Source organism: Cyclopterus lumpus, chromosome 9 (assembly GCF_009769545.1).
Source record: "Cyclopterus lumpus isolate fCycLum1 chromosome 9, fCycLum1.pri, whole genome shotgun sequence".
Lineage (NCBI taxonomy): Eukaryota > Metazoa > Chordata > Actinopteri > Perciformes > Cyclopteridae > Cyclopterus > Cyclopterus lumpus.
In genome coordinates, this window is record NC_046974.1 from 27,722,335 (window position 1) to 27,847,949 (window position 125,615).

At 45.7% G+C, this 125,615-nt stretch overlaps 3 protein-coding genes across 3 annotated transcripts; all 3 read right to left on the minus strand.

Annotated features, from left to right (window-relative positions):
* Nucleotides 1-8,361: 8,361 nt before the first annotated feature.
* On the minus strand, nucleotides 8,362-11,361 carry sub1b (SUB1 regulator of transcription b). The gene is made up of 5 exons (XM_034541534.1): nucleotides 11,233-11,361; nucleotides 10,440-10,509; nucleotides 9,585-9,704; nucleotides 9,075-9,183; nucleotides 8,362-8,623 (listed from the first exon to the last, which is right to left on the minus strand). The coding sequence occupies exons 2-5, from the start codon at nucleotides 10,506-10,508 to the stop codon at nucleotides 8,544-8,546; spliced, it is 378 nt and encodes a 125-aa protein (XP_034397425.1). The 5' UTR covers nucleotide 10,509; nucleotides 11,233-11,361; the 3' UTR covers nucleotides 8,362-8,543.
* A 2,273-nt stretch (nucleotides 11,362-13,634) lies between these two features.
* Nucleotides 13,635-30,091, minus strand: fam189a2 (family with sequence similarity 189 member A2). The gene is made up of 11 exons (XM_034542108.1): nucleotides 29,816-30,091; nucleotides 25,666-25,722; nucleotides 23,893-24,003; nucleotides 21,265-21,384; nucleotides 18,707-18,814; nucleotides 17,645-17,772; nucleotides 17,370-17,505; nucleotides 16,867-16,933; nucleotides 14,976-15,137; nucleotides 14,250-14,572; nucleotides 13,635-13,946 (listed from the first exon to the last, which is right to left on the minus strand). Exons 1-11 carry the CDS (start codon nucleotides 30,089-30,091, stop codon nucleotides 13,635-13,637), a joined length of 1,800 nt encoding a protein of 599 aa, XP_034397999.1.
* A 5,060-nt stretch (nucleotides 30,092-35,151) lies between these two features.
* On the minus strand, nucleotides 35,152-89,131 carry LOC117737011 (tight junction protein ZO-2-like). Its single transcript, XM_034542717.1, has 23 exons — nucleotides 88,657-89,131; nucleotides 66,659-66,712; nucleotides 65,909-66,033; nucleotides 64,970-65,072; nucleotides 59,843-60,362; nucleotides 58,739-58,842; nucleotides 58,105-58,276; nucleotides 53,403-53,508; nucleotides 52,636-52,751; nucleotides 52,406-52,466; nucleotides 52,144-52,294; nucleotides 51,895-52,003; nucleotides 49,062-49,281; nucleotides 46,707-46,891; nucleotides 45,535-45,630; nucleotides 45,368-45,447; nucleotides 44,905-45,115; nucleotides 44,713-44,813; nucleotides 43,644-43,853; nucleotides 40,839-40,946; nucleotides 39,405-39,908; nucleotides 38,632-38,717; nucleotides 35,152-37,122 (listed from the first exon to the last, which is right to left on the minus strand). The coding sequence occupies exons 1-23, from the start codon at nucleotides 88,714-88,716 to the stop codon at nucleotides 36,948-36,950; spliced, it is 3,657 nt and encodes a 1,218-aa protein (XP_034398608.1). The 5' UTR covers nucleotides 88,717-89,131; the 3' UTR covers nucleotides 35,152-36,947.
* Between the last annotated feature and the right edge of the window lie 36,484 nt (nucleotides 89,132-125,615).

Here is a 125,615-nt window from a genome sequence, read left to right on the forward strand (position 1 = left end):
CTAGCACTTTGTAGACCTAGCCAATGTCAATGTGCTGCCTGGCGATAAGCACCGACCGCGGGGTGGAGGAGGGCGTCTGATGTTTGAAGGAATGCGTTCTTCATGCCACAGTATACAGATTAGTTTTTCTTCAGTCGACATGTCCATTGATTTGTTGCCTGGAGGACTCCAAGTTCTTTTAGACAATTTCATATATTTTTGGGCCAAAGCAGTTTTCACACTGTAAGATTGACAGTGAATCCACAATAATTCTTTATTATTCATTATTCTATCATTTGTAAGAGAATTCTGTCGCCTATTGTGTACAAAGAACAAGGACTATTATGTATTATCATTAGCTCACAACCTGTATGTACTGGCATCTGATCAGATCAGTATTGTGGTTGGAGAAGCTTGTCTTTTCCCTGTTTTGCCCCCCAAACAATGTTGACAGGCTGTTCTGAAATATGAAGAATCTCCTCACCAAAGGCCCATTCACAGGCATTTCTTTGTTATGAATGTGTTCGTTATGAATTAAAAAGCGGAACATATATGTATTCTCTTGGTCGTCTGTACCTTTTTGTGGCAGCATTTAGGCCTTTACGCCAACACCTCTACACAACAAGGTGCATGACCTGACGAGTCATCATTTCCATAGGGAGAAGGTAACTCTGGGGCTGAAGACTGGTTCTCTCACTTTCATTACTTACATGTATTCCACATTGTGAATTCTTTTTCCCTGCAGTGTAGACACATGAGATTCATATTGGTTTTCCTCATCTGGCTTAGTAGTAAAAGAGCAGCCAAGTCACCACAGGGATGTGGAGGAGTATTCCCATGCGTGGGGATGAGGAATGTGGGACGTTGTGCTTCCATCCCCCATGGCCAACAGACACAGTGACAGCTATCAGGAGGATCTCGGCCTGCTTCCATCCCCCATGGCCAACAGACACAGTGACAGCTATCAGGAGGATCTCGGCCTGCTTCCATCCCCCATGGCCAACAGACACAGTGACAGCTATCAGGAGGATCTCGGCCTGCTTCCATCCCCCATGGCCAACAGACACAGTGACAGCTATCAGGAGGATCTCGGCCTGCTTCCATCCCCCATGGCCAACAGACACAGTGACAGCTATCAGGAGGATCTCGGCCTGCTTCCATCCCCCATGGCCAACAGACACAGTGACAGCTATCAGGAGGATCTCGGCCTGCTTCCATCCCCCATGGCCAACAGACACAGCGACAGCTATCAGGAGGATCTCGGCCTGCTTCCATCCCCCATGGCCAACAGACACAGTGACAGCTATCAGGAGGATCTCGGCCTGCTTCCATCCCCCATGGCCAACAGACACAGTGACAGCTATCAGGAGGATCTCGGCCTGCTTGGCTTTTGTAAAGGGTCTGCTGTTGAGGAAAACCTCACATGTACACCCAACACGTTATGTTCAGCAAATAGTTAGTACAGCATAAGTACTGATGACCATTACATGTACTACTTAGCAATAACCAGTTATATCATTATCACTTGAATGGGCAACCTTTCCTGGAACCCTAAAACATCAGCATTATATAACAGAGGTTGGCAACACAAGGATAATTATAGGTAAACGACTACGGCAAAGTGTTCATTTAATACTTATTGCAATATATTGCTAGCACAATCTAGATTATTTTAGTCAGGGAACATGCAAACATGTGTATATATATATAAACACATGTATATATATACTCATATGTATGTATATACTATATATATATATATTTATTAGGGGGTTGAAGTGTCCTTGAGCAAGACACTGAACCCCCAGTTGCTCCGCGGCTGCATCTCTGCTCCTTAATAACTAAGGATGGGTCACTGCACATGTTATTTGTACTTTGGTATTGTATTTATGCATTTTTAAATGATGTAGTGTGTTGATACTGTGTCCCTGCTGTTTGTCCTCATCCTTGTTTTGTATTGTTTTTAAAGCCCAAAAACAATTAGCACAACGTGGACAATAAAGTTACTGACTAACATGTGAAATACAGTAAGGCAATAATTTCACAGATTTACAGGTGACATTATTTATATGTCTGTTTTCTTCTATTGCAATAGTGACAGCGCACACCATTAATAATACTTGTACAGTGTATTTTCCTTGTGGGGCTCTTGACTATAATACACAAAAGGTGTCATTCTGTCAGTATGAATGATGAGCGGAGCCAATCAAACCAGAGTAGACCTATCCGTGAAAGGTAAGCATACATGGTTGCATTTCATGGGTTAAGCATTACATAAGTGAATGATAAGTGTCAGAAGAATGAATAAAGAGCTGTTTGTAAAGAAGTCTCAGGCCATTTCCTGTATTTATACAAGAAAGGGAAACAAATGGGACCACGGAGGAACGTCTGCTGCAGCTAGAGGACGTATCTGTAGAGAAAACATAGAATTCCCCCGGCATTTAGGACTACATCAACAAGTGCAAACAAAGAAGATGAGTGGACATATTAAATCATATCAACTTTACTCTTATCATTTGTACCCATGAGTAATGCAAAAGACAGTTTGGAGTGTTTTGGAGCTCATAAGAAAGCAGCTGCTAAAACTATTACTACATATTATATAGTATTTATATTGCTTCAACTTATGTGTTGACCGATGTTATGAATGGGTAGGCTTTCCAAAAAAGAATTTTAAACGGATGTATTGAAGCAAAACTTTTGGAGCAGCATATCACGCTAGAAAGGTAATTTGCATGACTTTTGCTGTTGAGATAGATGCCATGTGCAGACAGCTGGCCTGAAGAGTTGCTATGGTCACAGAGCTGTCAGCCGTGTCTGTGCAGCGTGAGGGAGCTGTGTTGATCGAGCAGTCTCACAGAGCAAGCCGAGCCTGGCCAGTTCTTTTTACCACAATTGATGATTAACAGGTGGTGGTTGTGACTGCCTCCCTTGGTGCCTCATGTTCAAACAAACAGCCCCTCTTGGATGTCTCTATGTTAGATAAAACATGATAAAGTGCCCTTGAGTGTTTCTTTCTAGTGGAGAAAACATTAAGTTCCTTTTAGAGTTTCCTTTGAGGGGAGAACATATATAATTAAGTGCCCTCTATGTTACCAATGCAGAGAAGACAACATGATAAAATGCCCTCTAAGTTATTATTTTAATGAAGAACACGTGATGAAGTGCCCTCTAGGTTATTCAATTCAATTCAATTCAGTTTATTTTGTATAGTCCAATATCACAAACTCCCCTCAGAGGGCTTTACAATCTGTACACATACGACATCCCTGACCTTTGACCTCACATCGGATCAGGAAAAACTCCCCAAAAATAACCTTTGACAGGGAAAAAAGGGAAGAAACCTTCAGGAGAACAACAGAGGAGGATCCCTCTCCCCGGATGGACAGATGAATAGATGTCATGTGTACAGAATGAACAGCGTTACAGAGTTACATAAACACATTACATGAATATGACAATGTATGAATGGAACTCCAATCCATGAAACAGAAGGAGGTAGAGAGGAGGGGGGGCGGGGCATCAGCAGGGCCAATGGGAGGCCAGCTCACCAGCATCAGACACCTCCAGGTCCAATGGACCCTATGAGACGTGAAGTCACAACGACTCCGGGGAGGAAGCAGAGTTAATAAGGTGCAATGGAGAGATGTAAATTCATCCATAAGGAGAGAGAGAAGAGGAGATGGGTGCTCAGTGTATCCTAAAACATCCCCCAGCAGCCTATAAGCCTATAGCAGCATATCAAGGGGCTGGACCAGGGCAAACCTGATTCAGCCCTAACTATAAGCACTATCAAACAGGAAAGTCTTAAGTCTATTCTTGAATGAGGTGACTGTGTCTGCCTCCAGGACTGAAAGTGGAAGCTGGTTCCATAAAAGAGGAGCTTGATAACTGAAGGCTCTGGCTCCCATCCTACTTTTTAGGACTCTAGGAACCACAAGTAGCCCCACATTTAGTGAGCGCAGCTCTCTAGTGGGGCAACATGGTACTACAAGCTCCTTAAGATATGATGGTGCATCACCAATCAAGGCTTTGTAGGTGAGGAGAAGAATTTTAAATATGATTCTTGATTTTACAGGGAGCCAGTGCAGAGCAGCTAATACAGGAGTCATGTGATCTCTTTTCTTAGTTTTTGTGAGTACACGAGCTGCAGCATTCTGGATCAACTGGAGGGACTTAAGAGACTTATTAGAGCAGCCTGATAATGAGGAGTTGCAGTAATCTAGTCTGGAAGGAACAAACGCGTGAACCAGCTTTTCTGCATCTTTTTGAGACAAGATGTGCCTGATTTTTGAAATGTTACGTAGATGAAAAAATGCAATCCTTGAGATTTGCTTAACGTGGGAGTTAAAGGACAAGTCTCGGTCAAAGATAACTAGAGATTCTTTACAGTGGTGTTGGATGCCAGGGCAATGCCATCTACAGAAACCACATCACCAGATAATTGATCTCTGAGGTGTTCAGGGCCCAGTAAAATAACTTCAGTTTTGTCTGAGTTTAACATCAGGAAGTTGCAGGTCATCCATGTTTTTATGTCTTTAAGACATTCTTGAATTTTAGCGAGCTGGTTGGTCTCCTCTGGTTTGATCGATAGATATAATTGAGTATCGTCTGCATAGCAATGAAAGTTTATGCAGTGTTTCCTGATAATATTGCCCAAAGGAAGCATATATAAGGTAAATAAAATTGGTCCAAGCACAGAACCTTGTGGAACTCCGTGATTAACGTTGGTGGTCATTGAGGCTTCATCGTTTACAAATACAAATTGAGATCGATCTGATAAATATGATTTAAACCAACTTAGTACCTGAAATGCCAATCGACTGATCCAGTCTCTGTAATAGGATGTCATGATCAATGGTGTCGAACGCAGCACTAAGGTCTAACAAGACCAGTACAGAGATGAGTCCTTTATCAGGACTAAGGTCTAACAATACCAGTACGGAGATGAGTCCTTTATCAGCACTAAGGTCTAACAAGACCAGTACACAGATGAGTCCTTTATCAGCACTAAGGTCTAACAAGACCAGTACAGAGATGAGTCCTTTATCAGCACTAAGGTCTAACAAGACCAGTACAGAGATGAGTCCTTTATCAGCACTAAGGTCTAACAAGACCAGTACAGAGATGAGTCCTTTATCAGCACTAAGGTCTAACAAGACCAGTACAGAGATGAGTCCTTTATCAGCACTAAGGTCTAACAAGACCAGTACAGAGATGAGTCCTCTATCAGCACTAAGGTCTAACAAGACCAGTAAAGAGATGAGTCCTTTATCAGCACTGAGGTCTAACAAGACCAGTACAGAGATGAGTCCTACTTTCTCAAGGATCTTAGAGAGGAAGGGAAGGTTAGAGATCGGTCTGTAGTTAGCCAACACCTCTGGATTAAGAGTGGGCTTTTTCAGGAGAGGTTTAATTACAGCTACTTTGAAGGAATGTGGTACATGGCCTGTTAGCAAAGACACATTAACAATATCCAGCAGAGAGGTGCCAATTAAAGGGAACACGTCTTTAAGCAGCCTCGTTGGGATGGGGTCTAAGAGACAGGTAGACGGTTTAGAAGTAGAAACCGTTGAGGACAATTGGTCTAGGTTAATGGGAGAAAAGATATCCAAATATACACCAGGGCATACGGCCGTTTCCAAGGCCACTCCTCTTGATGACAGATCAGCAGTAGTTGAGGGCAAGAGATCATCAATCTTGCCTCTAATAGTTAAAATCTTTTCATTGAAGAAGTTCATGAAGTCATTACTACTGAGGTCTATAGGAATACACGGCTCCACAGAGCTGTGACTCTCTGTCAGCCTGGCTACAGTGCTAAAGAGGTTACCATTCCAGTAGAGAAAACGTGATGAAGTGCCCTATGGGTTACCATTCCAGTAGAGAAAACGTGATGAAGTGCCCTATGGGTTACCATTTCAGTAGAGAAAACGTGATGAAGTGCCCTATGGGTTACCATTTCAGTAGAGAAAACGTGATGAAGTGCCCTCTAGGTTACCATTCCAGTGGAGAAAACGTGATGAAGTGCCCTATGGGTTACCATTCCAGTAGAGAAAACGTGATGAAGTGCCCTCTAGGTTACCATTCCAGTGGAGAAAACGTGATGAAGTGCCCTATGGGTTACCATTCCAGTAGAGAAAACGTGATGAAGTGCCCTATGGGTTACCATTCCAGTAGAGAAAACGTGATGAAGTGCCCTCTAGGTTACCATTCCAGTGGAGAAAACGTGATGAAGTGCCCTCTAGGTTACCATTCCAGTAGAGAACACGTGATGAAGTGCCCTATGGGTTACCATTCCAGTGGAGAAAACGTGATGAAGTGCCCTCTAGGTTACCATTCCAGTGGAGAAAACGTGATGAAGTGCCCTGAGCCTGCATGGGGCCCTTCCAATGTTATACAAAATATTATACAGTGCCTTTTAAAGTGGCCTTAAAACTGTGAAAAGATGAACACGCTAGAACCTTTCAGTGTGCCGGTGCCCCACCTCATGCAGCCGGTGCCCCACCTCATGCAGCCGGTGCCCCACCTCATGCAGCCGGTGCCCCACCTCATGCAGCCGGTGCCCTTCAGGCTGCCACTGGTGAACACGATGTCTAGCTGTGTGCTGCCATTAGCTGGTTTATGCTGCCCTCTGTTGTCTAAACATCCCAGCACGATGATTATGGAAGAAAAAAAAATGATTGTAATCACAATTTAGTGCAGAGTACAGGCATCCTTGAACAAATAATAACCTAGATATTAACAACAAATAGTGAATATTTACAACACAAATTGGTCCAGCAGTAACACGACCACACTGCTTCCCGTTAGCTGGATAAACCTTGTGTTTCAGCAATAACCAACATGTTTGAGACACAACACTACCATTTTATCACATTAAAAAAGATTGATATGTGCCATTGCTAAGGCCAGCGCGGAATGGTCCATGTCGAGGAAACAGCTCTCTTTCAAACTCTTGACTAAAGATGCTCTCAAATTTAAGCAGTAAGAGAACAGTAAGGCCTCTGTGTTTTCACTTTGTCAGTCCCAAAGCACATGACTCATCTGTGCCAATCATAAAAACAAAAACATACACCCAAGCGACATGTATGAAGAATAAACATTCATCATTCCGGGACATTCCACAATCTCAGAAGTCGTCCGTAGAGCCGAAAGAGGTCAAAGAGTGAGACGTGCAGGCATGCAAGAGTCAACAAGGGGATGAAGTGTTTTCCGAGCACGGCCTTTGTTAGGTGTCCCTCCTTGTTCGAAGCACGACCACACAGTAGAAAGTGCCTGGGAAATGTCAACAAGTGGTCCACTCCCATCCTTACAGTGGACAGCATACCAGTAAACAGTCATTTCTGTTCAAACAGTGATGCTCACCCCTTTTTCTTCTCAGCAGGCCTCAAGATGATGTGAACTTTACCCAAAGAGGCTGGCTGGCAATCCCACAACGGTTTGGTCTGTGAGAAAAGGCCGATCTGGAGTCTAGCTCTCGAGCACCATGACCACAATGCAATGCTGCAACGTCCCTCTAGAGCCATAAGTGTCCGTCATAAGGTTATGATGACAGCGCTCGTTCTACCTCCCTTCATCTCATCAACATAGTAAAGTAAGTGAGTTACATTCAGTGTGGTCGTCCCTCAATAGCCCTGCATGATGGTGGTTATTTTAACTAAAATGTGTAGTTTACTTCCAAAGTCAGTTTAATTCATGTATACCAAGTCCCTAAATGTGCAACGATCCACTATGACAATAGTGAAAGTACCTTCAAAAATACAACTTGAACAACCGCGTAATAACTTTCCAGGAAAAAATGACCGTTTCATAACACACTAAAATGACATCCATCCATTATGTGCTTGATTGTAAACTCACCAATTAGGCATAAGCACTAAAAAAAAGGCAGCAGGTGCTTTTGAAGTGGAATGGAAAATTAAACATTAAAAAACACCCCCACAAAGACGTTTCTAGGAAATACACATCTTAAGAAAATAAATGCCCAGCTCCAACTGGAAGACATCTTCAGATCACTCTCTGTTGCCACCTGCTGGCGCTGCATCAAAGACGCCTCACACCTGACTGATGGAGCTGGTTCACAGGTCTTACACGTTCAATACAGCACTTGCAAAAATGACAATTGGCGAATTATTTAATAGTAATATTTATTTTCAAAACCTAATCCTGTGGTTCACCATGAATCTAATTGCTTGCAGCTACAACATGACAGAGCGGACTGGGCTTTCAGAAACGAAGAGCACTGGTGGTGCTACTCATGATAAAAGGTCAGATCAAACCAAAACGTTCACGATAGTCGTGAACAGATTTACACACATTGACAACATTATTAAGCTAGTGCCTCGTCAGGGTTTTATCGTTCAATACCAAAACACCACTGTATTCCACCCACACCTTTAATCAACCAGCTTCACACAGAACACCAGAGTATGCAGACAACACTAGATCTATACAACCACAAAACTAAACGAGTTCATAAGAAAACCATCAAGGTGTTTTACAAAACCGACAAGCTAATTTTACATAATTAGTTCAACAGGTACACTGAATAAAGGGAATGCTTATTATATTCTCTTCATGGCGTCATCAATGTCTGAGATCTGGTCCTTCAGTTGGTTCCATTGTTCAGGATTCAGGGAGATGCCTACAAAACAAGACAGACGGGTTCAAACTGTGTCCTACAACACAGCTGCAGATAGGGCTGACTTTAGGTCTCCGTCCGGCGACTAGCAGCTAGCCGTGCTAACAACGTTGCTGACAGAGCGTACGGTTTCAGCCTGGTTTGGGTAAGCGTAGGGCGGGGCGCCACTGTTCCGCGGCCACGCCACCGTGTGTCAGGAGACGGCGCGGTCAGAGGTAACCGCCGTATGAGCGCCGCGCGCTGTGGAGGCAATGAGCTAGCCAGTCCATTCACATGATGGGTATCGAATGAAGTACCCTTTTTGGTACTGGCATTGCACTTCTCTTCTCAATGACACCCACAAATAAAATCCTCAAACATCCATCTTTCCAGTTCCTGGCGTAGTTCTTCAGAGAAATATGTAGAATACTGAAAACATATTGATAGCAGAGGCAGGCTTTAGAGATGCATTTACCTTTTTTCCCCGGCTTCATCTCCCCATCTTGATTCATCCAGTACTCTCTGATGTCAATCAGGACTTTCCCTTTGAAGTCCCTCACGCTGACATACCTCATCTTTCCAATCTGGAAGAAGCAAAGCAGCGGTCAACTGGACTGGGAGAGACGTACGTGTTAATGCTTTTACAGCACCATTAAAAAAAAGTACACAATACCTTCGTCCACATGTAGGGTAGAATATTGAAGGAGTAATATTTGCAGCAGTAAAACACATCAATAAACATTGCGCTATTTTTTGTATATATATATATATAAGCTTGTGTAGTAGTAAATTACAACCGAATTAAAACATAATGTGATCTTTTTGTCTATTTCTACAATTAACCTGAATAAATATAATTTTGAAATACTTCACCTACATTTAAAGTGTGTCTGTTGAATTCAAAATAAAAGTACACGATGGATGCAATTTAACTTCCTGGAGTTTACAGTAATTCTCCATGTGAACAGCTTTAACGACAGTGTACCTGGAACATGTTGTCGTCTCCTTTGCTGTTGCCCTTGGATGAGCCACCGGGCTTGGAACTCTCTCCGCTCTTTGGTTTCTTGACTGGTTTCTCTGGTACACTTGACTTCTTTCGCTTTGCCTGAAAAAAAATGTAAAAGAAACTTGTGAAATTCTTGCCCCACGTTGTGTCCTTACAGCGTTGTAGGACTTGAAGGTCTCAGTATCGACCGCATCTTGTCGTCTAGATCTAGTCTCAGTCAGAGACCTTGACTAACCAAACCACCCAGGCACCGTCTGATTTCTTTGTTAATCGTTACTGTGATTGGATGTAGAACTTGTGACCAATAAAATGACTAATTTCTGAAATGTCTTTTACGGTTGACGACCGTCCACGCCTCCCTCCTTATTACTCTTCTAGAGCGGCGCTTGCACCAGACACCGCTCTAGAAGAGGCAACATGCTCTCCAGGAAAAACATCTGGAGGAGATGATGACAAACAAAACATTTCCTGACCTCAACTACAAAGAGTTCATCTGCAAAACAGCATGTACATTCTGCAACACTTGTGGATCATTTAATCAATACATTTATCACGGTACACTTATACATACACACATTTACCGTGTGCGTGGTATAAATGAGGCTAAGAAGAGGAATCTCCATGTGTTTCCTGTGGATCTTTCAGATCAATGGGAGGAGTGCCTATGCAGTGTGGGACTTTCACCCATCTGGTCTGGGTCCTGACTTCCTTGACTACAACTAGGCCATCTAGTCTTGAGGTGCACAAACTGTCAGTTGCCTCAGAGCTTCATTATTATTTTGTGCCACGTTCAAAGGAGAAAGTCGACAGATCAGAAGTTATGAAAGCACAAACCTTGGTCTCTACTTCACTGTCAGAGTCACTTCCAGATGTGGAAGACAGCACTTCCTTTGATTTTGGCATTCTGCTGGGACAGGGATCAGATATCAGATCAGTTACATGACATTTAAACAGATTATTGACATATGCATGATCCTTAATGATTTTCTTTAGTCTATGTAACTAGCCAGGTATTACAACATGTGTGTGTGTAATGTATCAATGTAATGTCAGAGGAGCTGGATCTGTCATAGACAAGGATATCACAGTCAACATCAACCGGTTTAACAAAACATTACTTAATTTAAATGTTGACTTATTTCAATAATAAATACATTATTTACTGATTCAAATCAGGCACAAAAATGCAACTGCAAAATGGCATTACGAAAAACTGAGCTCGCGACGTCCCGGCATTGTTATCGGAGCTGCGCGCGCATTCACCCCAGGCTGCGCAGGCTGCGCGTCGTGATGCGTTTTATCTTCGAGCTTCGCCCTCCAACACAAGCCCAGCGGCCCCAGCTCACGCTCGCTGCTCCCGACGACGCACGCTCGTGAAACGGCTGTAAAGAGACTGTGCGCGCGCTGGGCATCAGCTAGCCCAGCGCGATGCTATCCGGGTAGCTTAGCCATGGGAGCTAACACTAGCGGAGCCCCGTTGCCCGCATCCGCGCTCTCGTTGCGTCGCACGGTTGCGGGCTTTGGCCGGCGCCCGCGCGCATGCAGTGACACGCGCAGCTGCTTATTAACGCGAACATATCCGCAACGACACGTGTTAGCATGGTCTGTTTAAACGGCAAACGCTTACATGATGTGATGTAGCTGAGCGGACCTCTAGACAGGAAGCGGACCTCTAGACAGGAAACGGACCGCCGACTGACTTCCGGTCGCGAGCTCTGCGTGCATGCGTGAAATACCGCCGTCTCCTTCGCGAGCCGCTGCATGCCAAGGGCGTGTGTTTATGGGGGGCATTTCCTTTTTAGGCTTTCTGATGATTTTTTTATGCACCGATTTTGTTGTCAATTTCTTTCTTTATGCCATTGAGAACACCAAATGTATGCACCAGGTGACGATTCGTAATATGAACATGTGGAATAAAATCAGGAATTCCGTTTTGCTCTCAAATATGTGTGTGAGCCACAAACAAATACAAAATATAATTGTCCAAATAATATTAAATAATCAATTTATAAATTATACAAATTGTCAATATTTGTGTTTTGGAGATATGGAATATACCCAGTAATATTTGTAAAATAGGATATCTGTGCACAATATATGCTTTTCCTGCACGTCCTCTCCACCTGGCTCAGGTAGCGCCTTGGACCACTCGGCCATCCCGACTTAGAAAAGGCTGAACTCTGGAAATCATCGTAGATATTAAATCTCAGTGAAAGCTCCTTTTCATGGTTATTACAAGACATAATTTAAAGTGTGCATCCATCATTTAAACAAAAAGCATTTTACTCCCCGTCAATACTAATTCATTCTGGTCAAGAGTCTGGTTTCATTGTATCCGAAGCCAGAAGCATCCACCATGCACTGCTTTCAGTCCGAGGACTCTTCTCCCTGTAATCCTCCTTTTGGATGACAGAATTACCATTCATGCAAGTCCACATGGTAGATTACTTTGTAACATTAGGACTATATTTCTACTATTTGCCTTGTGACTGTAGTATTTGTATTTGCCAAAACTTAAAACATTTGCTGCATTAAAAGTTTCCAGAGTTGAACAATTCGATCTATAAGTACCCTGAAATGTGGCATCTGATAAGCCTTTAAATACAGTTTGTCAAATCATTGGTGACTTTGACCAATGACAAAGAAGCGATCTTGCTAACTTCAGAATGTTGTAAGCTCAGCAGAGGTTACAACCTCTTGAAATGTATCTTTTGCAAAGCTTTGCTTTGATATATTACCGTATTTGAGAGTAAACGCAGTAGCAAACAGACAGCTGTCAAGCCGCTTGGATCGGGGTGGTTCAGTACATGTAAACACATTATAAGCCAGCCCCAGGAGAGCCAGCCCCAGGAGAGCCAGACCCAGGAGAGCCAGCCCCAGGAGAGCCAGACCCAGGAGAGCCAGCCCCAGGAGAGCCAGACCCAGGAGAGCCAGACCCAGGAGAGCCAGACTCAGGAGAGCCAGCCCCAGGAGAGCCAGCCCCAGGAGAGCCAGACCCAGGAGAGCCAGCCCCAGGAGAGCCAGACCCAGGAGAGCCAGCCCCAGGAGAGCCAGACCCAGGAGAGCCAGACCCAGGAGAGCCAGACTCAGGAGAGCCAGCCCCAGGAGAGCCAGACCCAGGAGAGCCAGATCCAGGAGAGCCAGACCCAGGAGAGCCAGACCCAGGAGAGCCAGACCCAGGAGAGCCAGACCCAGGAGAGCCAGCCCCAGGAGAGCCAGACCCAGGAGAGCCAGCCCCAGGAGAGCGGGCAGACTGTGTGTTAAATGAGAGGTTTTCCAAAGGGAAAAACACTACTGCTTTCTCCCTCTGGGGGCCGCTAAAAGCTACAATAAAAAGAAAGTTCCTCTTAGAAAATAAAAAACACAAAGCTCACAGCTCCACAGGTGATGACAGATAAGGGTTCAGTTTATTATCAGTCATAAAAAAAATACTTTTTTATCAATATGTAAGCCAATGCAATCAGACCATTAAATAACACCATGAATCATGTTCAATAATTGTTGTCACGTATATCTGTATTGAGTTAACTGGAACAAATGCTAAATTATTACAATGATAGAATCTCATCGCTAACAACACAATGAAGGCTGGGTTTTATGTTTTAATACAAGGTATTGTTGCCCATATTGTTTGTACTTCACCAATGAATTGTCAAAAGACAACAGTATGAGCGAAGCAACAAAAGAAGAAAAAAAGTGCACTCATACAAAGATATCATACAAAGACATCATACACTCATACAAAGACATCATACAAAGACATCATACAAAGACATCATACAAAGACATCATACACTCACAGATCCTCTTCACACAGCTTTCTCTCAAAGTTTATCAACAGATAAGGCAGCATCATATGTATATGTATATATATATATATATATATATATATATATATATATATATATATATATATATATATATATATATATATATATATATATATAGGCACGTACATATATATATATATATATGTATATATGTGTGTGTGAGAGTTTTTTTACAATACGTGTCCCTCCCTGTTGTCCCTCAAAGCACTGTCTCTCTAAAGACTCCGATCAGACTGTGAGGGCGTTCAGGGTGAACCAGGCGGGACCCTGTCCTTGACCCCGCCCCTGAAGCCCCTCTCCAGCCCGCCCTCCAGCCTGCTCTACCCCGGTTTCCTCGTTGCTCCACAGACTCGCAGGTGAAGGAGCTGAGGTCCCCGCAGCTCTGCAGATGCAGCAGACCGGGCCTCCTCCTCCTCGTCCTCGGGGGGCGAGGGCAGGTCTGGGAGTTACTGGCTGCTGGCTGCTGGGGAGGTTTAGGTGGATTGGGACCCATCTGTGAATCAGTGAACACCTGAAAGCCAACAAGAATCTACTGTTCATGACGCCTCATAATACACATAGAAGAAAACATATCATTTGTGTTTGAGTAACATTTGATTAAAACTATAGTGACCAGATGTTTTTGGGAAATGAAGCTAAATATCGGGAGGCGTTTTTAAAGATTGACATCTTAACCAATGGAAACATGTTGTTTCATGAATGCCAACCTCATCCGTTTAGCTTACTATCATTTTGTCCTCCACCCATGAAATGGTTAAACTCCCCAACAGACGTTTGTATCTGTCGACTGACATGTTTGTGTATGAACTCCTACCTGTTCTATGTAGCTGGCACAGCGCACAGCCTCCTCCATGTGCTCCTGGTCCGACTGCAGGACGTTCCGTATGCTGTCCACCAGCTCCTGGACCTCGGGGGCCAGGCCCTGAGCGGCCGGTTGCTGCAGGATCCTTCTGACCAGCTGCTGCGTGTGCCGGTAGCTCTGATAGTCCACCATGGAGGAGGGCCGGGGTCTGCTGTTGCCCCGTCGCAGCGTGACCTGGCCCTGGGCGCAGGCGGCCAGCGTGGGCTGGGAGGTCTGGGTGGAGGAATCTGTGGTCTGAGGGGGCGGAGCGGGGGGGGCGTCGCTGCTGTTCAGCACTGCGGCGGACAGCAGAGGGGAAGAAGATGGTTCAGGTTCCCCAATAACACATGTTATCGGCACAGCCAACTCCATTCAGTGGTTCAGAGTATCTCTGTGTGTATTTCATAATGCATAGTTCATTACTTCACTGGTAACAGTGGGTAGATGAATCTGCAGTGCTATTACACACACTAGTCACTGTTGTATCAGTTCAATACAAGACGGATTTTGGAATGAAGTTCCAAGATAATTCAATATAAATTGCTAAATAAGTGGCAATTTTGTAATTGTGCAATTTCTAAACCTCAAAGGGTGACCATGGAGTGTTGATGGGTGACTAAGTCCTCCAATAGTAACACATCATCTCACAAAGTGAGTGTTCGGACTCCCAGAGAGGTCCACATGAGGGGGGACGCCAACCTTTAGTGGCGATGTCCATCAACACTGGGTCACTGTTGGAGCGCTGGATCCTCGCCCTTCTCCAGGGGGGCAGTGCTGGAGACGGCTGCTGAGGAGGAGGAGGAGGAGGAAGGATCCGAGGATTGCTGCCCGGTGATGCCGATACCATTTGCGGACTCCAGTCTAAGACCGAATACAGACAGGGGGCGCTATTAGAACAAAAGGCAGTGCCCGACATTCATTTGAAATCCGATGGGTTGATGCTCGGACGAAACAAACAGATCCATTGATCGGGGTTTCCAAACCCGTTTTCCCACGGTGGCCCTCAGAGGGCCGCTGGTACCTGTAACCTGCTCACATACCTGTATGTGGTCTGGGGCCCACCTGCTCACATACCTGTATGTGGTCTAGGACTCACCTGCTCACATACCTGTATGTGGTCTAGGACTCACCTGTTCACATACCTGTATGTGGTCTAGGACTCACCTGCTCACATACCTGTATGTGGTCTAGGACTCACCTGTTCACATACCTGTATGTGGTCTAGGACTCACCTGTTCACATACCTGTATGTGGTCTAGGACTCACCTGTTCACATACCTGTATGTGGTCTGGGACTCACCTGCTCACATACCTGTATGTGGTCTAGGACTCACCTGCTCACATACCTGTATGTGGTCTAGGACTCACCTGTTCACATACCTGTATGTGGTCTGGGACTCACCTGCTCACATACCTGTATGTGGTCTAGGACTCACCTGCTCACATACCTGTATGTGGTCTAGGACTCACCTGCTCACATACCTGTATGTGGTCTAGGACTCACCTGTTCACATACCTGTATGTGGTCTGGGACTCACCTGTTCACATACCTGTATGTGGTCTAGGACCCACCCTCTCTGCATCAATCTCTCTCTCCTTGGACATTTTGGAATATTTGTCCATTTTTTTCAACTTAATCACTTGGAAACACTGCTTTTCGCGGTAGGATTTCGTTGAGTCGCAGGTCACAAAATCAACATGCATTGTGGGAGATGTAGTCTATGGTCACTGTATACTGTAAAGCAGCATATGCTTTAATTTTAAGACGATCATATGCCTTTCCAGCTGTCGCGGGCCACATAAAATGGCGTGCCTTGAGTTTGACACCTATGCCCTAGATGCTTAAAGAGTAACTGCACCGTGATGAAACACACCTTAATGCTGGTGTTTAAGGTTGAAAATGGCTCAAAACCTTTAAAATCAGCCCTCATGCTTCAAGGTCAGTCCTCTAGCTTATTCTTAGTCTCATTTGTGTTCTGATGAACTGTAAATTCATCAAATCCAATGCTCCATATCACGGTTGTCATATTTCGACGCTGCGTCAAGGCTGTCGTCGTACGGAAGTGGGCGTGGTTTTAGTTCCCAGCCCGATGCCAACTTTAAAACCATGCAGAGGGGGAACTTGGGCTGAGACCTTTTATCCCCTTTTGAATTGTGCCAGGAATTACACATAAGATGTTTGTTGATTTAAAAGGTCATTTTTCTGGTAGTGTGAGATTGTGACTATACATAACTAGAGAGTTATTCTTCCTCCTTGTAAAAGAGTGCGTCTGATACACTGACATAAGGGAGACTGCTTTACATAGAGTGTGACAAACATGAGGGTATCACATGACCTCGACCAGCAGCTGAAGGTATCGGATGAGTAAAGGCCAACTGAGAACATGAACCAGGACCACCAGGGGAGCAGACACAATGTCCTGACATGTAAAATAAAGGCCCAAAAGAATATACAGCAAACAATCAAAACGGTCACTGACAGAATCTGGAAATGAACAGACAGTGAAGCGCCGCCACAGACAAACCTTCAGCCTGGTGGTTATTACAAACGGCACCGGGGCAGCACTGCTGTGTGGAGATGGTGTCCTACCTGGAACAGGTGCTCCTGGTGGTGGAGTCGGGTTCACAGTCAACTCCGTCAGAGCAATCTCTGTCTCCTGGAATGAACACAGTTGAGTTGGTAGTCATAGTTCTTTGACAAATTAAAATATCTCTCCACGCCGTTTCTTGCGTTAACGGTTGGATGCTGTAAAACCAGAGACATGGCCGTGGCTCAGTTGTGCACGTCGGAGCTGGAGAGTATTTCTTTATTGTAGAAGAGCAACGAACCACACTGGAAGCGATGCGTTAGCTGGAGGCTTAGAAGAGACGTGGAGAGGCAGAAAGAAGGGTAGCGTGGGCATGAAGAGGTCAGTTTCATGTGAGTAATAAACTACTTCTTACATGAAACTGATCACAAGGCCCATGGATCATCTCTTTGAGCACCACATGATCCCATTATATTCAAGCAAAGACAGACGATATCTCCCAAATGTATTCAAAATATGGATTTATTTATTTTGGAGTGAACTGACCCTTTGATGGTGAGCGTACCTGTGTGACTGCGTCGGCGGAGCCGCCAGCGATGACCTCGTATGGAGGCGGGGGGTCTAGTGGACAGAAGACCTCCACCCCTTTGATCCGAGCCCCGTAGATATGAGGGACAGGGATCACGCTGTCCCCGAGGATCCTGAACCACACAAACACAAGTCGGCAAAACTAGAGAGGAGTCGGCCTGTTTGTGACACATGGACACCAACAGCAGGACCAAAGTAAATATGAAAGTAGGTGTGTGTGTGTGTGTGTGTGTGTAGCGGGGTGGGGGTTACCGGCGAGCCAGGCGTGGCGTGTACGAGTAGAAAGTGGAGAAGTAGGACGGGGGAGGGGCTGGGGCCACAAACTCGTCCGGGTCTGGCACCTGGGCGGGGTCCTCCCGTTCCTCGACTCTGTGCTCGTCCTATCACAGAGCAGGGGACACGTGACATCACACGTCATGTTAAACGCTACTACAGTCAAACGTACATTAGCAGAAGTACGAAGGAAAATGTGTATGAATGCTTTTATTGACATGTTTAAATATTACAAATCACAAAAGCTTTTTTATAACAGTGAACCATGTAGAGCTTTATGTTGAGGCTTGGAGTCCCACTTTTTGCGCCCCGATGTCTTAAACACTTCAAGTGCGATCCGGAAGCTTTATTTCCTAACATCCCTAATTCTAACGTATTCTCCATCCCAGCTACGCGAGACTCGAGGTGGTTGAAGGCACAGATTCCTCTTCCAACACCGGTCGGAGAAGCCCTGATTATTTGTCATGGTGCTAAAGCCTGCCAGACCTTTCTGTGGTGCGAGTACCTCACAAGAGTTAGGAGTTTTTAAATCCCCCAATCTGTCACACCACAAACATCGTCCCGATCCCCTGTTGTGGGGGGGACCCCGGAGACAGCTGAAGCAGTGGGGGGTCTCTCATAGGACGGGCTGTTGAAGGAACAGCTCACCATTTTGAAAAAAGGAAACAAAACGTGCTCATTTGCTTTTCTTTAGAGACGAGAGGATCAATAACTCTAACGTGCACCAGCTGGTAACATGAAACCATTTCTGTTTGTGTGCAGACCAAACAAACGGGATGCTATGAATATATGAATATATATATAGCACGTAGAGCGTCTTCTCTTTTCAACATTGGTAACACTTGTGGACAAAATGTTGGCTATATAGATTCAAATGTTTGGCAATTTTTTTAAAGATATTCAACTCGTGTCGTTTTCTTTTTTTATGATTTACCGTGTTATACTGCACAAAACACGTTTCTGAGCCCTCTCTACTTGGATGTGGATGCTCCCGAGCAGGGACCCCGACAACCCGACCCACTGGGTGGGCTGTGATCGTACCAGGCACGGCGTTCTGGACGTGAAGATCTGCAGGTACCTCAGGGCCGCCGCCATGAGGCACACGGCGGTGGTCAGAGCGTTCAGAGCGCACAGCGCAAACAACACCTTCTGGAAGACAAAAGAGACACAAGTCAGGTCGGTGCGCCTCGAGCAGAGAGAACGACTTGAGGCCGAGGGCTCGCCGTGCACAAGGGTGCAGAGGGCGCGGTGACGGAGCCGGGGCAGGAATGGACCGGGATCCAACCAACGGGGTGTGGATGTTTATCATCCCCGGCCTGACATTAATTATGTTTGAACACATTATGTATTGTGTCTTCTGTGGACACTAGGCAAAACCCATTTCATTTCTAAAGCGTGTGCAATGCCATGTCAAACACATTAATCCATTAATAAATACGTCTATGAAATAATAAATAAATGTATGAGGCAATAAATATGTAGATATGTATACGAGTCAATATACTTTGATTAATACATTTAAAAAAAAGATATCTTCTTTTATTTAAAAACATTTTGCAAAAGACTGCTTTTACATATTTAAGTACTTAAACTTCATAACGCCAGATTTATTTATCAGCGCTTTTTTCCTCCATCCATTATATTCAAATGAATAGAGCGTGATTTATATATTTACAGTATATCTATATATGTATTGCTTTATTTCAGGATTTTGTTTATAGCTACATCTATGTATTTCATAGGTATTTATTCATGTGTTTAGTATCTATCGTAACCAGGGCCAGAGTGGGGACACTTTTCAGGCTCAAGACCAGCCCACTTGGATAAATGTTTTTTTTTTTTTTTTATTAATACCATGTACCAACAAATAATGTAACGGTTAAATACAACAATAATAATCCACTTAAGATGAGAAGTTAACACAAAATATTCCACTATTCAACCTACTATACTATAGGTTGATCAATTAACAAAAGCAGAAATAAATAAATGAAACATTTGAAACATCCCACTCTTCAACAAAGAGGCATATTGAACTAATGTTTACAGTTCAACTCACAGTACAGTATACTTCTTATAGTCTTATCTGCTGCTCCGAAGCTACAAAGAATATTACTGCATACTTCAATATTATATATCAATATTTGCAAAGTCTATGGATCGCCATATTTTGGGTGATATAAAAAGGCTAATATTTTAATTCAATTTAATATTTTGCTTGGGAATAGGTTGACAACGCTATTAATCAAGGCTACAACGTTAGCCGAATACGTTGCTAATCATTAGGCCTGTGTCTCTCTTGTGTTTGTCCTCTTGAACATGAATCAGTAAGCTTGGCACATTGGGCAGCATCCTCCTCCAACGCCTGTCTTTGTCAGCCCCTCCTGCCCTCTTCCTCCCGTCCATCCTCCTCCAACGCCTGTCTTTGTCAGCCCCTCCTGCCCTCTTCCTCCCGTCCATCCTCCTCCAACGCCTGTCTTTGTCAGCCCCTCCTGCCCTCTTCCTCCCGTCCATCCTCCTCCAACGCCTGTCTTTGTCAGCCCCTCCTGCCCTCTTCCTCCCGTCCATCCTCCTCCAACGCCTGTCTTTTTCAGCCCCTCCTGCCCTCTTCCTCCCGTCCATCCTCCTCCAACGCCTGTCTTTGTCAGCCCCTCCTGCCCTCTTCCTCCCGTCCATCCTCCTCCAACGCCTGTCTTTGTCAGCCCCTCCTGCCCTCTTCCTCCCGTCCATCCTCCTCCAACGCCTGTCTTTGTCAGCCCCTCCTGCCCTCTTCCTCCCGTCCATCCTCCTCCAACGCCTGTCTTTGTCAGCCCCTCCTGCCCTCTTCCTCCCGTCCATCCTCCTCCAACGCCTGTCTTTGTCAGCCCCTCCTGCCCTCTTCCTCCCGTCCATCCTCCTCCAACGCCTGTCTTTGTCAGCCCCTCCTGCCCTCTTCCTCCCGTCCATCCTCCTCCAACGCCTGTCTTTTTCAGCCCCTCCTGCCCTCTTCCTCCCGTCCATCCTCCTCCAACGCCTGTCTTTGTCAGCCCCTCCTGCCCTCTTCCTCCCGTCCATCCTCCTCCAACGCCTGTCTTTCTCAGCCCCTCCTGCCCTCTTCCTCCCGTCCGTCCTCCCTGATGCGTATGGCTGCGGTCGGGCCGGCCCACCTATCGGTAGCCTAGAGACAACTTTTTGGAAAAGACGGGCTACGGACCGAACCAACTGTATTTGGGAGGGGAGAACTTCCTCGCATGGTACAACCCATGCAGAGGCTGCGGTGTCACAATGCGGAACGTGTGTCGCCCACTTTAAGAGAAGATGAACTAACGTGACAAATGTCAACAAATACAATTCTCGACCGGCCCAGAAGTGAAGCGGCCCACCGGGACCTCTCCCGGTTACCCACCCCGGGCCTGGACGTAACCTAGGAACTCATTCTTGCATCAGAACTGTAAGAGAGGAAGAAACATGGGGGGTCCTCCAGAGGGACTTGGACTGCTATGACAATAGACCTCGATCTCCTGCACACACTTCATCAACAAGAGCAATTATGGAATAACGCTTGAAATGTGATGAACAATTTCAAACCAACGAGCAGGTTCAAATGGGAGAGTGTGCACCTTAAGCAGGACCCTCATGGTGCTGCAGGAGTGGGCCGGGTGGAGCTCCAGCAGCTTCTCTTCAGGACAGTTGGAGCTGGGGGAGAGGGAGCAGCAGTAACACACATCTCCAGCCTCACTCTGAAACCACACACACACACACACACACACACACACTTATTATTATTATTAGTATGTATGACACATACTAATAATCTAGGTAGTGGCGGTGACAAGAATACATCATGACTAGCTGTGGCTGTTCATGGTCCTGAGAGGCTGAATCCTAAATATTCTGGTGGGCCCCCTGACCTTTAAAATCCCCCCCCAAGCTAGGCTAATGTTCTGCTTAAATTATGAAGGTGTTATCAGGTGTGATAAGCAGATGTGATACAGAAAGAAAGAAAAATAAAAAAGTGAAAGAACTCAAGACACGTCGTCTAAAATATGGAAATATGTATTTGTTATAAGACATGTTAAGACGTGCTCACTCTGCAAGCCGGTAGACGTGGTAGGAACAGTGGGAGGATGGAAAACGCAGACGAAAGGGTGATATTAGTGTATTTAATTATGATGAACTATATAGTTCACTGGCACATCAATGGCAGGAGCTCCCCCCCCTTAATCCCATTTGATGGCCTAGTTGGCAGGAGTTAGATAAATTAATGTAGTGACATTTATTTTTAACAAGTTTACATCAACATTCAATTCAATTCAGTTTATTTTGTATAGCCCAAAATCACAAACTCTCCTCTGCTTTACAATCTGTACACATACAACATCCCTGACCTTTGACCTCACATCGGATCAGGAAAAAACAGAAAAAACCCTTTCAGGGTAAAAAGGTAAGAACCCTTCTGTAGAGCAACAGAGGAGGATCCCTCTCCCCGGATGGACAGAAGAATAGATGTCAAGTGACCAGATGAACAGAGTTACATAAACATTCAATGAATATTAGACACCTCCCCCAACACACACACACACACACACACACACAGGAGTAAGGAAGAGTCAAAAGGTCACACGGAGGAGCTCTGGCCTCATCACATTTCCTGCAGCCCGACCTGCAGAAGATCTCGTTTTACCGTCTGCTGCAGGCCACATGTGTTCGTCGTCGCTGTGGCGTGAAAAGCTGACGGCCATAGAAAGGTTTGGTCTCACCAGGCATCTGCAGATTTATTCCATACCACGCCTTATGATTAATAAATAAATACCCACCATCTTGACTGGGAGGTGGGAGGGACAGTCGAGTGAGATTCAACTCTTTCAAGGGAAGAGAGATCCTCTAATGAGTGCACTTTTTCGAGTTCTTTCTAAAATAATTTGTAATTTTGTAATAAAATATAAATTACCTACAATCCTTTTTCTGAGAAAAGAGGGGCAGAAAATAACGTTTCATAATTTTGTGGATATTTTATCATTTTATTTATTTAACACACAACCAATGCAAACGTGTCTCCTGACCACCAGGGGGCTACTCTGGTTGTATAGAAGTCTATGCTTCATGTGTTAAAGCTGCATTCTCTCTCTTGACCACCAGGGGGCGACTCCTCTGGTTGTATAGAAGTCTATGCTTCATGTGTTAAAGCTGCATTCTCTCTCCTGACCACCAGGGGGCGACTCCTCTGGTTGTATAGAAGTCTATGTTTCATGTGTTAAAGCTGCATTCTCTCTCCTGACCACCAGGGGGCGACTCCTCTGGTTGTATAGAAGTCTATGTTTCATGTGTTAAAGCTGCATTCTCTCTCCTGACCACCAGGGGGCGACTCCTCTGGTTGTATAGAAGTCTATGCTTCATGTGTTAAAGCTGCATTCTCTCTCCTGACCACCAGGGGGCGACTCCTCTGGTTGTATAGAAGTCTATGCTTCATGTGTTAAAGCTGCATTCTCTCTCCTGACCACCAGGGGGCGACTCCTCTGGTTGTATAGAAGTCTATGCTTCATGTGTTAAAGCTGCATTCTCTCTCCTGACCACCAGGGGGCGACTCCTCTGGTTGTATAGAAGTCTATGCTTCATGTGTTAAAGCTGCATTCTCTCTCCTGACCACCAGGGGGAGACTCCTCTGGTTGTATAGAAGTCTATGCTTCATGTGTTAAAGCTGCATTCTCTCTCCTGACCACCAGGGGGAGACTCCTCTGGTTGTATAGAAGTCTATATAAATGACTCTACTTCTCTTGATGTATTCCCTCAGTAAACATTGTAAACATTAGTTTATGGTCTCAATCTCTAGTTCCAATACAGCGTGATGTTCATTTAGTAAATGATGCTCAAACTCAAGGCTTCAAAACAGCAGTCCACAAACCAATGGGTGGCAATACAATCCAACCTGTTTTTGCACAAGTGGGAGTCGCCCCCTGCTGGTCAGTAGAGAGAATGCAGCTTTAACACATGAAGCATAGACTTCTATACAACCAGAGTAGCCCCCTGCTGTTCAGTAGAGAGAATGCAGCTTTAAGACTTCCGCCTCGGCTTCACGCGGCAGAACCGGGCATTGCCTCCTTATTCTTCCCCAGTAAACTGGTTCAACATGGAATACGTCGAACCAGTAAATACGATCCCACTGACTCCACTGGAGGAAAGGAGTGAAGCAGAGAGGATGCAGGAAAACTACAACACCAGACAAGACTCAAAACGGGTAACAGCCTCACCAGTTGGCAGCTGGTCATACTGGAAACCAGTTGGGCTCCCTGGCAGCACAGGATGAATCCAGCCAGGTTAAGGAGCACACACACCAAAGACAGCAGGACAAACACATTGACCTGGAGATGGAGAGGCAGGGAGAGGGGGATACAAAAGGAAGGGAAGATGGATTATTGTGGTTTGGACCCTGTGGACATATTCTGTAGAAATGGATTTAATAAACACGATGACGGTGACGCGCCAGTTACTGGACATCGCAAAGAGGTGAGATGACATTAGATTTAGACAGTCCAACTGAAATCAGCCATTACTTTGCTGTAGAAGGAATGGTCACATGTTTGTTTAACAGGGCTCATAAACATTTTTAACAAAACATTTCCAGGACTTTTCACGAGCATACATTCTCTCAAAAACATCTGAAAGAGACTCTACAGTACATCTGACCGACAGGACATATGACCTTGTGTCTTCACATGACTTGTAAGCAGGGCTTGAAATTCAGAGCATTTTCACAATTATATTTTATTGGATTTAAGTTGACTGGTGTGCTACAATTTACTTGGAGAACTAGACCTACAAGACCTTTCTAACCAAGCGATCTGGCCTCGCTTCTTCCCAAGCAAAAACAAGATGGAGACAAACTCAAGGCTTGAAAACAATGGTCCACAAACCAATGTGCAAGGTGACAGTGACTGGTTCACTTACAGGGAAGGACAGGAGCACACAGTGGAGCCACCGGCTTATAAAAAGCCGTCTCCACCAATGATGTCAAGTCAAAGGCACGCTTTCTCATTCCTTCTCATTCCAGCTTTGTCTACACGACTGTGGGCCATCACACATGTGTCGGTATCAATGAGTTCTCAGCACTGTTGATTAGTGGTGGGAGACAAATGTATTCAGGCAAGAAACAAGATTCTTATTTTCGAAGATTCAGAATCAATTCACAACTTCGATCTCAATTTCAAAAGAGCCCTGGATATTGCAATAATCCTCGATTTCCGGTTTTGCTCGTTCAGTCCGGTGTTTGACATTCGTCATTATAATACGTTTTGGCAAATCAGAAAGCAGCCGACATCAGAAACCTGTGCCGACGTGCTCCCGATTCACCGAATGCATTTTGGACGGTGACGATCTCTACCCGGCTTGGCTGAGACCGTCTGCGTTTCAGCAGACAGCAACACACACGTCCTCGACACACACCGAGTAGCGCTCTCCTTCTGAGAATAATTCACACTATGCAAAGGTTAATGCACAGTGGGCCAGCCATAATGCATGAATCAGGCTCATGTGTTTGCTCTGCTTCGTCCATATCAGACGGACTAAGTTGCTGCAAATGCAAACCTAACATGTCCTATTGCTGCTGCTTCAAACTGAAGGAACTGAGGAGAACCACGAGGTGGCTTTTATTGTGAAGCAGTCGCAGGAAACAGTTGTGGGCATCCAGTTTGCTGAGAAGATGCAGTTTTTCACTATAGGGATGACATCCCACATACAACGTCCATTGTGGGATGAGGCGGATGGACTTCTCCATATCTCTCCAATCTACATCTGATTTGCCCAATCATGTGCATCAGAGAGCCAACATTGTTCCCATTTCCCCCGATCAACTCAACAGGAAATTTCACTGGTTTCTTCTCCACCTCTCCCAGAAGGAGCGATATCAGTGGATGGAGCCCAGAAACCTCCAGACTGTTGTGCTCTCCATCGTGGTGATTTGATTCAAATTGAACAGAAACACAATATCATGCAATCACAGCTACAGAAGGAAACCGAGAGCTCACCAGTAACAGCATGGGCCTTCTCCATGTTGTGAGGCCTACGATGCCAGACAGTATTACCTGGAAACACACAGAGAACATGTATTTGTGTGGTGCAACACAGAACTATACACACCAATGCACATATCTAACAAACTGTGATACATCTCTGTGTAGAGATGAACCACGGTGGAGCCACTACAATGAGCCATTTGGTGGTTCACTGGTTCAAAGGCAGCAGACTCGCTTTTGGTACCAGGTCCAATTCTCTATGCCTTGTTTCCTGAAGATAATACCCCCTCAACGTGAAGGATTCTCAGCTCATCGCTAAAATGATATTGACTTCCTTTGTAGCACAGTTGTTCCTTTTGTCATTTTGAGTTCAAAGGGCCACTTCCTGGAATGTGGGATAGTGGCTGTAAATAGGGGTTGGTTCCATTTGGCCAGTTGTCGTTTAGTTTCCTCTTCGGGCCTGAATGAACACTCGTGTCTTCTGCACGAAATATATCTGACAACATCTGAACGTCTAAAACGGACAAGAAAAAAAATAGATCGGTTTTTTTTGCGTCATGATTCTAAAATAAAAGAGGAGCCGCTATTTTGATCAATTGAAACATTCCATACCATAATAATGACACAATAATAGACCCAGAAGGTCATTTTGTTATCATTAATGGACAAGTTATTAATTTAAAGTTACGTTTTGATATTTCTTTTGTCTAAGTAATCATATATAAATTAATAACCGTGAAATTTATACAATAATGATCTCCAACTTTAAACTAGTACACTAAACGGCCCCACGTAGGTGGCGGTGTAACACCCACTGACCCCATAGAAATACCAATTAAAAACAGCTAAAACAGTTCTTAAGGGACAAGCCATTTCATATTCCAAACATAAGTAGAAAACTGAAACATCGATACTCCCAACATCCCCACTCCCCTAATGAGAACATCTGAATTAAAATACAGGAAATAAAGACAGATAGAAGATACAGACCCAATTACCCTTGCTAAGACTAAGATTAAACTACTTCGAACACAATGAAAAAATTAGACACAAAGAAAAATCAACATTCGATCCATCCTTGATAGCATTCTACCAAAATTGTCCAAATATACACAGGTCAGACCAACCCATTACCTCAGGGAAGCCTTCTTCCCTAACAATGCATCACCTGTTACTGATGGTTTTCTATGCTTCTATCCTCCACGACTTGCCGAAGGTTGGTAGAATATATAGAGACGGTCGCTATGGCAACAGTGCACATAGAAATAGCCTCCGCTCTGACCATCCTGTCACGTTGATTTGAATGGGAATGTTTGTTCTACCACAACACACACAAACACAGCCAGACCTGACAAACCCAATCTTGGCCTCCAGCTATCCACCTATAAGTATGAGTAACTGTGACCTAAGAATCATTAGTGAAGGACTGATCTTTATCAACCAATCCAGACCAACCAGAGGGCTTAAAGGACGGACACTCATCCACCAACATGTGGCCTCTATTGAACCTCAGGGGTTCATCCCAGAGAAAACACTTGATACCATAGTTACGTCGCTGGATGCAGACATGGCCTTTGATAAAGGCAACGGGACGTTTATTTGTATAAACCCTCAAAAGATCTGTTCTTGTTCTTATTTAATGGATGAAAACTGCACAATGCCGGGATGTCCACTTTCTTCATTGCCAAACCACTTTTATCAAAATTCTTGAAGTTGAAAGAACACTCGTATCAGATGTATACAAGCAAGACATTTTTTACCACAAAATCAGTTTATATGCGGATGACATCCTGCTATACCTAACAAATCCCTCCACAGGCCTACCAGAAGTATTCAATCCCCTATCCATATTCTCAAACATTTCTTATCACTTAATGAACTGGTCTAAATCCAAAATTCCACCACTCTGCGAAAAAAATGCAATGCTGTGTGTTATAAAAAAGAAAATCAGGTACTATCAAAAACCTTGCTATCAATATTTCTACCAAGTTGTCCTTCGAAGTTCCGTTCCATTATTGAATCCATAATTAAAAAGAGAAGAGAAGGAACTAACCTGCTTGAACAACTTGTCAGCAATAAAAATGACCATATGACCTGCAACATGTCACTTTGTTTTCTTCTAAATCACTGCTGTGCTGTAACACAACACGCACGGTTAGTCGGTACGGAGGGACATGCGGAGTGACACGGGGAGGGACATGCGGAGTGACACGGGGAGTGACATGCGGAGTGACACGGGGAGTGACATGCGGAGTGACACGGGGAGTGACATGCGGAGTGACACGAGACACGCGGAGTGACACGGGGAGTGACATGCGGAGTGACACGAGGAGTGACATGCGGAGTGACACGAGACACGCGGAGTGACACGGGGAGTGACATGCGGAGTGACACGAGGAGTGACACGCGGAGTGACACGAGACACGCGGAGTGACACGGGGAGTGACATGCGGAGTGACACGAGGAGTGACATGCGGAGTGACATGAGACACGCGGAGTGACACGGGGAGTGACATGCGGAGTGACATGCGGAGTGACACGAGACACGCGGAGTGACACGGGGAGTGACATGCGGAGTGACACGAGACACGCGGAGTGACACGCGGAGTGACATGCGGAGTGACACGAGACACGCGGAGTGACACGCGGAGTGACATGCGGAGTGACACGAGACACGCGGAGTGACACTTAACACACTTAACCCTGCATTGTTCCCTGTAGCTGTTCTACAGTGGATGAATGTAACATGATTGTAAGTCGCTTTGGATAAAAGCGTCAGCTAAATGACAAATGACATGCGGAGTGACACAAGACACGCGGAGTGACGCGCGGAGTGTGCAGCAGAGGCTGGAGAGGAAGGGCTTTGTCCTCATTAGCTTTGAATTGATGGAGATGTAGAACACGAGCAAAGAGGAGATTCGCTGCAGGAGGCGAGGGGGGTTCATGGGCTCCACCGTGGAGGTAGAGAATGAAGTGTGAGTGGAAGACGAGCCGGCGTAACATGGGGGAGGGAATTGTATCAGCAACACTCGAGAATTCCTCATTCGCCATGCACACGTGACTCGTATATGCCATACTATCCAACTAGTGATCATAAAAGGATGACAGTTACGCCCAGCGTTTTGAGCAGAAATGAGCGTTGTTTGCCATTTCACCTCGGGGTGTACAGGATGTGTTCAGCGAGGTTTAGCTCCATCAAAAGTGAAACAATGCACTCCTGTCCTACATTCCCATCTGGCTTGAAGGCAAGATTGGTAATCTTGAAAAGATAGCAAGATTACATCCGATTAATTAAATGATCCAACCTAAAAACGCAGCCCAGTGTTGCCAACTCTTCCCCAACAAAAGTAGCTTGTAGCGCCATCTCCAAAAATGATGAATCTAGCAAGAAAGTCGCCAAGTCAGCAACACTGACCGCCCGTTTCCCTTCAGGCCTCCCTCCAAAGCCACACCCCCAGAATTATCATAACGAACGTAAACAACCAACATGGTTATTGTTTGCACTCAATCATTGTTTTTGGGCTGAATTTAATGTAATTGATTGATTGCTGTCAGGATGTAATGACACAAATATCAAAATGTTTTTGAGTAAGATTACCAACCCAGCCTTTAACGAGTAAAAATAGAAATGTAAAGACAGCAATAATGGTTTTATGAGGAGTTCGCAATGTCAAAAGGAAAAGCATCGTTCTAGCAATAGACGATTATTCCAGCCAGCACATTGTTGACCTCTGCGGTCTCTCGGGGTCAGTCAGCACATGGTGACGGGCGGTCTATCTCCAGCGTCTCAAGTCCAAGTTAGGCACCAAGTCTTTGTAAGAAAGTGGAGCTGCACAGTGTGTCAAAGCAGGCCTGAAGCCTGAAGTCGGCTCCTCCAGACTACCTGCGTGCTGCAGGTGGGAGGCTGTGTTTCTGTCTGTGATGAGTCATATGGAATGTCATGTGACCACAGATCCATGTCAACGCCAGACTGAGATGATGAAAATATGATGCTTTTGCGATTCACAGCATTTGTGTTTGTTTGTTTGTTTGTTTGAAATGGTAAACAGAGCCCCGTTGCCTCTGTTTGGGGTGGGTTCACGTGACTACCGTTATGTAACGCATACACAGCCTCCGTCACAGCAGCCTTGAACACCGACACCGGTACCCGCGGCTCACTCACCGAGGAGCCCGCCCAGAAGGGACAGGAGTTCCGGATGGGGGGCGAGCTGCTGAGGGCCAGCGCTCCGAAGCACAGCACCACCATGGAGCCGCCGAGCAGCAGCTGCAGCAAGCCCAGCGAGAGCAGCGGCCGCCCGGGCAGCAGCAGCTGAGAGCCGCCGGTGATCCGGGAAGAGGCAGACGAGCCACGCGGTCGGTTTCGGTGAGGCGGCTCGGCGAGCTGCGGAGCCCCGACGACCGGACAGCAAGACCCCGGCAGCACCACCGGGAGCGACATCGGTAACCGGCTCGACGGGGAGGGACGAAATCCCCTCGCGAGGTCCTCTCGTGCAGGTCGTTGCTCACGGGCTACCCGGCGGGCCGTCGCTGCTCCGTGGCCCCGCCATGGCGTCCGGTTTTAAAATAACGCCGAGCCGAGCCGAGCCGAGCCGAGCCGCTCGGGTCGGCTTCCACATACTCTGGCATCGGGTTGAGAAAAGTCAGGGGGGGGGGGGGGTTAACGGGAGATGGATGATGAGGTCTAATATAATAATAAATATATTTATATACACATGTAAATATATATATATTTCTATGTACATTTCTATGTATATATACTGTATGTGTATATATATATATATATATATATATATATATATATATATATATATATATATATATATATATATATGACATCAAGATAGGCCTTGGGACTATAATATATTTGGTGGAGGCTAATTGAAAACAACAATTAAGACATTGCTGTATTAAATTGACATTGAACACTTGCTAAACAGGTCTGATGGCAAGTATGTGACAAAGATAAATGAGACAGAGGAACCTGATTGTTTAACACTTTTATATGAATGACTTGATAACTTCAGCAGATTAAAAAACACTGATGAAGACTATTGTCTAAAAGAGTTTATCCTTGTACATTGCATGGTCAGTCAAATCTATAACCGTGCACATAGATTTAGATGTATTGTCCCAGAGGGCACACCAGTACAACAGGCACCTATAGGTGAGCGTGTCAGAATCGGTCACCTGTGTGGTTACGGTTTGCTTACATCGTTGAGCTGAATAAAAAGGTTGAAATAAACTGACTTCAATCCACCAGGTATGAATAATGTGTAACCTTCACCCGTCGTAGTTCCTGGTCCGTACCGTGGTGACTCTTCAAGAATGCGTGTGATTACCTGCTATCACTAAATCTCTGCTGACGGCATGCCTTTATTCAATTCAATTCAGTTTATTTTGTATAGCCCAATATCACAAATCACAAACTCCCCTCAGAGGGCTTTACAATCTGTACACATACGACATCCCTGACCTTTGACCTCACATCGGATCAGGAAAAACTCCCCAAAAATAACCTTTGACAGGGAAAAAAGGGAAGAAACCTTCAGGAGAGCAACAGAGGAGGATCCCTCTCCCCGGATGGACAGATGAATAGATGTCATGTGACCAGATGAACAGAGTTACAGAGTTACATAAACACATTACATGAATATGACAATGTATGAATGGAACTCCAATCCATGAAACAGAAGGAGGTTACATTACTTTATCTACATAAACGCCTTCAGTGTCATTTTTGGACAGAATTTTATGTTTACATACAAAGTAAAAATTATTGTGTGACATATGTTTTCAAACAGCTCCAAGCAGCACTGACCCAAGTGGAGTATGATTAAAACAAATTTGAACGACTAAATCCGATTTCTATTACTAGTTCATCACTTAAAGTTATTGTTTCCACTTATTATTCAAAAGGATATCCTCACATACCTGTAGTGGTAACACGCCCAGATAATTGTGGTTCTGTTTGTCCAGGATTTCTTCCTCAGCCCAATATAATGGAGGTGAATTGAATTGAGTCCATTTATAAAATTCCACATCCACACCATTATTGGTTTCACAAGAGCCCCTTTACCAAGCATAATCAAAACAATACATTGTAAACACTATTTACTTTTTCTTGGGTCGAAAGTAGTTCCACTGAAAAACTGCTCAAAGGAAAAGATGACTTTCTGCAGATGTCTGTAAAACATAATATAAGCATGAAGAGAATAGACTGTATACAATATGGACGTAATCTCTGACGTCACCCATGGGTTTCCAGAAGAGTTGTTGGTCCGGTTCCGGGGGTTGGCCCTCTTACAGCCTAACTTTAGAAAATGGGCGAAGAGGTGGAATCGTCAGACGAGGCTGCTCGGGTGACGCAGCGCCTTATATTAAGCCTTAATATCATTTAAAAAGGATGAATCCTATGACAGTTGCCATGAACAGAGATATTAGCTAAGCCGACAAAAAAAACGATTTCTGGTACCAAGCTGTAAACGTGTTCATTTCTGCTGTAAAGTTGGGCAGCTCGGTTCTGCTGAATGTCTTAAAACGTACATTCTGTCTCCTGACCACCAGGGGGTGACTCCTCTGGTTGTATAGAAGTCTATGCTTCATGTGTTAAAGCTGCATTCTCTCTTTCGACCACCAGGGGGTGACTCCTCTGGTTGTATAGAAGTCTATGCTTCATGTGTTAAAGCTGCATTATCTCTCCTGACCACCAGGGGGCGACTCCTCTGGTTGTATAGAAGTCTATATAAATGACTCTACTTCTCTTGATGTATTCCCTCAGTAAACATTGTAAACATTAGTTTTTGGTCTCAATCTCTAGTTTCAAGTCTTCTTCAATACAGAATGATGTTCATTTAGTAAATTATGGTAATTCAGAGTCAATAAGACCATAAAGCAGGGGATGCTTTAGGGCGGGCTTACTGTGATTGACAGGTCGCTGCCGCTACCAGAGCCTTATACATCGTCGCCACGTCCGCACTCTTTATGGTAACTTCTGTTCATTGATTGCGATAAAAACAACAGGTCAACAGCCGTAATCACCGACCTCGAGGCTTCAACACATCAGTCCATGAACCACGTGACGTCTCGATGATTACGTCCACTTCTTGTATAGTCTCATCGATAAATGACAGATTTAACCCGTGTGTTTTACCTTGGTATGTGGAGATGGACTCGGAGCAAGCGTCAAGTGGCCATTGGCAGAACTGCAGTTTCTGGCACTTCCAAATTGGCACACATTTTTTAAGTTTCATTGTAATATGGGTCTAGTGACTATTTAACCCACACTTGACCCCCTGTATCACTCGGCCCAGAGGTATACTTCACCTATTCTAGCTTCAGGACCCATCACTGTACCTTATGCAGCACAGTAGGATGGTCATCCCTCACGTTACCTAGTTTACAACACTGGTACATTATAGTCTAAAGGATCATCTCAGGCAAACTTCCCACTTAATTAAGTCAGAAGTTTTTCATTTAGCAAAGCAGTCAATGTATATTGTGTTATCTATTGCCCCGTTGTGTTAATGCTATTTGACCTTGTCTTGGCTAGGTCTCGCTTGTCATAGGTTTTAATTTCATCTGTATTTGTATTTTATAATCTGTATTTATTGTTATACTCTCTGTTGCACTTCTGGTTAGATACCAAACTGCATTTCGTTGCTCTGGACTAGTACATGTGCAATGACAAAGTTCAATCTAATCTCCAATCTTAATCTCAATGTGATAAATACACTTGCTTGTACATGTACTACCTCCCTCCTCTACTGTTTCTATCATGGCTGTTTTCATCCTTTTTTCCTAACACAGACTGCATATCAGGTAGCTAGGAAATCAACGATGTTTGAAGGATCACAGTATATACATACACTCCACATGTAGTTAAGACTTTTTTGTTTTATTTGGTGTTTTAAGGTGAAAACATGTAAAATAAATTCAGCAGACACAGTCCAGTCATTCTTCTCATTCTCTCCGTCTCATTTGTAATGCCACCCTCTGCCACGTTACGGTATACTCCACGAGTCCATTGTGAGGGACGTCGCTCAGCAGCACCTGGATTATGACGGTAAGCACTTCGTAGCTCATGTGTGGAGGTAAAGAGAGAACTGAGATGTACAATCAAGCCTATTTGAAACATGTGGGACACCATTCATTCACACTGATGGCGGAGCCCAGACCATAGACACCGAGACCAGGGCAGAACACACACACCCCAACTCGTGGGTTAGGAAATACACTTTTCCAATAGAAGACTGACAAAGGAAAAAAATGACTGCGGTGTCCTTTAATTTTAATAACTGACGATACCCGTACTAGATACCACTCCCCTTAACGTGATAGCAATACCAGTCGAGGGCGTCATTTGATACCTTTTTGTTCTACTTGATTTGCTACCCATCATCATCATCATCGTGCACAATGTCACCAACTCGTATGTTGTATCCCTCTCAACGTTTTGGTGGCATCTCAGTACGCTCGACTTCACACCACAGACTGTATGCGTTGTAGCTGCTGCGGTAGTACGCCACTCACATGACGCATTCAACCGAAGAACGCTTGTGGTGATTGGCAGCGGGCAAAACCATCATTTTATTTGTAGACCTGGGTATCAAAAGGATCAAATGCAGGTATCCTATGAATGAAGAGTACTGGTACTAGTACTGGTTCATTACGGTCGAGTACCGATACCCAGCCCTATTCAGCCAGCTCATAAAAGATCTTGCTTCTGCTGTTTTCCCTGTTCCCCGGTTTGTGTAGGGAAATGTCTCAGGACATACTTCCTGTATACTTCAATGTCTGCGGTTTGTTTGGGATGATAGAAGATGCAAAGCCTTCCTCCTGGGAAGGACACAGTCCACAAATGAGTCCTTCGGTTCAAGGCTGGATTGACAATTTAGCTAAGGGGGCCACTTCCTGAAAGCTTACCATGTCAATTTGAGCTGAACTAATTGGAATTCTAGGAATATGTACCACGTAATCAAATGACACGATGAGGGTCTTCACGTGGGTCCTGCGCCGCACCTTTTTGTAGACGTAAGACTTTTCTTAAGCCTGTACGGAAGTTACAGAACGAACACATTTGAACACAAACCAAAGTTCTGTTATTGCCCAACCCAAACAAAGGGAACCGAAAAGTAATCCTATGTTAGTAGTTTGTATTGAAAAGACACTGTATGCATGTAACAAGCGTGGCTTGACACGCCGTCCCTGATGGGTCCAAAACTGGCACTATGGAGGTACGTGAAGCGTCAGTTTGAGGTGCGACGCTACTGGAACAAGTGTCAGTGTTTGACGAATTGGGAGTGAGAATGTGTCGCAGAGACGGTTCTTTGTCAAGATCTAGGCACAACGCCAATGGCCCCAAGCAAGTTCATCCTGCCCTACCTTCAGAGGACTAACTCGGCTCCCCTTATTCAGTCTTCATAGGAATCTGACCACAGCTTTGAAAAGATAAGGCTCTTGTATTCCATATTCCTCTTATTGTCACATAAAGATCTAAAACTTCACTGCGCGAGTAGATCTCTCAATACTTTTTGGCTCCTACTGAGGACAAACACTTTTTTTTTTTTAAAGATTCACATATACAGTATGTAGTTTTTTCTAAAAACTAGTTTTTAACAAATGTTCCTCAAAAAAGGAGGAAATTGTGCATTTGTTGGGGACTATTTCAACTGCAGATGAACCCACTGTTAGTGTTGGTGTCTAGTTTCTAATCATTTTGGACAACAAGCGATCTCTATGGCACAGAGGAATACGATATGTCAGGTGTTGGATACTCACACAACACATGTCGGTACATACATTCATTGCTGGTTGGGGTCTGCACATGGGAGTCGATGACAATAAGAAGAATACAGAATATAATCAGCCTCATTATGTAACAGGGTTATTACCATTGGTTGAACAGACAGAAGAGGGCCCCACCTGCAGAAACCTAACCAACAAAACATTGGGCCATCACAGTTAAGACTGGAACATAATGTATGGCTTGGAGGTGCAGTGCAAGAACAGCACAGCAATGACCGCTGAGCACCAAAGACGGCGACAATAAGAAAAATAAATCTTAAGACACGGTCACGCCAGAGAGTGACATTGCACGTCCTCGTAAAACATTTTGCAGAGGAGTTTAAACTTGCAACAAAGCAATTGAGCTTGGATAGCTTCATTTGTGTTGGACTCTGTTGGTTAATGATCCAGGTCAAAGTTCAACCAGCATAGAACTTAACCCCAAATATGTGGGCCGATTGACTTTGCCTCCAGCAAGCTAGTCCTCCAAGATCCCACTAAATATAATTGATTTTGAATTTGGCTGTTTTATTGCTGGGCGTGACCGGGCCTTTACCGATTACAACTTTCGCCTACTCTAATAATTACATTACTGCTATGACTGGTTTGAGAAAGATATTGTTTTGGATGGCCGTCTGTTCTTAGAGGACAGACAGTGTTGCTCTGTCTCACACAGGACTGCCTACAGGGAGTTCTTGGTGGGCCTGTGTTGGGGACAGCGTTGAGATGTTGGTGTCACTGGTTCACTGGTTTCCCTTTGAGCTCGACAGCAGCAGAGGTTTTAGTACGGCTGGGTGGCTGAGGGCCGGAGGAACGACAACCCAACCTCATGGGACTAAGAAAATAAAAAGGCACTTTAAAAAATTGTAACAAATTTCCAGTGTTACTAGATAGACTATATATATAGTTATATATACTGTATGTATACACAGGCATTTTCATAAATGAAGGAATGCAAAGACAGAGTATAAACACTTGACTTTAAATACATTTTTATATATATATATACGCTGTATGTAATAATATATACGTAACATTTGTTGATCGTAGCTGGCAATATAGGAGCTTAAAAAAGAAGGGGGTGGATGTGATAAAGCGCATTGTGGTTTTTAGGTTTGTTGAGGTTTTTGTGAGGGGAAAACTTGTGGCAATAAGTTTCAGTTGCAGTGCACAAACCGAAGAGTTGCATAGGCAAGAAAGCAAGTTCATAATCACTCAGTTTGGACCATCAAAAGTGGTACGTAAGAAAGAAACAATCAAACACACCAGAAGAAATGCAGTGGAGACAGCGTGTCTATCCAAATGGATAGTACAGATTGCTTTAACTTCCATAAAGCAAAAAAAACAAGTTTGTCCCCCCCCCATTCTCAATATCAAAGAAGCGAGAGTCAGTTCAAAGTCAGCAGCGTACTTGTGCAGGGCGTGATGGAATGGCATGTGTGTAAATAGACTGCATACGCAGTGCATGTGTACGTGTGTTTCCAGGGAGGCCGAGGGCCGGGCGCCAACCCCTACAGCTGGGTGTCCTGGTACTGGAAGGAGTTGGCGGTGTAGTATCCCGGCACTGCCGCCTCCTCCTCCTCATCCTCCTCCTCTTCCTGCTCCTCCTCCTGCCCCTCTTCACTGGGGTAGAAGGGATGTCCCTCCATGGACGGAGGAGTCTGGGGTTCAAGACGGGAGCTGGAGCTGGAAGGAAGTGGACCAAACAAGCCGTACTGAGTCATGCCACACTTGATGGACAATCTTTTTGGTCCATCATTTCTGTACCAACATAAATACCTCAACAACTATTGGATTGCCATGAAATGGTGTACAGGCATTCATGGTTCCCAGATGATGTATCCTACCGATAGATCTGGACAGCTGTCTTCATAGATAACTGTGACATCTGCTAACGGTGTTAATGAGCCCTTGATGATCATTTCTAATGAGCTTGGTGAGCCCGGACCTTTCCAAACTGGTGGCATGTCACTCTGTTATTTCTGCTTGTCTGGCTGTCACCTTGTTGTGTTTGAAGGTTCAGTTCTAATGCCTTTACACTTTCAATACAGGGTACACACTTTAGAAACAGTGTTTCCAAAAGGCCCTTCAACTTAAAAGATAACTCTTTGTTGATATTGCATACCAGTTGTGTTTAGGACCAGATCACTCTCTACTAGTCAAATACAGCTTCATGGTCAGCCATAAGCGTCTGTATGAGACGCACCAGGCTTTCAATATTATTATTATTATTATAATATCTTATCTCATGTATAAGAATGGACGTAGTCACCGTGAGGTCACCCATTGGTTTGTGCCATTTTGAAGCCTCGAGCTTGGTGAATTCGTTGTCACCATCTTGGATTAAGGCCGCCGCCATGTTGTTGTTGTTTTTTGAACTAAAGTGACCATATTTGGAATGTGGATGAGTGACGTAGAGACACAGTATCTGGCTCTGCATCCCCTGCTTTATGGTCTGTTTGACTCTAAATGAACATCATTTACTAAATGAACATCACGCTGTATTGAAGAAGACTTGAAACTAGAGATTGAGACCAAACACTAATGTTTGTTTACAGTTTTACTTTCTTTACTGTCTGACTTTGTGTTTCTGGCCCATTTCTGATTGGTTATTGGACTGATTCTAAGCAATGTTGCTATATTCAGAGATGGTGGAATTATATAAAAACATATAAAAACTACTGTCGAGCAGGATATGCTTTAGGGACGGCGTACTGTGATTGACAGGTCGCCGCCGCTAAGTCAATATTCCGCATTCTAAATATGATGACTTTATTTTATCGGTTGAAAAAACAACATCCAAGATGGCGAAATTGAAGGATCAAAACCAGTCGATAAACCTATGGGTGACTTCATGAAGACTACGTCTACTTCCTATACAGACTCCGCTTCACACACACACAAACGATGCAATCCACCGTTAGTGTTCTTAAATTGGATCTCATTAATATCAGCCTCACTGTTTACTGAGCTTGTAAAATGCCCCCTATCGGTAAAACATGGGTAAGGTCACAGCACTGTGAATCATTAGGACTACAACTGTAAAGACCTGTTACTTCAAGGGTCCTCGATGAGGTCAGCGGATTAGGCTGCACTAACAGTGCCATCTTGTAACCGGAAGGTTAGCAAACACACAACCGTGCTGACGAACACACTCACAGCTGGGAAACGGTCGTATGGCCGTAGTGCGCCTACCCGATGGGCTGCGGGCGACTGTGATCCAGCTTGGCTGTCTTCAGAGGAACGGCATAGATGTCCGGGTGCTTCTGAGCAATTTCCAGCTGGGAACAAAGATGAGTTGATTAAAGCAAACAATAAAAATAATAAGACATGAGTGAGGTAGATTATCGTCAAGACTTTTACTGAGCTCATCCATGCTCCTCAGAAGATGAACCCTCCTCATGGAAGCTTTCTACTTTGACCTCTCTGGGCCAAAATATCCAAATAACTCAAAAACAATCTATTATGGATATTGTGCAAACAAGTAGATATGTTATGACCAGGCTAACCAGGCCTGAAAGGTGAAGCCAATGAGACCTGCTTTCTTTCTAATGACCATCATCAGTGTTGTACAAAGAAGTTTGATTGTATAGAAGTCTATGAGAAAAGGACTCTCCTTCTCTCTGTATGTATTCTGTGGTGGAGTGACATCACAGTTTGCTCCAGACCTCACCCCTCCTACATGTATGCCGTTTTCCTCTGCACATCATGGACAACAACACTGTGTACCCACTTAACTGGTCTGCACTTGGCTCTCTATGTTGTGAGCCATTTTCATCAAGCCACTAAAAGAGATGAACGTCATGGACAATAATGATTCATCAGCACACTAATATGACTTATATTTACCTTCCCGTAGCATCTTTTTTATGAACAACGATAACGTGCTGCTCTAAAGAAGCTGATCTAAGATCTGCCTCCTGTTATGCCTAATGCACTTCATGATACTACAGACGAGCTATGCCCACCCTGGCGTTCTGTGCCTCCTGCAGCTCCAGCAACCTCTGGGCTCGGGCGAAGTGGTCCATCTTCTCGAAGGCCTTGATCTTTCCCAGGAAGGACCTCAAGGACGGATCCTCCACGGGGTTGTCCCTCGCCGCCTCCTGCTGCTGCTGGTTACAGGTCGCCACAGTGGCAGCGGGCAGAGCCGCAGGCGAGCGAACCGCGGCCTCCGCCGCTCTCCCGCAACTGCCGGGCTTGGCCGCGGCGGGGGGTTGGGGGGCTCCTGGGGGCCACAGTTTGCCGCAGGGGCTGAAGTGGTGAGCCGGGGACAGAGGCAGCGGGGCCGAGGCGGCGGAAGAACGGGAGATGAGGGGCGGAGGGTCGTTGTTGCTGCTGGCGGGGCTGCTGCTGGAGGGGGAGTCGTAACTTCGGCTGGAGCTGGGGGGCGGGGGGTGGTGCTGACGGTGGTGATGGTGCGGGTTGGCAGAGCCCGGCACGAGGATCGGATCGTCCCTCAGAGACAGTTTGACCTGAGCAAGCAGGGGAAGCGTAGAGCCAGAACAGATGGTGGTACTCACAGTTCTGTTAGAATAAACCAAACATCTCTGAAACACCGCTTCAGCTTTTATGGCCATCTTTACTCCCGCTGGGGGCTTTTGTAGATTTGTCAGACTAAATTGGCAGTAAATGGCACAAAGGCAATAAAGTAGCCCATGAATATAAGATACAAGTTCACAGATAATTACAATCGCTCCTCAGCATTGTGGAGGCTGGTTTATGGCTTTATGCCGGTGACACCTAGTCAATGGGAGTTAATGGGTTACACTCGTTGTCTTTGATTCTTCGCAGTACATTTGGTTTGTACGCCCTTTTAGAGAATATAGAGTACAAACAAAGCTTAAGGTGTCTAAGCTTCCAGACAGATTTTGTATATTTTTAAAAAGCCTAACCGCTAACTAGCAGCAGTGTACAAAATACACTAGATTCAACCAAACTGCTGAGACTGAGAGAGACAGCAGCTCTTTTCTTTGGAGTGGTTCCTCAAAGGGAAGGCCAGCCTGCTCCTCTCAGAGGAGGCAGACAGCTGCCAGCTTGCATGTGGAGGACAGAGCAGAGATGCTGTGTGTCGTCTCACATGAGATAACATTAGATAACATGAGATAACATTAGATCACATGAGATAACATGAGATCACATCATAACATGAGATCACCCCCAGTGGAATAACCCCCCCAGTCTCACATAGACCCCAACGCGACTAACAGCCTCATGTGAAAGGCACAAGAAGCACAGCGCTGCAACCACGTCCGCCCACAAGCAGCAAGGCCTTCTGGGTATACGTGTACATGCACAACACTACACTAGAATTAAGGGACAGCAGCTTGCTCATTATTATTCTTTGATTTATACTTTAATATATTGTTGTTGTTGTTTATTTGCAGTTGGTGTGTGACCCTCACCTTGCTGTCGGCTAAGAAGGCCGGTGGAGGACTGGACCTGTTGAGGACTTCACGGCTGCTGATTTTCCTCATGCGGCTCCTGATGTCTGGACTGTACCTGCGCAAGATCTACACACACACACACACACACACACACACACACACTTAGAGTGTCAGGTGGTGTTATGCATACTGTTCTTCTTTCCAGTTCAATCTTCTTTAAGAAAAAGATATCGATATGATTTATTACAAGTATTAAGTACGTTTTGATTTTCCCCAAATAAACAATTTCAAAGCGACCCTTTTTTAAAATGTGTTGTTGAGACAGTACCCACAGCATATGCATGTGTCTCTTTCTGTCCTGCTCACCATGTTTGCACAACACATTAGATCTGAAATGCAGATGGTTTGTGTGAAAGTACGTTTGTTAGTATTTTGGTTGGATTAGTACGGAAGTGAGAAAAGGGGAAAGAAATCTGGTGATCCATTTTTGTAAATCTGACCTTAATAGTTCTCTTTTCAGATGTTCCCACTTGGTTCACAGATTAATAAAGGTTATTCTTTTATTATTCTTTTTTTATTACATTACATGTCATTTAGCTGACGCTTTTATCCAAAGCGACTTACAATAAGTGCATTAAACCATGAGTCCAAACTCAGAACAACAAGAACCAAGCAAGTACAATTTCTTCAATAACGTTAAACTACAAAGTACTATCAGTAAGAGACATTTAAGTGCTGCTAAAGTGCTAAACAACAAAGTGCTATTGGTAAGGGACATTTAAGTGCTACTAAAGTGCTAAACAACAAAGTCCTATCGGTAAGAGACATTTAAGTGCTGCTAAAGTGCTAAACAACAAAGTGCTATCGGTAAGGGACATTTAAGTGCTACTAAAGTGCTAAACAACAAAGTGCTATCGGTAGCACTTTTTCCATCTTATTCTTTTTTTTACCTGCTCTTTATTTACAAACACGGGAGAGAAAACTATTTAGATCAGACTTAGAGGATTTAAAAAAAATCCTTTTATCACTTTATCATTTTTGCATACAGAATAACTTCTGATGCACTATTATGTATTATAGAAGTAAATGCAATACACTGCAGATACAGACTTTATGATTGTGTCACCTTATTTTATGGTCAACTATACAGCTGCTGGTGGCTGGATTGTCCAGATGTTGCAGGCATGAAGCTGTAATCTCCTGTCTGCCCTACAGATGGCAGCACCGCACCGAGAGTGAAACTGAGGTCTGCATCAGCCTGTGTGTTAAACAAAGCTGGCATTTCCAACGAATACATACCATAATATATCACCTAGCAGTGACGCCATGGTGCTTGAGAAAGATTTAGCTTACACTTGCATTTCATTAAAATAAATCTTGCACTGTTTATTGTTTAATTCAATTTGAATCTTGCATTTTATGTCATTACTTTTAATATTGTGTCTTAATGCCTTTTATGTCTCATGTGAAACACTAGCTGTTGAAAGGAGCTTCACTAAAATGTTTCTTCTTCTTCGTATTGTAACTTACTTACTTTGCAGATTTGAATATTTTGCACACAGAGCACATTTGGTGTTCCGACTGCAACATCACGAATGCATTTGAGGAAAAGATTATTAATAACACTCATGTGAGTGACCGCGTGTCAGCCGTCTCCATGGCGCCGGGCTTGTCCCCCTGCCAGGGCGGCCATTTATAACCACCTCTGCTTTTAGACAGTGAGATGACACCAGTTGGGCGGAGCATGTCAGAACTAGGCCTGGGCGGCTGGGCCTACTGAACTTTACAGAGCTCTGCTATGACAACCCAAAGTCAATGTAAACCCTCAAAAAATATATATGATGACATTTAAACACGTCGCCCAACACCCACTTTTACTGAGTATGGCTTGAACGCACCATGCAAATGTTTAAAGGTTGTGGCATTTACACTTACACAATGTTCCTAAATTCAAACCTTTTATAACACCCCCCCCTTCTATGTATTGGGACAAATAAATACGCATTATGTACTACTTACATTGTCATTATTACGCTGACTTTTAACTGCAAATATAACAAATTATTAAATTATTATCTAAATATGAGTTGACTAACTACATATTTTTTTGTTTGGGAAATCAAAAGTAAATTCCTGGATTGCAGTTTTAAAAGTTGGTGCACATCCTCAACACGGCCAAAAAAAGGTCGACATCAATCAGTCTATTGACCGGCTTCAACCCGGAGTCACTGTGTGTGTGCGTGCGCGTGTGCGTGCGTGTGTAAGTGAGTGTGTGTGTGTGTGTGCGTGTGTGCGTGCGTGTGTGTGTGCGTGTGTGTGCGTAAGTGAGTGTGTGTGCGTGTGTGCGTGCGTGTGCGTGTGTGCGTGTGTGTGTGCGTGTGTGTGTGTGCGTGCGTGTGCGTGCGTGTGAGTGTGTGTGTGCGTAAGTGAGTGTGTGTGTGTGTGTGCGTGCGTAAGTGAGTGTGCGTGCGTGCGTGTGTGTGCGTAAGTGAGTGTGTGTGTGTGTGCGTAAGTGAGTGTGCGTGCGTGTGTGTGTGTGTGTGCGTGTGTGCGTGTGTGCGTGCGTGTGTGTGTGTGTGTGCGTGCGTGTGCGTGTGAGTGTGTGTGTGTGTGCGTAAGTGAGTGTGTGTGTGTGTGTGCGTGTGTGTGTGCGTGCGTGTGTGTGCGTAAGTGAGTGTGTGTGTGTGCGTGCGTGCGTGCGTGTGTGTGTGTATGCGTGCGTGTGTGCGTGTGTACGTAAGTGAGTGCGTGCGTAAGTGAGTGTGTGTGTGTGTGTGTGTGTGTGCGTGCGTGTGAGTGCGTGTGTGTGTGTGCGACTCTGACCTCCTCGGCCGTGACGGGCTCCGACGAGCGGCTGATGGCGGAGATGTGCACCATCTCCACGTCGGGCTCGTTGTCGGTGTAGGTCCCGCCCTCGTCTGCGGTGTCGTCGAGGTCGGAGGTCAGCCGGCTGTCAATGCTGAGGTAGTCGGCGGACAGGAAGGACAGGCGCTCCACGTCCTGGCAGTCCAGATCACTCTCTACTCCCACCGGCTAGAAGAGACACATGATGGATCTTGGGTGTACAGGAAGGAAGGATGGACAGACGGATAGCACAAGAACAAGAGAGAAGAAAGACAAACAGAGCCGAGCTGTAGAGCACTACTGGCAGGAAGTAGGAAGACACACAGTGAGCATGCTCAGAGCGCACGCAACGGTTGGCTGCTACGAAGGGTGCGGAAGACAAGAGGGCAGCCAGTCCACGACAGAGACCGAGTACGGACTGAAGCTAGTGCAGCTAACCCAACAGGCCTTCCCTCATCGATACAAACAGGGTGGACAAAATAACAGAAACACACCCAAGTGACTCGTCCTGGGTTAAAGGATGTTTGGGCAGTGTCTTTTCCAAGAGCTTGAGATGTACAGTCTACCTAAACACAGTCAAAGTGGAGTCACTGCGTACCCCGAAATCAGGTTTTAAAGCTGAACCAGAACTATGAGAAATATGAATCGGCGTAGAGTTTTCAGTTCAGGCTCCTATCTTTATAAATGAAATGAATCCCTTTTGTATGGTTTTCCTTGGCTGGTTTGTTTAAATCTGTTTTCCATCACAGTGAGGTGGAGATGTCTCATGAGGTTAAAGCTGCATTTGGTAGCGTTCAGAAAACATTACTTTTTGTCATATTTGCTCATACCATCACACCCCGAATGAAAAAACAGCATTTTGCATTAAAGTTACCAACTGCAGCTTGAAAGCCACCATGTGTGAATCTGTGTCTCCTCGGGACGGACAGTAATAGTACAACAATGAAAAGATGCTTCAATTACATTGAAAATTCCCTGGCTATCTCTGACCGTGCACCACGTGTGTGTGTGTGTGTGTGTGTGTGTGTGTGTGTGTGTGTGTGCTTACCTTGCCGTCAGATACCCACACGGCCTGCATCTGCTGCTCTCTGATAGAGTCTTTGACGCCGCCGTACCAGGCGTCGTTGGCCGAGTTCAGGTCGACGGTAGCTGAGTGAGAAAACCATCAAACCTCAACACACACGCACTCAAATATGCAGCTACAGCTACGGCCCTGCCACGCTGTGTGTGTGGACTGCACCTGTGAACAGGTGCGAGCAGGTCTTCCTCAGCTTGACGGCCTGTTCGTAGAGTTTGCGGGCGCTGCGGTTGGAGTTGGGGGCGACCCTCTGCCTCATGGCCTTGATGCCGTGCTTGCTGTCCGGGTTGAAGAAGATGACGATGGGGTACCACTGGGTGTAGTTCAGGGTGTCCACCGCCTTGGGCGTCACGTCCAGCAGGGCGTGCTTGTCCTGGGTGGCGTGGGCAACGGAGACACAAGGTCACGGTGAACAAGGAGTACAAACAAGGCGACGCAAGCCGCGGTCACCAGCCGAGCTCAGAGGTGCTGCTGCTGTGACGGCAGCTTGCGGCTCATGACTAAACCTGATGAGCTGTGGCTGCGTAACTTAGTCACTATCGCTGTGGCTTTCCTCGACCTGTACTCCTGTCGTGTGTCCGTTCAATTGTCAAGCGAACTCTAATGTGTGTGCGTGAGTGGGCACCTGCTCGATGATTTGTCGGATGGTGTTCAGGCGAACCACTCCCGAGGACTTCTCAGAGCCAGCGTCTTTCGGCTCAGTTTCTGACGCAAGGACACAGAAACAATGGAGCGGTTATTTAGATCTACCCACTTGGGAAGGAAGACTCTCGCAAACAGAAAGAGACTCACTGGCCACGACAAACAGGTCGGGCATCTCGGAGGCCAGTTTCTCATTGGCGGCGTCGGCGATGGGGCCGAACAGCACCACGGGACGCCGGAAGCCAGCTGCAACGACACGCCGTTAATAACCACACCGCTCACACCTTCCAAACTTCACATCAATCAACCACTGATGGACCGATCTGGAGGCCCGTGGACGGCCTTTGACACGTTGCTTACCCAGCAACATATTTGCCGGTCGGACAGAAATATTAGCTGTGACGATATGCGTTTTAATAATAGAGGATAGTTGAGTTCCAAACTAAAGGTACGTGGTTTTGGTTGGGACCATGCTCAACATGAATACATGTTGGTGAGGTGGCTATGTGGATATTTCCTTCAAAATATGTATCACTGAATCATTTTGAGTAAAAAAACACGTCCGTTCATTAAGCCAGTAATCACATAGGACAGGAAAACACAGGCTGAGACTGTGGACAACTATATGACAATAAACAATGCCCCTTTGTGATCTATGGTACCTATTTCTAGATCTCAGAAGAGAATTGTTTGTTTTGTTCCGTCGAGCCTGACTAAAGGATTCAGACTCACTGTTAAACCGTTCACAGCCTCCAGAGTGTCCCTGCACTCCCAATAGAGACACACTAATTGGTCCTTCTCATTGTTTCTTACTACAAAACCAGGGCACTGAACTACATTATATCTAATTATCTTGAGGGTTATTTAATTGATTAGAAATTAGGATAGGAATATACAAGAATTCTGCCAGGCGTAAACCTGAGGGGAGATCATGCGTTCGGTTGTGTGTCTCTGTCTGTCGACAGCTAATTTAGTATACTACTTCTAGTGATTCCTACTTTAAAAACATATATATTTTATTGTGTTTTACTGCTGACTCCCTGTTCCTCGTAACCGGCTCATAGTGATCAACAACTGCTCCAGTAAAAGAGAAACTTTCCAGCAATCACCTCTGCAAACTAGCCGGAGCTGTTCTCTTGCAGCCACATTTTGGTCTTTGTCGTCGCTCAAAAACGAACATCCATAGAAAGGTTTAGTCTCATTTTGAACCGGAGCAACTGCAGATTAAGTCCATACGTGAATGATGAATACATCTACTAGAAGCGTTCACCAAGTGGACACTTTGAGGAGATGTAGTTTCCCAGTATGACACAATCACCCACCTTCTCGGAGCACCACTCGCTCGTACGCTGGGAAGCGGGTGGCCAGCGTCTGAACGCTCAGGTTTTCTCTGCTCTTCCTCAGGTCCTTCCTCTTCAGAGACCGTTGGCCTCGCAACCGCCAGAAGTCGGCTCGGTCGCCCGCAGCAGCTTTATGCGAGCTCTGGACGCTGGCCATCTGCTCCGCTCTGACGGGGAGAACAGAAATAATACATTCATATATGTGTTTGTGGATATAAAACACGTTCTGGAGCTCTGTAGTAGGTCACACTGTGCATGCAATATGTCTTTTTCCAGATATCCGATATTGCCATTCTAATTCAGCGTAGCCAAAGCTAGGTGTCACACTTTCTTTTCGGCTGAGAAACATTGCTGAACTTGGGCCAATTGTGTCTCAAGCTGAGATGGATCAACATTTAGGCTATTGTTTCTTCCCATCTCCCTCCTGGATTGTGTCCAAGTGATCCAGCTTTTGGCAAAGTTCATTCAAAGGTCTCCATCAAATTCCAGATCCCATTTGACTTGTGATCACCTTTGGAGCTCAACATTAGTGATGCGTGATGTTCTGGGTTAGAACCCACCAGCTCCCTGGGGCCTCCGGTGTGGATGTGCATGTTCTCCACGTGTTAGCTTCCTTCCACGGACTAAAGACATACAGGTTAGCTTAATCAGGCTAAAGGTTGAGTGCAAACTGCCTGTAGGTGTGACTGGACGTAGACACCCAGACGTCGTCACCCATTGGTTTGTGGACTGCCGTTTCGAAGGCTTGGTTTGGGCCTTTTGATCGTCGCCACAAGAGAGTGGAGCTAAATGGAACTAAGGTGGAGCTAAGTATAAGAAATCTTTTCAGGCGACTAAAATGTTACAACTCACTTTTATGAAACTGAAAACACCTCGTGAAAGGGTTAAAGGTCTAAGACGAAAACACGGACAACTCCCAGACCGCACAACGCCGTGGTAGCAACCTGTCAATCACAAGGTACCCCGCCCTAAAGCATACTCTCCTTTATGGTCTGTTTGACTCTACATGGAGCATCATGTACTAAATGAACATCACGCTGTATTGAAGAAGACTTCAAACTAGAGATTGAGACCAAAAACTAATGTTTACAATGTTTACTGAGGGAATAGTAGAGTCATTTATATAGACTTCTATACAACCAGACTTCTTTTATGCCCCGTGATGGCCATTAGAAATAACGCCAATGTGGAGGTTTGAGGTACTTCCACATTGACGTTCACTTTTCAGAACCTGGTTGGCCTATAAATTCCTTGGCGACGTGTTCACTACCTCTTGCCCAATGTAAGCTAGGCTACAACCCCCCACCACCCTCTAAACTGCATAAGCAGTTACAGATAACGGATGGATGTATATATTGTGTCTTTATGTCTTTGATTGTGGAGAACTTTGTGTCATGTCATTTAGATAAATGCTCATGCCATAAACTCTACTCATGAATGAACACATTCTGAGCATTTTAAAGCACACTCATCCCCCCAGAGTGAATGTGTGGTGTAATTAAAACACACAAGACTCATCCGGAAGCATACCACTGGGATATGTGTCGTCTCATGCCAGTGATTTACTCAGCCTCTGGGCTCCGGACCTGTAGTCACAGCAGCCCCCCATGGTACTACAGTACTGTGCATCTCTCTTCCTCATTGTGTGCCATTGAGAGAAGGCGTGTTAATGAGAGATGGACACTGACATAAGTGACTCACAATGTGTGCATAATCCACATTGTGTGTACATGCATACATATATAGTCCTCAGTCCAACCTGAGAGGACCACGAATTAGAGCTGACCACACAGCTGAAGATTCAGGGTCTGTGTACGTTTCGATAGTTTGTTTGTTTTATTAAATCCTAAGGGGCCGAATTGAGAAAAGACTCTAGCGGTTAGCTGTTAGCTTGAATTCAGCCAGAGTAAACCACAGCGTCGGGGGTTTGATCCCGGACCGCCACGCGCCCACGCCAGAGCTGCCAACTTTCTGTTGCTGCCGTTACGGGGGTGAGACCCAGAGCTCCACCAGCCCGCTGTGACCCCTGGCGTTGTTTCTGGCTGAAGGAGAGTTTCTCCAGCTCCGCTAACTGAAGGTCTGTCTCCACAGCGACCCGCTCGACACCAATCAGACGATCGGTTCCATCCCCGGCCGCTCCAGTCCATTTCTAAGTTTCCAAGACATTTTACCCCTAAGGCTGTGCCACCAGTGTAAGAGCGGGCGTGAATTATCAAGTTTGTTTAGTCCTGATGGGCCGGTGGCATCGGGCATGGTAGCCCATGGTGGGATCAGAGGCTGTTAGATGACGCCACAAGCGTACCGAGGGTCTTTGTAGTCTCCGGCTGACGGGCCTACCTGCTCTTGTTGGGGATGATGCCCTTCTCCAGCAGCTGCTTGTCCTTGCCAACACGGATCGCCAGCCAGTTGCCCAGCTTGCCGTCGTAGAGGGTGTCCACCACCTTGAAGATGTCCCCCCGGCTGAAGGCCAGGCTCTGAGGAGTCTCTTTCTCGTACTCAAAGTGGGTCCGGATGAAGAAGGAGTCTCCGCGCCCGGATACCAAGATGTCATTGTAGACTAGACAAACCCAAAAGAAAGAGAAGGGGGCATTGAAGGGAGCGAGAGAACGCTGGATGTAAGAGCAGAGGACTAGCGTGTTAGAACGCTGCTCAGGCCAAGTGAGGACCACTAGACTCAGTCACAATCAGACTATTTAAGGTAATACACAAACCTTTTACTCCTCATTCCCCTTTTAGGGTGGCCTGCTTAAACTACATGAATGGACAATTTGTTTGCATTATGCCCTTGTGATGAATTTGGATATATATTTATGTAGTATTAATTACTCAGAGGGACAGCCCGACTGATTTAAAGGTAAAGAGACACCATATTGTAATATGTCACCAAAGGCGCCTAAAATGGTAACATTCCAGAGCATAGGCTTCGGGACAGACTTTCATATGGACTTTTATTTCATATTTTGTTTTTGAACATCAAATCTTATTCTCTGCATACTTCACAAATGATTGGAAATTAAAGCCGTGGGCTCAAAGAGCTTGGGCTACTTTGTTATCCACGCGCTGTTCTGCAAAGGTCAAGGGTGAACCTCCGCGCACACACTTCCAGTCTCATTTGCACAATCAAAACAAATGCACACACTTGTCTGACTGTTTCATGGAAATGAACTACGCGGCCGGCTGCAGGCTCCAGCGCGGCTCCCTGATGTGATGCGCGTGGTCCGACAAAGCGCTGACCCAAAAGGACCAACAGTCACACTGACGATGAGCCACTGATGCCTGGCTACACACACACACACACACACACACACACAGCATATATTCAGCCGACTTTGATCTCATACTGATAAAATACATAAAACAAAGGGTTCCCTCAGCATGACCTTCTCGTTTGAGTACACCTCCCAGTTTTAAATACATTATGCCGCGTTTCCCCTGGGTTGTCTGCTTCGGCCTGGCAAATAGGCTGTGTGTGTGTGTGTGTGTGTGTGTGTGTGTGTGTGTGTGTGTGTGTGTGTGGTGTGCTAACCCATTTACGTCACACCAAATTTCGTTAACAAATTTAACATTCTTTAAATATTTATCAGTTTCTTTTTCCAAACATTTAATTGGACCTCACGTCGGCTTAAATTAGACCCACCGCACAGATGGAAAAACAATCCACATGGTGTGTGTACATGCATACACAGTCCTCAGTCCAACCGGATGTATTTACAGTGGATCTCCTTTCCTTTTTGGCATCTTATCACAGCTATGCAGATGTTATTCAATTGTAAAATTGTCCAATTTAAACCTCAGAACAAAACTACTCTGGGGTCCTCTTACCAGGGCTTGTTGGCTGTTTGAACCTTTTTTTCTTTTCCGTTTCCACTCTGATATTCTGTCTGTATCACATGTCTTGATATTGTCTTTTACTGTGAAGCACTTTGGGATGTCCGTCTTAAAAAGTAGGGTTGTTTGGATATCAGTATCAGAAATGCCTGCGACGCAGCCTATAATGCTGGATCGGGATCGAAGTTTATGCACCGATCACGTTATCATAAATATCTAAAATACACTTAACTTGCACTACATATCAACCCCTTTTAATCTGACACTACATTAGAACTAAGTCGGTTTTGAATTTATAAAGATGTATCTTGCAATCCATTTTGCTGTACTAGTACGTCTCATCCGCGACCATTTGATTCATTCTTTCTATGTGAGGACCTGCCAACTCTCTCTGACGACCTTACATGTCCTCTCAACACTAAAGAGTCTGCTTCACTGTGCCATGTGTTTTGCTTCATAAATAGATTTTTCCAATAAAAAAAGCCCCCTTTCTCTTTCCAGAGCCACGCGCTCAATGGGCCAATGTGCTGATTGCGTAACACAGTTGGAGGCGTGTGCCCATCTGTGTCACGGTTGGCTGAACCAAAACTAGCCTGATCTGGTCTAAAAGCCTCGAGGGACCAAGCTGGTATCTCCATCATTCAATGGAAACATCACAGAAAGAGAGAGTGGGGGAAACTGTGGTCCCGTGGAGTGGAGAGTGACAGCTGGCAGTGCATTGTGGGAAAGTACACTGTGATACTCCACGAGTCGCTGACAAGCCTACAACCATTAACACACGGCACTCAAACAGGAGGTAATGGTGCAGTTGTTGGGGACTATTTCCAACGGCGGATTAATCCACGTTTGGTGCTCAAGAGAGTGTTTTTTTTACGCGAGATTAAGTCCAAATAAACTACAGTGTGTGTGTGTGTGTGTTTATTGTAATGAAGGTAGATTCCATCGAGCGGTGGATGAGTTCAAAGTTCGTCCTGAGGGTGAAACCAAAGAAAAACTAGAACGCAAAGCAAAGTGTGATCTTTGGATGTATTCACTTCCATGTCTTCTGAATAAAGAGGCTTGATCTCAAAATAAACAGATGTAATTGCCACAAACAGAATCACAACGATGCCAGAGTTACTACATAATGTTAGTAATTGGAAGCATTAATATGCTCAGTAAACTTTATAGACAATCCACAAAATGATGATATCTGGAAAGTGATTTGGATATCTAAGAAAGCTTCTAGGGGATAACCTGCCTTATAGACTGTTAAGACAAGATGCATACATATATACAGGTGCATATATACATATATCGAGTACATATGCACAGCCATGCGTCTGTGGAGGGAATGTTTTACCATCAGGTTTGCTCTGTGCCAGGATGGTGACCACTTCCCCTTTAGGGATCTCCAACAGGAAGAGCACCGCTTCCTCTCTCACTACACCTTGAAAGTCCACATTGTTCACCTTCAAGACACAAAGAAAGTGCACAATGATGAAGACCATTTGCTATTCACATAATAACTTAATGTTCTGTCCGCTGCCGGTCACAGAGTGACCTGAACGACGGCTTGTCACTTCTGAGATGGAGAGTCCTCTCTGGTTACCTTGAGGATTTGATCCCCGATGCGCAGGCCCTCCTCCTCAGCAGGACTGTCCTCCTGAACACTAGCGATGAAGATGCCGGCATCGTTTCCCCCCGCCAGCCTCAGCCCGACGCTGTCCCCCTTCTGGAAATTCACCATCACCGTGTTCGGCCTGCAGGAGGGACGCCACACATGCTGCCGTTACATTTATTCATTCTATTAATAGAATGTATTTATACAATTATACATTTGTACTTGATTAAAGGGGGGAAGAAAAGCTCACCCATATAGTTTCTCGTCTTCAGGACTTGGTCGGAGGAGAATCTTGGGCGTGGCTAGAGCAGCTGTAGATGAGTTGTTAATATCTTCCATGTTTACAACAGCTAACATCGTATGATCTCAGTAATATTAAATGTGTATATATATATCAACATTTCTAAGATGACAATATGTGAGATGTGCGTTACAGCTTGTTTCTACTGCCCCCAAGTGGCCAAACAATTGTGCGACAACCTGGAGGCTCAATGGGCGGTGCTTCTTTGCTCAGCTCAGCTGAGGCCTCGGGGTCTTCAGGTACTTTGAACGGGGAGGCCATGGCTGACATCTTGGTTGTCCTCATGGGTTCCTCCCTGACACACACACACACACACACACACACACACACACACACACACACACACACACACACACACACACACACACACACACACACACACACACACACACACACACACACACACACACACACACACACACACACACACACACACACACACACACACACACACAGACACACACAGACACAGACACACACAGACACACACACACACACACACACACGGCTTTAAAAGGTGTAACAGCAACGTCAAAAAGCCTTATGGAATATGGTAGGTGGACACGATTACAGTAAGACCTCACATACATTTGAAGGAAACAACGGGACACGTCAGAGTGCTGCAGGAATGAGCCCTGAAACCTGGAAATTAGTCAGCATTTTTGCATTTTGGTTCGCAGCCTGAAATAAGGTGTGTGGTTAGCACAAGAGAGGTTTTATGTTTTTATTTTACAACATAAAATAAGTCAGTAAATACACTTTGTTGCAGTGCTAACCTCTGGAGTTGGCACTCTCTGAGAAAACCAAATAGTGCTCATCAGGGTTAATGTCTTTTGGGGGAAGTCAGTCGTGTCAATATGTTCACTAGTCTACATAACCTTTGGCGGACGGCTGTTTCAGGTTTTGGACTTTTCTTGATTTCACCTCAAGCTTCCATCCCTCCTACCTGGGGTTGTCTCGTTCGTTGGAGGAGTGGGAGGACAGGTCAGACTGGCGGGACCTCCTCTCCTCTGGGGGAGAATAGGAATGGTATGACTCCATCTCTGATATGTCTGACGGACAGACAAGACAGACAGACATTTCAGTTAGACACACAGACTCTTTCAAGTCCAGACCACCACCACCAGCACCAGGAGAAGATGGTTGCCTCAGGGAGCCCCGACACCAGCTAATGAGTGAGGACACTATTAGAGATGTCAGTCAGAATTATGGGGACAACCTCGAGTGCCACAGCTCAGTTCTCAGGATAAAAGCAGCTATCAATTCATAGTCCGGCTGCAGCTTTAGGATCTATGAGGCAACAATGCCTTCAGGAGGGGCGCTCGGGCCTCATGGGAGAATCCATACTGCCTTTAATCCCCAAAACGAGCCAATCCAAAGTGCTTACACTCAACCCTGCTCTTGGCTTTGCATTCAGTCCCTCCTGTGAATTTCTTTTTCATTTGAAGTGAACATGGGAGTCTGGCCTTTGATCTGGCTGCTTTTATCCATCAGAACGTGGCACTCAGCCGATGGACGCTTTAACAGAAGCCGAGGAAACCACACACAGAACAACAAACACAGGACAAGCAAGGGAACCACATTAAAGATAGCGCATAACAAAATTAAAAAGTGGCATACATCTGTCCCTCTGAAAACAATAGGCTATGATAAACCAGCAATCAACTTCAGAGAGAGGGTGGGGGGAGACGATGTAGTACGTGTTAATTAGCTTGATTTGGGTTAGAGAGACATTATGCATAACCAGATGTGACGGCGTTCATAAGGCGAGAATGAAACATTGAGAGCGGATTTAAAGAGACAGACAAGAAGAATGAGAAAGAGAAATATGAAGATTAATGTGTCAAACCTGATGGTGGCTTTTATCGGCCAAATGTGTCAGAAACTACATCCGTCATTCCGATTCATGCCACAGCACGAACACATTTGGACAATGTGTTTTGGACAGAACCAATCAATACTGAGGTCCAGAGGCGGGCATAAGGATGCTATATGGTGCATGTATCTGTGGGTCCACCCAGCAGCAACATATCAGGGCGGGTTGGGTATTCCTGCTCTCCACAGAATCAGCTGTCGGGTTTTTTGACCCCCTTTCCCAATAGCACCACCATAAGGACAAAATGTAGTCGCTATTATGAAAATATGTGAAATTATACAACAGTTGAACAAACAGCACTGTCTCTCAAACTGTTGGTCCTTGGTGGCGATGTGAGGCGTTTGTGGAATGTTCCTCTTTTAAACTAGACAAATACTACTAAATAACTTCCCCTTTTAAAATGACCTGATTACACACATAGATACCATAGGAATTGCACATAGCTCTATATGAAAGGACATGAAGATAACTGCATACAGAATGAGAAATACATTTTTGGCAAAAACAAAGTGCTGTTTTAGAAAAATCTCCGCCAGGAGGATCCTACGATCGTTTGAGTGTGTGTGTCTGTGAGTGAGTGTGCACCTGTGTGTCTGTGAGTGAGTGTGCACCTGTGTGTCTGTGAGTGAGTGTGCACCTGTGTGTCTGTGAGTGAGTGTGCACCTGTGTGTCTGTGAGTGAGTGTGCACCTGTGTGTCTGTGAGTGGGTGTGCACCTGTGTGTCTGTCCATTCTGCTGCAGTGTCCGGTGATGGCTGCTCAAGGACTCACGCTTCATCAAAAGGCCTTTTACACTACTCTTAACGGCTGGCTGGTAGGAACCGAAATACAACCCAGTTTGTCTCTGACTGTTTGGCTAACAGCTAATGAAACTCCCGGTGCGCAAACAAACAAACAAACAAACAAACAAACACACACACACTGCTGAGTAGCTCGCCACAACTCAGCCGCTGCCGAGCGGGCAGACAGCTCGGTAGGTTAAATTTAGTTTTGAACAAGATTGTATATAATGTCCTAAACGACGACTTTGAGCCAAGTGCGTACATCAGCGATTGTTTTTGAGTTTAATCCAGTTTTTTATCCACAAGGACACATATACAAGCGTTCCCCCTCCTCCCCAAAACACAACATGAAAATAAAAAATAAAGGTAAATACAATCAAAACGAGTAGATTGAAGATAAACAAGCAGAGACTAATGAGTCGGAGATTATATATATATATATATATATATATATATATATATATATTATTCTAACGTCATCTAACTTTTTCACTGCAATCAAGGCTTAAAAAAGTCGTTTGTTACATCGGACATTTTCATAATGTGGATTGAAATGATCAATGCAGCTGCTGGCGGAGCTTTGCACTTGTAATCTTGTTTTATGTATTCATCCGTGGGGAGAGCAGCAGAAACAGCATAGTTGTACTTTTGTTTAGACTACGGCTTAAAAGCTTAGACGCCAAGCGATTTAAGCCCATTTCACAGATTCTGAGCGACTGCTTGGACGAAGCTTTAAGTGGGCAGTCGGTGTCGTGCTGCGTGGCAGAGGAGCATTAACAGCTGAACACTTCACCAGGTGAGGTGGCTGTATTGGACTGCACGTGAATACCGTTACCCAGCAACATTAGGAAGAGAGTCTGACTAAATACACCTGGCTCAGGTGAGACTTGACGGTCTTTGTGTAGACTTGTTCATTACAAGCAAGCATAGACTTCTACAGATATAGGGGATAATAATTCACGCTTCATTCTGACCTATATTTCCAAATCATTAACATTTGAACAGGACTGGACCACTAAACCGGACACAGCTGCAGAAATATAGTTCTTAAAGCCTTCAATACGTGCCGTGTTTAATATGAGAGGAAACATTCAAGATGTAATGATGCACATGTCCACTTTGACCCCTTTCTTTGTTCCTGAGCACTTTTCCAAACAAGCAGACGCCAACAAGCCGTCTGCTGTTGGCGAACCCGTCAGTGCGGCGTGAGAGCGTGTTACGGAGGATGACTGGGATGGAAATGAGGCGAGACAACACAGAGAGGCGGACGAGGGTTCAGAAGCGGCGCCTGGACAGAGTCGCTACGCTGTTAGGACAAACCATTAATATGTTATTACACGGAAAGGTCAACGAGCATCTTACCCACTTCTACGAGCCGCTTTGACATGCAACACTCGCTGTTCACAGAACATAAATCACCACCCGTATTCAGACAGCACTTCATCTGCCTTCTTCCACCACTGCGTTTAATGAATCACACAATTCAAAGTACATTGGGATTAAAACGTGTTTATTTATTCAAGAAAATTAATCATGTATTAAAAATGTATTGGATTTTTTTTAAGAAGATTTAGAGCAGTATAAAGAGAAGTGCAAAAGGGTGTGAAGGCTTTACAACTTTAGTCAGGTTGCGTCACAGCCGTTTTACAGCTTAGAGAAAGGCAACAGTGTTACACATGCGGTGTGTCTTGGGTGGTCCTTCATCTAAAAGTATGACAATTTATCTGGAAGAGAAAACAGACAGATTGCACTTTTGAGCCATTACAGGGATCGCTTCTGCTGGTCAAGATGAGCACTTTCAAAATCAATACGATCAGTGACAGTTTACTAAGTCTGGCCGGAGGTTTGACCCTCCTGACTCCCCCCCACCCCCGCCCCCCTTTAGAGGGACGGCAATGCACAGCAGCTGAGCAGCTGCGAGCAGAAACTCAAGGCCGCTTAGCTTCAGACGGTATTTGAAGATGATGTTTGTAAGTGTGTATGTAAACGTGATTGTAAATGAATGTCTCCAGGAAAGGAACTGTAATGTAAAAAAAAATGTCCTCTTGTATAACTTTGAGATGACAGAACTGTGAGTCAAGGTTCTAGCAAGCTACAATATCGGCAAAGCATTTTAAAAGGTGGGGGGAAAAATGCTATTAATTTAGTTTAGCATAGCCTAACCGAAGTCTGTGCGCCGGCTCATTGCTAACGCAGAAGGAAAAAACATCCGGGAGATGGCGAGAAAATGTGGCTAATGGTTTAGCAGCCGACGGCTAGCAGTTAGCGGAGCTAAAGTAAAAGCAACATTTTCTCTCCATGTCTCTGGTTTCTCCACATGGAGAGTATAAATCTGGCCATCGAGGGCTGCAGGAAATGAGTTTTATCACTTTGGTTTTTGGTTGGATGCCTGAAATGAGACATGTGGTATAATTCATTATTATATGAACTAAAGCAACATTTGGCCATGGTCAGAAAATATTGGTCGATTTTAAAATGATCAACCTAAAAGGCCAGCTCAGTGTTGCCAGCTTCTAATGAAAGTGGCTAGCAGCACTAGCTCCCAAAGTTGCTGAATCTAGCGAGTAACCTTCAGGCCTCCCTACAAAGCCCCTCCCACAAAATGATCACTCCTGAAGCGATTGGACGGCGTTGCTACAGTCCAACCCTAGCTTTATGGCATAAACTGGACACATACGAAAACCCCCACAAAAGAAACTTATTATTCCGGTGGCACACTTCAACCTCTGCAGCTTGGAGCGGATCTGGCTAGCTCTACTGATCTATTGCAGCGGCCTGTGTATATAATATGACGTCTCATATAAATGATCCCACTGGTCTGATTGGACTGTACGGGACATTGTAACATTGTACATGGATCATGGTAACAGTACAAGCATGATGAGAACCATCTGATGCAACCCGCTCCAGAGACACGGTGGTCCTAAGGAAACCGCCCCGTGGTGTAACGCTAACCCCCGTTGGTCCTGCCAGCGCGTGCCAGTGACTCACCGTCGTGGTCGTTGTCGTTGTCGTTGTCTGAGTCGGAGTCGGCGAGGGGGGGGATGCGGACGAGGATCTGGCGGCGGTCTCTCAGGACCACCAGCTGCAGCTTCCCCCTTGACTTCTCTATCAGCTTCCCAGCGTCGTGCAGAGAGAGGTTCTCCGTCACCGTCCCATTGATCTGCACACAAACACACACAAACACACAAACACACGCACAGTGCAGACAGTCAGAGGCTGCATTAAGGAGCCAGTTGGTCTGCTTTGGAAACCTTACGTCTTTTTTATATTTAAAACGTATCAAATGTCTGGGGTCATCTTGTATCGGCGTTGTTGTCAGGTGGACTTTTGTTGCCATGTGTGTGTGTGTGTGTGTGTGTGTTTAGCCTGTTGAGACATGTACAGTAACTTATCTAATTATTCTATTTCTGCCATTATTTTTAGTACACGCTTTACAACCACAAAATACAGGCCGTAGCACATTCAGAGGACGTATGGCTTTCCTGTGTGTATTGACAATAAAGGAGTTTCTAGAATACAATAAGACCAGAGGGGCCCGACAAAAAGCACTAAATTTGTACTATAAATGATAAGTAAAGTCATTTGTGTGTGTGTGTGTGTGTGTGTGTGTGTGTGTGTGCACCTTGAGAATGATGTCTCCCTCCTGCAGGTTCCCGTCCTTGGCAGCCAGGCCTGTGCTGGTCATCTGTTTGATGAAGATCTGACTCCCCAGACGGAGGCCGTACTCTACGAAACACAGCCAGCGCATCAGTTACTGCAGAGCCCCCCCCCCCCCCCCGATATAAAGTGACTCAGAGACTTTACGGTTGGACTCTCTTGGCAGCTATTTGGATGCCTGGAGGTTTCCCTCGGGTTAAAGACTAAGTTTCCCCAACTGCAACAATCTTGGCCCATTTTCTATTGCCTTTTTTCCAATAACCTATAGAACTACAATCAACAGCATACACAAACAGTGTTGTACCTTATAAATATATATTCTGCTAGAGAGGCCAATTGATTGGATGATTATTCTGGCGGGGTGCTGGCAATGTTCTGTCACTGAGATTTGCTTTTTTTTTTCTGAAAATTGGTTCTAAATACAGATTATCAGTGTCCTTAATTAGTATTGCTGGTGGCGTTGGACGAAAACCAGATCACCAAAGTCATTGGTAATTAATCTAACTGAGCCATTAAATACACACTATACTAACTATCATAGCAATCCATGCAATTGTTGAGGTATTTAAAAGTGGACAAAAGTGGTGGACAAACCGACCGCCTAACCATTACGTTGCTCCACAAATACATTACAATGAGGCTACCTGGACCACACACACAGCAGCATGACGACAGCCCAGAGCAGCACCTCACCAGCTAACAGGAGCTACCGGCCAAAGCTAGAGTTCCACTGAGCACAGCGCAGCTTACAGGGCCTGCTCGATGCTTTTATTACATACACCGAGTGCCAAGAAGAGAAGAACCCACCTGTACAGTCTAATACCATCCAATACAACAGCCCTGCAGAAAGACGTGTTTAGAGAGTCTGTTCCACTACAGTCATTTCAGACGCTGCACTCAATGCTGGACTACAAATTAGGGGCATTAATAATAATAATTTGTTTATACTAGCAGAATAATTATTAGAAAAAACTTTAAAAACCATAGTTATGACTGTTGTGTTTCTGTGGGCATCAAGAGAAAAGATAATGCATTAAATGCTTTCTTCATCTCAATTGTGGCGTTTTACCTTCGCTGGGTCTGTTCTTCACCAGCAGGACGTTGACCGGTTTCTCCAGCGGCTCCAGCTCTCTGGAGGGTTCTGGGGATGGAGGGTTGTCGTTGAGCTGGTCCCTGCTCTTATACCTCCCTTCTTTTTCTTTTCCTCTGCCTTCTCCTCGCTCGTACTTGTCCTCCGCGTGGTAGCCTTCCCCGGGGCTGCGGCCTCGGCTGTGGTACCGCTGGCGGTCGGCGCTGGCGTCCAGGGCTCGACCCCGACTGCCCTCCCTCCTGGATCGGTCTGGGCTAGGCGAGGTCCTCTCCTGGCTCCTCCCGCGGCTCCTCCCTCTCTGGTTTGAGTCACGCCCTCCCCTATAGTCTGGTTCCAGGTAGGCTTTGCTTTCCGAGGCGTGGTCCCGGCCCTCGTTGCGGTACCAGGCGTTGTCGTTGTCGGCGTCGTAGTAGTGGTTGGAGGGGGTGTACACCCGACTGTCTCCGCTCGGGGAGGGGGGCTGCGTCATGGAGTGGACCCTGCGAGGTCTCTTCACCGTCTGACAGAAGGAACAAATACAGACCTGCGTTTTCCAGATGTGTTCATTTACACACATTATAAACAACGTTTCCAGAGTCCAGTCCCAAAGTCAAGACTGACCAGTCCAGAGTCCAGTCCCAAAGTCAATATGAGCCAGTCCAGAGTCCAGTCCCAAAGTCAATATGAGCCAGTCCAGAGTCCAGTCCCAAAGTCAATATGAGCCAGTCCAGAGTCCAGTCCCAAAGTCAATATGAACCAGTCCAGAGTCCAGTCCCAAAGTCAATATGAGCCAGTCCAGAGTCCAGTCCCAAAGTCCAGTCCCAAAGTCAAGACTGACCAGTCCAGAGTCCAGTCCCAAAGTCAATATGAGCCAGTCCAGAGTCCAGTCCCAAAGTCAATATGAGCCAGTCCAGAGTCCAGTCCCAAAGTCAATATGAGCCAGTCCAGAGTCCAGTCCCAAAGTCAATATGAGCCAGTCCAGAGTCCAGTCCCAAAGTCAATATGAACCAGTCCAGAGTCCAGTCCCAAAGTCAATATGAGCCAGTCCAGAGTCCAGTCCCAAAGTCAATATGAGCCAGTCCAGAGTCCAGTCCCAAAGTCAATATGATCCAGTCCAGAGTCCAGTCCCAAAGTCAATATGAACCAGTCCAGAGTCCAGTCCCAAAGTCAATATGAGCCTGTCCAGAGTCCAGTCCCAAAGTCAATATGAGCCAGTCCAGAGTCCAGTCCCAAAGTCAATATGAACCAGTCCAGAGTCCAGTCCCAAAGTCAATATGAACCAGTCCAGAGTCCAGTCCCAAAGTCAATATGAGCCAGTCCAGAGTCCAGTCCCAAAGTCAATATGAGCCAGTCCAGAGTCCAGTCCCAAAGTCAATATGAACCAGTCCAGAGTCCAGTCCCAAAGTCAATATGAGCCAGTCCAGAGTCCAGTCCCAAAGTCAATATGAGCCAGTCCAGAGTCCAGTCCCAAAGTCAATATGAGCCAGTCCAGAGTCCAGTCCCAAAGTCAATATGAACCAGTCCAGAGTCCAGTCCCAAAGTCAATATGAGCCAGTCCAGAGTCCAGTCCCAAAGTCAATATGAACCAGTCCAGAGTCCAGTCCCAAAGTCAATATGAGCCAGTCCAGAGTCCAGTCCCAAAGTCAATATGAGCCAGTCCAGAGTCCAGTCCCAAAGTCAAGACTGACCAGTCCAGAGTCCAGTCCCAAAGTCAATATGAACCAGTCCAGAGTCCAGTCCCAAAGTCAATATGAACCAGTCCAGAGTCCAGTCCCAAAGTCAATATGAGCCAGTCCAGAGTCCAGTCCCAAAGTCAATATGAACCAGTCCAGAGTCCAGTCCCAAAGTCAATATGAACCAGTCCAGAGTCCAGTCCCAAAGTCAATATGAACCAGTCCAGAGTCCAGTCCCAAAGTCAATATGAACCAGTCCAGAGTCCAGTCCTAAAGTCAATATGAGCCAGTCCAGAGTCCAGTCCCAAAGTCAATATGAGCCAGTCCAGAGTCCAGTCCCAAAGTCAATATGAACCAGTCCAGAGTCCAGTCCCAAAGTCAATATGAACCAGTCCAGAGTCCAGTCCCAAAGTCAATATGAGCCAGTCCAGAGTCCAGTCCCAAAGTCAATATGAACCAGTCCAGAGTCCAGTCCCAAAGTCAATATGAGCCAGTCCAGAGTCCAGTCCCAAAGTCAATATGAGCCAGTCCAGAGTCCAGTCCCAAAGTCAATATGAACCAGTCCAGAGTCCAGTCCCAAAGTCAATATGAGCCAGTCCAGAGTCCAGTCCCAAAGTCAATATGAGCCAGTCCAGAGTCCAGTCCCAAAGTCAATATGAGCCAGTCCAGAGTCCAGTCCCAAAGTCAATATGAGCCAGTCCAGAGTCCAGTCCCAAAGTCAATATGAACCAGTCCAGAGTCCAGTCCCAAAGTCAATATGAACCAGTCCAGAGTCCAGTCCCAAAGTCAATATGAACCAGTCCAGAGTCCAGTCCCAAAGTCAATATGAACCAGTCCAGAGTCCAGTCCCAAAGTCAATATGAGCCAGTCCAGAGTCCAGTCCCAAAGTCAATATGAGCCAGTCCAGAGTCCAGTCCCAAAGTCAATATGAGCCAGTCCAGAGTCCAGTCCCAAAGTCAATATGAACCAGTCCAGAGTCCAGTCCCAAAGTCAATATGAACCAGTCCAGAGTCCAGTCCCAAAGTCAATATGAACCAGTCCAGAGTCCAGTCCCAAAGTCAATATGAACCAGTCCAGAGTCCAGTCCCAAAGTCAATATGAACCAGTCCAGAGTCCAGTCCCAAAGTCAATATGAACCAGTCCAGAGTCCAGTCCCAAAGTCAATATGAGCCAGTCCAGAGTCCAGTCCCAAAGTCAATATGAGCCAGTCCAGAGTCCAGTCCCAAAGTCAATATGAGCCAGTCCAGAGTCCAGTCCCAAAGTCAATATGAACCAGTCCAGAGTCCAGTCCCAAAGTCAATATGAGCCAGTCCAGAGTCCAGTCCCAAAGTCAATATGAACCAGTCCAGAGTCCAGTCCCAAAGTCAATATGAACCAGTCCAGAGTCCAGTCCCAAAGTCAATATGAACCAGTCCAGAGTCCAGTCCCAAAGTCAATATGAACCAGTCCAGAGTCCAGTCCCAAGCCCTAAAGCCCTTTGTTTTGAGTCCTACAGGAGTTATAATACACTCTTCACAAGATGTTGATGAATTGTGTTTAATGAATTTATTCGTGACAGACTTATTAAATAACATACTTCATAATCTTTGCGCTTGAGGAAAGGTATCACGCCTCTTCAGGTCAAAAGGCTCAAGTCCAAAGTCATAGTTGTTACAGCCATGGCTGATTTAGGTTTAGAGTATGTTTTTTTATTTTGTCAAGCGAGTCTAAAGCCATCAAACGTGGGTGTATACCCGAGTCTGACTGGAGTCCACAGCTCTGGGAAACCAACAAGAAGAAATATATCCAGAGTTTCTGGACCTTGCTTGAACATTACTGTGAGTCAAAATGAAATCATCAAATACAACAGAATAAAAACAACCTTAAAAGAAAAGAAAGAACAGAGGCAGACTTCATCCGTTAACTGACCTATTTGTTCAATGAGACAAAAATAAAAACGACTCTAAACTAGCTTCAAACTAAATGGCTTCTGTGTCTGACTCACTGACAGCAGTGAGAGTAAAGATACAGCTGGATGTCGTGAAAGCAGTGATTCAAAGCAGCAAATCAGATTCCCTCGACATGTCAGGCTTTTATATTTAGCTGTACGGAGCGGTGAGATTAGTCCAGCGTACACACAGCAGAGAACTGCTGCCGCGTTGAGAGAGAGGCAGTCAGGCTGAAACCCTGAGACATCACTGATGCAGGAGACTTAAAACCACATCCTGTAGATGTAAAGTGCTACTATACAGGACAGAGTGAGCGTCTCTGCTCTGCACTCTCTTTCCCCTCACATGAGCTGGAGCGCCATGAAGCATCTGAAACGAGTGAGCTCACACTGACCTTTAGGGGAATGCTGCTGTCTGGCAATAACCAGAGTGAAGCCAATGCAGAAGTGTCTTATAACTTGCATTCTCTCTCCTGACCACCAGGGCGCGACTCCTCTGGTTGTATTGAAGTCTATGCTTCATGTGTTAAAGCTGCATTCTCTCTCCTGACCACCAGGGCGCGACTCCTCTGGTTGTATAGAAGTCTATGCTTCATGTGTTAAAGCTGCATTCTCTCTCCTGACCACCAGGGGGCGACTCCTCTGGTTGTATAGAAGTCTATGCTTCATGTGTTAAAGCTGCATTCTCTCTCCTGACCACCAGGGGGTGACTCCTCTGGTTGTATAGAAGTCTATGCTTCATGTGTTAAAGCTGCATTCTCTCTCCTGACCACCAGGGGGTGACTCCTCTGGTTGTATAGAAGTCTATGCTTCATGTGATAAAGCTGCATTCTCTCTCCTGACCACCAGGGGGCGACTCCTCTGGTTGTATAGAAGTCTATGCTTCATGTGTTAAAGCTGCATTCTCTCTCCTGACCACCAGGGGGCGACTCCTCTGGTTGTATAGAAGTCTATATAAATGACTCTACTTCTCTTGATGTATTCCCTCAGTAAACATTGTAAACATTAGTTTATGGTCTCAATCTCTAGTTCCAAGTCTTCTTCAGTACAGCGTGATGTAAAGCAGCATTTAGTAAATGATTGTGTATTTAAAGTAAAACGGCCCATAAATCAGGGTATGTTGTAGGGCTACTTGCTGCTGCTAGCAGTGACGTATACGGCGTCTCAACATCACTCCTCCACATTCCAAATATGGTAACTTCTGTTTGTCGGTTTCAAAAACAACAAGGCGACGGCCTCAGCTCTTTCTTCCTTTCCCTCTCTCACACACTCCCATCTGTTCGGTGCCACAGCACCACAAATGCAGCTGTGATGAGTGTCAGTCCACTGAACTCTTTTCGCCTCTCTCGCACTGACGCACACAAATGCAGCTCCATCTCTTGTGTGTTTGTTGTGTTCGGAGAGCTGCGGCTAGACTCAATGCTGTTGCACCTCAACTACCCACAATTTATTTTCTTTATCATGTGAGCTGTGATGTCACCAATCTTATCTTATCTTACATCTTTGAAAAAAGGACACTGTACTCACTATTTTAGCCACTTTACCACATTTACGGAGCGACTGAACAGCAAAGGAATGAGGCACGTTGTCCATGGGGATGGCATTGACCTGAATGACACGGTCATCCTCACTGGAAATAAAGAAAGGACACAGAACGTCGACATTAAAAATGTTTCACTCAAAAAAACACAGCTTTGTACCAATTAGGTGGAATTCCACTAAAATTCATTGTAGAAAATAATAATTGATCCTTGATTGATTTTTGTTTAGAAATGTTCTTTGGACTTTTTGTACGATTATGTGACCAGAATATATATATATATATATATATATATATATATATATATCTTCTGTGTTATTTTTCTCCTGCACAGAGCTGTGCTACGTAGCCAACTAACTCAGCTGTATGCAACATAGACGTGCAGGTTTCATGTGATGAGTGGGACCTCCACGGTAAAACCAGTACACAGCAGGAATATTGAAGGAAGGGGAGTTTCCATGGGGAAAAAGCTGAAATAAAATGGATCATTTGCTCAGAAGCAGACCAAATTCATAAATGTAACATATAAATCCATTAATTTGTAAGTTAGCTAGCTAGCTAACTACCGGGGAAAGGCAATTTGAAAATTCGAGCTGACAAAGTGAGCTGTGTAAAATGATAAACCAAAATAAAAGGAAATAGATGAATTAAAGCGCCTGCATTAGCATTCTCAATCAAGCTGCATCCCACATGGCAACAGCTAGCTGTGCTAGCTAGCCAAAACTAGCTAGCCAACTTCAGACAGTGTTTACAAGTTGATAACTGTGTACTTTGCTTTAGGCTACCATATGTTGGTGTACTGAGATTATCATAACACATTTAGAATATATTTACTAATGTAATAATCAGAACTAACATGTAAGCATTTAGTTTGCAAGTCGTGTTTAACGTGGAGCAGGATTTGGGTCCCTGTTCTATGGACTTACTAGAGAAAGCCATCTGCTGGTCCTCCCTGCAGCACATCGGACACGATGATTGACGTCTCGCCGCTGTCCACGTTGGGGTTGTCCCGCCCACCGGACACCGCGATGCCGAAGCCCATCTTCGAGTCCTGCAGGAGAAGAAGGCATCCATCAGTGAGCGCAGGTGGACAGGATGTGACAACATCACAGGTATATCACAAGGCACCTGATTTCAACCCTGTCTCGTTGAAACGACCTTCTTGGACCACTTCATTTTTTTGGGGGGCGCTCACTATTCATGTTTTGCGATTTGAATAATGAAAACTGCCGGGCCATTGGTAAACTTTTAAAAAGACATTTCAGTGACACCTGCAAGAGATTTTAGAGACGTCGGAAATGTTGCTATTGAGGCTTTCATGCCCGGACGCCCTGAAGTCTCTGAAAAATGGACGCTCCACGTGCCGTATATACTTTTAGCTCTTCACATTTCGCAGCCTGCAGTCAGTCGAGGATTGAAATATCACAACGTTCACACACGATGTGTTTGAGAAACGTTGGTTTTTACAGCTTCTGGCTGCGATAAACAACGTAGTTTTGGTGATTGCTTTTCCATCCTGACGAGCACCTTCTCAGTGAAGACCTGCTTGAACTCATCGACAAGAAGACGCCCGCCGTCAGATGATGGGCTTATTGATGAATCTTTGCCCCCGGTGTGCTTCAGGTTGATAGACGGATGGATGTCATGTGTTGACAGCAGTTAGTGAAGGAACTCACCCGCTGCAGATTTACTGTGTACTGCTCCCACACCATCTCTTCCATCCCTGAGCTCTGTGGGGAACACAGAAAGCACAGCAGGCAAGAATTCAGTCAGCAGCAAAATAACAAACAAGTCCGTAAACTGTTTTTTTGTTATTTTTGTGAATCATCCCAACAAGGCTTTGTGAGCCTCGACACGTGCGCAGAAATATGCGCTGGCCAAATCCGTGTGGAGTAAGAACATGTAGATCACTGAGGGCATACAAGTGGAAAGAAGACTAACCCAGATTAACACACATCAGAGGAAGTGTGTGGGTGTGTGTGTGTGTGTACTGAGCTGACCTCAGTCAGTATCATGTCAATAACAGCCGCCTGCGTGTCGTCCTGTCTCACTGCCGCTGGTGTACGATTGTAATTGGACAACAGACATCTGGCCTCATCTATTTCCAGCTCATAGCTCCTGTCTTTCTCTCACACACACACACACACCAAACAGTGACGTGCTCAACCCAAACCCAGATGCTTCAGCAAGACCATCTTCAAAAACGACCACCAGCGTTGTGATTTTTGATGCATAAACACAGAAGTCAAAAAGCTCGGGATGTATCGATGCTCATACTCCAATTGGTTCTTTCATTATTGTTTGAGAGAGAAAAAAGACAAATTATTCACCCCGGTTTATGCTCATATACATATGATGTTCACATGTTCGTATCCCCTTGGACAGAAATACTGGAAGTCCAGCTACTGACCCGGCACCCACCAACCGGCAGACACATGCATACGGTGTTTACGCCACGTGAATGAGAGGCATTAGATAAAGACTGAGAGGTGAGGAAGATGAGGATGTGAAGATGAGCTGGTTCCCCTCATTCCCCGTCAGTTTCTTAGAACGCTTCATCATAAGCTCCAAAGACAGTAATGCTGTGTGGAAAGAAAAGACATGTATACCAACTGTAATGACCGATGTTGAGCCAAGGGAACTCCTCTCCTGTCATTTGTTTAGAACAGATGTGACGAGCGTGATTGTGAGAGTTCAACGTGCGCGTGAATACCGCCGGGGGAGAAAAGGTCAGACAGTGACAGCAGACCCGTGTGTCCCGGTGCTGCACATGCATCCCATTGTACGGACGTTGTGCCGCTCCAATTACACTTTCTTTTTACCGCTTTACAACACATAAAGAGGGAGGGCGACGTCCTCCTCCGTTCAGGAACATCACTCCACGATATCTTCACGTAACAAACAGTTGTGCGCTGCTAACGCTCAGAATGTAGCACCGTTGTCACGGTTACAGCAATACATAGGTGGTAAAGGGTACGTTTCCTAACCAATGACTGACAGACACACCGCTCTACCTCTCTGCTGGTTATTAAAGGCCACCGAAGAAATTCAGCGTTGCTCCGTGTTTCCTTTGTTTTTAAGCAATTGGAGTGGTTTTAGTGGCGTATTTTACGTATTTGTACGCGAGTGACTGAGCTGCGAAGGGCAGAGGATCTTTTTTGTCTTTTTTTTGTGGTGGGGGGATGAATTACACTTGAATCCATCAGTGAGGTTGCAGCTAATCACACCGAAGAAGAGCGAGAAGAGAGAGAGCTTTCGCCGATAACAACAACAACAACAAAAAAGTGTCGCTAAACTTTGAGACCAAAATCACTTCATGATCTAAAAAGAAAGAAGTTCAGTGGAGAAAGAAAATAAACAATAGTAATAACACATTTAGGGCTGGACCATTTCTAACGCGAAGAAAAAATAAATGATTTGCGATTAATTTGACCTAATGCTAATGCTAATCACCACTCTCGTCATTAAAAAAAACCCATGTAAAATGATTTTGGTGAGTGGTCTGTAGAGTGTGATGTGTAGGCCGGGGCATACCTGCAGTACTTTGACACAATTCCCCTTTAAAAAAGGGACCGTTCACCCCAAAAAATGTATACAAAAAATATTTCCTTTTCACCTGTCGAGCTATCAATAACTCAAGATGGTTTAGGTGTGAGTTGCCCTGGTTCGTCCTAGAGATGATAACAGGACTACATGGCACACGACCAAAATAAAAACATTAGGAAAACTAATCACGACCCCATTACACTCTAAAACAACTGTGTCCAGTACAATATCCACACACACACACACACACACACACACACACACACACACAACAGTACGTCGTGTGGTTATGATGGAAAAAAGAACTGAAGGACACGAGGGTCGAAAGTGATCCAACATTCTTCGCTGCAGGTGTCTTTGGGCCATAAATGCAGCACAATCAGTGTTTTTTTTAATAAACACATGTCAATCAAATCAAATTCCTCTTTCAACGGATTCGCCCTGAACAGTAAATACTCCTCAAGACAAAGCAGCAGGCATCACAACTCTGAACAACAATGTGTCTCGACTTTAGATGCTGCCATCTGCAAAGAGAAGGGGTTTTAAAGACCTTAATATGTCCAGTTTGCATATTCCATCATGAATCCACATTTAAATGAGCACATCTTTAAAAGCAGCATACTACACACCACGCACTGCCACCTATCCATCCATCCATGTCCCACCAATCTGAGCAGACAGGAGTTCCCAGCAGGTGTGTAGAGGACCACCAGGCTGCCCTTCAGCTGTTCAGTGTCCAGCCCCCTGAGCTGGATCCCGGGCCCCCCACCGTCGACTCCCCCCTTCGCGCCCGTCTCGACCGGCCTGCATCGGTGCCAGCTGGGGTAGCCGGCGCAGCAGCCGGCAGGCAGCCACTCCAGACTCATGGCCGGTGGTAGAGGAGCCCTCCTCCCTCAGTGCCCCCCCCGACTCGGGTGCCCCAGCCCCGTCAAACCCACGGCCCGACTAGCGCGGTGCTGCTTCGGCATGGGCCCGTTAGACTCGGCTGCCCACGGGGAGCGACTCCTTGACCTGCCTGCCTCCGTATACCTCCAATCTGGATTTAAGCCTGTGACGGATTAGCCCACGTAGCCTTGGGAGGGAGGAGAGACTAAAAATAACAGCAGACTCACAGCGTCTCCTCCTCCTCCTCCTGCTGCTGCTCCTGTCCCGCGAAGAGTCCGAAGCGCTCGCACCGCGCTCCTCCACTTCTTGCTCAGGCCGGATGACATGGCCAGGTAGGAGGGGGGCGGGGAGGGGGGAGGGGGGCTGGATGACTGTCCAACGCTTCCTGTTCTCCTCCTCCCTCTGTATGTCATTCTGCTTACTATCCTGCTGCTTTTTCCTCTCTCTCTCTCTCTCTCTCCCTCTCTCTCACACACACACACACACACACTCAAAACACACTCCTATTTGTTTTACCTGATTTGTGAGGACCCTGTGTCAACTATATTCACTCCCTGAAGAACCCCAGTCAGCATTTAGATTCCAATTTCTTATTAATGCACGTGATCACTGAGTCTTATTCAAGCTTGTTTATGTATTTTTTTATTTAAAGACAATTTGGATTCAAGAAGTACGCGCTGATGGTTTCTTCATAGGGGAGAATCTTCTTTTTCCATCGAAGGAGAACAAACTGAACCACCCCTTCAGAATATAGAGGGGATGAAACTGGAAAGTCTGGTGGACATAAGCGCTGCTAAAGTGGAGATTTATGGATCAGAGTCTGAGAACAAAACTTTGAAGATATGTTTTGTAAAATAACACACATTCTTCCCCAGTTTACTGACATTAAAAAAGGTGCAGTGTGCCGGGTCTGGCGCCATCTAGCGGTGAGATGGCCACCACTTCTCCCATGTGGCAAACTACAGAGCCAAAGAGAAAAACGCAATCGGCTGCATCTAAAGCCAGTTTGGTTTGTCCGCTATGGGCTACTGTAAATAAAATTAAAATGTCGATATAAAGGGCTCATTCTAAGCTAACAAAAACACAAGGGCTCTTATTTTTAGGTGATGTTACACTGAAGAAAAACATACATTTCATTTCTGCCAATATATCCCCCAAAACACAACACATGGTTCCTTTTCCAAGACAAACACTGGTTTGTATAGCAAGTTTTCTAAAATGAACATATCTGGGTAACATAACAATGTACCTTGGTCCAATACTAATTTGTACTAGAGCTAGAACACACCCAAAGGTGACTGATGTGTGCTGCTCCCCAGACTTTGGTAGGTCACGGCTTTAGCTCCGCCTCCGCTCTCTTTTGCTATTGGCTGGTGAACCTGAGGACCTGCAGCCAATCAGGTCCGTCTGGGGATAAAGGCCGAGGAGCTGTTGTTCGACGTCTCTTGGACATTTGTACTGCCCGTCGAGTGTTTGCGTTTCCAAATGTGTTATAATGTTGTGAGGTTACAGACAGAAATGTTGCTAATGTTTCGTTAGCTTCATGTTGATTTGAAGCCTGAACCACCTTTGAGAGAGCTGCCAATCAGCGGCACATTCCCTTTCTTTCCTCCTGTGTTTTCTGGCTTGATGAGAGAGCTCAGAACCCTCTTTTCAGGGTCGGTTTGTTGGTTATTTTGGCCAGGGCTCTCCCTCATGTTTTCGTTATGCTTCCAAATTTAGCCAAACAACAACATTCTGAGCTTCGAGCTACTTGGATGTGTTGTGAATTATTGCTCTCTGGTCGACAAACTGCAACGGAGAGGTTTCTAAATAACCACAAATATATTCACGACTTTTACGTTACTGATATTTCTTGTTAATTTATCATACACGTACAACAATATCAATATAATATCAATCTGTGAGTAAGAAAATATTTCCGTCATTTTTGACATCTTTTGCGTAATTCAGACGCAACTCTTGGGTGGCTCAGGTTACTGCAGCCAACTACGGTGGCCTTCAGGGAACATTTCAAAACAAAAAAACACCTAAGTAGACATGAAGGGCTCATTCTAAGCTAACAAACACAAGACAATTCTTAGTTTGAGGTGAACATACACCAATGAAAACATAGTTATGAACGTTATATTCCATACATCCGACACACCAACCCTTTAAAAAGCTCAGACACTACAGTTGTGCAACGGTACGTGAGTCATGGATGAAACATAAACATGGCTCGGTCTCATGTGCCGAGCACACGTTGCGTGATCGGTTGGAGACGCGACGGGGCTTCTGGGTGCTGTAGTCAACTTAAAGCGGCCGTAGACTGTGGAAGTGACTGAATATTCGGCGTGGCAGTGCATGCTATTGAGCCAGCGGAAGGTCATTAGCCTTACGCTGGCCACGCCTCTGACGGGGCAAAACAAACATTAAATGGTCAATTCCCAGCTCGCGATGCTAGGACTGTGTGGGCGTCTCCAATGTCTACGTTCCAATATTGGTTCATGCATGTGCAGCAGCGCAATGTGAAATTGAAGTCATATTTCTAATATCAAGTCAAAAGTTACTCATCACACTTGGTGAGTAACCTGCCCAACGCTGACGACATACAGACCACTATGCGGTTAATGCGTCTAAGAAAAAAGAAAATAACCGGGTGGCTCACTAATCCTCCAGAATGGACGATGACACATCACGGCTCTCAGGTGGTCTCTGAATAATTCATATGTGAAAAGTGCACACTAAGACGTAGAGTGATTTAGCATCTGACACACACACACACACACACACACACACACACACACACACACACACACACACACACACACACACACACACACACACACACACACACACACACACACACACACACACACACACACACACACACACACACACACACACACACACACACACACACACACACACACACACACACACACACACACACACACACACACACACACACACACACACACACACACACACACACACACACCATCATCCTGATGAACACGACCAACACGCTGCGTTAAATGAGCGCATCATAAAAAAGGTCAAGTGAGTCGTGCAGAATGAATTTACATTTGGAACGAAGCCGTTGGATACGCGTGATGTGGGTTGACTGGTTTGGATTTGCAAGTCAAGTTTGGTCTCTGGTCTCTAAGATCCATGGACCGGGGTTCCACCTGCCGTCATGGACACTGCTACCATCATTACCAGCAGTGGAATTTATATTATCATTACTGCTATTATGGGCTGCACGGTGGTGTAGTGGCTAGCACTGTCGCCTCACAGCAAGAGGGCCGCGGGTTCGATTCCCGGTCGGAGCGGTCCTTCTGTGTGGAGTCTGCATGTTCTCCCCGTGGCAGCGTGGGTTCTCTCCGGGCTCTCCGGCTTCCTCCCACAGTCCAAAGACATGCTGCAGGTTAATTGATCTCTAAATGTCCCATAGGTGTGAATGTGAGAGTGAATGGTTGTATGTCCCTACATGTGCCCTCGATGGACTGGCGGCCTGTCCAGGGTGTCCCCTGCCTTCGCCCTATGTCAGCTGGGATAGGCTCCAGCGCCCCGCGACCCTAATGAGGATAAGCGGTATTGAAGATGGATGGATGGATTACTGCTATTATTAGAATTCTATTAAATCCACTGCTGCTATTATTCTTGGTATTGACCAATAATATTAAATAGCCGACACCAGGGATGCACTTATTTAGCTTTCTAGGTCATATGGTCATGGTAGCGGCCTTTGTACATCTGCCATAGACTTTATACAAGTGGACGTCACCCCTTGGTTTGTGGACTGCCATTTTGAAGCCTCGAGTTAGGCGCTTTGGGCATTGCCATCTTGGATTTTTGCAACCAGTGAACAGGAAGTGACCATATTTGGAATACGGAGGAGTGTATTAGTCACAGCGGTCAACCGACACGTAGAATATAACATAAACACAGAAGTGAATTGAAAAGATTGGCCCCATTTTCCCCGCTACCCCATCTAGCTATTTGACGTATCGGCCCGGTATCAGTTTTGGATCATAGCTCTCTAGACAACTCACAATATGTAAAGCGGCTCTAATAAAAGCTTTGCTGCTTCCAGCTTCTCCACTGGTTCTCCACTTCACCGTGAGCTGGATCCCTTTGGGTCCTGGGTTCAGGGATCAGCTAGACCATCCTCATTAGTTTTACACATTTAAAGAATAAAGGATTTAATGACTGCTCTGTTCATTTAGTCAACCGTTCAGTCAAATGAAAGGCTTTGTTCCGTTCTTATTCCTTCTGGATTAGGCATCTTAATTCTCCAACGTGGGCTGTTGAACTGGATCCAGACATGTTGATGTAGTCTCTCCCTGGTTCTTTAAACACGCTGAGAGCAACTCCTGAAATGTGTTTAACCTCATTTCTCATTCAAACTCTTTTCCTGGCCTTGTTGCTGTAAATATTTCAGGCATTATCTTTCCATTATGAATAGAGAACACGGCTCCACAGGGAGCAGCATAGGCGAGGCTAATGGGACGAGAGCGGGCCGCATCCCAACTCGTCCACGGGCGGCGGTGGACAAGAGGACATTACTGCTGGAAACGTTTATCCCACGGCAGAGACAGAGACACGCTACATTCAGAATGAAATCGAGGTACTTTACAGTGGTTTAATCTACTTCAGCGCATCCGATTCTGTGAGATGCGTGTCCATCCATCCAACCAGATGCCCTCAGACTTTCCCACCGGTCTCAGTCACCTGAAACCCGACCCCCATCTGTTCCCACCAGTCTGTACCTGATCACCTGCGGACTCAGTCTGTTCTGACTCGTTACCCACGGCGGAAGGCTTTGATTGATTGTAGGTCAATTTTGGCCCCTGTGAACAAAAGCGTTCCCAACTGGAGCGTGTTCCCTGCTGGAGGTCAAAGGCGAAGGGGTTATTATTATTATTATTATTATTATAATAATATAGGAAATCTGACCCAGCGGCATCGATGACAAGCATTAAGATTAACTACACATCTTCTCTCTGATTGTCTAGTTTACTTACAGATGTCATATAGAGACATTCCATAACCAGTTAAAAGTTTCTCATGATAACTTTAAAATAAATTCATGAAGCACCGAATTTTGATTGTTTTAACTGTAGCGCGGCTATCGACTTTTATTCCCGTTAGACGCCAGAACAATCTCGGACTGGTTCGTCATTAGTCAGGAGCAGTTTGGAGAGAGCACCAGTCGAGAGGAGGGAGAGGAAGAGAAGAGGGAGGGAGGGAGAGGACTCTCATTCAAATGGAAGTTTAATCTTCAAAGAGGAGCGGAAGAGGCTGGCGAGCCCAGGGGATTCCCCATTCACAAGCCCGTGACCTTTCCCGAGAAGGGCGAGCCGGAGGAGCCGGGGACGTTTAAGTGGCGAGCTGAAGCTGATTTACGCAATTATTTCCCAGAATAAAAATCAATCGGTATATAAGAAGTGGACGAACTCCTCGTGACGTCCCGCCCCCCCACGTTGGTTTGTGAACCAACTGTTTTGGCTCCATCTTGGATTCTTGGCATGTTCTGCAACCAGTGAACATGTTTGGGATGCGGAGGTGTGACGTAGAGAAGAGGTGAGAGGTGTGACGTAGAGAAGAGGTGAGAGGTGTGACGTAGAGAAGAGGTGAGAGGTGTGACGTAGAGAAGGGGTGAGAGGTGTGACGTAGAGAAGGGGTGAGAGGTGTGACGTAGAGAAGAGGTGAGAGGTGTGACGTAGAGGTGTGACGTAGAGAAGGGGTGAGAGATGTGACGTAGAGGTGTGACGTAGAGAAGAGGTGAGAGATGTGACGTAGAGGTGTGACGTAGAGAAGAGGTGAGAGGTGTGACGTAGAGGTGTGACGTAGAGAAGGGGTGAGAGGTGTGACGTAGAGAAGAGGTGAGAGGTGTGACGTAGAGGTGTGACGTAGAGAAGAGGTGAGAGATGTGACGTAGAGGTGTGACGTAGAGAAGAGGTGAGAGGTGTGACGTAGAGGTGTGACGTAGAGAAGGGGTGAGAGGTGTGACGTAGAGGTGTGACGTAGAGAAGGGGTGAGAGATGTGACGTAGAGAAGAGGTGAGAGGTGTGACGTAGAGAAGAGGTGAGAGATGTGACGTAGAGAAGAGGTGAGAGGTGTGACGTAGAGGTGTGACGTAGAGAAGGGGTGAGAGGTGTGACGTAGAGGTGTGACGTAGAGAAGGGGTGAGAGGTGTGACGTAGAGGTGTGACGTAGAGAAGGGGTGAGAGATGTGACGTAGAGAAGGGGTGAGAGATGTGACGTAGAGAAGAGGTGAGAGATGTGACGTAGAGAAGAGGTGAGAGGTGTGACGTAGAGAAGAGGTGAGAGATGTGACGTAGAGAAGAGGTGAGAGGTGTGACGCTGACTTTTAACTGCAAATATAACAATTATTAAATCATTATCTAAATATGAGTTGACTAACTAAATATTTTTTTGTTTGGAAAATCAAAAGTAAATTCCTGGATTGCAGTTTTAAAAGTTGGTGCACATCCTCAACACGGCCAAAAAAAGGTCGACATCAATCAGTCTATTGACCGGCTTCAACCCGGAGTCACTGTGTGTGGGTGTGCGCGTGTGCGTGCGTGTGTGTGTGTGTGTGCGTGTGTGAGCGTGTGAATGAGTGAGAGTGAGTGAATGTGTGTGCGAGCATGTGCGTGTGTGTGTGTGCGTGTGTGTGTGTGTGTGTGCGTGAGTGAGCGTGTGAATGAGTGAGAGTGAGTGAATGTGTGTGCGAGCATGTGCGTGTGTGTGTGATTGAGTGCGTGTTTGTGCGTGTGAGCGCGCGCGTGTGTGTGTGTATGTGCGTGCGTGCGTGTGTATGTGCGTGTGTATGTGCGTGTGTATGTGCGTGCGTGTGTATGTGCGTGCGTGTGTGGTATGTGCGTGTGTGTGTGGTATGTGCGTGTGTATGTGCGTGCGTGTGTGGTATGTGCGTGCATGTGTGTGTGGTATGTGCGTGTGTGTGTGTGGTATGTGCGTGTGTGTGTGTGGTATGTGCGTGTGTATGTGCGTGCGTGTGGTATGTGCGTGCGTGTGTGGTATGTGCGTGTGCGTGTGTGTGTGGTATGTGCGTGTGTATGTGTATGTGTATGTGCGTGCGTGCGTGTGTGTGGTATGTGCGTGCGTGTGGTATGTGCGTGCGTGCGTGTGTGTGTGCGTGTGTGTGTGTGTGTGCGTGTGGTATGCTAATGTAGTATGCTAATGTGGCATTCTATAAACAGGGAGTAGGTCAGGATATACACATATTTAATGAGGCGGGGGAGCTTTAAAATGCGCACAACTCTAAGAAGAATTTTAAAAAACTGACATTAAAGCATAAAAAATGTAATAAAATACATAACTTCAAAAGACGACATTTTCACTGGCCAACAATTTGAATTCTGTCTGAATGTGCACAGACCGAGCCGGCCGTGAACTTGTCTTGAGGTTGAGCCGGACTGACAGCTGTCGCTCCGGCTACCAGAACCGCAGCACGGGGAGGGTGAAGCTCAAAATGCGCCCCATGCTTGACAATGGCACGCTCAAGGTCATGGGAGCTGCGTTAAGGTAACACACAAGCACACACACACACACACCGAGGCGACACATCAAACGTATCGATGCATCACTCTTCACGCTTCGTCCCGTGAGTGTAAACATGGATGTATTGGCAAATATACAAACAGGTGGGAAACAGGAGTCTGAAATCAATCCATCTGATTTTGGAAACACAACACACACTTTTTACGGCTGCGCGTCCAGGTTTCTGAATGTGTTGCATACTTAGCGTTCACTCCAGCAGACTGTGGAAATGAAGCTCGCAGACAGGGAGACAACCTGGTCCTTTTGTTTTACAATTAATGCTTGATGATGGAATTGGCAAATGACAACGTAGTACCACATATAAAACCATACATGGTGTTTTCTGTTTTACTTACGATTTAATCAAACTTGTTCTCCTCCCCCTCTTTTTTTTATACAAAATAATCCAAAACGCTGATCTTTAGTAGATAACAATAAGACTAAGAATAAACAACTCGATAGTTATTACTCAAATCGTAGTTTTAAAAAATGTTGCCAATTGTTTATCAAGCTGGAATGAGTGGAAAACAATGGCCGACATCTTCAAAAATGAACAAATCAACACTCTGCTCTGGAAAATGGTTCGTGGCCTAATGCTGCCCGAAGACTGTTGTACAGAGGCGACACAGAGTGAAGCCTCTGTCGCCTCATACACCATCTTTGGCTGAGTACAGAGGGGCCATGTGTCACAAACTGAATGTAGGCTGATGTGACCTACCGCTGCCAACGTCTGTCATTTTAACCAATAAAAACAACAATGGTATTATTATTATTAATCAACCATTTATTTATTTAATAACATAAAGTCCTAATTTAGCTCACGGATGGATGCTCAGACAATTAGAGCCTGGGGGGGACGGGGAAGATTTGTCTTAAGGAAAATGCCCTCTAGAGGCTAAAAGCCCTTAGGAAGAGGAGGAGAGTTGCTACAAGGCATCTGTACTGTTCTTCATTGTTAGCTCAGAGCACTCCACCAAGAAGGACTGAGTGCCCCCCTTCACTGTGTGTCTCATGGTGGACAAAGGGCTTCTTCAGAGCACTACGGACTCGACTCCACACTGCTCTTTATTTAGATGACCAGCTTTGTTGTTCAGTGTTCTCATTCATTCTGCATTCATTATGCCGCCATCTGACCCGCTTAATATTTAGATGGGGGGCAGAGCTACAGCTGCAGCACACACAGCAGAACTCTGTCCGTCATGAATGAACACAATACTCATGTGTGTTGTTCCAATGTGCTCCTTTCCAAGACACTTGTCAATAACCCTAATGAATCAATAAACCTTATTGATCAAACCCTTCTGAGTTGGTTTGTTCAACAGAAACAGGATGTATTGTTTATGTCCTAAATGATTGACGTTTAGTCGCAAAAAATAATGGAATCTTTATTGAGAAATTATCTAGCAGTGGTACATATCAAATGTAAATATATTGCTATGGCTTTATTGTTTTACAACCCCAATAATTACAATGCGAACGCCACAAAAGGTTCAAGTTTAACCGGTTAGGAAACCGTCTCCACTAAATTCTGATGCCTCCATATGACAGAAGTTGACGATCTGTATTCTTAGTGCTCGTCATCGGTGGTACCGGGTCAGATTCCAGCAAACCAGATTAAAGTGGAGCAGGTTCCCCAGACACCCCTTCAGCGGGACCTCTAGCGCTGACGAGCCCACCACGGACAGACCCAGATCAGGCAGGTGGAGAGCTCTGCACCTGGCAGTGGCAGCAGCAGCTTCACCTCCGCCTGACCCTCTGGGTCACCACGCTGCTGGAGGGAAGGGAGGCACTGGAGAACAAGAAACCAGGCTATGGTCAAATTAGGTTTTCTAAAACTCTGGTGCTCGGAAACACTACCGCTTTTGTCCACAGGGGCTGCCAGAATCTACACAAAATAAAAAGGTTTCTCGCAGTAGATTCAATCAATGGATCAACGTAACAGATGAACATAACAGAGCCTTCAGTTATCAAGCTCCTCTTTTATGGAACCAGCTTCCACTTTCAGTCCGGGAGGCAGACACAGTCACCTCATTCAAGAATAGACTTAAGACTTTCCTCTTTAATAGTGCTTATAGTTAGGGCTGAATCAGGTCTGCCCTGGTCCAGCCCCTTGATATGCTGCTATAGGCTTATAGGCTGCTGGGGGATGTTTTAGGATACACTGAGCACCTATCTCCTCTTCTCTCTCTCCTTATGGATGAATTTACATCTCTCCATTGCACCTTATTAACTCTGCTTCCTCCCCAGAGTCGTTGTGACTTCACGTCTCATAGGGTCCATTGGACCTGGAGGTGTCTGATGCTGGTGAGCCGGCCTCCCATTGGCCCTGCTGATGCCCCGCCCCCCCCTCCTCTCTACCTCCTTCTGTTTCATGGATTGGAGTTCCATTCATACATTGTCATATTCATGTAATGTGTTTATGTAACTTTGTAATGCTGTTCATCTGGTCACATGACATCTATTCATCTGTCCATCCGGGGAGAGGGATCCTCCTCTGTTGCTCTCCTGAAGGTTTCTTCACTTTTTTCCCTGTCAAAGGTTATTTTTGGGGAGTTTTTCCTGATCCGATGTGAGGTCAAAGGTCAGAGATGTCGTATGTGTACAGATTGTAAAGCCCTCTGAGGGGAGTTTGTAATTTGTGATATTGGGCTATACAAAATAAACTGAATTGAATAACGCGAGTTAACTGACAATCGCTCTGCAATATGTCCATAATGGTCTATTTATTCATATTTTCAAAAGGCTGACTGTTAAATCTTTCCAGCGTGTCCCTCCCAGAGTACGAACAAATCAAACATGGCTTGCAGGGAACAGCTCAAGGTGCTCCCTGATGGCAGTGGAGAGGCGGGCGGTAGTGAACGACTGCAGCAGTCAGAGGCCCAGCGACAGGTCTGGGAGCTGCTCGCTGGCTGACAGAGGAAGCTCCAGTGTCTTCACCGTGATGAATGGTGCTGCTGCTATTTATACTCCCGCCTCTCACTGCACCTGCAGTTCTGCATGCAAGAGAGTGTGTGTGTGTGTGTGTGTGTGTGTGTGTGTGTGTGTGTGTGTGTGTGTGTGTGTGTGTGTGTGTGTGGGGGGGTGGGGGGGGTGGGGGGGGTGGGGGGGGTAGGGCGCTGGTTAGGCTCATCAGTACAGCAGCCAAATCTATTTCACTCACATATTCATTCATTTCTTTACTTCCTGCTCAGCTGCCTCAGACGATAAAAGAAATTAAACAGAACATCTTGTTCTGTTTAATTTGTGTCATCTACTGGCAGCTCTACAGATGATCTACTGATGCAAACACAAGACCCTCAAATGTGTTTTTTTACCTTCCATCAGGCACAGTGGGTCTGAAAAGTGAAGCCAATGCTGAAGTGACTTAAAGCTGCATTCTCTCTCCTGACCACCAGGGGGCGACTCCTCTGGTTGTATAGAAGTATATGCTTCATGTGTTAAAGCTGCATTCTCTCTCCTGACCACCAGGGGGCGACTCCTCTGGTTGTATAGAAGTCTATGCTTCATGTGTTAAAGCTGCATTCTCTCTCCTGACCACCAGGGGGCGACTCCTCTGGTTGTATAGAAGTATATGCTTCATGTGTTAAAGCTGCATTCTCTCTCCTGACCACCAGGGGGCGACTCCTCTGGTTGTATAGAAGTCTATGCTTGATGTGTTAAAGCTGCATTCTCTCTCCTGACCACCAGGGGGCGACTCCTCTGGTTGTATAGAAGTCTATGCTTCATGTGTTAAAGCTGCATTCTCTCTCCTCACCACCAGGGGGCGACTCCTCTGGTTGTATAGAAGTCTATATAAATGACTCTACTTCTCTTGATGTATTCCCTCAGTAAACATTGTAAACATTAGTTTTTTGTCTCAATCTCTAGTTTCAAGTCTTCTTCAATACAGAATGATGATCATTTAGTAAATTATGGTCATTTAGAGTCAAACAGACCATAAAGGGGAGTATGCTTTAGGGCGGGGCTACAAGGTGATTGACAGGTTGCTACCACGGCGTTGTCCGGTCTGAGAGTTGTCTGTGTTTACATCCTAGAACCTTTTGTAACCCTTTCAACAGTTTTTTAAAACCATTTCCACACCATAAAAGTCACTTGCATTATTCATGGTTAAAAATGTCTTGTTCAGCGTTCGGCCCAAACAAATCTCAAACTTGAGGCTTCAACACGAGGTCTACGTGACGATGTCCACAAACAGTCTATATGCCGTCTGCCACTGATAGAGGATTCTTCAGCATGCACTGGATATGAAACATCATCACCATTGCCCACGATAACCAAGGGTTTTATTTAACCTGCAAACGTGATATTAAAGTCAACTCATTTGAGGCTCCTATATAAAAAAAACACTTGGTTCAGAATTTGTGAACAAAATTGACTGACTGTTTTCCAGACACACACACACACACACACACACACACACACACACACACACACACACACACACACACACACACACACACACACACACACACACACACACACACACACACACACACACACACACACACACACACACACACACACACACACACACACACACACACACACACACACACACACACACACACTTCCTGTTATTGCTCAATGATTACAGCGTTTCATTTCTCTGATTAACTTCCTGGTCACGACAGAACGAGACTTTGATTTCTCAACTAAAAACCAAACAAACTGGGAAATAGTTGTGCTGGGAGAACAGAAAACACAGGACAGCTGCTGACAGGTTACATGTTGGTAAGAACATGACATCCGTCAACATTTTGATATTTCATCTGGATTCATTTTCAAAAGGTCGGCCTTCCAGACCCACTTGGACTGACATGAACACTCTGTGGAACCATTGAAGCCCTCCTCTTGTGCTAATGTTGAAGGCTGTCCATAGTGAACTATAGTCAATGTTGACGTGTTTCACACTCCAAACACACGCCTTTGTTTGGAGTGTGAAGCATTGGTTCATTCTCCCCTTTTCCCAGGAAGAGAAGAAGAAAAAAAGGGATTTAATGTAAAAAGAATACTCATTAGGATGTTGTTATATATTTGGCATATAACTGGAGATACCATTAACTGGGAAGTATCTTTAATTTCTTTAAGTGAGTTGAGGCCCCGGTAATAGGAGAACAAAATGTCAAATGGGTAAAAATTCAATTTAAAAAAAGAAAAGATTAATTAGCTTTTGTGCTGATAAACGTAGCTAGATGGTGTCAAAAGTCTATAAATAGCGAGCCAGCGTGAACATTAGTTCATATTAAAAAGAGGAATATCGACCAATTAATCACCCTCTGTATCTACATTAACCCCACACATGCCGGTGTTGACCGAGTCCAATATATAAAACGATAATGAAAATGATAATACAAAAGGAACTGTAAAGTGTGTGACTTGTACAGTGTTAGCTCGGAAGCTGTACTCTGGTATTTGGAGCTGAATACAACTCTAAACAGGATGAACCGGGCAAACAGCCAGCGTGACTCCCCGGCACCTTATTTACATACATCACACACATACAGGCGGCAATTTATGCAGGTGTGATGAGTGTTGTGGAAGGGAGGGGTTGTACACGCTGCACAGAATCAGCTGTGACCACAGGACTCGCCAAAAAAAGGCACAAACGCACATCTGTGAAGGAAATCAGGAGCTCACAGGTGCCGACAGCTCGTGTGCCAACAATCCACAGCTGAAGAACGCGATCACAGAGATCGGATCTGGTGTGACGCGTTTGATGGACGAGCGGGCCTGAGGGGCAGCGATGGCGAGCCCCCGTGAGATACAGTGAGCCCTGCCGTGTGCAGGGGTTTGGTCTTCTGGTCCAGGCCTCGGGACTCTCGAAGGAGGGGGGCTGGGGGCCGAGGTGGAGACGCAGTGAAAAAAAAAGAAAAAAAAAGAGGCTTCTTCTGCAGGAAGCGGCCTGTAAGCCATCACTCCCTCTTCCTGTAATTCCACAGATAAACGTCTTCCCAGCTGTGTTTCGCCGCACGCAGGAAACAACAATCAGTGGTCACGCACGCACGCACGCACGCACGCAAATGCCATGCCGCACCACATTCAAAAGGCCACACATTCATACCAAGAGCAACGACATTGCCATCACGCTTTGGTTAGCTGGTATTTGCCAAAGGTGATATTAACTCTTGGGAGCGTTTCGTTTGGAATTTAAAATGGGAAAACATCCGGCTCCCCAGAGATCTCAGATCTCTTCTCCTTGAGCAAAGAAGTACGCATTAACCCCTACAAACAAGACAGTAGGTCCCCAAAAAGGTTTAGTATATGTGTGCCGGTATTCTGGTGTCAGGCGGCCTACTTACTGTGTGGCGCCAATAGTTGCTATTAGAAACTAGTACAGAGTCCTAACGGACGGGGGGGCGGTGGGGGGCTTAAGTATGTGAACTGATCCAAGTGGGCTGAGGGTGGGGGTTGGTTTGGAACGCTGAAGAAAGGAAGCGTTGTTGTTGTTGTTATTATCCACAGAATTAATTCAACACTTCAATCCACAACACTGGAGTACAGGGCGTCAGGGGTGTGAGGGCGAGTGTTTTTCCTTTACTTGCTACATAGTGAGGACCGTAGTTTTTGCCAGCAGAGTGAGGACATTTGTGGAAAGTTAGGACATTTTGTCCGGTCCTCACTTCTTCAAAGGCATGTTTGAGGATGAAGATTTGGTTTTGAGGTTCAGGTTAAAATGAGGTATGGGTAAAGGCTAGGGTCTGCCATTTAGTTGTGATGGTTGAGGTTCCGGTAAGGGGCTTGGGAATGCATTGTGTCAATGACAGTCCTCCCGAATATAGAAATACAGGGATGTGTGCGTGTGTTGATAGTCGTGACTTGCCGTGAAGAAGGAGCTGAGCTAGGCTACACTAAGTGGCATGTCATAAAGTTGCATGAGCTGAGGCGCTGCCAACTCACGGAGGCTAACAACATTCAAGCTCTGCTACCATGAGAGCGTTATGGAAGTTCCATACAGAATTTTTTTTTTTTAAATTAAAATTAAAAGCATGTGCATACTGGTCACAGATCATTATAAGACCCGAGTACACCGTGTAGCATCTCTCCTGATTGGCTGCCGACAGCGCTATCGGTTTAAGAGTCACTTACACTGCCGTGGAGAATGAAATTTACATCCGACATGAACTGTGTCTATGAACATATAAAAAAGGACCGTGGACAACCCTGTATTTCTTTTTTCTGGGTGGCGCTGCTAATGTCTTTGTTCAGTTAATTCAAGAACATATTTTTATCACCCACTCCCTGTAAACCCCTCTGGACCATTCTTTCTGGAGCAGTTTTTAATGCTGATAAAGATAAAGGAGTGATTTTCCAATTATCACATTTGCCTCAAGTGTTCTCGTGTCAAGACAGTTCACAGCTGGTCAACTGCCGGGATTAGCGTTCACACATTACATGCCGGTTTCTCGATCACTTCTCCTCCAGGAGGGAATCCACTGCCGTTCCGGTCGAGGCAATCAGAATGTAGCCCGATTAAACACTCACTATACGACACACCAAATTCCATTCTCAAATGTAACACTCTTAAAGTCTACTTTGCCCAAATCGTCATCAGTTACAATTCCAAATATGTATCAGTTACTTTTCTAAATCCTCCGCAAGGCACTGATTTAAAAATAAATAAGTCCCTATGAAAGCTGGTTCGCCCGTCAGCTCCATCATTCCCTTCATCAAAAACAGTGGTGAAGAGCAAATGGGGAGGGGTTGAGTTCTCAATTAAACAAAACTGGGACTGGTGTGGTAGCAGCATGCCGAATCAATCAGCGTGACGCATGGCCAAATTATTATAAATCTAATAAACAGTGTGGCGCAGCGCTCTCTCCACATAAAAACGCACCGGGTTTAAATGACGTCACTTCCGGCTAACTTCATAGAGAACAAAGTGGACCAAACAGCATCACCTCTATTTTAATCAATCAATATTACATACACACACACACACAGTATATCTCTCTGGTGCAGCTCAGGTAAAAGAAACACAGCATCCGTTAGCATGTTAGCTTGTCGTTCTCCACTGAGCCTATTTGTAACCTGTTCCGTCTGCCACAACTTTATCATCTCAGAAAGTTGGTACCTTGAGCTCCCATAAGAAGTCTCCATTTGTACCTACAAAAGGCCCTAATGAGGTTGTGACTCATCAAACTCTTCGAAACGACTCAAGATAAAAGAAGCGAAATGGCAGTCAATAAAATGGTCAGGAACATTCATTTTATGCAGAAATTCGCTCCTCGCGTGATTTATTAGACAAGGCCCATAGTGAATTGGGTTGTCATTCTTTTTTAGAGTAACTTGGTCGATGTCTACTCTATTCCCTCTACCGTGCATAGACAGCGGGCTCATATTCCACTGTGGCGCTGCGGCTCTTCCCCGATGTTCGCATGGCTTTCAGCAGGGCACCACGCCCCTGGCCTCTGACCCTATTCCCCAGCCACAGGGCAGTACCGGTAAACACTACACACTGACACACAGGGAAGGAGCTACACACAGACACACTCAGGAATCTTATCAGGCAGCCGCTCCCAGCAGCAGCTGTCTAAGGCCATGGTCAGGGGGATATCTGGAACATCTTGAAACTTCTTGAAGGAGTGTATTGACACAGGCAAAGTCCTCAATCGAGCAACCTGAGATTCAGAGAACAGGGTTTGGGGTTTTTTTGTTGGCAAGGTCCCTCACCTTGGTGTCATACGTAGTTGTGTTTGTCTTTACGAACTCATCCCAAGTCCAAGAGTTGGAATCAGCAGGGGACTAGAAGTGGAAATGTCGCACCAGGATGATACAGATCAGAATGTAAACAATCACAATAATCATTATACAACTTGTTTATGCAAATGTTTTTTATCGCTCCGACAGTTTGTTTCTGAATGTCAGGCCTGACTGCAGGCAAGGGTATTTTTAATTTCACACACACACACACACACACACACACACACACACACACACATCACACACACACGTTAATATTGTTAACAGCGGTCTGTTGCCTTACACTTTATGCAGGAAAAAAAAGAAAGGCGATTCAGGTAAAATGGTGGATATAAAAACATGGACGACTGTAAAGCCCACTGGACCAAAAACTACTAAAAGTGCCAATCAACTCCGCGGTAGTCTCCGATATGTCCGACCAACAGAGACTCGTCCTTTTTTCCTCGCTGGCGAAACGCGACATTTGGTGTTGAAGTGAATGTACGATGAATAATGTCAACAGGAATTTGGACGATTATTTATTTGTTTTTAAACTCTTCCCCAGAGCCACCAGACAACAGAGATATTTATCTTGCTGGTCGTCAAAACACACTTCTGTGAAACGCAACAGAGAGAATTCAACGAAACCCTCTCTGCAACCAACAACTCTGCTTTGGTGGAAACAAACCCTGAATCCACAGAGCTCGAAAAAATGCATTTCTGTATTGTAAAACGCACTTTGGAAAATAGAACTCATGCAAAACATTTTCACTTTACTTAGAAGAACAGGCTTAAACACAATAGCACAGCACACGACTCCTCTGAACCTCCCAAGTTGCCCAAAGCACAGTTGTAATGTTAACTGAGCTGAAAAACACCCAAGCTTGAAATAACCTGAGTGAGAACAACTGGCGCTGACGAGCGTCAGCAGGCTGCAGAGCAGCGTCCTCACGCTGAAGGATTGTTAATCTCCGGCTCCTCAACAGTCTTTATGATTGACACTCAGCACTTGATTCCCTTGGGGGAACAAAACATAATCAAAATGAATCATGAATCAGCTCCTCAACCAGAAGGTTCATTATGCATTTCTTTGAAAGGTAAGAAGCTGAGGAATAGGAATCAAATGGAAGTAAACCTAGTTGTATTACAACTCCACAGTAAATGGAAATGCAAGGTGTCCTTGCCTAGAATCTACATTTCAGAGGCAATATCCACAGGAACCAATGGAAGGGCAACACAAGAAGTATCTGAGGGGGTCGCAAGATAGATCATGACACTCATTGTTTTCATTTGTTTTTCAGTCAAGTGTTCGACTGTCTCCCGAGAGACACGCAGATCATTCTGGGCATCGACCCCCCGACCCCCGTCTCCATGGATATAGTGTGCCAGTGTTCCGCCTGTGCCAGCCGTGTACTTTTGGGACCCGTGCCAGGCGGCGTGTGAATTGCTCTCCCTGTTTCGCCACCGGCAGCTGTGCCGGGCGTCACTCCGGATCGACTGGCTCCTCCACTATTGTGAGTGGACAGGCTGGAGTCGGCAAAACAGACTCCCACTGAATCACGGCACCACCCGAAGGTGAAATGCTTCTCTCTCAGAGAGAAGAGGGCCCAACGCGGTGCGTTCGCTTGTCTGTGCCAACGTACCGGATAGGACACGGCTGTGGAGCGGATCCTTGTTACGTTCAGCACGCGTCACTGCTGAGTTTGTGTTTCATTTATTACATGACAAGCATCTCGTTGATTCAGACAAGAATACAACTTTCTTTGCTAGAGAGAAGACATTCGCAGTATTCCCCGGGGGGCTCGTCTCCTACGCTTCCACTGACATCTCTGCTATTTCTGAGCTCCCACTTGCAAGAGATGTTTTACACATAAAGCCCCTTTCCTACTGGAAAAAAGAGCACGCAGTCATCATCTGGCTTTTCGTCTTCAGATGACTCACTTCATGGTCCCAGGATTACCGGTTCTAATTGACGGTGATGGAAACATGACACGCCATGGGGTTGAAGTGAATAAGAAAGAAAATTATCTAGGCAATTGTCTTCACGAACAAAACATACAATGAACATGCTCTACCTCAAAGCCGCCAGATGACAGTAATTCCACCTTGAACACACTAAATAAACCTTTGTTTATCTTTTCACTGTTACAACAATCAGCTATTCTCCGGGTCTCCATCGGGACATTTTCACTAGTTATTATATTCACTAACCCCGTTTTCCTGGGATTAAAAAATGCATAGAAAAGATATATACCCACACAGACACTTCAGCTACTTCAAGGCTTGAACTTCACAAGCGAAGAATTGAATCTGTATTTTATTTAATGTGCTAGCCACGCTCACGACTGTGGCTTGAGTTGGGTACCTGTTGGGTACCTGTTGGGTACCTGTTGGGTACCTGTTGGGTACCTGTTGGGTACCTGTTGGGTACCTGTTGGGTACCTGTTGGGTACCTGTTGGGTACCTGTTGGGTACCTGTTGGGTACCTGTGTATCCTCGGTCCTGTGCACTTTTACGACGTGATTTGACCCAAACCATCTCATCAAAGGCAGCACAACACTGTCTTCCACCCCCTTCTGGCCTACTGATTACAACCAGTGACCTTCTAATCTCCCCCGTCAATCACATGTCAATCTGGACCGGATTAGACCACCTCCCTGCAGGGTGTCGGGGATTGAGGCCACAGGGCTCCTCACCGCTGTAGCGCTGGAGTCACCATTACGTCACCGGGCTCTCGTGGGCACAACAGGTGTAGCTGACGAGCTGCCTATTGGGCGCGTGCACCTCACAGCACCCGAAACCAAACCTCGCGCTCACTTTCGGCAGACACGCAGAAAGAAAAGGCACGCACGCGCACACTCAACTTGGACAAGTAGAACCATTCGACACAACAACAACAACAACAACAACAACAACACACACACACACACACACAAACGTGCTCATGTTATGACGAAGTTAACGACTGGAGCTTCACACACGCTGCGTGGCCACAGCGCCACTTACTTACGCCGACATGTTCGCTCTTGCCCGGGTGGGAGGCCAGTCTTCCTCCGCCTTTCACCGGCATGCTGCGTGCTCCTCGAGTCGGGCAGAACAAGCGGACGTCGCGGTTAAAACTCCACGCACACAAATACTTGTAGAGCAAGGAGCGCCGTGTGGGTTCCGACTGCAGCGCCTGTGGCTCCTTTTTGAAACGGAACAAGCCTTTCTTCCTGACAGCCCCGGGCCTCCGGCTCCGCCCTCGTCGCAGCCAGTGCTGGTCTCCTCCGGGCGGACCAGCCTACGAGCAGCCAGCGGGCGGAAAGAGGGAGGTCCGTCCGTTCAGCACAGCAACGGTGGCGGCTCGCGCGCACCGCCGCACGGGGAGAAGAACAACAACCCGCCGCGCTTCCGGTTTCCATTCGTTGGAGACGGTGGCAACACCTCGCGAGTCCTCCCGGTTGGAAAGGTGCCGAACACCGCCACGGTGTGTGGTGTTTACGGGCCGTGGGAATATCCATGGAGCGGCAGCGTCCGCGTGCACAGCGGTGCGCAGTGAGCGCTGCTGCGCGAGCTCAACTCAGTGGACATGTTATATTTATGAGGCTTTTGACTGGAGGCCCTTTTTGTTTTCGCTCATATTTGAAAGAAGATTCATTCCGTCATAATTGGGTTAACAGTTGTTACATTTTTGTATCTTTCAGGGACAAGCAAATCATTTAATTCGTAGGATTTCCCTTTAATTTAATTAGTATTCAGAAAACTTCATCATTCGAGGTTTATTTTTCCCTTATGTTTCCCCTTAATTTGATATTTTATTTTCTTAATATTTATTGCCAATATGAACATTTTATTTAAGGTAGGAACAGATGACATAGTGATGTATTTGCTGTTGCAATCTGTTTCGATCTTGTGTCTATTAACACATGAAAGATGAAAAGAGAAACGTCTCTATGCATGTATTGCACATTATTTATTTCACAATACTCAGGAGGCTTTGAGAATGTAGATTTGAAGTTGCTCAATATAATCATAGACAGGATTACTACTAACTAACGTGGGATGTGAAGTGTTTGGCAACTCCAGTCCAGCCCCCTTGAAGGGGACATGTGACGCTCATTTTCAAGTTCATACTAGTAATCCAGGTTCCTACTAGAACATGTTGAAATGCTTTGATGTTAAAATAAAAGACATCCTTTTTCCCCATACCTCATACACCCAGTGCGTCAAAAGGTTTGGTCAGCTTGCAGCTACAACCCTCCACAGACGGTCTACATTTAGTCTTTTCATAAATAAACTTCAGTCTTCACAGGAAAGGCGACAAAAGCACCTAGTTGGGATTCAGGAAAGGTGTAAAGGACGTAAACGTCAATGAGCCCCGTGGCCAACGACACTAACTAAGTCCTGTAGTGGTTTGACCTTCCCTCCCGCTTTATACCCCGTCAGTTGCTCTGAGCGTGTAATAATGACGCGGTCGTGTTGACAGTGGAGCTAATTTCAGGCCCGGAGCGTCTTATTCCGACCCTTGAACGGTGCCTCGGTGCGTCGGCATCAGAAGCCGTTTCATTTGACGCGTTGGGAGTTTCGGAAACACTCCGTTTCAGCACCTGTTTCCAAAGTCCCTCTCCTGAAAAGTCTAAAAAAGGACCTCCTAACGTCTCTTCTGAAACATTTTCCTTGACCTCGATGGGAAAACGTCAAGCGGGCAAGGAGGGACGTGAAGGAGAGTTTGTGAGGAGTGAGGAAAAGCCAAACCCGCGACTGCTCTTTTACTAAACTACCCAACGGGTGGATGTCACTAACGTAGCTCTGCGTGTCGGCCACTAAGACATGGTCCCATTGGAGTCTGTGACTGGTATGAAGCCAGAGCTCCGTCCTTCCTGCTGCTGTCAACCTGCTTCCTGTGGAAACGGACAATTCACTCGCTGCAATATCAATAACGCTTTTCAATATCAATGTTTCCTTTGTGCAATAACGCTTCGGTTATATTTAGCTTTTTAACAGTTTAATAATCCATCACATGCCTATAGATTGTATTTTACTGATGCTTATTGGTATTGTGAATTTGTTCAATGACAGTTTGCTACATTCACATATTTATTTCTAAAGAATGGCCCCATGTTTCCTACGCTAACGCAGCTAAGGACAGGAAGCATTGAAGGACCTCTTCCGGGTCCTTTTCACTCAGTTAGGAACCTTCCAAAGCAAAGAAGACTTTTTGACCTCTGTTTGGTGTGTGAGATAATTATGGTGCACCTTTTGCAGAGCTAGAGATACTCTGTATATTCTAATGTCCGTGTAGTGAAAGAGGCAGGGGAGCCAATCGCATGTGTTAGATCTATAGGCAGCCCGACTAGGTTGTTGTCTTTGAACAATTTGTGAGTTGGTAGGCACTCGTGATGTACGACCGCAAGCACTGAAGAAGTTCGTTTTTTATATGTAAAACGGGCAAATATTGATAGGATTAAACAACTTTTATTCAGGTTTTACCACAGACTGTATATAAGAAGTGGACGTAGTCATCGTGACATCACACATTGGGTCGTGGACATTGCAGCCAATGAGCAGAAGTCACTTGTCATTTGGAACGTGGAGGAATGACATCATTCTGTATTGAAGAAGACTTGAAACTAGAGATTGAGACCAAAAACTAATGTTTACAATGTTTACTGAGGGAATACTTCAAGAGAAGTAGAGTCATTTATATAGACTTCTATACAACCAGAGGAGTCGCCCCCTGGTGGTCAGGAGAGAGAATGCAGCTTTAACACATGAAGCATAGACTTCTATACAACCAGAGGAGTCGCCCCCTGGTGGTCAGGAGAGAGAATGCAGCTTTAACACATGAAGCATAGACTTCTATACAACCAGAGGAGTCGCCCCCTGGTGGTCAGGAGAGAGAATGCAGCTTTAACACATGAAGCATAGACTTCTATACAACCAGAGGAGTCGCCCCCTGGTGGTCAGGAGAGAGAATGCAGCTTTAACACATGAAGCATATACTTCTATACAACCAGAGGAGACGCTCCCTGGTGGTCAGGAGAGAGAATGCAGCTTTAACACATGAAGCATTGGCTTCACTCGGCAGAACCGGAGAAATGTGTGGCTTCAGCGGACTTCATTCACCATCAACACTGATTGGACAGCCACATGCAAGGTTACTCTTGTCCTTTGCTCTTTACTGTACTGATGCTACTGTAAAGGTGCTTATAAACAAAGTTTGACTAACCTACTTACTAATTGGATACAATTTCCAATATTTTGTACACACACAAGTATCAACAAATCCCAGCATATCATAAAAGGCATACGTCTATCTGTGACAGATGGTTTTCACGGTCTTCGTTCATATTGAAATATTTCACTGACATGTTGGAGCTTTTAACAAGTTCATTCTCTTAGAGTGCCTTCGCATAGACACAAAGCACAAATAGACATACGTGAAACAAGTGACAGCACTAGTACACCAACACATTATGAAGTGCTCACTCTGCACATCCATCATCTCCTGACCTTGAATTTCCAGGCCAGATTCTCATCAAGCGTTAGCTGATGTGCCAATGAGTGTGACTGTGTGTGTGTGCTCACTTATTGTAAGTCGCTTTGGATAAAAGCGTCAGCTAAATGACATGTAATGTAACGTAATGTGTGCGCGTGCAAAAACAATTTGCTACTAGGCCAATCATGCTTCAGACAGAGCCCTCACCAGCCGGGCAGTCACAGAGAGGCAGCGACATCTAGAGGCCGCCGGGGGAAACGCACCATGCGGAGGACGAGGGAGAGGACTCTGCATCGTGTTCAATTATTAGAGGGTTCCAATTGTTTTATTTCTTTTGACGAAAGATAGAAATAACTGTGACTTTATTTCTCAGTGCACTCCAAACACGGTACAGGTGTTAGTAACATCAGCGTCATGTTAGAAACGTATAAAGTAATTGCTTGTAGTCGCACGTAGAACACGGGGTAGTGGTACACTCAAAAGGAGTGTTACCACAACAACAAGAGAGCTATAGGAGACTTTAGTATCTCACCGTTTTAATAACTTAGTAACTTTAGTAACTTGACCTTGGCGAAACCTTTCATCCCCACCTGTTTCACAGATGGAAATAAATGCTATGAACCTTTACATGATTATTCTGGCAAAACAAGTACAAAATCAGGCCGTCTCACTTGGCTCCCAAGGGGGTCGCCAGATTTCACAGATTTTAAGATGAATTATTTCACTCTCTCTAATTGACTGAACATGTTGTTTATGGCCTTGTTGTAGGTGTTCATAACCCCTCCCCCCCCCAGTTTGTGAACCACCGTAGTGGACCTTGATTTGTCAAAACCAACCTGTCTGGTATTTGTATCCATGAACTGAATATTTGTTTGTCAAAAGGTGTACTCTATGACAGGGCTGGACAATACAGACAATTGATATATTGGTCGACATAGATCATTATCACAATATATTGTTTATGATAATAACCAGGGGATATTCCATTGGTTTCCTCATCTATAGATGAGGAAACCAATGGAATATCTGCACAGGGTTTCACTATACATACAAATAACCGTTAAAAGGATCATTAATAACAAACCAGAGTTGGAGTGCCTCAGTTAGCCCAATCCAAAGAAGAAGACCTCAGCAATGACAGCATGACGGAATATGAATGACAGAACAAATGGTCCCGTCATTCAAACCTGTTATTGGGAACTAGAAGACATCATCATTAGCTTGTGTCCTGGAATAGAGAGGCCAGATGAATGTTCTCCAAGATGATGTAATCTGTTGTGACATCACACGCTGCTACAGGATCACTTCGTCATGTGGCTCAATAATGTTACAACTCCTTCTGCAGCTCAGTGATATTGATCAACCGCCACATTTTGCTCTTCACTACGCATTCTGTGTCTGTGCTGCGTGACACGGCGGTGTTAGCACCGGGGTCAAAGGTGGCCCGAGGTGGTTGAATGAAAGGCTGAGCCACACTGTCTACACAGTGGACACCAGAGTGGGAAAAACATGGTTCTTCTAAGGAATATCATTATTTATGAGAAATCGTTACCTTGCAGTCTTTTTTTATATATATATATATATCATGTATTTAGTATTTAACAACTATAAACACTTTTTATTTACGACCCGGTACCGACTTCACATCGTACCAACTATTCTGAACCCTTAGTTTATATGGTGCTTGCATGGTACTTCAGAAATAAAATTCCATCAAAAAGTGCAACATTTCTAAATTCAGGGCAATAATATATCACCAAACAACTATTTGCTATGTAAAGATATCGTTTAGCTTCCATGTACTTAAAAACATAACATGACCAGAGCCAACCTTTATGGATCATGGATACATATAACATGCATTTCTTGTCCTCTTTTCCTTTATTCTATCATCGCTTTGCCGTGGACGAGTGTGCGTGCGTCTGTATGTGTGTGTGTGTGCGTCTGTATGTGTGTGTGTGTGTGCGTCTGTATGTATGTGTGTGTGCGTTTGTATGTGTGTGTGCGTGTGTATGTATGTGTGTGTGCGTCTGTATGTGTGTGTGTGTGTGCGTCTGTATGTGTGTGTGTGTGTGCGTCTGTATGTATGTGTGTGTGCGTTTGTATGTGTGTGTGCGTGTGTATGTATGTGTGTGTGCGTCTGTATGTGTGTGTGTGCGTCTGTATGTGTGTGTGCGTCTGTATGTATGTGTGTGTGCGTCTGTATGTGTGTGTGTGTGCGTCTGTATGTGTGTGTGTGTGTGCGTCTGTATGTGTGTGTGTGTGCGTCTGTATGTGTGTGTGTGTGTGCGTCTGTATGTGTGTGTGTGTGCGTCTGTATGTGTGTGTGTGTGTGCGTCTGTATGTATGTGTGTGTGCGTTTGTATGTGTGTGTGCGTGTGTATGTATGTGTGTGTGCGTCTGTATGTGTGTGTGTGCGTCTGTATGTGTGTGTGTGCGTCTGAATGTGTGTGCGTGCGTCTGTATGTGTGTGTGTGTGTGCGTCTGAATGTATGTGTGTGTGCGTCTGTATGTGTGTGTGTGTGCGTCTGTATGTGTGTGTGTGTGTGCGTCTGTATGTGTGTGTGTGTGCGTCTGTATGTGTGTGTGTGTGCGTCTGTATGTATGTGTGTGTGCGTTTGTATGTGTGTGTGCGTGTGTATGTATGTGTGTGTGCGTCTGTATGTGTGTGTGTGCGTCTGTATGTGTGTGTGTGCGTCTGAATGTGTGTGCGTGCGTCTGTATGTGTGTGTGTGTGTGCGTCTGAATGTGTGTGTGTGTGTGCGTCTGTATGTGTGTGTGTGTGTACGTCTGTATGTATGTGTGTGTGCGTCTGTATGTGTGTGTGTGTGCGTCTGTATGTGTGTGTGTGTGTGTGTGCGTCTGTATGTGTGTGTGTGTGTGCGTGCGTCTGTATGTGTGTGTGCGTCTGTATGTGTGTGTGTGTGTGCGTCTGTATGTATGTGTGTGTGCGTCTGTATGTGTGTGTGTGTGTGCGTCTGTATGTATGTGTGTGTGCGTCTGTATGTGTGTGTGTGCGTGCGTCTGTATGTATGTGTGTGTGCGTCTGTATGTGTGTGTGTGCGTGCGTCTGTATGTGTGTGTGTGTGTGCGTCTGTATGTGTGTGTGTGTACGTCTGTATGTGTGTGTGTGTGTACGTCTGTATGTATGTGTGCGTCTGTATGTGTGTGTGTGTGTGCGTCTGTATGTGTGTGTGTGTGCGTCTGTATGTGTGTGTGTGTACGTCTGTATGTGTGTGTGTGTGTACGTCTGTATGTATGTGTGCGTCTGTATGTGTGTGTGTGTGCGTCTGTATGTGTGTGTGTGTGTGCGTCTGTATGTATGTGTGTGTGCGTTTGTATGTGTGTGTGCGTGTGTATGTATGTGTGTGTGCGTCTGTATGTGTGTGTGTGCGTCTGTAGGTGTGTGTGTGTGTGCGTCTGTATGTGTGTGTGTGTGCGTCTGTATGTGTGTGTGTGTGTGCGTCTGTATGTATGTGTGTGTGCGTTTGTATGTGTGTGTGTGTGCGTCTCTATGTGTGTGTGTGTGTGTGCCTGTGTGTGTGCGTCTGTATGTGTGTGTGTGCGTCTGAATGTGTGTGTGCGTCTGTATGTGTGTGTTTGTGTGCCTGTGTGTGTGCGTCTGTATGTGTGTGTGTGTGCGTCTGTGTGTATGTGTGCCTGTGTGTGTGCGTCTTTATGTGTGTGTGTGCGTCTGAATGTGTGTGCGTCTCTATGTGTGTGTGTGTGTGTGTGTGTGTGTGTGTGCGTCTGTATATGTTTGCGTCTGTAAATGTGTGTGTGTGTCTGTATGTGTGTAAATCTGTATGTGTGTGTGCGTCTGAATGTGTGTGCGTGTGTGTATGTATGTGCGTCTGCGTCTGAATGTGTGTGTGTGTGTGCATCTGTGTGCGTGTGCGTGCTTCTGTGTGCGTGTGTGTGTGTGTGCGCGTGTGTGCTTGTGTGTGCGTGTATGTGTGTGTGTGCGTGTGTGTGTGTTTGCTTCCGTGTGCGTGTATGTGTGTGTGCGTCTGTATGTGTGTGTGTGCATGTGTGTGCTTGTGTGTGCGTGTATGTGTGTGTGTGTGTGCGTGTATGTGTGTGTGCGTGTGCGTCTGTATGTGTGTGTGTGTGCGTCTGTATGTGTGCGTGTGTGTGTACGTGCGTCTGTATGCGTGTGCGTGTATGTGTGTGTGTGCGTGTATGTGTGTGTGTGCGTCTGTATGTGTGCGTGTGTGTGCTTGTGTGTGTGTGAGTGTGTGTGTGTGTGCTTCTGTGTGCGTTTATGTGTGCGTGTATGTGTGGTGTGTGCGTGTGTGCTTCTTTGTGCGTGTATGTTTGTGTGTGTGTGCGCGCGTGTGCGTTTATGTGTGCGTGTATGTGTGGTGTGTGCGTGTGTGCTTCTTTGTGCGTGTATGTTTGTGTGTGTGTGCGCGCGTGTGCTTCTGTGTGTGTATGTGTGTGTGTGTGTGCGTGTGTGCGCTTCTGTGTGCGTGTGTGTGTGTGTGCGCGTGTGTGCTTGCGTGTGCGTGTATGTGTGTGTGTGTGTGTGTGCGTGTGCTTCCGTGTGCGTGTATGTGTGTGTGTGCGTGTGTGTGTGTGTGTGTGCGTGTGTGTGCTTCCGTGCGTGTGTATGTGTGTGTGTGTGTGTGCGTGTGTGTGTGTGTGTGCGTGCGTGTGCTTCTGTATGTGTATGTGTGTGTGTGTGCGTGTGTGCGCTTCTGTGTGCGTGTGTGTGTGTGCGCGTGTGTGCTTGCGTGTGCGTGTATGTGTGTGTGTGTGTGTGCTTCCGTGTGCGTGTATGTGTGTGTGCGAGTGTGTGTGTGTGTGTGTGCTTCCGTGTGCGTGTATGTGTGTGCGTGTGTGTGTGTGCTTCCGTGTGCGTGTATGTGTGTGTGCGTGTTTGTGTGTGTGCGTGTGTGTGCTTCCGTGTGTGTGTATGTATGTGTGTGTGTGTGTGTGTGCTTCCGTGTGCGTGTATGTGTGTGTGTGTGTGCGAGTGTGTGTGTGCGTGTGTGCGTATGTGTGCTTCCGTGTACGTGTATGTGTGGTGTGTGTGTGTGTGCTTCCGTGTGCGTGTATGTGTGTGTGTGTGCTTCCGTGTGCGTGTGTGTGTGTGTGTGTGTGCTTCAGGGTTGACATGCAGCTGGAGGCCGAGCATCGATCCACAGACTGCTTTCATATTCCAGATGACATTTGATTCCCTTCTTCGCTCCACGTTGTTACTGTGACGACCAACAGCAAAATGACACAAACGTGCTCCCTAAATGATCAGAAGGTGTGGCCTCCTAGGATGATTAAGATAGATGAATGGAACAGTGCCATGGAACATCAATGTTCACGCAATAAACATGTTTTCTTAATTATCATATTTCATACATGTGTAAACCTGCCGTGTAAAAAATGACAAGGTTCCAAAAGACTCTTTTATTTAAGGAAATAAAGAAATACAGTTACGACAGTTTCATCCATGGTGGGATTCATCAGCCGACAGATTGATGCTCCACTAATTATATTTGTGCATTAACGATGGCTCAAATCACTACTTAATGTGAGAGTTGGCCTTGACGCTGACTGATTTCTCGTGCGTGCAGCATCTAGGGGGCGGGACTAGATTCTGGTTTGTAGTCCGAGTAGCGTGACCAATCACGTTTGAGCCGGTTTTGGTTGAATGCAGGTACAACGTCCGCTTGGAGAGAAAAATAAATCAAGGCAGATATCATTGAAATCCCAGACGGTGAACTATGAGCGGCACACACGAGAGCAAGTGGTGGCCTTTGCCCCCAGAGGCCACATCCTCTGCCGACCGATAGCCAATGGATTGAGTGATACTGACGATTGTTGCCGAGTCAGCACTGGTTTTAATTCTCAATCAGCTATTGGCTGCTAAAAAACCCACATCTAATATCGTGTGCCGATTTGCATTTGAAAGGTTCTGCTCCAGGCCTCCGGGCCTGCTAGTGGTGTCGAGGGCCAGTCTGTCGTGGTGGTGAGGCGTGAACCATCATCCGTCACAGATTACTGGAACACAACATCGATGTGTAATACACGTGTAATACACGTGTAATACCCTTATAGAGTTGACATGGTGACAACTCACAGCCACTTTCATTTGTGTCCACCTGCTGAACTTAATCCAATATTCACCCTCCTTTGAGCTCTCTTTGGCCTCCAGTGGCAACAGAAGGAGGAAAAGCCAACAAAGGCATTAACACTGATTGTTCCGTTATTACACGTCACTCTGTTTTACATTTAATAATCATAATAAGGCCTGTGATTTTAATCCAATACACTGTCAAATTCAGCAAATATCCACTGGCTGTTTGTTATGTGTGCAATGAACCCACCGATACTAAATCCAACCTGCCGATACACGGCGCTGGCTCTTTGAGGAGGTGCAGCTGAAGTGTAAATTAGGCGTTATTCGATGTAATTGCTAAGGTAGGAGGAGATGACTTTATGGCTTTATGAGTGCATTAAGCTTCTTCAAGGCAAGAAGATTTTCATTATTATTATTTTTTAAATGTGTCAATTAAAAATATTGATGTCGCATTTTCAGCGTTGACTTCAGCTACAGCAACATAACCATAACCATATCTAAATTGCTACATGCTGAACAAGTCATTGTCACGGTCAATCAAAAGGAGTTAGTTGTAGTCCTTCAATCAGAGCATCGGCAGTTCAATCCCCAAAGTGCTCTAATGGGTGTGAATGTTAGTGAGAGTCCTGATGGGCAGGTGGCACCTCGCATGGCTTATGAATGGCTTATGAATGTTAGTGAGAGTCCTGATGGGCAGCTGGCACCTTGCATGGCTTATGAATGGCTTATGAATGTTAGTGAGAGTCCTGATGGGCAGGTGGCACCTCGCATGGCTTATGAATGGCTTATGAATGTTAGTGAGAGTCCTGATGGGCAGGTGGCACCTCGCATGGCTTATGAATGTTAGTGAGAGTCCTGATGGGCAGCTGGCCCCTCGCATGGCTTATGAATGTTAGTGAGAGTCCTGATGGGCAGCTGGCACCTTGCATGGCTTATGAATGGCTTATGAATGTTAGTGAGAGTCCTGATGGGCAGCTGGCACCTTGCATGGCTTATGAATGGCTTATGAATGTTAGTGAGAGTCCTGATGGGCAGCTGGCACCTTGCATGGCTTATGAATGGCTTATGAATGTTAGTGAGAGTCCTGATGGGCAGCTGGCACCTTGCATGGCTTATGAATGGCTTATGAATGTTAGTGAGAGTCCTGATGGGCAGCTGGCACCTCGCATGGCTTATGAATGTTAGTGAGAGTCCTGATGGGCAGCTGGCACCTTGCATGGCTTATGAATGGCTTATGAATGTTAGTGAGAGTCCTGATGGGCAGCTGGCACCTTGCATGGCTTATGAATGGCTTATGAATGTTAGTGAGAGTCCTGATGGGCAGCTGGCACCTTGCATGGCTTATGAATGGCTTATGAATGTTAGTGAGAGTCCTGATGTGCAGCTGGCACCTTGCATGGCTTATGAATGGCTTATGAATGTTAGTGAGAGTCCTGATGGGCAGGTGGCACCTCGCATGGCTTATGAATGTTAGTGAGAGTCCTGATGTGCAGCTGGCACCTTGCATGGCTTATGAATGGGTATGAATGTAGTGTTGCAAGTATGATTCCAAATCCTTTACCAAGGAGCTGGAGCACAAATGTATCTATGTTCTATCTGCTTTCTTGAGTTTGCTATTGCAAAATCTTTTTTTAAGTTAAATGACCTCCCCTACTGTAGGCCTAAGTAGGGTTGTTCTGTTTCTGGAAAACCAGGAGCAGGAAGGAGGACAGGAATGAGAGGAGGAGGATCAATGTCGCCGGAAGGTGAAACCTGTGAACATGTGGTCTGACTGAGCATCGACCCAGGCCAGCCCATTGACCAAACTGGTTACAGTGGTGCTGACAGGAAGCAGCACACATTGTAACACACCTGTCAAAGTTAAAGGTCAGTTAAAGGTCAATGTACTCGTGCAACAGGCACTCCGTTGTTGTATAACCTCGTCTTTGGAGCTTTGTCAAGAGAACCTGGATCCTAAAAGTGTTCAGCCAACATCAAAATGGAACTATTGAAAATACAAAAACGTTATGTTGATGTGTATTTTCCCAATGCATAACTGAATGAAAAATTAAAATGACCACTGAATTAGCAAATAACTTTAAGTGTAGTCCCAAAACAATAAGGAAATTAAATGTGAAACCGTTTTCATTTTAGAATGTGCAAACCAAGTCATTTTACATCTGTTACGTTATGTAACTTATGGGCTTACTCAACTAACGCCATCTATGTAATAAAGTGAATTATTACTCATTTGAACCCAAACCATAACTTTGTTCCTATACCTAACCTATACAAAACAAAGTAAAGCTAGGTAAAAAGATGATTTTGATAAGAGACTGTATGCATGTAAGAAGAGGACAGGTCCAAAGGGTACGTAGAGCGTCGCTGACGGGCACCATCATTTGACGAGTTGGGAGTGAGAATGGGATCAAAGGACAGGTTCACAAAGGTCAAAGACTGAACCTGGTTTTGCTTGCCGTTACCAATCCTTCTGTCCACGATGGCGTGAAGAGATGTGGTCATGAAGCATCCCAAAGCCTTTCTGAAGTCTCTCTTCAGCATTACATTTGGTGAACAAAGTGTTCACAGCTAAGTTCTGATTGAAACCTAACCCAATGAAAAGTGAAGCCAACGTCAAGTGCCTTAAACGTGCATTCTTTCTACAGGTTGCAAAAAGAAGTCAGAATGTATTGAAGTCTATGGGGAAATGACTCTTGATTTATTCCCTCAGTAAACATTGTAAACATGAGTTTATGGTCTCAATCTCTGGTTTCAAGTCTTCTTCATTACAACATGATGTTAAGAGTCAAACAGACCATAAAACAGGGTATGCTTTAGGGCGGGCCTACCTAGTGATTGACAGGTTGCTACCACAACGTCAAGTTGTTTTTTCTATAAAATATTCAGGGATATGTTCTAAACACTCCTGAATGACGATTAAACTGCTTGCAATGAACACAAGTCATTATAGACGAGTCTTCCTGATACTTCCTGTTTCACTTTTATTTATACAGGTCCACAGGAGACGGTAGCATGCTGGGAGACGGCAGCTATTTTCTGCTCTCGGGAAGTCAAACAGGCCACAATTAATCAGAGAGACACGCCGACGTCAGGAGGGGAAAGAGAAAGCCTCTGTCTAGAGCGGCTGGTCTTTAAATGGAGGTTGACTGAAAACAGAAAATTCACAGATGAAAGACCGAATTAAAAGGGTACATAAGTAATGGCCATAAAGCCTGTGGTTTTCCCCATTCGGCAGCTCAACGGTTAATTCCCCCCCCCCCATCCTGATAGCACAGAGCCCAATCTATCAGCTCCCCCGTTAGATCACCCTTTAAAAAGGGATGGTTTGGCTGTTTTGATGCACTTCCCCATAGCCAGTGTATGACTTCAAGTAGATGGCGGTCGGCACGCCTCCAGTTGGGTAAAAACAGACGACAGTAGCAGCATGGGAGCAAAGCAATGTACTGCTGTCGCAGCAAACGTGTTGTGGACATCTACACAATCAATATCAGTTGAAGTATACACTATATTTACAATATTTCTCCAGTTTACCTATACAGTCGATGTTTATCTATGCTCTCGCCAAAGCCTCCATTGAAGACCCGGTCCCTTTACCCAGCAGAAGACAGCGGTTACTGTTGTTACGCTGCCTTGACTACGCTGGGCTCTGGGTGCTAAAGGAGTGTGGCCATGGATGGATACACCGCCTTTAGTTCCCCGTTGGAAAGGCAGTCTCAATGGCTGTCTCAATGGCTGTCTCAAGAAAGGCTGTCTCAATGGTGAAATATTCCAAATATATATATATATTTTTTCTTTCTTAGTTGTCTAAATCACATCCACAGCAGTACATCACTTTCCTTCCGAGCTGGTCCTCCTGTCTGTTTCTCCAAAGTCCATTCATGCACTGACTCTGGAGAAGTAGCTCATACAACCCCACTTCCAAACATCCAAACTGTCCCTTTAAGAAACCGGAGCAGGTCAAATGGAAACAGGGAAATAGCCTGCGATACATAAGCTTGACAGAAGACGAGGCAATCACAACAGAAAAGAAACAAACACGACCTGTAAACAGAGGATTCATCTGCAGTTTTATAGTTGTGTTTTATAGTTATGTGCCATAGTGGGGACAGGCAGGCCTACAGCAGTGTGCAGTGTGGACAGTTGAGTGTGTTGGTGGAATACCTGGTGACGACAGGGAGTCACACACATGCATAGAGTGGGAGGCTGCTGGGAGTGCAGGCTGTGTGTGTTTAAGCCATCCAAGTGCCTCTGCACACACACCTCTGAGCTGTACCACTCCCTACAAGGAAACACCAGGGTCAGCACTCTCCATCTCAATGCTGCGCGCGGACACACAACCACATGGACACATATACACGCATGGAGCAGCTGCATCGACACATTCAGCAAGACAAGTCAATGCATCTGTAAAATACATACACTCATTCAACAGGACCCAACATGGAAGTCACACAGCGGGTTGTGGGAAGGTGTATTTTAGAAAGAAGGCTCTGAAACTGAACTAAAAAGTTAAAGGTGCTACGTGACAGATTCAGAGAATATGGAGGGATTGCCTCTGCACGGCTGAGCTCAGGGAGACATGGCTCCAGGACGTCTTCCCACAGCAGCTAGTTTTCTGCTGCTATAGTAATGCTCATGACTGGATTATTATTAAAGAGGCAGCTTCTATAATCAGATCCACTCTGGATTCTTTAGGAAAGAGTCAGCTCTAGGTTCCCCTCTAGTGTCAGTTCCTGCTTGGTTTATACATTGTTCTTTTTGTTTTTACAAAGCAAAACTACTTAGTTAGGTTTAGGCAACAACATGCTTCAGTTAGATTTAGGCAACATAGCTACTATTCTACATAGCAGGCAAACACAGGGTTAAACACTTGTGTTGGTTTGACCATCCATCTCGCCGACCTCCTCACTTCTTTGCTCTTTGCACTGACTAATGACGCGGATGAGTTTACATTTATATACTACTCAAAATAAACCAGGATAGCATGTGAAAGATACACAATTGGTGGCTGGATGATGTTCACTGGTGCAGCACAACACTGCGACCCCACAATGAAGACACTTAACGTGAGAGAAAGATAGTGGTCTGGGCTCAATGTTGACCAACTGCATCAAGTCAGTGTTGACTATGTCCACCATCTCCTCTCACTTCATAGGCAGTATGAGCCATATGAGGAACATATTTAAACCTGCAACAATCTGAGCTGCAGCGGACTCGCTCAAGATGGAAATATAGCAAAAACATTAGTTAGGACAACATAACCTCCCTCCCAAACAATAATCATTAACACATTCGTCTGTTATCACCATATCCTTATTATCAATATGCTTTTATTATCAATATATATAGGTTTTTACGTTGCAAAAACAATATATATATATATATATATATATATATATATATATATATATATATATATACATATATATACATATACTTGTTGGAAAAAACTAAAGGAAAGAAAGAGACTTAAAATAAAACATACATGAAACATGCAACTTATTTGTCATACAAGCTTTCACTTCACTAAAAAAGGCACAAAGACATCTGTGTCGGACTTCCTCAAATTACAATACATGTATAATAGATCAAATGTGATATTTCCATCATGGTTTTCCATCACTTGAGCTCTCACTGCAGCTCTTTGAATCCTCTTCTTCTCCTGCAGTGATTTAAAGTCGCTCCACCGGCGGATGCCTCCATCAACCAACTCCTAACATTCGCCTCGCAGTCTGATGACGAGAAAACAAAGCCGGCTCACTCATGCAGCACTGGCCTGCCGTGCACCGGGGTTTGATTGAAAGAGACAGCTGTTCACCTCCTGAATTAAAATAAATGTGAATAACAGGTAACTGAATAAATGCGTTACATTTGATTAAATAAATCAAGGCACACATTCCAACTCATTGTGCCTGGGCCTCACTCTCAGCTGTATTCACATCCACTTACAGCCCCGGGCGCTAATGAATGCACGTATTATTTGGCATCCTAATAATACACACAAACACACACACTGTCCTGTATCTCAGTTGTGTCTGTCACTTTGGATCAGACCACAACACCACATCTCCTTCCACCTCTATGTCTGTGAGAGTGATTAGCAGCATCACATTCTCCATACATTGTACAGTGGCTCCGTCACGGATCATCTATCAGAACCGTAATCGTGAACTGAACAGAGTGGAGATTAGATAAGAGTCCAGGAGGCGGAAGGAGGACGAGGTGTCCTGAAGAAAGGACAAAAAGAGTAGGGACGCCCAGAGAAACATAGTCGCGCTACTTGTTAGTGTATGTGACCAGACAGCCAACTCGACCGTGGATAAAGCCGGCTGAGGCTAACCAGGACTAACAAAAGTTACAGTATCCCGAGACCGGGGTTTATGTAAGAGATAAATGCAACGCGGTGCGGCCACAGAGCGTCCATAAGGAGTGGACGTGTCATCGTGAGGTCGCCCGTTGGTTTGTGGACTGATGTTTTGAAGCCAAGAGTTTGGCGGTTTCGCCTTCGTCATGTTGGATCACAGCCGGCGCCATGTTGGATCGCAGCCGGCGCCATGTTGGATTACAGACGGCGCCATGTTGGATCGCAGACGGCGCCATGTTGGATTACAGCCGGCGCCATGTTGGATCGCAGACGGCGCCATGTTGGATCGCAGCCGGCGCCATGTTGGATCGCAGCCGGCGCCATGTTGGATCGCAGCCGGCGCCATGTTGGATCGCAGCCGACGTCATGTTGGATCGCAGCCGGCGCCATGTTGGATCGCAGCCGGCGCCATGTTGGATCACAGCCGGCGCCATGTTGGATCACAGCCGGCGCCATGTTGGATCACAGCCAGCACCATGCTTTTTTTCCCCCGCAACAAATGAACAGAAGTGACTATGTTTGGAAATCGGAGGAGTAACATAGGATGCCATTTACGTCTGGAGTAGCGTCAGCAATTTGTCAATCACAGTCAACAACTCTGAATGACCATCATTTACTAAATGAACATCACGCTGTATTGAAGAAGACTTGAAACTAGAGATTGAGACCAAAAACTAATGTTTACAATGTTTACTGAGGGAATACATCAAGAGAAGTAGAGTCATTTATATAGACTTCTATACAACCAGAGGAGTCGCCCCCTGGTGGTCAGTAGAGAGAATGCAGCTTTAAGACATGAAGCATAGACTTCTATACAACCAGAGGAGTCGCCCCCTGGTGGTCAGGAGAGAGAATGCAGCTTTAACACATGAAGCATAGACTTCTATACAACCAGAGGAGTCGCCCCCTGGTGGTCAGGAGAGAGAATGCAGCTTTAACACATTAAGCATAGACTTCAATACAACCAGAGGTGACGCCCCCTGGTGGTCAGGAGAGAGAATGCAGCTTTAAGACATGAAGCATAGACTTCTATACAACCAGAGGAGTCGCCCCCTGGTGGTCAGGAGAGAGAATGCAGCTTTAACACATGAAGCATAGACTTCTATACAACCAGAGGTGACGCCCCCTGGTGGTCAGGAGAGAGAATGCAGCTTTAACACATGAAGCATAGACTTCTATACAACCAGAGGAGTCACCCCCTGGTGGTCAGGAGAGAGAATGCAGCTTTAACACATGAAGCATAGACTTCTATACAACCAGAGGAGTCACCCCCTGGTGGTCAGGAGAGAGAATGCAGCTTTAACACATGAAGCATAGACTTCTATACAACCAGAGGAGTCGACCCCTGGTGGTCAGGAGAGAGAAGGCAACTAACAAGGTTTACTTTGTGGTTCAATTGTGGGTAACTGTATCAACGACTACGTTTACATATGCACACTCATATGCCTTTATTATTCAGAATATGACAATATTCCAAATTTGATATGGCTCATGTCACCGTCATATTCTGTTTGGATCTCATGAATCAGGCCTTGAGCTTTTTGTGATTTAGACATGTGGGATTTACCGATGTTATTGGAGCGTTCTGTGGACATGTTTACAGGGCATTTGGTATATGCATCTCAATATGGGTTTTTACAGCAGATTTAGACACACAGCCTCAAAGCCGACATTTTTGGATCGGAAGGAGAAGCACATTTTAAACTATATCCATCCATCCATCCATTATCACCCGCTTATCCGGGGTCGGGTCGCGGTGGCAGCAGGTTCAGCAGGCCGACCCAGGCTTCCCTCTTACCCGCAACACTTTCCAGCTCATTCTGGGGGATCCCGAGGCGTTCCAAGGCCAGCCGGAAGATATAATCCCTCCAGCGTGTCCTCGGTCTTCCCCGGGGCCTCCTACCAGTTGGACGTGCCCGGAAAACCTCCAATGGGAGGCGTCCAGGAGGCATCCTGACTAGATGCCCGAACCACCTCAGCTGAGTCCTTTCGACACGAAGGAGCAGCGACTCGACTCCAAGCTCCCCACTGATGTCCCAGCTCCTTACCCTATCTCTAAGGCTGAGCCCGGCCACCCTACGGAGGAAGCTCATTTCGGCCGCTTGTATCCGAGATCTCGTTCTTTCGGTCACGACCCAGAGTTCGTGACCATAGGTGAGGGTTGGAACGTAGACCGACCAGTAAATGGAGAGTACAGCGCCTGTTTTACTGCTGCAGCCGCACCGATCCGCCTGGCGATCTCCCGCTCCACCTTACCCTCACTCGTGAACAAGACCCCGAGATACTTGAACTCCTTCGCTTGGGGTAGGCAGTTTGCCCCCACCTGGAGGGAGCAATCCGCCGGTTTCCGGCAGAGCACCATGGCCTCAGATTTGGAGGTGCTAACTCTCATCCCTGCCGCTTCGCACTCGGCTGCAAAACGCCCCAGTGAATGCTGGAGGTCACGGTCCGAGGAGGCAAACAGGACCACATCATCCGCAAACAGCAAAGAGGCGATCCCGAGACTCCCGAACCGGATCCTCTCCGCCCCCTGGCTGCGCCTAGATATCCTGTCCATGAACAGGACCGGTGATAAAGGGCAGCCCTGGCGGAGGCCAACACCCACCGGGAACGTGTCTGACTTACTACCGAGGAGACGAACACAGCTCCTACTGCAGGCGTACAGAGACCGGATGGCCCGTGCCAACGGGTCCGGCACCCCATACTCCCGCAGCACCTCCCACAAAAAACCCAGAGGGACCCGGTCGAAAGCCTTCTCCAGGTCTACAAAGCACATGTAAACTGGTTGGGCAAACTCCGAGGACCCCTCCAGTAATCTTGCGAGGGTAAAGAGCTGGTCCACTGTTCCACGACCGGGACGGAATCCGCACTGTTCGTCTTGAATCTGAGGTTCGACAAGCGGTCGGAGCCTCCTCTCCAGCACCCTGGCATAAGCTTTTCCCGGGAGGCTGAGCAGTGTGATACCACGATAGTTCGAGCACACTCTCCGGTCCCTCTTCTTGAAGATGGGAACCACCACCCCGGTCTGCCAGTCCATGGGCACTGTTCCCGACCCCCATGCGACACTGAAAAGGCGTGTCAACCAAGACGGCCCAACAATGTCCAGCACTTTCAGCATCTCAGGGCGGATCTCATCCACCCCTGGCGCCTTGCCACCAAGGAGCTTTTTGACTACCTTAGCGACCTCTGCCAGGGATATGGGTGAATCCACCCCAAAGTCTTCCGGCGCTGCCCCCTCTCCAGGGGACATGTTGGCCGGGTTTAGGAGTTCCTCAAAGTGCTCTTTCCACCGCCCGACGATGTCCCCAGTCCGGGTCAGCAGTTCCCCCCCCCCCCTGCTGAGAACAGCCTGGGGTAGACCCTGCTTTCCCTTCCTGAGCCGTCGGATGGTTTGCCAGAACTTCCTTGAGGCCAACCGAAAGTCCTTCTCCATGGCCTCCCCGAACTCCTCCCATGCCCGAGTTTTAGCCTCCGCGACCATCGCCGCTGCAGCCCTTCTGGCCCGCCGGTACCCGTCAGCTGCTTCAGGAGACCCCTGGGCCAGCCAGGCCCGAAAGGCCTCCTTCTTCAGTTTGACGGCTTCCCTCACCCCCGGTGTCCACTACCGGGTTCTCGGGTTGCCGCCACGACAGGCACCGATGACCTTCCGGCCACAGCCCCGAGCAGTCATGTCCACAATAGAGGCTTTGAACAAGGTCCACTCGGATTCCATGTCCCCAGCCTCCCTCGGGATTTGTGAGAAGTTCTTCCGGAGGTGGGAGTTGAAGACCTCCCGGACAGGATCCTCTGCCAGACGTTCCCAGTTCACCCTCACTACACGTTTGGGCTTGCCAGTTCTCTCTAGCCGAGTCCCCCGCCATCTGATCCAACTCACCACCAGGTGGTGATCAGTTGACAGCTCTGCTCCTCTCTTCACCCGAGTGTCCAAGACATACGGCCGCAGATCAGATGATACGATTACAAAGTCGATCATTGATCTCCGGCCTAAGGTGTTCTGGTATCAGGTACACTTATGAGCCACCTTATGTTCGAACATGGTGTTTGTTATGGACAAACTGTGGCTAGCACAGAAGTCCAACAACAAAACACCATTCGGGTTCAGATCGGGCAAGCCGTTCCTCCCAATCACGCCCGCCAGGTTTCTCTGTCATTGCCCACGTGAGCGTTGAAGTCTCCCAGGAGAACTATGGAGTCGGCAGGCGGCGCCCTTTCCAGGACCCCTCCCACCGACTCCAAGAAGGCCGAATACTCCGAAATGCTGTTCGGTGCATGAGCACAAACAACAGTCAGAGCCTTACTCCCCGCAACCCGTAGGCGCAGGGAGGCGACCCTCTCGTTCCCCGGGGAAAACTCCAACACAGCGGTGCTCAGCCGGGGGCTCGTGAGTATCCCCAATCCCGCCCGGCGCCTCTCACCCTGGGCAACTCCAGAAAAGGACAAAGTCCAACCCTTCTCCAGGAGCTTGGTTCCAGAGCCCATGCTGTGCGTGGAGGTGAGCCCAACTATATCTAGCTGGTACCGCTCCACCTCCTGCACCAGCTCCGGCTCTTTCCCCGCTAGTGAGGTGACGTTCCACGTCCCTAGAGCTAGTCTATGCCGCCAGCGATCGGCCCGCCCAGGTCTCCCGCCTGGCCCGCCGCCCGGTCTACATAGCACCCGACCCCGATAATTCTCCCCGCGGGTGGTGGGTCCACAGGGTGACTGCTGCTCCATGATGTTTTTTCGGGCAGAGCCCGACCGGGCCCCATTGGCAAAAGCCCGGCCACCAGACGCTCGCCGACGAGCTCCCCTCCTGTGTCTGGCTCCGGGAAGGTGCCCCAGTTTCCCTTGTCCGGGCAAGGTAGCTTCAGTCCGTGGGCTGCTTATCATCAGGATTTATTGAACCGCTCTTAGTCTGGGCTCTCCCCCGAGACCTGTTTGCCTTGGGAGACCCTACCAGGGGCTGATGCCCCAGACAACATAGCTCCCAGGATCACTGAGCCACTCAAACTCCTCCACCACGTTAAGGTGGTGATTCATAGGAGGAGATTTTAAACAATATGAAACATGGATATCAACAGGTTTTGGGATATGCGCAAAAAATCGCAACGTCAACCTTTTCGTCTCAGAATGGCGTCGACATGGGATTCCTTTGAAGGGCGCGACGAGCTCACATGATGCTGGTAAACTGTTAACGCAGCCGTTGGACATATACATCATGTTGGATGGACTAGCCTTTCAGATGGATGGATGGACTAGCCTTTCAGATGGATGGATGGACTAGCCTTTCAGATGGATGGACGGACTAGCCTTTCAGATGGATGGACTAGCCTTTCAGATGGATGGATGGACTAGCCTTTCAGATGGATGGATGGATGCACTAGCCTTTCAGATGGATGGACTAGCCTTTTAGATGGATGGATGGATGGACGGACGGACGAACGACAGTCCCCGTCCTTTGAAGGACAAGGAGCTTCTAACGTGGTTGAGTTAAGGTCCCACGCTGCCTTTCATTTGCAGGATTATCTTCTGAAACGACTAATCTCAAGAATCTATAAGGACATTGTGTCAAAGTCACACACTAAAACAGGGCTGGGCTTTACTGTGTACGGAAAATCCTTGACTCCTTGAACTCAGATTCCTTCCTTTCTTTTACTACCTCTCTACCTTGGTGCACAATGTATTTTTGGCAGAGGCTCAAAGGATGACATTTTACACGCCTTTCCAAAAATAATGTGGGCAGCAGCCAATGAGGAAGCTGATTGAGAGAGAGAGAGGTGGAGAGAAGAAAAGTCAGGTTTCAGTATTAACGATACACAAGTTACTCTCTCTCTCAGACGCACTGCAGTAGTCTCTCTCTCTCTCTCTCCTCTCTTTTTCCGATCCACTCCTCCGTTCGGCTTTCTCAGCAGGTTACCACTATCCCATAAGCAGAATAACACACACACACGCACACATGCACGGACATGTGCACACACACACACACACGCACACAGCAACGTACGGATACCTCAGGGTTAGAGTGGCAGTTTCTGCAGCAGCTCCACTGTAAGGGACCTAATTCACAGCTGTGTTGATTGACAGGTAAACAGAATAAACAGAGAGGAGGCACGAGCTGATAACACTATGGATTTGTGTCAATAAGCAGATACAGTTACGCATCTGAATGTTACCGTCTTCAATATGAAATGAAGAGATGTGCCACAGTAGCATCAGATATGTATCATATTGTGTGGTATGAATGGAGAAGTCCAATGCAGAACACACCCCCCAGGTTCTTTGTCCCGGAGAAGCAGCAGTCAGCAGAAAAAGAGTCCAAACTAGCATCCCTACACATGAGAAAGCACACCTCATTCATGGGTTATTCCCATAAAACTTTGGTCAGTATGAAAACATCTTCTTTTGACTCACGTTTAAACAGTGGTTGCATGTATTGTGATGCCGTTACATCCATTACACCACTCGCTGTCACTCAGTGTTAAAACTGCAGTTGGTAACTAGTATGAGAAGGACTGTGGTCGAACCTGTATGTTTAATTCTTCTTTCTTTATTTGTATCCTTGTCTCTTATCACTTGATAACCCCTAGGGCAGGTATTGTCACACCCCTTCGTACCATCTTCTAAGCTCTCCAGTCTAAAGTTTAAACTTGTTTTAATATTAAAGAAATTAATTTAATTAACTCTTTATATCTGTGGAAATGTGCAATTAAATTAACAAACACTGAAAAAACTAATATCGTGACACAATTTCACCAGTGAAAAACAATTTGGTTCATCCTGACTCAATTTACACAAACTTTCTCACTTTACAGCTCGAAATTAACTAAATTATGGTTCTGAAAACAGAGTCTGAGTTCATGTTTGATCTGCCCAGTTTACATATATACAGTATATGCCAAATAAAAAATTCAAATATATATATATATATACTGCAAGCCAAAGGCCGGGCCACTCTGCTGCAGCGATTCCATTACAAGCTGTGTAACAATACACTCTGCTGCCTCGGATCTGACCTTGTAATTATACCGCTTATGGTAAATACCGCTTGTTCTGATCCCGAATCAGTGATTAAGAGTCAAAGAGCAACTTCTGCCTCCAGCCTCTGCTTGTCTGTCAAGGTCACTGTGTCGGTGTGTGTGTGTGTGTGCGTGTGTGCGTGTGTGTGTGTTATTCTGCTTATGGGATAGTGGTAACCTGCTGAGGAAGCCGAACGGAGGAGTGGATCGGAAAAAGAGAGGAGAGAGAGAGAGAGAGACTACTGCAGTGCGTCTGAGAGAGAGTAACTTGTGTATCGTTAATACTGAAACCTGACTTTTCTTCTCTCCACCTCTCTCTCTCTCAATCAGCTTCCTCATTGGCTGCTGCCCACATTATTTTTGGAAAGGCGTGTAAAATGTCATCCTTTGAGCCTCTGCCAAAAATACATTGTGCACCAAGGTAGAGAGGTAGTAAAAGAAAGGAAGGAATCTGAGTTGAAGACAACATTTCAAACGACAACAGCTGTGCGGTCTAATCATCTGCAGACAGATATTAGAACAGATCACTTTTTACCCCAAAATAGATATAACTGTAAATAAGGGCACATCTGCACTGCACTGTTATGTAAGCCTGTGTATGTGTGTGTGCACGTGCTGGATAACAGAGGGAGTGGCGTTGCAGAGGGTACAGTAACACGCCATCACCTCATCCATCTGGCCTCCGCTAATTAACACTGCTGCAGGACACACACACACACACACACACACACACACACACACACACAGATCTCTGACTCTGAGAGCACGAGCGGGACAAGAAGCAGTGGGGAGGAAGACACAGTCTTCAACGCATAAGGACAGAGGGAGGAAGGAGATGAAGAAGGTGACGAAAGGAGGAGTGACGGGAAGGAAGCGATGTTTTGTTTCTGTGTTGCATTAACTCAATCAATCATCTAAAAGACCGTGGCCCTCTTACATCTGTATGAGACGTTTTCAACTAAATCCAACAGTAGCGACCTGTCAATCACAGTAACCCCGCCCTAAAGCATCCCCTGCTTTATGGTCTGTTTGACTCTGAATAACCATAATTCACTAAATGAACATCACACTGTATTGAAGAAGACTTGAAACTAGAGATTGAGACCAAAAACTAATGTTTACAATGTTTACTGAGGGAATACATCAAGAGAAGTAGAGTCATTTATATAGACTTCTATACAACCAGAGGAGTCGCCCCCTGGTGGTCAGGAAAGAGAATGCAGCTTTAACACATGAAGCATAGACTTCTATACAACCATAGGAGTCGCCCCTGGTGGTCAGGAGAGAGAATGCAGCTTTAACACATGAAGCATAGACTTCTATACAACCAGAGGAGTCTCCCCCTGGTGGTCAGGAGAGATAATGCAGCTTTAACACATGAAGCATAGACTTCTATACAACCAGAGGAGTCGCCCCCTGGTGGTCAGGAGAGAGAATGCAGCTTTAACACATGAAGCATAGACTTCTATACAACCAGAGGAGTCGCCCCCTGGTGGTCAGTAGAGAGAATGCAGCTTTAACACATGAAGCATAGACTTCTATACAACCAGAGGAGTCGCCCCCTGGTGGTCAGGAGAGAGAATGCAGCTTTAACACATGAAGCATAGACTTCTATACAACCAGAGGAGTCGCCCCCTGGTGGTCAGTAGAGAGAATGCAGCTTTAACACATGAAGCATAGACTTCTATAAAACCAGAGGAGTCGCCCCCTGGTGGTCAGGAGAGAGAATGCAGCTTTAACACATGAAGCATAGACTTCTATACAACCAGAGGAGTCGCCCCCTGGTGGTCAGAGATAATGCAGCTTTAACACATGAAGCATAGACTTCTATACAACCAGAGGAGTCGCCCCCTGGTGATCAGTAGAGAGAATGCACATTTTAGACACTTCCACATTGGCTTCACTTGACAGAACCCAGGGTTGCTATCTGATTGGAACCCAAACAAAAAACTTTTGTGCACCAGATTCACTAAACATGTACATATGTCCCCTCAGTGTGACCTCAGGAAGATGAGGTCAAACAAAGCTACAGAAGCCCCGGGTAGAGAGATGCTACAGTGTGCCACTCGTTTCCGCTCGTTACATACATAGTGTCTTTTTAAAATACAGTTGGGTATTCACAGGAAATGTACAGTTTCCGCTCATTGATGCAACACTGTCTTTTCAAAATAAACATCCACCATTGGTATAGCAATAAAGGTACTTGGCTATGTTGTGGTTTGACTTCAAACAAGTAGGTTTTCTATGTAAAATGAGTACGCTTGTTACGTGACTCAAATTAATTAACGTTGACTTGGCTTCAAACAGGATGTGGACAGCGGGTGAAAGTCTGTGTTTGTTTGACCCATTGAACCCCCCCTCCCACCAACCCCACGCTGACTTTATTGCTCTTTACACTACTCACTTGCTTTGTGTAATAAAACTGTGGGGCTACCCTGCGCTCGACTCAAAGTACTCACACGTACAGTATACTATACAAAGTTAGTGGTGCGGTGGTTGTGCAGAGCCACACTGAGCATGCTGCGTGGGTTCGGGGAGCAACACACAAAGTCAGACTGTGTACAACAAATAGAACAGTGTGGCTGCGCTTTGCATCATTCGTGATGAAAAGCCCCGGTATGAATCGTACTTATTGGCCCTTTGCTTCTCTTAATGAACACAGCGCAGGGTGTTAGCCGTCTGTATGTCACGATAAAGGCTGCTGGGTGGTTGAGTGAGAGGAGGAAGAGGAGGATGGTTGTGGAAAGAAGAGGTGACCCCACTGAACACGGGGTCAGAGCCGCGGTTTATTTTTGGTCTGTGTGTGAATGTCGGCGTGGCTGCTGAAAATGTGTCAAGGTGGCAACAAAATGCGCTTATGTGGGAGCCTCCGTGTACATGTAAAAGAAATGTGTGTGTGGCATTAGCTGCAGTGTGTGTGCAGCTCTGTGTGTGTGTGTGTGTGTGTGTGAGGTGTCAAAACGAGGAGGTGCATAATTTCATTATATGAGTGTGTGTGTGTGTGTGTGAGGTGTCAAAACGAGGAGGTGCATAATTTCATTATATGAGTGTGTGTGTGTGTGTGTGTGTGTGTGTGTTTCCTGGCAGCACACAGGGGCAGCAGGTACGGTTCTGTGAGGTGGTGTGAGATGAGTCTGCAGGATTCTCTACCGTTCTACCTTTTCTTTTTTTAATGAAATGAAGGAAGTGAGACGGGTCAATACACTGAGATGCATTTAATCCAAACTGCAGGCAAGACTGCAGCGGAACAGAATTCTTAAATAGAGAGTCCTATTGCAACTGTGTGAATGTATACAGGTCACAAAGGCCTGCAGAGGTGTTTTGTGATGACAGAATGCTATTGCTTCATCACCGCTAACGAATCAATTTCACAAACTTCAAAGAGAAAACAGAAATCTAACTTCTGTCATGTTTTCAACCCCAAACAAGACCGTTCATGGACACCTAGATATCCATTACGGGCGTATTGCTTTACTCTGCGTCTACACGTGCTCTCTTTGCAGTACAAACTTCGTCATAACGTTTTAGTTGAGTTAGCTGATGCTGCAAAATATTAAAAGGTAGACTGTAGTTTATGAAGGGCATCTGGGAGAGAAGTTTTACGGAAATGTCTCCAGTCAGATCAGAAAAAATAAGTTCATGCCACAATGTAATGTCCCGCCAGTGTGCGTTAGGAGGACGACGTTATCAACAGTAAACGCCGTATTTGCGTAGTGCAGAGCGGCAGCGATTAGCTAGCTAGCGGGTCACACACACATCTTCCTTTTACATTGTGGGTATTGAATGGTACTCAATGAGTATCGCTATCCCTTTAAGGGGACTGGTATCGGCACTATAATTGTTTTAAACCACATGCTGCCCTACCGAAAGCTGTGCATATCATTTTCTTGAATGCTCATGTTTCTCAACCACTTGGACTTTTTCAGTTATGTTGCGCAATTCATTTAGTGCATATAATCCTATCTCAACTGTTGGGAATAAAATAAAAGACCCAAATATGACCCGAAATGTACATTTTATACATTAAGCTGTATCATTTGTCACCCGTTTGAATTTCTAGTGCCAAATTGGAAAGTTTGGCCCGAAGAGAGTGGAGCTGAGGAAATGCCAGGGGGTCAATAAAACATCAGGTTGATCTTCTCGAGTCGTCACATACGACGGACGCTTGGTCGAGATCATCTTGGAGTTACTTGGCGTTAGGCAACAAACCTACTTGGTGAGGTTTAGTAAAAAGATCATGGTTTGGGTAACATTACGTAACGTACTTAATTTAAAACAAGTCAACGTGGACTTTCCGTCGATTTTCCACTAACGGCCAAACAGTGAAAATTCAAAGGACGGCGTCAAAACGTCGGTACTTGACGCCCCTGATAACGGAAAGAGGCAGTGAATACGCACAGAAAGCGCTATGTCATCCTGGCCAGTACATATTGTGTGTCCTTAGACTGACTAACCACTGCTGATTAATCCTGCAGCATCATCAGGCAAAAAAAACTAACTCATCCGAATGGAACTATAAAAAGACACCGACCTGTGGGCGGTATCCAATGATTGGCTGACGTGTTGTCAATCCGCCTCCTGCACCGTGAACACATCTACCGCGTCCTCCACCATATGCACACCTGGCTCCCGAACACTATCCTCCTCCCACAGACCCTTTTGGGGTCAGCCTGATGGCAGCGAGCGTCCTCCCCCACTCAAGTGTCCTTGATCTAAATGTACTGAATCCCGCTCTCGGGACTGACCGTGTCAGCTGACCGACGAGGAAGTAAATCTTCCATCACCCCCATGAGCGATCCTCGCTCTGCACCTCCGTGTTACCGCCACGCGTCTGGGACCCTCACCTTGACCCGGCTGTCTGCGGAGTCATTAGCAGGAGAGGATGCTACGGTCCGGTTTCAAAATAGTCACGGGGCTGAGGGTTGTACTGTGATACAGTGAATGGTGCACAGTCACAGATTTGTAAATATCATGCTTCCTGCATGGTTCCACTCATTCACTTGTTCGGAGAATATATATTGGAATAATAGAAGAATATGGTGCAAAGCTGCGTACATACAAGTACTGCCGTGGTGAAGACTTCACAGATCAGTGGCTCCACTGTTGCTATTTGTGGATTTTCTGACCTTGAATATATTTTTCAAGGCCCCCGTCCAGCTCTGGGCTCCTGAATGCACTCAACTTTCCAATGACTGTCAGCAGCCATTAGGAGCATGAACGGTGCAGACTCCCTCAGTAAGGCCAACTCCAAACGTACGTTGGAGCTAAGCAGCAATCATCTGAAGGTAGAACAGGGTTTGATATGTGTCGCCCTGGAAGTTTTAATAGTCATTATTCCATCGGGACATACGCATGACATCAGGGCGAAAGCAAGGCGCAGGACTCAAAGTCCCCGCAGGCTGTGTAGAGAATGCAGCATGTCAGCAGAGCAGCCGCTTCAGTCGGCAGTATCACAAAGGATGCGCTCGGGCACAGTACAGCTGTTTAGGTCACATGCTCAGGGCCTAATACGCAATCACTGTGCTGTAGTTCCATGAGTGAAAAGAGAGGAAGAAAGACTTAAAGCTTAAAAATACACACAGCCTGTGCAGACGGATTAAAATAGGATCGGATCCGTCAGACGCACAAGACAGACGACTGATAAACACAGCTGGAGGGCCTCCTTTGTAGACAGGATGCAAGGCCTGTACACATGATCAGTGGCTGGGTAGTCTCGCGCTGGTGTGAGCCATTGTTTCTGATGGAGAGGGTCAAAGCTTGTGGCAGCTCTGGGCTGTTGCGCACTGCCATTTGAAAAGTTACTGTGATGGACTTTTAACTGACTATGAAACTATCTCAATTTAATTATAGAGGACTTACATTAGGCCAGTGGTTCTCAAACCTTTTCTGTCACGCGCCACTTTGGAAGAAGAACAATGTTCATGCCCCAACAAAATGGTCCATGCTGACTTTTTATTGTGACTCCTCATCTGTGCTTTTTCAAATAATAGAATAAAGAAAATTGCAATATTTGTTAGAACAATGCAAACAAAGTTAGATATGTGCAAAAAAGCACACTGACAAAGGAATAGCTTACTGGGACTACAAATAACCTGCACTGGATATCTTTTCAAGATAATAACAATAAGTGCAACCTGTGAAAAACTAAACAAGTTCAAATATTTGTCAATAAAAAGTTGTACACTGCATACATTTTCAAAACAATAACGCGCAACCTGTGCAAAACTAAATGAGTGCAGTGTGTCAAGTTGTATTAGTATTAGTGGCTGCATGAGCCGGCTTTCCACTACAAATCTTTAAACTGGGTTGCAGGCTTGATACAGCCACTCTCAATTCATGCTCAATGTTGAGCTCTTGTTTTGAAGGGCAACAGCAGAAAAGCCGATATCAATTCATGCTCAATGTTGAGCTCTTGTTTTGAAGGGCAACAGCGGAAAAGCCGATATCAATTCATGCTCAATGTTGAGCTCTTGTTTTGAAGGGCAACAGCAGAAAAGCCACTCTCAATTCATGCTCAATGTTGAGCTCTTGTTTTGAAGGGCAACAGCAGAAAAGCCACTCTCAATTCATGCTCAATGTTGAGCTCTTGTTTTGAAGGGCAACAGCGGAAAAGCCGATATCAATTCATGCTCAATGTTGAGCTCTTGTTTTGAAGGGCAACAGCAGAAAAGCCACTCTCAATTCATGCTCAATGTTGAGCTCTTGTTTTGAAGGGCAACAGCAGAAAAGCCACTCTCAATTCATGCTCAATGTTGAGCTCTTGTTTTGAAGGGTACCACTGCGTCCCACTAGAGAGGAGCGCCCCACAGTTTGAGAACCACTGCTTTAGGGAATGAGACAATCAGTGAGAAGATGGTCTAACTCTATATAGTTATTCTTAAAGCCGGTCTGAATTCTGCTGAAATTAAGCAGGTTCACCAGAAACTTCTTCGGCTCAGACTACAGCGAAGACCAGTCCACCACTGACGGACCCACATCCGGCTTCCGGAGCTCCAGGGAAGGAAGAGAGGTCGGCGCCTGTCAAGAGCGCCTCCTTCTCAGGCCAGGAGCAGAGCTCAGCTGGGAGCCAACACCAGCCGGGCCGTACGGCCGGGCCCCGCTGGAGGGAAGTGCACTTGAGTACCAGAACCAGGACTGAGCGGCAGACTGTCAGACGCCTGCTGTGGTGAAATGACCACAGGTAACTTTGTGGTAAAACCGTTGCACTTTGAACCTGTTAATAGTGAATGCAGTCCAGAATAAAAGAGTAATATACTGAATATTACTCGTTTTACAACAGAGAGCAGACGGTCAAAACGAAAGCTCACAGAATTCATCGGATGAGCCTTATTGTGATTCTTATTTTGACAAAAAGATGTTAAAAGATTGTGATATATATAATAATCGGGATCTCTACATTGAAGAAAAGAATACAAAAAAATCATCTTGGCCAGATGATAATCAAGATTATGTTCTTCAATGTAGAGATCCCGATTATTATATATATATATATCACAATTGTCCCCAATGCGATTGTTTTCCTGCTATGGCGAAGGCATGACCTGCCCTTGTCTGGCTCTGATTGGCTTACTCTGATATTCTTACCCCAACCAAACACACTCCTCATGCCTAAACCTAACCAAGCCAACCAGCCAAGGCAACGGGCACTAGCCAATCAGAGTACAGTGGGCATTTTGCCATAGCGGAATTTAGCTTTTAGCATTAGCGCAAAGCCTTCCTAATAACTGTGTTTTCTACCGAGCTTTCTGCCCCAGTACGGGTAGTTCAGCGTTCTCTTTTGTTTCCCAAATGTAGCGCTTGAAACTAGAGATTGAGACCATGAACTCATGTTTACAATGTTTACTGAGAGTAGTCATTTATATAGACTTCTATACGACCAGAGGAGTCGCCCCCTGGTGGTCAGGAGAGAGAAGGCAGCTTTAACACATGACGCATAGACTTCTATACAACCAGAGGAGTCGCCCCCTGGTGGTCAGTAGAGAGAATGCAGCTTTAACACAAAGCATAGACTTCTATACGACCAGAGGAGTCGCCCCCTGGTGGTCAGGAGAGAGAATGCAGCTTTAACAGATGAAGCATAGACTTCTATACAACCAGAGGAGTCGCCCCCTGGTGGTCAGGAGAGAGAATGCAGCTTTAACAGATGAAGCATGGACTTCTATACAACCAGAGGAGTCGCCCCCTGGTGGTCAGGAGAGAGAATGCAGCTTTAACACATGAAGCATAGACTTCTATACAACCAGAGGAGTCGCCCCCTGGTGGTCAGGAGAGAGAATGCAGCTTTAACAGATGAAGCATGGACTTCTATACAACCAGAGGAGTCGCCCCCTGGTGGTCAGGAGAGAGAATGCAGCTTTAACAGATGAAGCATGGACTTCTATACAACCAGAGGAGTCGCCCCCTGGTGGTCAGGAGAGAGAATGCAGCTTTAACACATGAAGCATAGACTTCTATACAACCAGAGGAGTCGCCCCCTGGTGGTCAGGAGAGAGAATTCAGCTTTAACACAAAGCATAGACTTCTATACAACCAGAGGAGTCGCCCCCTGGTGGTCAGTAGATAGAATGCAGCTTTAACACAAAGCATAGACTTCTATACAACCAGAGGAGTCGCCCCCTGGTGGTCAGTAGAGAGAATGCAGCTTTAACACAAAGCATAGACTTCTATACAACCAGAGGAGTCACCCCCTGGTGGTCAGGAGAGAGAATGCAGCTTTAACAGATGAAGCATGGACTTCTATACAACCAGAGGAGTCGCCCCCTGGTGGTCAGGAGAGAGAATGCAGCTTTAACAGATGAAGCATGGACTTCTATACAACCAGAGGAGTCGCCCCCTGGTGGTCAGGAGAGAGAATGCAGCTTTAACACATGAAGCATAGACTTCTATACAACCAGAGGAGTCGCCCCCTGGTGGTCAGGAGAGAGAATTCAGCTTTAACACAAAGCATAGACTTCTATACAACCAGAGGAGTCGCCCCCTGGTGGTCAGTAGATAGAATGCAGCTTTAACACAAAGCATAGACTTCTATACAACCAGAGGAGTCGCCCCCTGGTGGTCAGTAGAGAGAATGCAGCTTTAACACAAAGCATAGACTTCTATACAACCAGAAGAGTCGCCCCCTGGTGGTCAGGAGAGAGAATGCAGACACTTCCCACATTGGCTTGCTTCACTCTTTAGGGCAGCTCCATACTCTTGGATTTAATGGATGCAGACATTTAAAGAGCTATATGTGTTAGACAAGAATCCAAAGACAAGCTTTAAAACATTTCTGCAGGAACCTCTTCATGACATCCCAGTTTTATAATCTGCCAGTAGGCGATGAAATAAAAAAGTGTAAATGGCATTCTAACTGTTAAACATACAGCCTGCTGCTGATTATCCCTTTATTGACAGCACTCTGCCACTCTTATGAGGTATACCTGTGTGTGTGGCAGTATCATTGTGGTGAGTTCCAGTGTGCAGCAGTGTGTAAACGGAGAGATAGGGGATACTGAAGGCTGTGGGTCACCTTAGGGTGCCATCCATCCACCCGGCCAAATGGATCAATCGATAGAGGAACATTAATCTGTAGAAGCGTTCGCCTATAGCCCCGACAGGACAGGTCTGATTAGAATAAGAAATATGGACCCCCCCACCCCTGGCTAATGCTCGCACTCTGCCACAAGCACCCACACACACCCACACACACCCACCCCTCCTCCCGTCTCCAGTCTAGGGTGTCACTTTGCTGACACAAACAGTCTTAGCTGCGCAGAGAGCAACAGAAGAACACACTCTCTGTCTGTCTCAACTACAGGCATGAACAATTAGGATTGCCTGGGGCAAGTAAAATGCCACCTCTGGCTAGTAAATCTAGAAACTCCCTTGCCTGATCGGGTGAGTGGTAACAAGAGTATTAAACGCATTGTGTTGTTTTTCCCGGCGCTGATGATGGAGGAAGTAGCAAACAAGAGGGCCAGCTCGCTTCCTTCTCGTCTCTGTTGAGAGGTGGACCAACCGGGCGCTGGCACAGGTAAAGAAAGGTTTATCAGGTGCAAACGAGCATTTCACTTGTCCTGATAGGGTTGTATTTGTATGGTTTAATTAGGTGTTGTATGCAAAGCATCTGCTTTAGCCTAAAGGCTCACTTTCTCTCTCAATCACCCGTCTGGTCTCGATTGGGCAGTAGCCCTTTGGCGTCCTTACACAGAATCCACAAGGGACCCTTTAATTCAATTCAGTTTATTTTGTATAGCCCAATATCACACATCACAAACTCTCCTGAGAGGGCTTTACAATCTGTACACATACGACATCCCTGACCTTTGACCTCACATCGGATCAGGAAAAACTCCCCAAAAATAACCTTTGACAGGAAAAAAGGGAAGAACCCTTCAGGAGAGCAACAGAGGAGGATCCCTCTCCCCGGATGGACAGATGAATAGATGTCATGTGACCAGATGAACAGAGTTACAAAGTTACATAAACATTCAATGAATATGACAGAATGTATGAATAATGAGTAGTAGGCATGGACCACCATCCAGACCTCCACAATCCATGAGACAGAAGGAGGAAGACCTGTACAAGGCGCACATTCTAACTCCGGGGTAGACCCATAAGCGTCATGACTAGACACTCAGAGCAACTGACGTAGTATTAAGAGCACCAAAGTCTAAGGCTCTGGAGGGACGAGGGTTTGTTGAGTCAAACCAAAGCAGGTTTTAACCATGTTTAACCTTGTTTAACATTGTTTAACCTTGTTTAACCTTGTTTAACCATGTTTAACCTTGTTTAACCTTGTTTAACCTTGTTTAACCATGTTTAACCTTGTTTAACCTTGTTTAACATTGTTTAACCTTGTTTAACCATGTTTAACCTTGTTTAACCATGTTTAACCTTGTTTAACATTGTTTAACCTTGTTTAACCATGTTTAACCTTGTTTAACCATGTTTAACCTTGTTTAACCTTGTTTAACCTTGTTTAACCTTGTTTAACCTTGTTTAACCATGTTTAACCATGTTTAACCTTGTTTAACCTTGTTTAACCATGTTTAACCTTGTTTAACCTTGTTTAACCATGTTTAACCATGTTTAACCTTGTTTAACCTTGTTTAACCTTGTTTAACCTTGTTTAACCTTGGTTGTTTTCGATATGCAAGATCGTTTGTTGCTTCGCATCTATGACACCAAGTGCCCTTGTCCTGATTCATTTGCTGAAATAAAGATTGAACATGGCAATTACCTTTAGTCTTAGTTTTTATTTGATATAAATAAAATAAATAGTCAACTAAAATAGTCAAAATGTACTTTTGGGAAGTAGGTTGGTAAAACAGTTGAACCCTGCACTATGAGCTACTGTCTACAACGAGGTGTGAAGGCTCAACTCACACAACGGATGCCTTTGATTTGATACTAAATAGTTCATTGACTCCAACGCCACCAAGACTAAACTTACCCGAACCAACAGCACTAAAAGCAATGCCTCAAACCTTTGCTTTAAGTCAAATGAATTGAATAAAGAATGAACAATAGGTTCTAACATTTGTTGTCTTTGGTCTAAATGAGGATCCGAACATCCTAACAGTGAAGCCAGAGAGAGGAGCGAGGACACCCTGTAGATAACCAGCCAATTAACAATCCAGACAGAAAGGAACACGACATGTTGTGTAACAGATGAAAGAAATATGGAAACGTCTTGCATTAAAAGGTTGTGAACACTGCTGCGCCCTGTAGAGTAGTTGCTTTTCCAGACTTTTTAATCGTGCCCAAACACACCTTAAGCCACAGTGTAGACAAATGTTTTCAACCTTTGAGAATACTGTGGTACGTGCCAGCTGTTGATGTTGCTGGGTCAGTGCACTGATTAGCAGTGCGTAGCTAGTGGAGCAGGAGGAACATCTGAAGACCTCCAGCTAAAAAATGTGTGGTTGTTCGATCCGTCAACTACAGTTGAGGAGATAACTGTGGAGGATCAGAATAGTCTCTCTTATGACTCTTATTACCCATCGAGCTTACTTCTATAGGGAAATAAATAATGAAAATATACTATTCTCCTTTTCTGTCGACCCACTGGAAACCCCTCAAGAACCGCTGATGGAGAACTCAATTATACCGCGGATTGTTCCTTTGAACCGCTTTTGATCGAGGTTAAGGGGTAAGGAACTAGTCCATTTTGGGTTCGGGGTGGGCAGCTGGGGAAATGGGGTAATTGCTTTTTGTCTAAAGAGCCTGATTTGAAAGAATCGAAGAGATGGCTATTAGGCAAATCATATTTAGCTGAAAGGGATGAAAAGGGGGTAAAAAAACATCTTAATATAAATCATTAAAAGTTGCAAAAGACTGGGTCTTAACGGGATGGGGAGAATAAGGGATTGTTTAGGATTAGTGTGCGTTTCTAAACTGAGGCCAAATCTTGATAGTGTTAGTGACGACTGGGTTGTTACAGATTTTGGAGGCCACTATAGGGGGCTAGGAGCCAATAACGGAGTGCAGAGGGCTCTGCGACGACGATACCTCAGTGTGAACCCAAGGTGATATTACAGATGCAGAAATAACAAATAGGAATGGCTAAACCGCTTTCAGACTATTCTTTTGAGACAAACAGGTTTATAGATCCAAAAGAATGCATTAAACTGCTGATCAAGACTGCCAAAAACTGATTTATTGATACAGATAGAGCTGGAAAGCAGACAGAATACTCACAATCCTACGCTGTCCTTTAAAAATGTTTTAATGTAAACCAATTAGAGAGACAAAAATGAACAAAATACACAAAACATCAATTCATTTTCAAATAAATCTTGCTGTATTTGCTCAATGTGGCTGGTAAACGTCTTTCCCAACAATCAAAACAGTTATAACCCAAAACCAAAGTCCGTGCAGACACCTCATCATGCTTTTGAGAGTAGGAATCTGTAGTAGAGGAAGCTTGAGGGTTTGCATCTGTTGTCACAACAAGAACATAATGAATGACCCTCAATGAATCATTTTAGGAAGCTCCCCTTTAAAGAGTTTTCTTTATTACAGCTTTTACTGACAGCTAGCTCCCCAGGCTGATGCAACACATAGGCTAAGCTGTCTCTCCTGCCGCGTTCCAGGGGGACGTTGTGTATCTACTGTGTGTAACAACACATGACACATATTGACACACACAATTTGCTGAGCACGCCCCTCGAACTCGGACTAGCCAATCACAACGTAGCATTGTCTAGCTCCGACCAGGGTCTGACAACTATCCGTTGTCTTTATTTTCCGGCTGGTTTTGTGTATTTGGAGCTCGTCGTGGTTAATTGGTGTGTAATAGGCATTAGCACCTCTATGCTACGCTAGCTACTGAATGTCTACGCGGGCCCTTCTCGTAGATCCGTTTGCCTTCTCTCTCTGAAGTCACTTGAAGTAGATAAGGTTTCTGCAGGCAGTGCAGTTAGTGACAGTGTGGGCTCCATGGCCGATCCCAAAGCTTTAGCGAAATGAAACCAGCCCAGGACGTGAGTCGGACCCTCTGGTTTGTTCAGGTTGCTGAAGTCTACCACATACACCGTCATGCCACCAGAAACACTCCCCAACTTATGGTATGGTCTTGGTTTTATCAAACATAAAGTTTAGTTCTACACACTATCTGTGGAGATATTGGTACAGGTGTCTATTTATAAGGCATTCTTAGGTCTATGTATTTTACTTGTGATTTTGTATGTATTTTATTCTATTTAATGTAATGTCATCAATCCTATTGTTGAAGTTGCCTGCCAAGGTGTTTAAATGAATTATATATTATAATTAAGATGCAAGGGTACATACTGCACACTTTGCCTTTGCTATCTGTATGTTTGCAGCGTTTACGGTCAGGTGACCTTGCCACACCTTAGCTTTAGCCGAATCGATGCCTCTGGAGCTGTGTTACAGTAACGACTACCAGATAAATAGTGCAGGATTGACGATGTGTTTCTCCAGCTGTGAGTGGACAGAGAGGCTGCCGTGGTGTTTGATTGGTTTATCAGCGACAGATCTGCAGCTGCCTCTGCACTCCTCCGCCGACGCCCAGCACTGAATCTAATACCGCTCCAGTCCC

Coding starts and splice junctions, on each gene's coding strand:
- fam189a2 (XM_034542108.1), bottom strand. CDS start 30,091: ATGTCGCTCCCGGTGGTGCTGCCGGGGTCTTGCTGTCCGGTCGTCGGG. Junction 21,385..23,892: donor GTATGACCAGCTGCCAACTG/GTGAGGCTGTTA, acceptor GTGTGGTTTCAG/AGTGAGGCTGGAGATGTGTG. Junction 17,773..18,706: donor CGTCCAGAACGCCGTGCCTG/GTACGATCACAG, acceptor GCTCTGTGATAG/GACGAGCACAGAGTCGAGGA.
- LOC117737011 (XM_034542717.1), bottom strand. CDS start 88,716: ATGCCGGTGAAAGGCGGAGGAAGACTGGCCTCCCACCCGGGCAAGAGC. Junction 60,363..64,969: donor GTGGTAAAGTGGCTAAAATA/GTGAGTACAGTG, acceptor TCCTTCTGTCAG/ACGGTGAAGAGACCTCGCAG. Junction 52,467..52,635: donor ACCGCCCATTGAGCCTCCAG/GTTGTCGCACAA, acceptor ACTCATCTACAG/CTGCTCTAGCCACGCCCAAG.
- sub1b (XM_034541534.1), bottom strand. CDS start 10,508: ATGCCAAAATCAAAGGAAGTGCTGTCTTCCACATCTGGAAGTGACTCT. Junction 9,184..9,584: donor GAGACGACAACATGTTCCAG/GTACACTGTCGT, acceptor TGCTTCTTCCAG/ATTGGAAAGATGAGGTATGT. Junction 8,624..9,074: donor GATGAAGCCGGGGAAAAAAG/GTAAATGCATCT, acceptor CTTGTTTTGTAG/GCATCTCCCTGAATCCTGAA.